The 144,179-nt window shown below is 39.1% G+C and overlaps 2 protein-coding genes across 6 annotated transcripts; one reads left to right on the forward strand and one right to left on the reverse strand.

Moving 5' to 3' along the window:
* Positions 1-5,241: 5,241 nt before the first annotated feature.
* Positions 5,242-9,445, reverse strand: UTP23 (UTP23 small subunit processome component). Of its 5 annotated transcripts, none has more exons than XM_013956831.1 (4): positions 9,230-9,313; positions 6,957-7,159; positions 6,666-6,840; positions 5,242-5,741 (listed from the first exon to the last, which is right to left on the reverse strand). In XM_013956831.1, the coding sequence occupies exons 2-4, from the start codon at positions 7,019-7,021 to the stop codon at positions 5,361-5,363; spliced, it is 621 nt and encodes a 206-aa protein (XP_013812285.1). In that variant the 5' UTR covers positions 7,022-7,159; positions 9,230-9,313; the 3' UTR covers positions 5,242-5,360. The 5 variants fall into 5 exon arrangements, with proteins under 5 accessions (XP_013812285.1, XP_013812287.1, XP_013812286.1 ...); XM_013956833.2 differs by lacking the exon at positions 9,230-9,313 and adding an exon at positions 8,346-8,706; XM_013956832.2 differs by lacking the exon at positions 9,230-9,313 and adding an exon at positions 8,249-8,706.
* A 10,977-nt stretch (positions 9,446-20,422) lies between these two features.
* On the forward strand, positions 20,423-107,528 carry EIF3H (eukaryotic translation initiation factor 3 subunit H). Its single transcript, XM_067290226.1, has 8 exons — positions 20,423-20,575; positions 41,523-41,679; positions 90,602-90,769; positions 92,258-92,357; positions 93,738-93,887; positions 102,215-102,335; positions 104,549-104,681; positions 107,266-107,528. The coding sequence occupies exons 1-8, from the start codon at positions 20,456-20,458 to the stop codon at positions 107,361-107,363; spliced, it is 1,047 nt and encodes a 348-aa protein (XP_067146327.1). The 5' UTR covers positions 20,423-20,455; the 3' UTR covers positions 107,364-107,528.
* The last annotated feature ends 36,651 nt before the right edge of the window (positions 107,529-144,179 follow it).

Raw genomic sequence — 144,179 nt, forward strand, 5'->3', positions numbered from 1 at the left:
AAAGCTTTTGGCCACTATTGGAGGTATGATGCTTGGCTGCGCAGATTTTTGGACTGTTCCAGCACAACCATTCTTGTATTCTTAGGAGATGGCAGAGAGGTCAGAGGTAGAAAGAAGGAGCTATGAATTCTGTGAAGCTTCATTTTTTCTGACAACTTGCCCATCTAAAGGGGTGCCAGTTCATAGGTGAAAAGTTTCCTCAGTTTTTCTCCAAGATAGTCTGAAAGAGAAACCACCCCGAGGAGTCAAATCAGCAGCATCTTTGGTCCCGATGGAATCAACATGGCAAAAAGATGGTTCTGCATCAACTAGAAGTCAAGACTGCAACAAAAAGCTTTGAAGGCCCCTATTGAGTTCCTAGGAGGAGATTAGGCTTAAAAAACACACCATGCTTTGGGTCATGATTTCCACAGCCAGAAGAGCCTAAGTCTGTCCCAGGCTATTGCTGCAAGGATCCTCAGGAGCAGCTAACTACATGGATTCACCCTATCGATAATGGCATGAATAAGATTGCTCCTGGATCTGCATGCCAGGCAGTGAACCACATGCAACATCAGGCTAGCTCTATGGAAGGATTTGGCTGCAAACCTGCCAGTGGTGCAAAGCGTGTAATATTGAAAAACCATAAGAATGAGGAATGTTTTGGCATAATGAAACTTACACTCTGTGGGAACTCTGAGACTATAAACGTAGTATCTGTGACAGGGTTTTTCTGTGCATTAGTCAAACCAGATCCCTGTTTTAAAGATGCAGAAACTGAGTCAGAAAGGGTAACAAAATGTTCTCAAGGGGATTAGAAAGATTTTTCCATTTGTTTATGGCTTATTACTCCATTCTCTACTCTCCTTGACAGCTAAGTCATTTCTGCTTCACCTTTCACTATTGGCCAGTCCTTTCCTCGAGTTAACACCCAGAGACGCTTTTTCTTTCTTTCTTTCTCTCTATCTCTTTCTCTTCCTTGGTTTCTTTTAAATCCCAGTGACTAATCTACTGTCTTTTCTTCTTCCCAGCTCTTGGCTCTGGGCTGTTTTTGACTGGATCCTTGTTAACAGCTTTGTTTTCCTGTATCCATACACAAAGTGCAGCTGTGTACTCTCAGGCCGAACAGCAGAAGAAATTGGAAGATAAAGTCTCCCCAAGAGAGCCCAGCTTGTCTCTTCTATAACAAGCTGAAGCAACTTTTTCAAAATGACTGCATCTGTGGGCAGACAGCTGAGTTCTCAGAGATGTATTTTGGGCTCAGAGCACACAGACCTAATCATTACCAAAATACATCACAAACCCTTCTTCACGGCATTAATTAGGCTATTCCTAAACCACGAGGTGCATTCTCTCTTTCACTCCCGATTCTCTGGGTACAAAACTTTGCTTTCTGTCATTCTCCCTCTGTATAATGCCATTTTTTCCCTGAAATTGTAAGCAACACCTGCTGGGGCTCTTATTTGTTCATTCCCTGTATCTATGGTTGCTCCCTATGTGAGATATTACGCCCACATAAAGGTATGAAATATACAGTAGTTTGTTATGAAACTTTTATATGAATGATGCAATATAACTATATAAAATGGTATTATGTTCTTCATCTTGTATCTGACAGAACATGTTCAAGAAACTACAGGAACACATTAAAGCTGATCGAGAAGTCACTCACGCTGTGTCAGTGCAGCAGAAGACAAATGAGCAGGACTTCTCTGGACATCCTACTTTCCTTTTACCACCAGAAGGCATTTATTCTTCAAGTCATACCATATTCATATTTACTTTAATGATCCATAAACATCCCAGGTTCCAGAAGCTTCTAATTAACTCATCTATTTACTGTTGTTAACAGATGTTCAGGGAGTGATTTATTGTACAATACCAGATCACACCAACATATAAATCCAGCCAGTTGAATTGGCAGACTCTCTCGGCAAATATCTTCCGCTGCTGGTAGATGAGACTCTTCATCCTAAACTTGGTATTAATGCCCTGCAGACTGTGGCTGAGGCATTATTGTTTTCTTCTCCTATTACTTTGCACATGTAGCATACATTGGTGCCTACAACACTGTTATTTCCCTCATTAAAAAAAAAAATAGTGAGGTACTGCCTAGGATTCAGGGTATATATTTATCCTGTCTGAGAAAAGAGGAAATCGATAGCCCCAAAGAACTTCTCACTCAAGCTTTTTTTAATTTACCGCTGGTTTTCTGTAGTTCTGAAAACAACACCAGTCCCTCAGACATGCTGCAACAAAACGATCTTAAACTTTATTAGAAAAGTCACACTGGAGACGTTGTCTATAGTAGAGATATGGCCAAATTGCTAGACCATTTGTTATACTGATAAATAAGCGAATGAGACTAGTCATCATAGCTTTGAGCAAACCATTGAGTCGAAGCCCTTCTAACAGCAGAGTTAGCTCCAAGAAGCACTATGGATATTTCTACAACAGGGTTTTAAGCAACACCAAGGAACATTCCCAGTAATCTGCACTCTCAAATTCTTAGAAGAGACCCTGGCATCGTTTCCAGCCTGGGCCTGCTAAACCTCCACCAATTTACTGCTAGGTATATATAGTTAGCACATTAGCTAACAGGCACAGGCCAGAGACCATCGACATGGGCAGTTCACAGGCAGCCTTGCTGTTCGGGAGGCTGCAAAAGCCCAGTATGGACACAGGCCAGTCCCTGCCACCTGGGCTTGGTGTCACAGACTAGCATTACTAATTTAATAATATAAATACAGCCCTTCAGTTTATGCTTGTTGCCTGAGCAGCTCTTTTCTGAAACAGAAAGGCATGTTATTTACCTCAGTAGCCAAAAGCTGCAGACAACCTTTACGAACTTCCTCTAAGAGTTAGCTCTTTTCATTCCAGTCTTTCTCAATGGCAACACCATGATTCAATTCACGTGGACAAAAATACTAAGGACACATGGATAAACACTGTTTTAAACTCTTAAGGTGGGAGTCATTAGGGGACTGTTAAGTTGTTCTTTCTGCAGTAATTATGTTCATTTTTTGCATCTTAAAAAAAATGTGTATTTTAGTTTTGTGTTGCACCTGCAATGAAAGCGGCTGTTGTAAATACTATGGGTTTGTTTTCTGCTCAACTGTTTAAAAAAAAAAAAATTATTCTTAAGTTACTGGTTTACTATACTCTTTACTCAGAATGAGATTTTGAAGATGAACCATCTGTGAAAAAGTCTGCTCCAAACTCCCTGTATAGCATTTCCCAGACTATAGGTGGGTTTGGGGAGGAAAAGAAATATGAGGAACACATATGGGAATGGGAAGCAAAACTACATTAACATTACATTATTCCCAAATAAATGAGAAAAGGAATAGGACAGCTTGAGAAAGGTGATATATGTTAAACCACCAGGCTGCATTAAAGAAATTCTAGGAGTTACTAGATTTCTCTTCAGGACCATGTATTAGCAATCAAGAGAGAAACAAGAGATGTGCATGACTGCTTTTGATTTTTAATTAAAGCTTTCATCTAGAGTATAGTATCCTTCTTTGCTGCTCCGGTCTCTAGTGGTCACTTCCCAAGCTGTAGTTTCTCATACAGAAATCTAAAAGATACAGTGTACTCCTAACAGCTTTGCTGTGATGAACAGTTTTGATCTGGGTCTACAACAGCAGCATACTGTGCTACAAGCACTGTATATACCCATATACTTCTCTTTCACTGGCTTGAGGGAAACCTCTACAGATTCTAGGAGAGGACCTTGCAATTTCCTATAAGACTGGTTAACTCTCATTATTCAAGTTGGTTTCTCAAACTGTGAGAGACAATTGCCCTTACAATTTGGAAAAAAAAAGAAAAAAGAAAAAAAAGTATCATATGTTATAGCTGCGTATGCTCCTAGCATGCACATCCTGTAGATACTTAAGGATCTGTCCAGATAATGCACACGCAAGAAACATTTTGCAAAATATATGATGCATACATTTAAGCATTACTTAAAAAACATGGCTTAGCCTCATGTAGCTGAAGAAAAAAAAAGTATTCTTTTCAGGAATTACATCTTGTTTAAGCAGAAACGCACCGAGCAAAATTAAAATTGGTAAGACATGACTGGGAGCAATATTGGGAGCATATCTATGCCATGATACTTATGTATTATATTGCATACCCCTGTATCATGTCATCTCAATTATTCACTTCTGTCTCCTAAAGTTATCAAGCGTGCAAGGTATATGAAATACCAACTAAGGAAAATCAGATACTTGAAATTTTTACAGCTCCTTCCTCCAACACAATCACTATTCTGTAAGACAGAACAGAAAAGTGCAACAGAATACCGTTCCCATTACCTTGCCTATTTGAGAAGTCCCCAACAGCTGTGCTGTACTGTGATGGCATGACAGGTTAGGCAGTGCTTTGCTTCAGTATGCTTAAGTTACATTTTCCCTATTTAAATACTAGCGCACTAGTGCCTGAATAGTGAGATTGTAAAAGAGTTGCACATAAGAGCTAGCTCCTACCTATTGAGCCAAAGAGCAACAGCCGTATCTTTGGAGAAGGATTAAAGGAAGCCTTCTTTGTCGAAACGCTCGAGTTAGAAATGCAGACAGAACAAAAAATAAGCTCTGGCAAAATCATTAAGCTATCCTGATTAACTCCAAGCTGGCTGAATTTGACTGAATAAGTGCTTTTCTAATATTTTAGGATCTTACTTGCCAGGCTGGACACCAGGTTACGTGAATGAAGAAAGTGAGGTAAGGCAAGATGTCGAGTTTAGGAGGGATGTCATAATAATACATTTCAGGAGTATCAAAACAATCACACATCCTACAGCATCTCCTTACCAAATGAGGGCCATGAACAATAGACGTATTGGTTCATGTAGAACTTACAGAATAATTGGCTGGAAGGGACTTCCAGAGATCATCCAGACACTCTGTGAGAGAGTTCACCTTTGTAAGAGCATATTCAAACAATACAGATATATAAGATAAAGTGCTCTTCTAGATCATTTCCAGGTTCTGTAGAACAGCTGTCAAAACTAGCTTTAGTAAGAATAGCAATCTAAATTAGAAAGAAGGTTGGTATCCTAACAAAAATTCATGTGAACCCCAAAAGAAGTATTTTCTAAAAACTGCTGATGACCATGTGAACTCTCTGACTTGAATCAAGGTGCTGGAGAGAATAATGAACCATGAGGTTCATTTGTCACAAACTCAATTACTGAATAATGAATTATCAGGGTGATAACCTGCAAATATCAAGGATGCAATAATAAGCAGTATCTCCTCATAAAAATAAGTTTTAATATTAAAAATTTAATTTCACATTACTGCATATTAACCTTCCTTTTTGCAAAGTTCAAACAGTGTTTTTCAAGTCCTGTATTGATTACAAAGACAAATTTATTCTTCTTCCTTCTTCTGCACTGACTGCATGGCTTCTGTTTTAATCCTATTTCTCTTTCTTTTTCTTTTCTTCTTTTCAGCAGAGGGCTCTTGGCTCTCCTGTGTTTTCTTTTTCTTCTTCAGACAGCTGAGAGGATTGGGGCCACCTGCCCTTTTACGTTTTCTTCTCTTTTCACCTTCTTGCTTTGTTAGTCCTTCTTTTTCTTTAAGTTGCACAATACTTTGTTTTTGGTGATCTGGGACAAGTTGATTTGTCTGCAACATCTGAACAAATGCCAAAGATTTAGGAGAAGGTTTGTCTAGCACCATAGTGTTCTGAATAATAAAGAGGAGAGGAACGCCAGCCTTCTTTTTCACTTTGTTTGCTAAATCCTGGTCCTGTAAAATTAAATACTTCAGTCAATATTTTGGGATTAAACAGTATTTGCAATTCAAATGCACCTACTTTTGATACAAAACCATAAAGATAAATTACATTATAAAAAAGATAAGACACTAAATCTAGCAGATATCTCTGGCAGCATCTTTCAGAGCCATTTAAATTTCAACTTCTATCCTTCCGATTAGCTGTACTCCTGCTGGAAAATTAATAGAACGTTTCCTTTCTTCTTGTATGTATGTGCATATGTACATTTTTTGAGGAAAAGTCCCAGTCCTGGGTATTTACTCTAGGACTTTACAAGAAGTAACAATTTCTTCTATAACAAGTCATTTTAAACTCTTTGTATCTTATGTAAGTATACAGAACGTTACAGAATGTAAACCATTTTATATATTGTATATATTTTACACAGTCACAATAGCAGACCTAAGAAAAGACAAGGTATCTTATTTGCACACAAGTTTTACCTTGATTTTTTTAGTTAAAAACTCCAAAATTCTTAAAAATTGCAGTTGAATAGTGGTTTAACACAATGTAATTTCACTTTACGGACTAATGTGCACAACAGAGTTTGGTGTGGGAAGGTGTGCACACACAAGCACAGAATGTTTTTGTTCCTACTCAATATACACATTAACACTCATCAACTGTTCTCTTACATGTCAATAGCTATTCTATATGTAGTCTGTACTTTGTGCTAAACTGTAATTAATGTGCTTCTTGAGCAAAACAAACTAGTAAAACCAAAATATTCCCCATTTCATAATCTGTAAGTACATTAAAGGCAAGTAAGACTTAAAGATCTGTTTCCACAAGCTATTTAAAATCTCATAATCAAGGTTTCTGCAGCTTTCCTTATCCTTAGGTATCAAAGCATCACTTTCAAATGAAATGGAGTTGCATCTCCTGTGAGCATTTACCTGTGTAGCAACAAAGAAGTGATGAGGATTGCCTTCCTCAATCATGGAAAGTAAACAGGCCGAACCACTCACAGGATTCTTGAGGTGAGAACAGTTTCGAACTTGAAATCTTTGGGCAATTAATTTTGCTCCATACAGCGCTTTCCCCAAAGATTCCAATTCTTTTAGAACACATCTGAAAAACATAAGTAACAGCAATTTCTAAACAAGAAAATAACTACACATTTTTTACAATAGCAAAAGATTGTCATTATGAATTCTCATACATGAGAAGGAATGAACAATGCCCACCTGTTCAGGCTGTACAATTTGTAAATGGCACCCAGTAATCTCAAAGGAATAACTAATCTGAACATTTCAGCAGGATTTCCTTGGTGCCGAACAAGACTGACCAGTAACAAGTCATGTTAGATGGATTTTAAAATGTTTTGTATTGGTGAGAACGCCAATTCCTTACACTTCTGCCTGGATATCACCTCACACATGAAATAATACTGTAACAAATAAAACAAAAATATTTAAATTAGCACAAATTGATTAATCACTGCATGCAAGTTAAACTCCGCATTAATGTTTGGCCTTGCTTCAAATTTGCTATGAGAATTCAGCTGACTCAGGCAAAAGAAGAATGAGACTGTCCATACGATTAAGAACCTGGATATTGATGACTGCACAACATTCCTATAAGACAATAAAATGCAATCCTAAAATCCTCCTCTTAGCATGACTTAAAGCTGTCAGGTGTGCACAGGGCAGTGCAGCAGTCGATGAGGATGCTAGCTTGGATCCTAAATGCAAAAAACTCAGAAATGATCAGGAGCTAAAACCTAACTCACTCAGGCCACTGAGCTTTCCTATTAAATGTGGAAGGTGGTAGGAATATACAGCCCTGCAATACAACTTCAAGGATATACTAGCATGGTGAGCCATCACAAGAAGTAGGCATTCCAAAAACCTCTTTGGAACTATTATTTAGTTACTAGTATCTCTATAATAACTGCAAGTTACTAAATAAAATTATATTCTTTCCAGAGAAAAAAGTTTAGCCTTTGAGGACAGTCTTTGTGGAGACTTTAACCTGTACTTTTTGCAAAGACTCTCTGAATAAGGCAGCTCATTTCTTTGCAGAATCTCTGATCATGTCATAGAAGTGTTTCCTGATTAACCTGGTATTCTGACAGCAGGGGGAAAAAAAAAAAAGAAAGAGTCAATTCAGCTGCTGTAAGTCCAAACAGGTCAGAAAGACTAGTAGATATTGCTGAAGGAAGCAAGAAGTGACAGCTAAAACATGGCCAGAATACAGTTTGGATCAAAGTGATTCCTCAAATCTTTTAAAGTTATGGTCAGGTTATAATTTGATACTTTCTACTGTTTAGAAGCATGGGTTGGTTCTACATACTTTCCAAAATGAATCACCAATTAATTTTTGTAGCCAAAGATTTGCATCTTCCTGATATTTTCAATACTTGTACTTGCTTCAGGGACAGGTAGCTGGCTGTTCTGTTATTGCAAAAACCCAAGCGATGGAGCTTTTATCATATGTAATATTTAAAGTCAAGTAAAAAAATGGCACTCCAAGGCACCTTAGATTCCTGGCACTCATATTTTACTTGCTCATCATCTTTGTCTAGCACATCTTTGTTTTCCCTTGAAAACAGCTGCTTTAGAAAGAATCCTTACGGAGGGGCTGCAGACAAGCACAGCTCCCACAGCCAGAGGGCTGAGCCACCTCCCTTGTTCTCGCTCTGCCAAAACAGGCCGGGCGCAGGCAGAGGCCCACCCAGACCTCACCGACCTGCCGGGATCGCCCCTCGCCCCCCTCAGTCCTTCTCCCCCACTGCACTTTCTGCCATCTCCGGAAAGGCACGTGATGCTGAGGGGAGCTCCTATCCTTCTGCCAGGTAATTAAAGCCCACAGCGCTGAAATCTACTCAGCTACACCCGACTGGAAAGGCGGGACCCGCCGCCACCGCCCCACTCCCACCGGGCCCGGCCTCCGCGGCTCGGCTGCGGCTCGGCGGGCGCCCGACTCCGGACCCCTTCCCCGGGCATGCGCACTGCGGCTCCCTGGCACCGGACCCCTTCCCCGGGCATGCGCACTGCGGCTCCCTGGCACCGGACCCCTTCCCCGGGCATGCGCACTGCGGCTCGCTCGCCGTCGCCAGACCCCTTCCCCGGGCATGCGCACCGCGGCTCCCTGGCACCGGACCCCCCCCCGAGCATGCGCACTGCGGCTCGCTCGCCGTCGCCAGACCCCTTCCCCGGGCATGCGCACCGCGGCTCCCTGGCACCGGACCCCCCCCCCCCCCGAGCATGCGCACTGTGGCTCGCTCGCCGTCGCCAGACCCCTTCCCCGGGCATGCGCACTGTGGCTCGCTCGCCGTCGCCAGACCCCTTCCCCGGGCATGCGCACCGCGGCTCCCTGGCACCGGACCCCCCCCACCCGGGCATGCGCACCGCGGCTCCCTGGCACCGGACCCCCCCCCCCCTCCGGGCATGCGCACTGCGGCTCGCTGGCGGGCGCCGCAGGAGCCGACCCCGTGCCGTGCTCGGCGGGGACGTACCGGGTGGTGCAGAGCTGCGTGGCCCCATCGAGGTAGCCGGGCAGCTGCTCCCGGATCTGGATCTTGTTGCGGAGCGCGGCGTGGCAGAAGGTGCCGTCCAGCAGCACCTGGAAGGGCTCCCGGAAGTGGAAGTTGTGCTTGTAGAAGCCCATGTTCTTCTTGGCGTGCTTCTGCCGCGTGATCTTCATCGTGCCGCCGCCTCCCCGGAAGCGGGCCGGCCGCTCACCCGGAAGCTGTACCCGCCGCAGCCCGCGCGGCGGCGGCGGGGCATGCGGGGGCGGGGCCGCCAACGGCCGCGCCCGCGGCCCCCCGCAGCGGCGCTGGGCTGCCTCAGAGTCCGCCGCGCCCCGCCAGTGCTAAAGAAAGGGCCGCGTGCGGCCCGTACCGCTGCTAGGGCTAAACGCTCCCCGTGTGCCCACCTTGGCGAGGGCTGAGCAGCCTTTTCCCGCTCCCTTGTAACTCTGAGCAAGAGCGGCGGCGCCCCGATGCACAGCTCTGGGGAGCTCAGCGTGCCTCTCGCCCTTAGCGGGCGGCAAGCGTGCGAGGCAAGCAAGTGGTCCTGTTCGCTTGCCATGCGTTTCATGCTTACTGCCTAAAAGCAGAGTTTATTACTGTGTGTTTGTAGTGCCAGTCTACTGCCAACCATTGTCAAGATCAGAAAAAACACCAGATGTTTGCCTAGTTCAGGCCTAATTTAGTGTAATTACTAACTTTAAATTGCTGTCCTGGAGACCTGAACATGGTTTAACTTTCTTTGGGAAGGCATATTGCCTGCTTGTTGGGCTGTATTTGGTACACCAACTTCTTATATTCTGTGTGCACAAAATTCATCTATAGTTGAAAAGTATGTATTTTATGTTTTAATATTCTTTTTTTCCATGACAAATATAAAACAAATAGGCAAATAGAAAACTTAATTTCACTGTAATATGGGGAAACAGCTGTCACTCAGAAAGTTAGATTGCACATAGGAGCCCCTCCCATTCATCAGAAAAGCTGAGCACACCACACGTTTGGCAGTTAAGAAACTGAACTGAACGTGTATATACTAGGCAGGTGAAGGGAAGTGATGTCTTATTACCATCTAAATGATAATTAGGGACATCTGTTTCTCTGCGCAGGGACAATGGGAGATGTCTTTCTGCCAGGGACAACTGTAATGCAAGCAAAAAATGGGAGGTACCTGGCAGCTCAATTGTAATCAGTCAGATTGCTCCAAGGTCATTTAAGTAAGTAGCCACCTGTCATATTGCTCTTTTTGTTAGCAAATAGATATGGGAAGCATCTGCTTCCAAGCAGGTCAGTTAGTGTAATAGAAACTCAGTTTACTGAAAAAAGTAAAAACAATTATTATTCTAGGAATTCAGATCAACTTTAAATGGAAAATATTTTAAAGTGCTTATAGGATAAAAAGGAGTGAAGAAGAATAAGTGATTGAGAGTATTTTACCTGGGATACAACTGTGCTGTTGACAGTGTTTTTCTGTCTGTAAATCCTTGTTTCCCACTTTTACCCAACTAGAGACAGATCCATTTGTTTGTGAATGGACATGCATGACTTATTCTATAGCTAAGTGATATGCTGAATTCATCATTCTTTATTAAACTTCTGCCGTGTAACTTACCTGTTCTCATACTGGCATGGTATCCCAGTTCCTCTGTCTATCTTCATAAAGGAATCATTTAAAAAGAATCAAGCCAAGACACTCAACGAGACTCCAAAAAAAACGTTATTGGATTAATTCTTTTTTTTTCCCCCAAAGACTTTTTCGCCAAATTAACTACCCGCAGATAGCCGTATTCCCTGTTAAGAACACTTTGCCAGCACATCTCACCCTGGAACTGTCAGCTAGAATGCAGAATCTATAATGATTGCAGCTGCTATTACAGAATGGAGAGAAAAAGAAAAGGCAAGTGAATGAGAGCTTGAACTAGTCATCATTTTGAACTAAATACAAAATAAGATATAATCCAGGGCAGGGCGTTAAATATCATTGTGATGAGATGTTCTTTCCCCTGCTTATCCTGCTCAATTTGTAATAGTATCATCATAGGCAAGCTGTGATGTGATTGGTATGGTAAAATATGTTCAGAAGGCTAGCAGGCAAGACAAGAACATAGATTACTACTTCTTTGTGCAGAAGATAGCATTAATTATATGATAAACTACTTGCAATACCATGCTGTCAATTTTATTTCATTTCTGTGCGATTCTTTTCAGATTTTTAAAATAAATTTTAACTGATAAAAATAATGTCTGTAGTTCAGAGAAGTATTTTTTCTTCAACATTTTGTTTGATATTTGACAGAATTTTATTTAAAGTTCACTGCTTTCCTTTTAAATTCATTTATTTTATTGTTCCTATATATCTGCTGTACAGTGGATTAAAGAAACACAATAACCAAAAAACCTTGTTGAGGTCATTATGGGAGCCACTGAATCCAGTGGACTCCAGGACCAGGGATTCCTCCTTCCCAGCTGCTGAAGTCCAGCTGGATGCACTCTTAAGACCCAGGAAGAGTCTTAACAGGCTGAGCATGTATCCCAGAGAGGCACATAGACACACAGACTACCTCATACGGAGCACTGCCCTTAGCATTGCCTGCATATAACACTACCGGAACTCACATAAAACGTAAGTAAAGGTAGCCTAGTCCCATTCCTCCTTTTCAGCCAAACAGCACTGAGTTCATTAGTGAAAGCACACGTGCCCGTACCCTCTAGGTTAACAAGCATACCCATATTCACAGATCCCTTGAATTATCAGTATGGCCTCTAAGTCTGTCTAATATCCATGCCTGGACCCTGAGCTCCCTTAACCCAGTGTGGATGTGGCCTCCTACTCGCCAGCTAGTCCAGCTTTAAGTTTGCTACCAAATTACACATACACAGAATTAAATTCACTGAGGAAAGATAAACACTCAGGTCTTTCCAGTTGCTGGCATTTAGACCTTTCTCACACATGTGCATGCATGCACACATGCGCACACACACACAGGTGCAGGTTTCTGGAACCCAGACATCTCTTGCACACCGGTCCCTCCAGTCGCTGGTGCCCAGACCTACAGGCCCTGTGATCCACAACTTCTCCAGTTGCTGGCACATAGACTTGCAGCACTTACACACAGGATAGAGATTGCACAGAAAAAAAAATACTTAAGAAAAGGCTTTTATATGAAGGTTGGATAAACCGTGGTGCTCAGGTGCAGGGCTCCATCAGACAAGCGCACTGAGCAGCCACCTTCTTACAGGTGACCACACTTCTCCCCAGTTTCCCACACTTCTTCCTCACAGATCCACTCTGATCCTTCCCTCTCCCTGTCTTTGGCCCTTCCCTTGAACACCCCATAGTAAGTTTTATATAATCCCACAAACCCCTTCTAATATCCTGTAAGTTTTGCACAGTCTCACAAGCCCCTTCAAATATCCCATAATACTTATGATAATCATGTTTGCTCCTTCTTATCAGTGACTAAGTTCAAGCCTGAGTCTGAGTAGCTCCTTTAATGGCCCATCAATCAGTGGCTGCAGAGTTGTGGTCTTCACTACTGTCTCCATTATCACCTACTCATTTGTTAATATTTTTGTGACTGTGTGTGTTTAATTTATCACTTTCCTTATTATTTGCTGTTTCTTTTATACTGAGTAGTCCTTAACCAGGTAACCTAACGAACCGGATGCTCTCACATTCCACATACCCTTGCAGAAACTGTGTAACACAACAAAGGTTGTCATAAAGCTTTGGGGATATCTTACTTGCAATTACTTGCTATTATATTTTAAATTGAGAATTTTCATCAGTTATCCAGTAAAGGGCTTTGAGGGTTGGGTTTTGCTTTTAAAGTAAGCATTTTATTGAAGGACTAACAAACCAACTGCTGAAGAATTATCAGTAGATTGCTAGCCATGGGTAGCATTACGGAAGCACGCCTGAAGAGGAGAGCTGAAGGTGTTGAAGCACTGCCTTTATTAACTGACTTGTTTGTTCATCGACAGGAAGCAGAATTTGAAATGTAGAATTTCTTTTTCTAAGACATAGGCCCCTGACCACTGCCAGACAGGATACTGGTCTAGATTACAGTTCTGATCTAAGAAAACAGTTTTTATGACTTTACCAAGAACATTAATACACTGTGGGTAAGTATATGCTATTTATGAAAATAAGTTGTCACGCAGAAGAAGAAGGCCATCTATATACCCAAAGCATGAGAACAGTTTTGTACTGGACTTGACAAATGTGAGCAATGATGAGCCATGCATTATAGGAAACCAGGATTCACCAGTTGCACTGCTCATGAAATTTCTTGTTTCAGTAGAGTTTTAGCTCTTGCAGAGAAGACCATCTCCTGGCATTCATGAGTTCAGCTCTTGTTTTGAGATGCTAGGTATTGCAGCAATAGAATTAAAAAAGATAAATTTGCTTTAACATGTAGATTACTTGAAGCTATGTGTTCTTTAGTTGTTCTATATCTGTTCTTTATCAAAAGAGCTTTGATGTAGGCCTAATAACAAAGATTTTTCTTAATAGCTGGCACTTGGCAAATGCTTGTAGCTTGGTAAGAAAAAGATCTAAACTCCTGATTCTCCCAAATTTGCCTTGTGTCAGACCTTTTTAATCTAAATGTGTTGCTTTTGGGCAAATGTGCTCTGTGGTTATCTATGATCATTCTTAACATCAGACAAGCTTAAATATGAAACATGATCTTATTTAGAAAAAAGAGTAAGGTTTTCAATTACAACATTTGGAAACAAAACTATAATAAATAAACACAGGAGAATAAAACATGTTGTTGCAGTATATCTGGAAAATACTTTCCTAGATGTAATTTAGAATTTTTCAGAGGTATGTTTTGGACACAGAAAAAGATTCAGCACCATTTAATATGCAAAATTATATTTGTCAGAATGCTTGTTATTTATGGCTGGCCCCTCCTTCCATTACCTTGGGGCTGCTTTTGCTATAGGAAGTTCTCTCTGAACACAAATCATAGCCTTCATTATGTAGATTTACCTTTTATAATACTTATTTTTCTGTCATCCCATGGGAATGCAGCATCTGGACTTATAATAAATATGACTGTGACAACCCCTGTTTTTTATTTTATGAATTGGGTATGAACTCAGCAGATGAGAATTTTATCTGTGATGAGAAGCTCTCAGAACCTTTCAGGCTCTACTGTTACCCTACCCCTTAATTAGAAAATCACTTCTGCCTTAAATACCCTGACTATCACAGTATGTTCCACATTGACACTTACCGCAGTTTGTAAATTGTGTCTCACAGGAAGAATACATTTAACATGCAAGTGTTAGCACATTTAGGTACTTACTTACTGGTGGCTTCCATGAGTAAGAAAAAGAATACATTGGATACATAGGCTTATAAATAATTACTTATAGTAGAGACTACTGTGGGAATACTCTGGAGAACAAAGGTTTCACAGTCAACTTTAGCTTTCTTACTAGAGCTGAAAGAAAATGTAGGGCTGAAAATAATGAATAGGATTCTTGACAGCTTCTCAAATGTTATGCCAGCTTTTTTCCTTTTTCTTTTGATTTTGAGCTAAATTTACACAAATGCTGAACAAAACTGGATCTCACCTAAGTAAATTAAATCTTTTGTATTTCTGAATGGATACACTGAGTACACATCACTTAATTTATGCAGCTTTTTCAATTGATGCAGCTCTTTAAGATGTACATGTTAAACAAATGTTTTGATGCTGCTGTAGAAATGCAGATTGGCATCCTTTGAGAGCAGCCGTTCCTCCCTGCCCTGTTCATTGATATCTGCGCTAGTTAGTTGCCACTGCACTCTACGCATGACTCTACGCATGTTGCTGTGCTGCTACCTCTGCTTGTAAAGCTCTTAGGTGCGCTTGAGCTAAGAGTAAAGTAGAAGGTCCATCATCTAGAAGAACGTACTTACATAGGATGCCTTTGTAGAGGACCCAGGATTGTCACTTAGCTTCAATTTGGGGAGCAGAAAGAAAGCAGAAGATAGGAAGATATCTTGCCAGACACTAATTATGTGATAGCTGATGTGATAGGTAGATTGTGGGGAAGAAAGGACTGATGTTTTACATGTTGTCTCCTATTGTGCCTATGAAAGTATCTCTTGTTTCATTTTGTGCACAGCATCCCTTTCCTTTTTTTTCCTTTTTCCTTTTGTTTATTTTTATGGTAAAAAGTAAATTTATGAGGCCCAGTTTAGTTCTTTTGTACAACTACACTGATGTCTTACTTTGGAGATAAAATATTTTGTAATTTTGGAAAGCTTACTCGCATTTGTTTCCTCATCTCTTGCTCTCCTGAGAGAAGATTGTTATCTTAGACATGTGATAGCATATGTGTCATGAAGAATCAGAAGGTGCTTTAGTTGATTGTGAAGATAAGGCTGAACAAATTGACAACAAAAGTGAAATTACCCGGGAAGCATATCTCGGATAAGAAATTAACTTTATGGCCAAAATTCTGATTTGTGCAACAGAATTCAGTTCTGTTGCATGAGATATATCTTTTCACCCACTCATTGATTTCAGGGAGAAATCTCTCAATTAATTGGGAACAGAAAAGCAGAAACTTTATATTGTAGTGATGAATTATATATATTCCCTATGCTTGTATAATTCTCTGACTTGATAATATAGCAAAAGTCTGGCTCTGCTTAGGAGCTTACAGTCAGTTTGTGCAAATAACAAATTTCTTTGTTTTACAGGCCAAAATTAACTGTTAAAATGCCTCAGTCTTTTTCATCAACTATATTTTCAGTTAGGTAATTTTATTGTTAATTCCTGTGTCCTTTTTTTATTCCTGCTAGTTGTATGTTGCAGGTTTTGAGGTGCTATAGTAAATGATCCATTAACAATGAAAATTAGCTATAAACACCTGGAATTTCAAAGAATGGATAAGAATAGAAGGTAACTGAAAACAGTTATTGGAAAAAGCAGTTAAAATATTGAGCAGTGAAAAAGATTTTCCCTAGGGAAGAGCTCATATTACTAAAATATTTCCTTCATGTGCAGAAATATCTTATTATGGCACTATTCAGGATAGCTGCACCATTATTTTTTTACTGTGATACTTTCATATTTAGTCAAACAAATGCTAAAAGATTGCCTTTCTAAAAGTGTGGCTGAAACCAAGGTTGGCCTCTGAAACCTCCATTTTTACAAAAAAGAAATTGTATTTTCAAAGCTCACATTCTGGTCCTGTAGTTCCTTTATTACATTTGGTGTTTGTCTCCAGGGCTTTCTTACGCTGTTGCAGCTCCCACCTTTACCATTGTTCTATCACTGGTACACCTTATTATTTTTCATTTCTTATTTTAAATAAAAAATCCAATAAAACCAATTTCTTCACTTTGATTCTTTTGATGAAAATTAGAAAAAAAATGTGGAATGGGCCTCAGTATAGGCACCAATAACTTCTAAAATCACACTTAGCCTCATGACATATACTAGTGCTTAAAAATTCTTTGGCACAAAATGCCAATGCAATTATATAACCTGATCTTAAATTTTCACATTAAGCTAATATGTGGAAAGTGGTAAAGAAGCGTTGGATGAATATCTGATACCTTAGAGGGTTATTATTTTTCAGTGAAGCATAATGTGCTAGATCCTGTAGAGGTAAGTATAAAAAGGACCTGATTCTTCAGTGACTTGCATCTGGTGAAGTGATTTATATCTGAACGAAGTAGGCGTAGAGCGCTACCTTATTTATCAGTGAGAACCGTGGTCAGCATAGAGTTGATATGCCAGGAGATATTTTATTTGCTTTAGAAAGAACCTATACAGGCTTAATACACAACTCTGGTTCCTGAAGCTGTAGTAGGTATTTGAAATTGCCTGCACACAGCACTCAGTGTTACTGTGTTACATATAACTGTAGTTAATGGAAGGACTAATGAATGCACTTGGCAAAATTGTGACTACTATAGAGACCTGAGGATTCCTGTTACATCTTCCCTCTGACCTCTTTTGTTTGTAAACAAAGGAAAGAAGGGAATGATTTAAGACACCTTGTCTGCCCCCCTTCAGTCACGGTTTCTGAAACTGGTGCTACCGTTGACACAGAGGGAGCTTCTTGTCATAAGGATTTTCAGTCTCCCTATGGGATATGAGAATGGTATATAAGTGAGAGGCATTCTGTGAGTAAGAAAGGGATTTCAGAAGGAGCAAAGAGACTGTGTCATTTAGCATGTGTAGAATTACGTGGAGTAAGTTTTGTATTTAAATGTAGGAATTAGCTATAGCTTTATATTCACTACAGCTCTCTCAAATATAAACCTTACTTTACATAGAAAAGATGTGAGATTTTTACATTATTTTTTGAGGAATCCACCTGCTAAGGCAGAGTAGGTATGTTATATGTCATGGCAGATTGAAGAAGGTCAGTATTACCCTCATAAGGAGATGTGCTAAGTATTTGTATATCTTGAGCCTGAATACCTCATCTCTTCCAGAAAACTGAGCTTTTCTGAGCTTGAAACTTCTATAAAGGTGCAAGATATTACAAGACAATTTTAACTCTGCATTAGGAGAATCTATTGCCACTGAGTTTTGGAGGTTGTTTTAATGTAACTAATTTCTTTTTGTAGATAATGAATGTTGTTTTAGGCAATTGTAGTTATTAATGTAGCTTTGTATTTGGGGTGCTGTTGTGTCTCAATACAAGTACAGACTGCTATATTTGTTTCCTAAGTGATTCTTCCCTCTCCTGTATACTTTTTGATAATGAAATTAAGGTATTCATTATGCTTAGAAATATTTGGAATTTTTGAGAGGGCAGGGAGCAAACACAGAATTCAGACACAACCCATTTACCAAGTGGTAACAAGTCATTGCAGGTTAGCTGATCTCTGGTAACTATTCATGTGCCTGCCCTTAGCCTGCAGCATATACAAAAGTAATTCAAGTTGGTTTAGCCCTTAAGGTAAAGGCAGTCTGACAATTTGGAAGGGATTACATCTTTGAACCCTTAATCAGATAATTTCCATTTAGCAACATTAGTTCTGCTCATAGCACTGATATGATGCAGCAATGTTGTAGAGGGAAATGATGCATCTGAGTTATACCAAAGGTTTTTTTTAAGCAGGAGTGGGGAAGAAGGTGGTTTTGTTTTGTTCCATCTGTCTTTTGACTTAGAGTATCGCTTAAAAATGATTAATAGAGTTTGTGCACTACTTGAATTTTCTAAGCCATGGCGGGATGGAAGTCTTCTGTTCTGTGGTTTTCATGAGTAGCTTGGGCAATGTGACTAACATTTTTCAGTTTGATATCCTTTTTATGTTCTTCTCTTAAAGAATTCAGTATTTTCAGTACTAAAATTTTCTACTGTGGTCTGTTGACTTCCAGTGATCTGATGAGTTATATATAGTAGAAAGTTGATGTTTGGTGATGTTTGCAAAATGTTTCATTTTTCATGTTAATCATAATTAACCAAATTGACTGAATTATTTTGGCAGTGCATTAAGTAATGTGAGCCTTATACCAGTCCCTATAATAGGGCTATTTTGGGTGCCCACAGCAACCTCTTTGAACATGCTGATGTTCTGTGCTGCAGCTACTTTTTTTTTTTTAATTACACGGAGTTTCTGTTCAAGAACTGATAGGCAGGAATAATGAATCACAGTTGTTATCCCAGGGGTTTTCAACCCTCTTCAATTTTCAGATCCCTAAGAATTTGCCAGTGGTGAAGCACTGTGCATTTACTGACAGAAGGCATGTTTTTCCTTTTTAAGTACCTTTCACCAACATCTTTGAAGTAGCCCACAAATCTCCAGGAGTCCATGGACTGGAGTTGAAAACCACTGTATTACCATAACACTGTTTCCTAGCCTTAGTTTTCTTTAATTTAAGCTATTTGATTATATTGGTAAATTAAATCTGGATATGCATGTGCATATAACAGCACTGTGAAATACTAATATTGAATCAAGAAACTTTGCTCTCTAGAAAAACTTCAAAAGGCAATGCCAGTGGGAGTGCAACATTCAGTCGTGGATGCCTGCTCAGGGTAGGACTCAAATTTACAACACCTACGTGATGGCTGAGCTCATTGGCCACAGTATACCACCTTGAAACTCTTTGTTGTTATTGCATCAGCCTCTCTGCAAACCATACTTTTAAGAACAATGCCCTAATGCTGCTGCATATGCACACTTCATTCTCCTTGGGCACTGGGGCACATTTGACCTCAAGGATACTGCAATTCTGAACTTTCACCTCAATCTCCACTTAATAGGCTTTTCTCCTCAATGAGAAATTTAAGTGGGATTCATCTTACTTAATTTTAGATATCTATCATGAGGTGTTCATTGCTTAGTGAGGTATCCAGGTTTCTTGTTATAGCTGATGCAGTTGTAGTAAGTGGCATTCAAGATACGATTTGCCTGGTGGGTGCAAGCAATGTACTAGATGGTTTGAATTTCTTCCAGCCCTGATGTTAGGGATGTCTTACAGAACAGCAAATGCTGGGTCTGTGTCCGCTTGCTTAGCTGCAGATACATTTTGGTATTGGCATTGGTAAATCTGTCTCCCTCCTCCAGTTAGAAATTAGTGTCAACTATGCTGTTAGAAAGGCTTGTGGTGAATTGTTATGAAGTCACATACCTGGCACAGAGTCTGGAGAACTCGGGGGTGTTTGGTGCATCCACCTTTCGTTCAAAACCAGTTTCATTGTTCAGCAGACTATGTAGGGATTGGAATAATATATACATTTTTTTAAGCACAGCAAAAACAGCAGTCGATTTTTCATACGACATTTAAACCCCTTCTTGAGAACAACACGGGGCATAGTTCAGGCTTTTGTTTCTATTCAATCTCCGGGTTGCGCACCACCCCCAGCGCCCGGTTCGGTTACGCGGCTCAAGGCCCACACGCTGCCTCAAACGCCCTTGTCTTCGCTAGCCGCAATCCTGCGCTTTCGCAGCTCCTTGCGGGAAGCTTTTCTCCCCTTATTGCAAGCTGGTTTACTAGCTGCAAATCCTCCCTCGCGTCTGCGGGGGCCCGGGGCAACACCGAGGCCGCGCACCGCGCACAGGGCCGCCCCGCCGCCATGGCCGCGCCGCGCCGCACTGCGCATGCGCCGCCGCCGCCCGGCTTCCTCGCGCCGCCGCTGCCCGCGCGTTTCCGCCCGGACGCGTTTCCCTGCGCGCCGCCGGGGCCTCGCGCCCGCTTCCGGTGTTTCGTTTTTCTCTTTCCGGCCGGTGCGGGGGGAAAGATGGCGTCTCGCAAGGAGGGCTCCGGGGCAGCCGGCAGCGGCTTCGGCGCCTCGAAGGGCAAAGGCAAGGCCGCCGCCACGGGGGACTCGGCCGTCAAGCAAGTGCAGATCGACGGGCTGGTGAGCGGTGGGGCCGGCGCCGCTGCTGGCGGAGGGGCGGGCGGCCGGCGCCGCGTGGGGCCGCCGGCGGGGCTGGCGGCGAGGCGATGCCGAGCGGGGGCGGCGGGGGCCCGGGCCCGGGCCCGACCCGGCGCCTGGGCCGCCCGAGAGACAGGAGCGGTTTCAGCCCCCTCTCGAGCTTCCTGACGCCCGGCCAGTCTCCCCTTCGGCTCAGCCCTGGGGAGGGCGGCGGCTCCTTCCCTTCTGTAGGCGAAGGCAGGGGTATTAATATATCTTCTTTTTTTCTTCCACTCTCCTGCCATAATGTGCCGTTTTTCCGTTCCACTTTTCACACTTCAGACTACTGAAAGCTGCATAGTGGTAAGATATGGGGAGCAGGCTGGATTTTTCTTTCAGTTGTGCTTCTTGCCTGCTTCGTTAGGGCTGCCTGCATCTACAGACATAACTCTATTTCTATAAGAACAGAAGAGTAAAGGGGCTTAGCAGACAATAAGTAAATGGGCTTAGCAGGCAATTAAGTTGTCTGAGTGGAGGCTGTCTGCTTAGACCTTGAGTGGAAGAGTATTTACTCTTGGCTTTGTTGCTGGCTCCTTTTGTGTTAGCTAATATCTCATACAGTTGATAATACTCAGAATGGGAAGGAAAAATTACTTAATCATTTTAAGGACAGAAGTATTGCCTGTCACTTCTATATTGTGTTTGCCGAGTGTCATTGGAACATTGTGCAGCTGAAGTGTGAAAGAGAATCAGTATAGCAGTAATGAGAAAAGAAATCATACTTTGGAGGTAAGCTGCAGAGCATACCTGCCATTTAGTAGTGATCATTATCCTGGAGTTATACAGTATACTAAGTGTTTGGGTAGGGGAAGAATAACTTATTTGTGTATATGAGTGCTTATGATTGGAAAGAGACTGCTTGAATTAATTAGTGGGAGTATTCCTGCAGGATTCTGTTTGATTGTCTGTGTATTTGTGCCTTAGTTGCATGTGGCTTTTTCAAGGAGGAGTGAAAATTGACAAGTCATAAGATGTAGCCCTAAAAAGACAGCAACTGGTAACAGACTGCTGCTGTTGCAAGCAGGCTATGGTCAAATGGATAGGGGTGTGTGGCTTTTTCTTTGTTAAATGAGTTTGAGGGAAGCTTGAGAAAAGAAGTGGTTGAGTGCAGGACACAGGTTGGTACCTTTAATCTCATTTCTGTGGGTTTAAAAATGCTTTTTTTTCCTACATGAATTCTGGACAACCACCTGTTAAATTGCTTTACTTTTATTCTTATATTGATGAAATAGAGAACAAGGATTTGAAACTTCTGTTCTCTTTATCAGATGTGTAATCTCTTTTGTGAACTACTGTTCATTCAGGTCAGCTGTCTATGACCCCAATGGTCTGCTTTTAAAGGACCAATAAATGCCTGTGAACACTTCTTCCTTTGTGCATTTTTTTTTCCCATGTCCTTGTGTATTATTCTGATGCAGCATGGTGGTGTCTCTTGCACAGAGTCTGTGGAGGGGAAGGTGACTCGCTATTTTAGCTTTATGTCACCTGCTGAAGACTTCTGTTGACAGAGCTCTGTGTAAGATCCATCAGGATACTAACTGCATAGTTCACAAACTTCCATGTTGCCTGTAGGGAAGAAAAGTCTCAGCATAAGTTTATTTGCTTTGTAACTGAAGTGGCTTCCGTTGCAAGTCCTCAGAATGTCTCACTGAAATTCTGCTTAAACTTTTCTAATATCTTCTTGTTTTTATGGTCTCACCTGCACTCTCACAAAGTGATGAATCTTTCAGTCTTGTCTTGATGGTGACCAGGGTAATTACTTGCCAAAACCTGGGTTGAATTTTGAAAGTCAGTGGTCTGTTACATTCCACTGATGCCTCATCTGTTGGCAGTGCTCACTCCCCCCCCCCCCCCTTTTTTTGGCGTGGGAAATGGCATAGTTCTCTAGTTCCTTGAACTCTTCTGAATGGTGCTATTCTTCCTTCTCAAATCCTTATTCTTAGAGCTGTACATGTCTGTCCCTCTTCCTCCACCAGCTGTAAGCAGTCCCATAACACAGACAACATCTGCCCCCCTCAAATGGGTGAGCTGACTCATAGTGATGGTTTTATTTACATCTGCATAGCTAAACAGTGATAGAATTAGAAATGAGACTGTTTGACTGCTAGACCTAAGTTGTAACTTCTTTTTTCTTCAGAAGATTGAATGAATGCTATTAACTAGCATCATTGTGATTTAATTGGTGTTAGTTTAGTGATAACTAAATGAATAGTAATCTTTAACTTCATAATTTTTAATGAAAATGTATTGAGCTTTACTATAAGTAAAACACAAATGTTGCATCTGAAATAAAAATATGAAACACTGTTTTCCTAAATACAAGCACATCAGTGATAAAAGATTGTTTTTACAATACATAATATGATTGGTCATACATATGATCACCAGTGCTTTAAAGTTTGGGTCAACAATGTTTTTGCTCTTCAGAGGTAAAAGTCTACAATCCTACTACTTCTTTTCATCATGTATTTGGTAGGGTTTTTTTTTTTTTTTGTAAATAGTCTTATTGAGTTAGCTTTTATTAAAGGCAGTTTAAATGACTGCTGTTTCAACAAGGACTTGTAGGCTAAAACCTGCATGCAGGCATAACTAATTCTTTCAAATGGAACTGTTTTGAAAGCAAAGACACCATATAGGTTGCTTTTGGATCTGTGTATATGAAATGGAGATGTATCAATTTTCTGTATATATCAGAATGTGACAGGACTTTTAGAAAGCCTGTTATATCAGAGGATAAAAGACAATAGTAATGAAGAGAAGAAGTTTTAAATGTCAGTATGTTAGCTTAAAACATAATAGATAATGAGGCAGCAGTACCTACTTTGCTGGCATCCTCTTAAGTTTGATACAAGCAGACTATCTTGTTAACTTCTTTCTTATGTGAATCTGATTAATTCCTTATTTTATTACATAATGGTGCAATTTGGATCTAGATCAAGTGCAATTTTGCTTCAGGTTCAACTCCATGAGAGTAAATTAAAAAAGCACTGTCATGGCAGAAAGTAGAGAAAAAGCTTTTATATATATATATATATATATATATATATATAAAAATAATGTTAGTACTTTTTTTTAGAGTACTCTACAAAATTACAGCACCAAAACTTCAAAAAGTTTGGGGAGAATTGTCTTGCATTGTAGATATCTAGTAACTCGAATGAAGTACCTGAATGCTCGTTTATAAAATACTTCTGAGATTAAATGCAGACATAGTTTTCCTATCTTTGCAGTTTGAAAAATATTTTGTAGTCACAGAAGAGGAAAAATCAATATGTCTGTATACTTTTCTATCAGCTTTTCTGTCAGCAGAATCAAAATCTCAGTTGTCAAATGATGTTTACGTATGACTAGCTAATGTGTGTGCATGATAATGAGCTTTAAAGTATTTTACTCCATGTTTGTTGTCTTGAACACTTCAAATGTTTTTTGTTCTTTTTTTCTGACTCATTTTTTGACAGATCCATAACAGAGGAAAAGTTATCTGTGTGTATAATTACACTGACAGTTTAGAATTAGGAATGGTTTTCTTAAGGGATGGTAAGCAGAAGTGTGTGGAATTCATCCAGCTCAGAAATGCTAGGAACAACTGCAATATCAAAGAACAATTGACTATATCCAGTTCCTTTTACAACATGGCAAGAGACACTGGTTGCATATGAATTCAGCGCCATTGACGTTGAGGAGGTTTGTTAAATAAGGTATATGTGAGCTGCTCTCCTTTCTTGGAACTGAAGGTTTTCTGCGTTATCGAACTGAATGGATACTGCAGTTTAGCTTATATGATGAACAGAAATACAAGAATTCTCTTGCTGCTTTTAAGACAATACTGCCATCTGCATTGGGTTTATTTAGCAGTGCAAATTAGTGGTGGCAAACTGTGCTTGCTCTGCAGATCTCTGTGCTTATCTCATCCCTAGTGCTTTATGTATAGTCTATATAAGAATTTCTACAACTGTAGAAACAAGACAAGTTTAGTTGTATATTGTGTAAAGTCCTAATATGTCACTGGTTTATGCTATTCTGAAGTGCTCGTGTTAGCTTATATCGGTTATGTGCAGCTTACATTGATTCAGCAGACAAACTGTCGTATGTGTTGTGAGCTCTCATTGATGCATCAATGTGTTTGGGGAAAAAAAAAAAGCCTGATGAATACAGCTGTAGCGAAAGAAGTTTCTAAGGTAAATGACTTAGCCTTGTTCTTTGCAAGAGATGTTGGAAGTCGCAGCTCTGAATGAGTTAGGAGTTTAGGAGTCGCAAAACTCCAGAAACCCACATTTACAGTGTGATTCCACTCCCCCTGCCCCCTGAGGAAAGAACTTGTAAATTCTTATGTATTCTTTTTGACTATTCTGAGGAAAAAGATAGCAAGATCAGTGCAATACGTAACTTTCTATTGTCTTCACTTCCTGTAGCAGAAAATTCAACAGAGTAATTTGATTAGAGTTTCCATTGTGTTTCCTCTACTCAAATAGCCCAAGGAAAACTTGTGATCACAATAGTTGTGGTCACATGGATTAGGATATTTCTGCCTTTTTTGCAGGCTTTCTGTGTAGCTATAGGTAAGTTGCCTTTTCATTTTTCTTTTTTGAGGGGTTAGCACTTTCCTGATCACTCAGGTTTGTGGTGATTATGATTACAAAGAAATTTGTGAAGAACATTCGATACCTTCTGGAGTTCTTAGAAACAGCATTTGTAAATTTTATCCGAGTGCCTGTTTGCAATAACCGTGGAAGAACAAATGATGCTTGTAATGTATAAATCCAGTCTTTTTTTATAGTTCCTACAGCTTGCTTTATAGTAGGCTTCCTCTGGACATAATTAAAGCTCACACCTTCTTAAAGCTCTTTCTCCATTTGGAATATTGTAGGTTTTTTTCCCTCTTGTCTGAATTACTTTCTAAAGTCGTTTTTAGAAGATGAGTGAGCTTACTCTTCCAGTAGTCTCTCTTTGCTGAGCTGTTTGCATGAATTACATAAGAACTTATTTCTCCAAGAGAGCTGTCTCTTAAGTTTACTGAAATCACCAGCAACTTTGAAAGTACAAGTGGAAGAACTTGCACTGTAACTATGCTCATACGTAAGTTTTGTTCCTATAAGGAAATAGGCTTATGATTCCACTGGCTTAGTACCTTGTGTTATTGGAACATGTGTATCTGATTGACATGGTCACCTCAAGCTGTATAGTAGTGTTTTAAAACAAATAAAGGATTAAGGTTGCCCTATGGTCTTCTTCCATTTGAGAACATGAAGTTATATAGAACTCAAACATCCGAAGACCAAAAAATACTTTGGTTTGTTATTAGCCTTGGAACTTTTGCATCTTCTCCCTTGCCTGGTCATAGCTGAGGCTGGCTGCATTCACAGTTGATTGTATTTAATGGCAAGGCATTAATTAGAGGTTGGAAGAGATGTGCTTGTGACCAGACATCTGGGAGATCTTGCCTCTTGTAGTAGGTAATTAAATTCTGTTTCTGCTCGCTTCTGTTTCTGGTGAAAGGAAAGATATGTAACGTGTGCTTTTTCTAAGCTTTACATGAGGATGAGAGGATAACACAGATCCTGGGGTTGTGCGTGTGTGTGTCTGCGTCAGAGGAACAAATATAGGCGTTCTCTCCAGTTTCTTATGTCCAAAAGATTGTCTCATCCCTTTCTTCCTGCTGACTGAATGGAGAAGAAGCAGAAAGTGCAGCAAATGTTCTTGTGTGTAGTTTACTACCTTTGTTAGAGGCCCTTCTGTATTTCTGTCTAGATTAGTAGGGTCTATATCCTTAAGGGTACCATATTGCACCTTTATAGCTTGATCATTTACATATTTTTGACAAAACTCATGGGTGTGTTTTACGTTGGATTATGTGTGACCTTGTGAGCCATTTCTCACATGCTTATAAGCTTGCTGATTTTTCAGTTCCACAGGTGTATGACTCTTCATAGCGGAAAACTCAAATGTCACTCTCACCGTTTTACCCAAAAGGGATAATTATTATCATGCACTATCTGGAATAAAGCAGTGTCATAACTTGCTTATCTCCCTTCTTCTTTGCTCAAAGGAGCTGGTGGACTTTGGATAGTTATCTTTTAAGGAATTCTTTGGTGTGGATCTGAAAGGAAGCAGCATGCAGATTCCCCAGTTTTTACGGTTTTTTTTACTGTTGAAAGTGCCAGGAAACTCTGTAGTCCTACTAGCAGATTTCTGTTTTGCCTCAAAATTTGGAGACCATTCTATTTTTTTTTTTAGTGCAACTTGTAGCCCTTTGTATGTTCAGCTGTCTAAAGTTGACTCCTGTCAAGGTCCTTCTCTGCAGTTCTCACAATTTCAGTAGTGATGTCAACCATTTTAAGATATAAAACTGTAAAAGCAGAAGTAAACTGGCATATCACTCAGAGACATAAGATCAGGTAGGATGAGTAACGTTTTCACTAAATGAGCATGAAAGCTGGTGTGATATAGAAGTTGAACTAATATTCAAAACCATAGTTACTCCATGTGGTGAATTGTGGGTTGTCTGACCACTAGTATGTAGATAATGGGTATATGGAAAGTTTTTTCTAGGAAAATAACAACTGTGGGTTGGGAGATGGGGATCTTCAAGTCAAGCATGCGGACTGGTAGACTGGTATTTTCATTAATCAGGTTTGCCTTTTAAGTACTCCCAAGGAAGTATTTTGTTATTGGGAACACTGTTTCATTCTCTGCATGTCCTTTGCATAAGGATATTCTCAGAAGGATAGCAAAAGTAAGATGAATAACAGCAGAGGTCTTTTGCAGGAAAACAATTTCCCATCCATCTAAGTTCTCAAACACCAGTATACGACTTTGTTTTTAAAAGTCCTAACCTATTGAATGTATATATGCATTCAAAAAATTATGCCCAGTAATGCTTTTGGAGAACACAATGTCAACTGACAGAGTATAGTTTTCCTATACATTGCTCTTGCATAGCAATGTAATTGGAGCCATAACAACATGTTAAAGCGTTAATATCCTACTTGCTCTTATCACTTCATTAATGGGATTGATGTGTCCTTTTTCTTATTAAACCATTGCATATGTATTCCTTTTACACTTATACACATTGCACACCCATCTCATATATAGTAGAAAGTAGCAGAAGTTATCCTAGGCATCTCAAAACCATTATAGGTTTCTGTTTACCTTCATGTCTGTTAATGTGGAAAGCCTTAATATAAGTAACAAATTATTATTCTGTAGTTAATGAAAAGTGTTAATCCTTTCAGCAGAAGCCTTTATGGATAGGACAGGCAAGACATACCTGAATCTTTAGGCCATCAAACTTTAAGATTAGGGATAGGGACAATATTAAAAATCAAGATGATCTTCTAATGCCAGATTATATTTGTTCCATCTGCTTAATTCTATGAATCTTTAAATATATATTTAGACACACTTTTAAAATTGTATACAGGTTAAACTAAGCCTTAGGGTGTCCTTTTCTGTTTATTTAAATTAAATGCAAATATACATTGGCCAAGATGTAAATGCATGTCAAGAACAAATTAAGAAGTTGTAGGTCTTATCTGCATTTGTATTTATTTGCACCAGTGTAACTAGTGCAGATGTTTCTCTTGTGTAAGATATGATTCATGTACTCCATGATTGCTATTGTAAGCTTCGTTACTTTGTCCCTGCTTCTGTGATGACGTAGTGTGCCTAACAGTTTGCATTCTCATCTAATGGTATGCAAAGTTGTTCTTTTTTTTTTACCTAGATGAAAGTCAATGAGTCTAAGTTTCTAAAAGCCTTAAATTTATCAGACTTTATTTTGTAGAATTATCATAGAATTTATTAAATGAAAAAAATAATAAAAAAAATCCCTCTACCCCCCAAGCATGGTTGTTCATGCCTTGTTTTCCTGCTACTAGCCATTTTTGTTCTGAAGGCGTATGACAGATAGGGTCATATCCACAACTGTTTATAGGGAAGTCCTAATTAACTTCTTGGCTGAAGATGTCTTTAGGAGGATTTGTTTCATTGTAGTAAATAAAAAAATGAAGTATCATGTTTATTGAAAATCAGTTTTTGAGACTTGTAAATCTTCTTTTAAGCACACTTTTTTTTAGTGATAGCTTTTGACGCAGAAGGAAAGCAATTCATTTCCATAGTATTTGAGTACCTCTCATTTAAAATCACTAATGACAATGAAGCCTATACTGAAGTGGTTAAAAACAATTTTGACACTCTGTTAAGTTGTGAAGATTCTGTTTTTCCTACTTTTTCTTGTAGTTTCTTCCCCTCCTCCTTGCCCTTTATGAAGATTTTGCAAAAGTGTCCAGAGATGAGGCTGTACTGTGGCTGTGTTATGGCTGCTCCAATCTGGACAGTTGCTTGATGCTGCCCAGCTGTAGAATGGGATCTTGGGGTAAAATATGCTTCAGGCTGTATTTTGTTTTGTTTCTCCTCCCATGGAGTCTGAGTGGAATTTTAAATAGACCCTTAGTCACGTTGACTTTTCCTTGACCTGCTTCTCTAAAAACATAGATCAGAGATTATGCTGGCACTGAGTTAGTGTGTGAATTTGAGTACTAGCTTGTTCTGTTTGCAGATGTGTGAACTGTGGTGAAGATGGAAGCATTTTGTATTAGTTGGATAGTATGTATAGACTTTATATTAATCTTCAGATACAACAAATTGCATGAATACAGCCTGGAGGTGAGCTTTTGACTAGTAATACATGCTCCCATCCAGAAGAGAAAGGACTGAGATGTACTGATAAGACGAAGGGGAAGGAACCTCCTTGAAGAAGAATAACTTCCATTTTTCAGGCATAGTGAAGTGCCAGTGGAATTGTGAGACTTCCTATTGCTTTGACTGGTGGCAGCTCCCTTTCTCCGCCTCTTTCTCCCTCACTTTCTCCCTCACTTCCTCCCCCAGCTGGCTGTGTTGGTTTGTAGCACTTCAGTAGGACAGAAGACATCCTGCAATGTTCAACTCTTTTGGTTTCACAAGTTGGCTTTGTACATTATCAGAGTAACAGTAGTACAAATCAAAGTAGTAAAGAGTTGGATATAGTGACCCAAGTATATTGTTTCTCATTCTTATTTAAAACAAAATAAAAGTTTGGGGGTGTGTGATTCTCTCTGTTTATTTCTTCCCTAACCTAGAATTCCTTCAGCTCTTGGGCAGTTGGCAGTTTCTTCTAACAAGGAAGGGATTTTCCTTTCTTTAATTTTTTCTTACTTTTTAATTCTAAACTCTGTTCTTGATATTGATTTCACTCTTAAATATAGACATACCCCTTTGTGATTTCAACTTGAAACAGGTAAAGTATCTACAATCATGGTGGTCTGAGGATTAACATTTCAGCATTTCTTGTCAGTGGAAAGCAGGTATACTTGCTAACAGAGCACAAACTTTAAATGATTTGAAAGAGCGCATTAGTGTGCTCAGCATCTACTAAGTGTCATGGTAAGTATACTCTGGTGAGGCATTTAAAACTAAAACATCTGGTATCACTTGGTACTGTGAAGCTAGTGTGCTGACAAAAGGAGTTAATCTAAATGTGGAGTTGGTTTAAATGTGTTCAACAGTGTTACGCTTCAAGACTTGAAGGGGAAAATATTTCAAACAGCATTTTTTCTGTTTGGAAGAACTAATGTGTTGCCCTCTGTGCTACTGTCATTAACAGTTAAACTTCTCATTGTTTTGTGTTCTTGTTGTGTGCATATCAAACTGGTCTCTTGCATTGTAATTACGTATACATAGCTGTTGAAAAGAGTAAATCATGCTCTTTGGTACATATATGGCTGTTGTAATACCAAGGAAAAGAATTTTTCCCCCAAATGTCTTTTGATAATTAAAAAGTAGTAAAATATTCAGAATGTTACATTGAAAACAACCCAGATAATACTTAAATACAAACATTACCTTCATCTCTTCTTTTAGATGATCAATTTGACTTGGCATGGAGAGGTGACAATTGCTAGGTTTGAAACTGAGACAATGCATTAGCTGAAATGTTAAACGTACTCCTCTGGTCTTCGTGTTACTGCAGTAAGATTAGATCTTTGCAGTTGACACGCGGTATGTTATAGTTCAGGGAAGCATGCAAGGTATAGCAGGCCTCTTGCAGAAAAATAGCAGATACAGAAACCTTGGAAATCTGACTACCTATGGAAAGGCCCTTTATAGTACATATTATATGAACAGCTTTTATACCCCGTTATTTCATAGGAGTGTTTTTTTTCTTTCCTCTACCTTTTAAATAAATCCTACAGAGAGGCCTTGGAAGAAGAGGAAGTTTTTATTTTTTTTCTAATCTTCAGATTAGGAAATTATTAATTTTCTTATTGTTGCCATAGTATTTTCTATTAATCTTTCTTTGCCACAGACTTTTTTTGGATCCAATTTGTGTGTTATTTTTCCACTTTTATGCACACACCCAAAATATTCTCAATGATGTTACAGTTTTAGCATGTTCTTCCCCGCCCCCACCTCCCAACCTTCAGGTAGTGTTAAGATTGCAGTAATGTGTTATCTCTTTTAACAGGCAGTTAGATTACATTACTGCATGTTAAATGGTATCATCTTAATAGAAAGTAAATATGTTAATACATAAAGTGTTTTGGAAACTTTCGTGGTTGTGGTTGTATACCTGTATACTAAGTATTCTTGTTAGTATTTTATAAGATTATTCAATAATCTAAAATCAAGGATCCAAACCAAAGAAAGCATAATTTATCATATTTCACTTTGATAATTTCTTTTGTAACATGCATGCACAAGGTTACTAGGAATAAGCATGGGAATATTCTTGAATGACTTACATGTGGATGCTTATTCCAGATAAGTGTGTTATTGATCTTTTTGGCTTAATGTTAATTTCAAAGTTAATAAAAAGAGGTATATTTAGTCACTTGTTTTACATGAAGTTTGAAGATGCACCTGAATTTTGCTGCATATGTGTTTGCAAGAGCAGGCTAATTCTGTTATAACTATTTGATCTTTTACTGGAAAAGTAAGATTGGGATGTTGCATTGAGTGTATAAGGCCTGCCAGTCCCTATCTTTGTTCTGCTCAAATGTTATATGCCAGTTTGTAGTCCTTTTACTGTGCATTCTTCCCATTCTGTGGAACCCTGTATCTGTGCAAAAGATAATATACGTACCTGTGCATGTTTAGCAAGCACCATATTGTACCCACATGGTGTTTAGTATCTTAGCTGGAAGTATAATTCACTTTTTGTCACTGTGCTTTTATTTTTATGTAAACCTGAAGAAAATATTTCATTAACAGAGGGTTGAGTTTGGAGTACTTAATCATGTAATGGTTTAAAAAAAAAAAGTTTCATCACTGCCAAAAACCGATCATTTTAAACTTTTTAAAACTTGCATTAAGATGACATGTAGGGTATTTACTCTAGCTGTCAGATCACTGTTGGGGAATAATTTGAAAACCATGCTACCTTATCCGTTGCTGCTATCAGTGATGAAATTAAAGTGGTTGGTTTTAATCTTACTGTGTCAGAGTAGCTTTATCAGAATTAGATCTCTTATGGAAGTGGTTTTCACATGTGCATCTTCAGATGGCGGTACAACGGCAAGTCTTATCTCTATTTTAAGGTTGGGGAAGTCGAGGTTACCAGGAGTAAGTGACTTTCTTGTTTTTCCTCAGTTTAATACTTTAAGCCAGCAGGAAAACTGAGAGTCAATCCATTCTTTGTTCTCTGGACTGCACTGCCTGTTACTAGCATGATCTTTTTCCTTCTCAGCCCTTTGTCACATAACCAAGCATTTGCCTGTAAGGATGAGTGCCTGAATGTGAAAATTTGTTACATAAAAGGCTATAAATGATTAAAATGGCAATCATGTCCAGTAAGGATTTTACTGGCTACTGGTAAGCACGTACTGAATGCATGTGGAAGTCATGGGTTATGGGCTTCAAAGAAGATCAGTAGTCTCTGAGCAACGAGGCACTCCTTTCCTCCACTCTTCCCCCCCAAACGGGCAAAGTAAGCTTGTCCGCTCTCCCCCATCTAGCTCTGCCCTATTTTATTAAATTTTGAAGGCCAAGTATGTATGGGTAACTGTCTTTGCAGCTCTTCAGCTTCAAAATGACAGCAATTCTGCACAATCTGAAAAAATAGGCTGTTTGATTAAAATTTACTATTGCTGCTTTTGTCTGTAACCTTTAAATATTTTTATATGAAACTGCTAGAAGCTGATGCATGAAGAGTAAACCTTTTACTTGCAGATGCGCTTCTAGCTCTATATGCACTGCAAGTATTTGAATGCTGATGGTTTACTAATACGTACAACATATTTCAGCATATGGTCAATACCTATAAGGTTCCTGTGTACCAAGTGAAAAATGTTGAAACTGTCCCTGCCTTTAATATTTCTGTATAATTTCCATATGCTGTGCTCTAAAGGAGTATGTTCATGAGCTTTTATTCTTGAAGTGATGGTTATGTATTGTCATTTATTAAAAATAATAAATGTAAATTTTATTTTATTTATAAAATTGTCTAAATGCTCACAAAACATTTGAATTCTGTGAGATTTGTGAAATAGGAAAGGTAATCCCCTAAGAAGTACTGGTGAAATGCTCTGTCACACTTGTATCTCGCAGGATTTTGGACCTTAATCTTATTACAGCCCTATCACTGCCTCCTAACAGTGTGGTAATACCATCTAATGCCCTGCTGCCTGCACAGCTGGATCCCGGGGCTGTGTTATGAAATGCTCCTACAAGGAAGTCGCTCTGCAGCGCCCATGGCCTTGATGGTTTCCATGGAAATGAACATGAATTCCTGTGCTGCGAAATTTGTTACAAAACTTTGTATTGCAGAGAAATACATTATACCAGTGTGTGAATAAGGCAATGGGGAATTTAAATACACAAATGTAAAGGTGCATTTTTTTTACTTACATTGAGGTAATATTTAAAGCATACTAGTGACTTGCAGACAGAGGAGATAGTCATTAACCTGAACAGCTGTGCAGTCTAACAGGAAAATGGGGCAGGACAAAAATCGAGGGGAGTTTGATCTACTAAAATATGACTTTTGTTTTCTGTGTCTCTTTTAAATAAACTTTACTTTTCTCCACTGTTTAATGACCTTTTCACTCAGTGCATTGCAGTTTGCATTTAACTTTTTCCCTTTGCAAGACCAAGCATCTCACTTAGACATAAATAAATAGATGACTTCAAACATGTTTCATGGTACCTACAAAACATTAGCTGATTAGTGTAAGTTCTTGACAGCCTTAAGGAAAACCTCAGCCTATGAAAGACTAACAAACCTCTAACCAAAGACCAGGAGTCACAATTTCTAACGTTGCATTCCTACAGAAACAGGCTTAATGTTTGTACTATTTCAGGTTTTTCAAGCCAAATTCCACCTAGCTATTTATGTCATCAGCAAAATCTTTTTCATTTTGTAGGACTTCTAGATAAGTATATTTCCCAGCCTTGGTTCTAAATGTTAAATAATGGTTCATTTCATGCTATATGTCTGCTTTTATATAAACCCATTATTTTATGAATTGGATTGGCTTGCTTCCCCCTGCCCACCATAAATTTGATATTTTAAGTCCCTACAGTTTTTAAAGTGTCCCAAAAATAGAACGAGTAAGAAGCAAACCCATGTGTATAGTGGGCATGTGTGTGCCTCTAGTAAATAGGTATGTTTGTGTGAATCATCTGGCAGTGTCCATAGTGGGCCTGGACTTGCACTGTGTAAACAGCCACCTTTATTGAAAAATTTTGGATGCTTGTAGTTGTAGGTAGGCTATATTTGTTGTAAAAGAAGGCCATGTTTTAATTATAATATATTTCCCTCCTGCTTGAAGGGAAATTATAGAGCTTTTGAAACACAGCATCTTGGAAGTATTTCCTACTTAAAATACAGATGGCTTTCTCTCATACTCAGAACTCTCTTGTCTTGACAGATGACCAGTAGATATAAAGCATCCTTGGAGAAATTTTTGAAAAATGTGCCCTTTAAAAAAATCCAAATACTTATTGTGTTATATATATTTGATAGGTTATTTATTCCTTTAATTTAGCTTCATATTATTTTCCTTTTTTCTGATTTGCGGTATTGTCAGGAATGTATCAATATTTTATCAAAATGTTCAGTTTCACAACAGCCTCGCTTTATAAGTACAGCATCAGACCTCATTATCATGCCCTGAGAAACTGCTTAACAAAAACAAATCATTTGTATCTGTGAACACCTAACAAAATGCAAGTAACTGCTTGGCCCCAGGAACCCAATGGTTTTCTACTTACTCTTCTACTGTTACCAAAAATCTTAATGTAGTCAACATCTGTCAATGTGATCTCTGCTATAGGGTCTCTGTGGAAGTAGTCTTTACAAATAATTAAGAATGGGTATTCTAGCCTAAAGATCTGTAGCTCCAGCTATGGATGTTAACACCTTCTTTGTCCTGTTAAAAATCACAAGAAAGTATGGAATTAAACGGCTATTAGCTCCATGAACTGGGAGGTCATACAGAAAACTGTGTAGATTCCTCAGGTGCCCTAGAATTGAAGGCTGGTGTGGTTCCTAAATTAAGTAGAAAAGATAGAAAATTTTGATGTTGAATGAGTAGTCCGTTACAACTTAGGTAATTTTCTTCAGCCTAAGGTACATGTTAAAAAGGAGCGCAGCTCCAGAATGGAAGTTACTGATGATACTTCTGTTGTTAAATCAGATGAAACTTTGGAGTTTGAAAACTAAGTAGGTGATACGGTACCAACTCGTGTCATAGGTCACCCAGGGAACAAAAGGCTTAGGCTACTTTTAATGCCCTTTGTAATAATTGCAAATATTTAAATGCTACAGGCACTTTATTCCCCCCACCCCTCTGAAAAGCTACAGTTTAAGATGGAATATTTACCATTCACTTTAACATGAATTTCCATAATGATGTCTGAGGACCTGTATGAGACGACTAACAAGAATCCTACAGTTCGTAATTTCCACGTGAAAATATACGCAGTAACTGCTGCTTGAGGTGGCTTTCATATATAGATGGATCTTCTCAGATCAATATGCCTTGTCCATAATAGTTGGAGTCATGCTCAGCTCCAGGAAATTTCCAGTCTAATGTCAAAAGAGAAGTTTTTTTTATACTTGCACCTAATGGAGGTGGCATGAAATGGCAACCATCGTTCTGTTGTGCCTCTTGTGGAATTATTGTTTTTAAGGACCAAATTTCTGTCAAGCTCAGAAATAAGGTTTTTACATCTGATGTTTATTATCTGTTGAATGACATAAAATGTAAGCTTACATATTCCTAAAACGGTATTTTCAAAGGCTTTGTAAATGTTGGTGTTAAGGCTCTAGCAAGTCAAGATAAGGGCAAAACTTTTTTTTTCTTCCCCCCTGCGGTTAGTCATTCTTTGGATAGCACATGCTAAACAGAGTGGTGAGGGGTAGAGTTCTTTTGTTGTACAGAAATATATAGTTATATTTTTAAAGCTTCTGTAATTTTCAGGTCTAGTTAGTTGTGTCCTTCTGGTTTTAAATCATGCACTGTATATTCAGATCAGGTATTTTTCTAATTCCTTGTCAGGGAACTTAAAAATTTAAAGTCTTTGCCGTAAACATTGTTAGGACTGGAGATATTTGCAAAAACAATTACTTTAAGACACTGAAGGTCTTGTTAGAACAATTTTGATCTCAGAAAAAAAAATTTACTTTCTATTAATTACTGTAGTTGTTAATTCCAAAATTAACTCTGGTTAAGGTGCATCTGAGAAGAAAGGAGTAAGTTTTTAAACATTCTTCATGTCAGGAATGGTCAAAAAATCAACACTGTAGGTTCTGTAAGAGAATTGAGAGAAATTCAAAAATCTCTGCAGATAGTCTAGAATATATCTTTAGTGAATGGAGGCTTTAATTGTCAACAGAGATTGTCACATTTCTGAAGATTATTCTAATGTAGAAAATTTGATTTTGTCTGTAGCCTTGAGTTACCTCGTGGTAGCACTTTGTGGTGGTATGGCAGTCTTGTGTTACGAAGGTTCATGTATGAAACCTAAAAGATTACGGTATCGACCTGTCGGCTGCATGATTTTGACATGGTACCTATCAGATACTGCCTTTTAGAAAAAAGTTTCTGTGGATTATACTGATTAAGTTATAAATTTTTGTCCATGTATGTAAATACCTGTCTCCTTAATCATCCAGAAGACATAGGTATGTGTAGTAGACATACTTTTTTTTTATTCTTAACCATCGCAATGGTACCTTAAATTCACTTCAGAATTTCTGTTCTCCTGGCAGAAAATTTGAGAGACTTTGTTACTGTGTTTTCGAGAGGTGCTGCAGCCAGGAGAGAAATGAGCTCAAGGCAAGTTTCTGCTTGGTGAGCTTCCAGAACTTGTCTTTTGTGAGTAGGGGATAAGCACTTATCTACTGCATGTAAAAACATCATCTGGCACTGTTCAAAAATGTTAACATTGCCCATGTTTCCCTGTATCCTGTTCTAATTTTCTCTTCTTTTTTCAAGTCGTTCTTGAGAACAATGCCATTTCACACTTATCTGAGGGTTTCGGAGCTGTTGTGTTTAATTTCACATTTTGAGTTGCTCTGCAGTAGCTAATTAGTTAGCTTTCTCCCTACGCACTGCAGCAGAAGCCACTCTGCAGCCTGTGTCGTGCTGAAACTCCTCCGCCTGGTCTTGGGCAGGTCCGCAAAACTAGAGATGTTTGATTCTGGGTATGTATTCACCTGGAAATTAAGCAGATTACCTAATTCTGTTTTTCCAAAGGTGCCATATGCGTATTTTGTATATTTTAGCTAGATATCTTAATTTTATGCATCTTTGAGTTTAGCACCATTCAAACTCATTTACATGTGTAGTTGTTAGTTGTGGTATTTCAGACCTATCCGTTCGCAAAAACACAGTAACAGTTTCTGCTCTCATCTGAACTTTGCTATGCTAGGAGCGTGAGTGAAATTGCCATTCATGCTGTCATGTTTAAGTGCAAAAATCCTCTATCTAAGGTGTAAGAATTCACATGGAGAAGGCTCCAGCACTGTGATAGCATGCGTTCAAAATGTCAGATACTATTAACTGTAATAGTTTTCATGGACTTTTTCTGCCAAGATAAACATTGATCAGAGTTTCACCAGCATTAAAAATATTGAGGGCATGTGGATATCTTGGCACCTCCTGTGTTTGTTGCCCTTGTCAGTTATGGTTGATTTGCAAATGGCTACGTAACCGAGTATTACTTACACACTCTGCCCGTCCCCTCCCCAGATGCTGGCAGCTTGGGGCTAGTGCTTGGGCTGATTAAGCTTTCTTGGGGAGGGAAAACTGTTAGGCATTCAAAACATTTAAATACTGGATTTAAGAAAGTAAATCTTGTTACATCAGGTAAGAAGTGCTCTCTTAATGGATATTGCATCGCTAAGACAAAGTACAGCACAGGTACTAGAAACCTGGTTTCGTTGCGGTGGTAACTTCCAGCTCTCTGCAACATAATTACACGTGAATCACTGGAGAGCTTTGGTACGGTGTCGCTTCTTTTCAGAGAAATATGAGAACATACGTCTTGGCATATGCGTGATGTTACAGCTGAATGTTCCTCGGATCCCCAGAAAGGCCTGTGGTATTTCAGCTGCCAGTTCGTGTTATAGGTGTTTCTATAGTAAGATATAAACTTCTTAAATGCTATCAGAATGTAACCAAAGTTTCAAATTTGGCATTATACCTTACCACTAAAGTATCTTTGATCATTTTAATAGTTTCAAAATGGTTCTTTTTTGTAGTATGACTTCATTTTTAATGTTTGAACGGTGCTTTGAAGATTAGAAGCACTGCTGAACTACAAGCATTTTTTGTTAATTGAGGATTAATGGCATTTAAATCTGGCAAGTGGCTACTCCAAGTGACTGAATTGCTTTGGTATTTTGAAGACTAATTTACAAGGCTGGGGGAGTCTTGAGTTTTATTTAGTAGTTATTTGTATATCCTTTTTTGAACAGCCTTTTGTGTACCTAAATATTTCTTATGTACCAATTTTATTTACTAAGTTTTGCTGCAGGCAACTGTCAGTCTGCTTCCACAGATATATGAAGTAGTATAAACAGAAAAATGTTCTTATTTTAAAAAAAGAGAAGAAAAGGAAAAAAAAAAAGATATTATGGATATATGAATAACATACGAATATATGAGTATTAGCCGCAGGGTCTACCTCAGAAAGGTTGCTTTAAAAGTGAATAATTGATAAAATTAATGCCTTGTGTGTTATGAGGTATCAGAATTAAAAAAAGCTTCCTGAATTTATTTTAATTTTTTTTTTACAGTAAGTCATATTAACTGATACAGTTTCTACTTGTGTACATAGCTTTTCTTGATGGTCCAAGAAATACCATTTTACCGAAGATGTGCTGCATTACTTAAAAATAACAAAAACAGTTGAAATGTGATTTTTGTTACTGTTAATTTCATGTAGCAATGGTATAGCAGTGATGGGTCTAAGGGTATTAAAAACAGTTATGGTTTGTACAAAGAGGCAATATCTGTTGTTAGATGATAGGGTCGGTGAATAGGAACTGGAAATAGTAATTGGAAAAGTGAATCAGCACTGGATGAAAGGTAGGTTATACTGGTGCTTATTCAGATTTCTTCGGGATATTCTTTTACGTGTCATTTGGAAAAACTGATTCGTAATTCTGACTGTGTTGTCAGAATTAAATTATTTTGACACTTCATAGTTTTATTAATCTGTGTAAATAAATGTATTCTGATTCTGTTCTGATAATTTACAAACCTAATATCTTTTGGGGAAATTGTAGGTTAGTGTTTATTTTTGTGGTTTACTCAATACGAAGCATTGGTTTATGCAATAAAATTGGGAAATGTCATGGCATTGTCATTTGTACAGTGACGCAGTTTTCCTGCTGCTAGACTAGTAAACGAATGGAATGATGTGTTAGCATCTGAAACTGGTCTCCTTGTTATCACCAAAGAAATGAAGTAGTTCTACTTTACATTTGAGTGTCTGTTTTTAATACCAAAATACAAAATACCAGTGCATGTTTCCTTATTGGTCATATGTTTGTATTTTGATGGCAGGTTTTTCAGTCCAAGTTTAAGATCCTGCTATACTAATGGTTTATGTGTTATTTACTAAATAACACTCTCCAGAACAAAGTGAAAACAAGAATGGGGTGTCGTTGGATGCATTCCTCAGATTTCTTTAGTTATTTTTTCATAAATGATTTCAGTAGCTAATGTATTTTACAGTGCAGCCTTAACTTCTGCAACTTTTTAATAGGTGTGAAGTTTAGAAAAGTTACTTGAAACCTGGAGTTCATGAGATACCTTCCTCAGACTCCTTTAAAAGTAACAAAAAAACAAAGCTTGTCAGCAGACCTAAATTCGATATATTAAGGTCTGTATCTCCCTGGATAATATCTGCCAGGGTATTCAGGTTAAAGATTGAAAACTGCTGACCTAGGGCATAACTTCAGTTTGTATTTGGGGTATTTTGTTAGCATTTTAAGAATTTTGAACACATGAGAGTGGTATTGTGAATATCTTGGTGATAAGTAAGGATTTAGTGAGTGTTAGCCCTCTAATATTTATATCCAACTTAGCTGGAAAAAGGATTTTCTTTTCCACCTTTTTTTCCCCTTTATTTCCCAAAGCAGGCTGTCCATGAAGTTCTTTTCCCAGTTTGCCCCAAGAGGAATAATATTTGTAAGGATTTTTTTTTTTCACTTAACCTATATTGTGGCACTCTAATTCATTATTTCTATTCATTATTACTACTAATTCATTTAAAAATTTGACATGAACTTAGACTAAACAACCAAGGAAAAAGCTAGGGAAAAATATGTTCCTGATGTGTAACTGTGAATTTAAATTTTTTTCCCTGTAAAAAGTTCACTAAATGCCAGTATTTATACAAAATCTGTTCTCAGAGTGGTTGAGCTGAAATCTGTTATGAGAGTGGGTTTGCCTATGGACGTAAAAGTAGTATTGCTTCATTAACTTTGTAGTTATCAAACATTTCTAGTGTGGTTTGCTTAGATGGACTAGAATTTAGTGAAATAAGACCCACTTATCCTGGACCTAGTGTAATTTTTCTCAAGTCTGTGTGTGTGTGGTTAGTGTTTCTGATCTTTTTTATTTTTCAAAAAACCCTACAATTTTACTTAAGTGTAAAGCATTTCTGGCAATTAGTTGACTTATTTTTGAGTGATTGTTTTCTCCCTCATACTATTCCTACTTACAGTATCATCTCATGAGAATAATTCATTGTGGAATTCAGATTTAGGACAGGAAGTGAGAATTATTTTGTTAAAGGTATGATAAGAAAATCTTGCTTCTTGTTTGTGTTCCTTCTTTGGTCATTGTTTCATTATTCTTAAATATCCTTTGAAAAAAAATTAGTTTACAACATAAAAATAACATTACCATCTGATGTAAAACTGTACTAAGATGTAATCTTGAAAGTTAATGCAACTGAAATTAGATGGATCTTTTATGTTTTAAAAATTTCCTACAAGTTTCTGTATAGTTAGTTTTAAGGTGTTTTGATAGTGTTTTCCTGTGTCATGTCTCCCTCAGGAGGGAGCTTATTGCCCCTGTAAGATAGCTTTTAACAGTCATAGCAAGAAGGTAAAGAAAAAAAGATCAATATTTCATTTTAGAAGGTTGTTTCAGAAAATTGATTTAGAACTGCGTTTTGACCATTCATTTGATGGTCTTTTTTATTCTCCTGTAATTTTAGAATGGCCTTGTGTTCTTTAAACTGTATTAAAATTGCTGATGTTTTAGCCAGTAGCTTTCTTGGTTTGCAGCTCTAATTTAGAGAACACTTAAACTATATATCTGGAGTTTTAAAATTGTTGGAGGGGAAAAAAAAGGTTGCTTAATACACTTTTCTTGTCTTTGTGTTTTAGGTTGTATTAAAGATCATTAAACATTACCAAGAAGAAGGACAGGGGAATGAAGTGGTCCAGGGAGTGCTGCTGGGACTTGTGGTGGATGACAGACTTGAAATCACAAATTGTTTTCCTTTTCCTCAACATACAGAAGATGATGCAGACTTTGATGAAGGTAATGTTTAGAGTTGTGCAAAACTTGAGAATACAAAGTCATCATATGTGCAAAAAAAGTCCACCTGTCTGTCCCCCCCCAAGTGACTGGAAATTTACGTGTCATCAGAGAGTCTTTTATTTGACTCGAGGTATAAATGCATTCTTTGAAATGCCATTCTGCATATCCAGCTTGAGTCTTGTCTACATGAAATTTATAGAAATAAATATTACACAATATGGACACACTTATTTTAGAGTAAGATTGTCCACACAGGAAGTTACATTAGCTTCCAACCTATAATTCATATAGACTTTGAAAAGCTTTTTATGAAAATGGCTATATGTGTATATTCATATATCTGTGCATGTTTGCGTACGTACATTCATGTATGTTCATATATATGTATATGTGTGTATGTATATGTGGTTAGGCATATAAATTGCCTCCCTGGGGATTTGTATGTGTTAAGTACTCATTGAAAACCTGGAAAGCAGAGCTTTGTAAGTTTAAGAGGCACTGCTGACTTGAAATCTGGATGATCTTTTTGCTTCTCTAAGTGAGCTAGAAGTAGTGTCAGTTGTTTGCATCTGTCTCCCTTGCTGGCCTTAATAATGTTTTCTTAATGCCTGTGTAAATCAATATAATCCACTTGCCACAGAATGATATAAAATTTATAAATTAATCTCAAAAGGCATACAATTCTAATCTTTTTTTTAAAATATATTTATATATATATGTATATAGATGTGTGTGTATAATAATACTAGTAGAAACACTTTTTTGTTAGAGCTTAAGAGAGTTTAGCATCAAGAATAACTGAAAAGGCAATGTAGTCAAAGTAGTTATGATTGGAAGCCTGATTGCATCTAATTTTGTTAAATCAGTTTGAGCAAGATTAATCTTGCTCACAGTGGTATTAGATATATTTAAATTTTATCTTTATTAGTAAAGAATTGTAGACTCTACTTTTTTAAAAAGAGACCATTTTAAGACTTTCTTGACGCTTGGTAAGGTGCTTAGCTGTTTTTTGCTTCTGCTGTGGCATCACACAATTCACTATATGGAAAAAAAGGCAAAAGACAAGGGTGTGTTAATTGTCCTACTGTAATATGGTGGTAGGATCAGAACTGTGTTTTATTAAATCCTAAAAGGCATTTAAAAGATTATTTCTCTCTTCTGTAACTCTTCAAAGGATTGGGCTAATCCAAGTTTTTAATTAGAGCCCATGCTTCAGTTTTTCCTGTAGAAAATGGCCTAATTGTTTCAATGTAGCTGATAGAGGAGCAAGGAGTGAAATGTATTTCTTTATTTCCACGAAGGATTCATCAAACTACATGATGGCTACCATGTAGACTCTGTAAGCCTGTGATCTTTTATGTAAGCTTCAACTCTAGCTAAACATAGAGAACAGCTGTTCCCGCTCAGGAGTAACTTCGTTCCAAGAAAGTGTCTTTTGTTACCAATCTTCTATTTTACCTTCTCAGTAAATAGCCAGTGATCCTGGCATAAGGTGCAAAAGGCAATGCCTGTGGACCTTCTCTCACCTGGATGCCTTAGCTTGTCAGCCTTCTGTTCCTGTGCTACACACACATATATGAAAGAGCAACAAACTCTAGTCAGAGTAAAAAGTGAATCTGTCACAGTTATGCTGATGTTGATCAGCACCGCTATGAACATTAGGAAATTTGCAGGCAAGTCAGTCACTTTTGCTTGTGCTGAACTATAGAAGGCTACAAAGAGGTTCTCTGCCTTCTCAGTAAAATATATTTAAGTAGAATTAACCATTCAGAAACCCACAACTCTTTGCTCGCTCTGCATTTCCTTTACTGAGTGCCTCTTCAGCCCTTGGACCCTTGTGGCAGAGGCTAGGGAAGATTAAAACCAAAACAAAATGGCTCTGGAGATATCCAGCTGAGCATTAGGTGCCTTTTTAGCCTCTACATAGAATTGCCCTCTGTCTTAGCAATGTGAAAATCAACCACGCTTTATAAATACTCCATGTTTGTTCTCCCTGAAGCTATGTTTCCCTAGGCAAGTATCCTGCCAGCTTTTCAGAAGATTCTTTTCTTTCTTCTGGATACAGATGTTCCAGAAGAGAAATTTCTTGTTATCTGCCAGAGCTTTAAAATTTGGGATGCTAAAAAACAAATGAAACAAGGGACCTCCAGCCCCCTAAGTCTTGTACATTCATATGTCCGCACAGGTTCAGGCCCCAAGATATGGAGGGAAAGAAGAAGGATATCTGCATTTCAGTGCCTCCTCTACCCAGAAAGATTCACTCTTTCCTTTCTGGTCAGAATAATGTTGTCTCGTCTCCTCTTCTTGTGTAGTATATCTTTGGATTTTTTTCCTTTCCCCTTGCCTAAGATTTTGGGATAAGGACAATCCTATGGCAGTGTAAACTTCTGGGCCTGCAAGGAGTATTTCTTAAAGGACTTGAGTCATACTTGATCTTGGGTTAATATGGGGACTGTTGCATGGGTTGACGGGCCACATTACCTCAGCTGCTCTCTTCCTGAGAGGAAGAAATAGGGAGCAACCACTGTTGGGTTATCTGTTGGCAAACTCCTAATCTGCTATGGAAAAAATTGAATGAATACCCTAAAAAGAAAATTCCTTCTGCATCATTTTGCAAGAGTGCTAGGAGCAAGGCACCCGAAAAATGTGCATTACCTTATGGTCTTGAGTTGATGAAGGTAGGTTGGATCATTAGTTTTCAGATTTATGAGGACCAAGAAGCTCATGTTAATTGTAAACTTGAGGAATTTTAATTCTGCAGTATTCAGTTGTCTAATAACAAAATGTGGTGTCAGAAAACTGGAATCATCATTGTTAGGAGAATTAAGTTTACCTACAGGAAGGCGAAATTTGAACGAACGAATTGTTGAGTAATCGACAAGAGACATGTAAGCTAATGATTTCCTTTCTTAGAGGAAATCTGCTAATATAAAACACATTTTTGAAGGTGGTAAGAAGATACCATTAGTTTAAATCTTTAAATAGCTATTTAAATAATATGACATTTAAGAATCAGATTGATAAAGATGGATTTGTAAATGTTAGCAATAACCATTTCTTCAGATATGCTTTTGTTAAGGTGGCATGTTGTCTCTTACTGCTAATGCCTGAGCTAATGTAAGTTTTAACTTTGTCTCAACAGAATTCCCTCCAAAATGATTTTTTTTTGATTTAAAAAAATACTGTTCCTTTATTGTAAAAAGAATTCAGTTTGGATTAGGCTATTTCTAGAAACTACATAAAACATGAGAGAGATTTTTTAACTTCCAATGATTCATTTTATAAATCTAGGAGGATTATCTTAACTTTTGTAAACTCAGAGGTGTTTTTCTGTTTTTTTTCTTACAATGTCATCTTCCTAAGTGTTTTTTTTTTTTTTTTAATGAAGTATAATTTTTTTTTGCAAGATTTTCCTCTCGGGGAAGTCTTGCGCACTTACGATGGCCTGCATATTATTTTCTGGGGAGAATTTCATTCAGCCTAGTTCTCTGTGTTAGAAAGCTCTGGGTAAAGGTTAGTTGATGACATGTGAGCTAGTAGAGGAAAACTGCTTGAGTATATTTTGAGTGTCTGGCACAAGATGCTTGAACAGTAGAGTTGGAAAATGTTGGGGCTGCACTCCAGACTCATGTTCAGACATTTACTTTGAAATAACTTTGTTTCCCTGTTAGTAGTATACTCGTAAATGCTCAGAGCTTTCGCATTTACTTTTCAAAACACAGATCTTTTAAGACACTTTCGGATTACTTTTTTGTTTTTTTCCCTGATGGATTCTCCTCTTCTTCAGGGAGAATCGGATTTCTACTGTAAGGATTTTTGGTTAAAGCATTTCTGTGAAATGATGCAGTACCCAAGCTTGTCTCTGTGAGGTTAGATTTCTGAGGATTACTTTCACTTAGGGTACTTCAAAGTTTTTATCTGATCTCAGTGTTTCTTTCTTTCAGTTAGGGTCTACAGAAAAAGTGGACTTTCTTTTGCTTTGAGATCACGCATTAGATATATTTTCTTCCTGAGAAATAAATGTATTATTCTTAAATATAAGTGGTGTCTCTGAGGCAAAGGTTAAGTTCAGTTCTTTGCATGTCATTGTTCTTCTCTTCTGCTATTCATTCAGTAGCTTTTCTTCCTGTTTAAAGGAAATGTATATTCCTTTCATGGAGAGCAACAGTTAACAATGGCATATACATTTTATAATTCACTGTCGCTGTTGTGTGAGGTCTAATTTTGATAAGGCATTTTGAAACAGATTTTATTCCAACCTGGTATGTTTTAGTTCCTTACTTTTAAAGCCGGGATAAAAAATTGTTGTGATAATCATGCCCATAGACAATTATATAATTATATATCAAAAAAAGTTCTAGATGGTTGTAACTTTTTCTTCTTTTATAACTATGCAGAGATTTCATTAGATTCCCTGTGAAATACTACAAATAAAAAGATGATGCCTTTTCTCTCCCCTTTTGCCTCTCCAGTGATTTTTGCTTCCTTACCTGCTATAGTTTGTATTTGACTGTATCATCAGTCAATAACAACTAAAAATAACAGGGTGAGTATTTTTTGTGGAAGTGTTTCACTGTTTTATTCAATGAGGCTAAATAGGAGTCAAAGTCACTTATTGTGAAATAGTACATTGTAACTCTTGTATAGTATTTTTTCAGGGCTTCTAATCAAACAACGGTGGCAGCATTTTATACTGCAGAGTCTTTCTTGCAATATTATCAGTACGGTGATTGGTAATATGTGATCCTTGTAGAAGCAGAAGGCTTCTGACAGCTAAAAGGAACTTGCTTGGAAAAGTTAATTTCAGATAAAGTAATGGAGTACTTGTGTGCTTTTGAATTGTTGTCCACTGCAATGAGGATGAAGGACGTGTTCTCTGTGTTAAAGCCCTTCCCGTTTTATTGCAGGAATTGTTCTTGAGGTGAGGTTCCTTGAGGGAAAGCCTGTGGTCTGCGGTGCTGTGGTTCCACATTACAGGGGCTTCAGGACCCAGTGGCAGGAGGAGTTCTTATGCTTCCAGCGTACTGTGCCGCAGTGCCCAGCTATCGTGGTGGTTGCTGAACTATTTCAGCTTTTAAAAAAAAAATTACCAAAAGGCTACCAAAAAGGCTACTATTTTCTAAAGATATATTTATTCTTTTGTTTACTTAATAGTGCAAGCTCCACAAATTGTCTTGTGAGCGCAGCTGTAGAGGTAGTGTCCTCTGGCATAGGGGAGGAAACCCCTTAAGCTTACGGTAAAATCCTTATGCTGCTTAAAACCCCTTTATGGTCAAACCAGAATCTCCTGAGAGATACAAAGCTGTGGGGACTTAATGGACTATGTGAAGGATGAAAATGTCTTAGGGTAGTATTGCTGTAACAGCCCTGATGTCACCAAGTCCCAGCCCCCTAGCTGTGTTGAATCATCTGCTTTCCTTAAAGCTGACACAGGTGGCTTGCTTATGCTAACAACTAGAATAATCTCCGCTGTTTCTCTTGGAAATACTAAGGCTAAGTTTTCTGTTTTCCTTCCTCCTGTTGTTCTCATTTTAAAACTAGTTGTAATAATACTCAAAGGATTCTCACTGTAGACACATCTCTTATTTCTCTTGTATGGTTACAGGACAGAGTCCGGACACGCTGTAAATGTGTTCTGAGTGGGCAGGAGCAACTTCTAGCTGACCAAATATGCTCGCTTAGGTGTAAGAGTTGGTCAAAACAGAAAGGGACAGATGTCTGTGTGTTGCCTTTTATTCAATGGAAAGGGGAATGTTTATGAGATAACAGAAATCCAGTCATATGGAATTAAAGTTTTATTTCACTAGGGACAGGAACGAATGACCCCAGTGCTCCTAAATCAGAACCTTGTTTCTGGCCCCAGTTGTGATGCATTCATCTGAATTTCTCAACAGTGTTTTTTGTAAGTTCCTATACTGTTTTAGAAAGAAGGTTATATTCTGGTAATACTGACTTTTCAGCTGCCAAGTGCTGGCAAAATTTTGCACGTCAGGTTTTTGTTTGAGTTTATGAAGTTTTAGTCTGTGCTGTTTGCATGAAGAATTTGAATTGTAACTTTGATTTTCTTTATCATTGGGGTGGAAGGAATTTGTGAACTAGTTCGTAGACCTAGTAGGGATTAATTTATATAGGGGATTCTGATGATCTTTGGCAGAAGACAGGTGGTTGCTTCTTAAAAAGTAAAACTATAGAGTCTTTTCCAGTCTTGCATGTTTTGGATTTTTTTTTTTTGAGGGGGGGGTTATCATAAATAATTTTGGAATGTATTGAAATCGACAGAGAGGCTGGTAATTAGGTGTGCTTAATTGTCATGTAATAAGATGTAGCACATATGCTCAAGGTTCTTTACTAAAGCTGCTAATCACACCTGGGTTATTTGGTACTTCACCTGTGGTTGGTGTGAATTCTTGATTTGTTTTCTAAAAGGAAACTAATGTTGACACTTTGCATAATTGTAACTATTCAATTAAGTATCGGGCATATAGCATATTAAACATTTTTGCATAAGTTTTCATACTATGCAGACTTAGCTATACTGGATGTTCTTTTTTTTATTGGGTAAATTTAATTTTCCTTGAGAAGAAATTCATATGAAACACTATTTTTTCAGGGCTGAGTCTAAAGTTTATGTGTGGATGTATGAGCTCATCTGTATTAGATACATAGATGTACCCCCAAAGTGTATATATATATTTTTGTAATAGAAAATCCTAAGAAAAAGTGTTCTTAATTATCTCAAATGCAATAAAGAAACGTAAAGAGCATGTTTATGCAGCCTTATCTTAATTTTAAAGCTCTTTTGAATCAGGCTATTGGACTGAAAGTAATGTGATAAAAAAGACACTGCTCGGCAAAGCAGGCTCACTCAAACCTCCATTAGGGGGCACTGTTACCAAGCTTACAGAACCCAAAGACTAATTTGTTTTCTTAGCCGGGAAACCTGGGACTTGCAGACAGAAGAGGAATAAAAATTATTTTCATCTGATAAGGTTCAGATAATGTTTTCTACAAATGAATTCCTAAAATATGTTATAAAGTGCATTGAATTAAATACAACTGTAATGACTCACTCGTTGTTGTTGTTGTTTCTTAAATCAGTCTAAATGTACTACACGTGCTAAGGAACTGTATAGATCAGTGTAATTTGCTTCAGAGATTTTGTATGTGTATCCTAAGCAGAACAGTAGTTTTCTTGTTTTGCAGGTTCTCCCCTTCAGCCCCCAGTTTTAACACTGCTAAGTAAGAAAGGGGAGACGACACTGGTGATGGGTCGTCTTAGACGGCTTTGTCCTGATAGATTGTGCAGATTTAAAAATTGCAGACAAACTATTCCTTTTCTTGATAGTATTACATGAAATGCCTGAAATAATTTGTTTATTGCATTGCTGGATTTTTTTGGTTGATTTTTACCGTAGATTCAGTGCTTTAAAGTGGTATATAAATCCTTTTGTTCAAATTAATTTAGAATCAAAACAGAGAAATTATTTTATTCTTTAAAGCACTAGACATGTTGAAGTTTTGTTTGAATGCAGTTCCATTAAGATTTTTCAGCAAAAGGAATTAGTGTAATTTGCTTTTAAGCACAGAAATGTTGCACCATCTTTTTTTTTTTAAAGAAAACATTCTCAAGGAAAAATGTCATGAGGTAATTTTAAACATGAAAACTTTATGACTGCCTAGATTCTGACAAATTCAACCATAGCTTTCATTTGATTTTATAACCCACATATACATGGGTATTTAAACTTTTTACTTGTTATAATCATGCTGAACTTTACTGAAAATTATGCTTAAGAATAATAATTTAGTAATACTAAAATAGAAGTTATGGAAGAATCTATTTAGGTGAATAATGTGTTAGATAGTTTACTGTATGTAAATACTTTTTGGCAGCGTTGGAATGAACTAGAAGACTGTATCCAGCTAAATTTTGCATTAAACTCTTTCACTATACGCAAGTTTTGAACTTGAAGCTAGCAGACTTTTATTTTGTAGATTTGTGTTCCGTCTTAACTGTATTCTGCATAATAATGATGTAGGATTGTTTAGTTTGCTATATGGATATTTTGTATAGTTTTATAACTCTTGCAGAAACTCATAATTTTTTACTTAATCAGCAATATTAAAGCCCGATTTCTTTTTTCATTTTCTGCAATTTAGGTAAAACATTACAAATGACCTATACTGAATTTGATTTTTCTTGCTAATACGATCAGCTGAACTCTGACTAAAGAAATTGGAATGTACAGAAGAGTATAATCAATTAATTAATAAAAGTATATTCGGGTCTTTTATGTGTACTTTGATTTCAGACATTAGTTCTCTGGTTTTATGCCTATATTGTAATTCATGATAGTGATTTGAAAATACTAAACCTTATGCTTACCGTTTTTAGAGGAGAAAAAATGTACAGGTTATTTACCCTGAGTATTCAAAAGTTTTTCCGATCTTTTATGACGAGTTACAAAGAATCTGAAGATTATTTGATTTTTGCAAATTCATTTCATGTATTACTTGTTCAATTTTGGGCAAATGTGAGAACTTAATATGAAAACATTTTATGTTCCCACGGTTTAAATCAGGCAGACACAAATGAATTCATATTTACATTTTATCATTAAGTTGTGGAAATATTATGGTAAACAATATCTCATATGCTAATTCCCATTAAAAGTAGAAACTGTCAACTTTTAGCTCTTGTATTATTGATTGGTTTATGACGTGATGTTACTGCAAACATGGCAAAGGTGAAACTTGCTGGCATTTTTTTTTCCAGACTACTCTATATTTTTTACTGAGCATTTGCATTTTGCTTTACTTCAGTTCAGAAAAGAATCCTGCATATAACAATTTGTATTTTAAGATAATACTGGTTTTTCAAGGCAATTGCTGTAACATATGATAGACATCCCAGTAGATAGATAGCCTGCTCTCATCTTACCAAACTGGGGTGCCTTACTTAGGTCCCTACAAGTTAGAAAAGTGGTATCTTTAGGCTACCTCTGTGTTTGAAGGAAATAGAGATTCATCCAAAAAGAAACTTAGACCATGTAAAGACAGTGTTGTCAATAGTGGTAAACCTTCCTACTTTCTCCATCTTTGACTATGAATCTTCAGTCTTCAGTAATGTGCTACAGGAGTGGAAATTTCCATTCCATTTAACTGCATGGATCACTCCATTCGTGGTTTTTTTTTTTTTTTTTTTTTTTTTTTTTTTTTTTTTTTTAAGTTTATGCCATGTGCTTTCTTAAGAGCCTAATTGCCTGTGGTCTCTGTGTTCCCCTGAAGCTTTGGCCGGTTATTTTGACTCGTGGTCCATTTGTTCCTTTGGTACACTTCCTTTGGTACAGTGTTATTGGACCAAGAGAGGAGAATGCTCTTTTAACACCTTCTTACCCCTTTCCACTCCCCCTCCTTTCCTTTTCTGCTAATGCAAGTATTTAGCTGTTTCCTTCCCTGAAGAATGCTGAAATAAATTTGAGGGAGCTGAAGAAAAGCACAGCAAAATCAACGAGTACCACATGCTAATATCTTATTCTGGGAGGCAAATTGAAGTAAATGTATATCGCTTGGTTAAGCAACAATTCAGATTGATAGATCTGGGTATAAAATAATGAAAAATAATTGTAATCACAATAAGTAGAAGTAAATTGGATTTTTTTTTGTTTTGTTTTATATTGTCTTCCCTTATCAGGTGCATTTTCTGTTCTGGGAAAGAAAGAAGTGCTACTGTATTTTTTAGTTATCAGCTAAAATCCTGTTGCCACTTTTTAATGAATGTAACAGCATTGTTAATTACTCTGAAAAATTACAAAAGTATGTATTAAACCATAAATTTCATGAAAAAGTTGCATGTAGGTCATGAAATACAGAACTTTCATTATTTCTTGTGGTTTAAAGGCAGGGGATTGTTCTATGTGCCAAATCAGTGCTGAAAGGTTTCTAAATGGTAAGGCCAGAGAGAGTATTGAGCTGTGTGAATAAAAAACTGTGTGAAACTCCAATTTAGGGCAATTAAGTTTTTAGATTGATTAATCAAGTGCCAATCAAAATGTTATAGGCCTCATCCTAAAACTTAAGTTAATGCATCCATTTATAAGAATAAAAAATAAAGATTTGGTAACTACATTAACTAATTAATGCCCTAAAGAACTAAATATTATTGATTTCCCCCCCCTTTCCCCCAGAACCTGATTTTACAGGCAGTTTCAGCATCTATGGTCTATGAGCTGAATATTGTGAGGGGTAAGGTTTTACCAATACAGTGCTGTATTTTATCTCAGGAAACTAAAGTTTGCAAAACACATTAGGACTGAGGAAAAACTAGTCCTTTTTAAAATCATCAAACTTTTACAGTTGTACAAAGGCAAATGAATTTAAATAAATTCAGTTGACTCTACTTTTTTTTTTTTTTTTTAATCTGGCTTGTACTTCTTGAAGCTAATTTTCAGTATTTGGGATCCAAAGATTTTTTCCGAATCTCTTTTTAGGCTGTTAAAATAACAGCTTTTTGTATGAGCTTTATTTTTCTGTAATGTTTTTTCCTGAGGAATAAACTTTTTTCTTACAATAAAATGTAGTTATCAGAATTTTTTTAAAGAAGATAGACTGGGATGTATTAGTGAGCAGGAAAATTTGTTGGGGGTATCAGAAAATTTGTCCTTATTTCTTACTTAATAATATTTTAGAAATTATGCTGGATTTTCCACAACTGCATAATCTAGAAAAATAAAGTAGCATTATTCTCTTCTAAAAGAAAGTTATGAGTACTCAAGGTGTAGAACTCACTAAAAGCAAATCACACTTTGTGTATAGTATTTACATTTATTTTATTGATAGGAAGACTGAGACATGTTACTGGTTCAAGATTCAATACTGGCTATTGAACTGAATACTCAAGGAATAGACTTGAAATCCTTTTTGCTAACAGGAAACGTTCTGCAGCAGTAGAGTTGAAAGGATATGAATCTGATTCACAGGATTACTAAATTTAAATGATTTCCTAGGGAAATATCCTTGATAGAAAGGAGAAAACTCCTTAGCAGAATTTAGGTCTATATTTTATCGTCATTTATTTTTGATCTCTATAAACTGTTAAATCCAATGGTGCAGTCAAAAATATGTGGAGACGCTGAAGAAACTCAAACTGATCAAATCTTGCATTTTGCTGTAGTTTGTTAAGCCACTGTATGAAAGCTCAAGAATGGCAAAATTTAAGGAAATGAAAACTTTTTTAAAGCTTTACTGAAAATGACTAGGATGCGCATGCATGTATGTGTAATAGTTGGTTAAATTTATATAATTCCTTGTCAGCTGTATTTACAAAATATATTTATTGCAGCTAAGGTAGTTCTCACCCATCTAACTTTAAGACCTTTACTTCATTTTGGTTTGTGGTGTGTTATTTGGGAAGTTGTTACAGTATGCAGCTTGTCCTTTGTTGCACTGTTTGCTTAAATATACAGTTTGATTTCTTTTATTGGATTACATGCTTGGGTTCAACATAAATTCATGCAGTAGAAAAATACACATTAAAATAGATTGTTTACTCTTCAGTAAAATGCTCTTACATTTTTGTAGGTTTAATATGATAATTCTTGATGCATATATTTGTTATAGCCAACATGCAACATTGTGGAGTTTTATTCAATAATAGAAATGGAAAGATTTCTTAAAACTTTTTTAGAAAACAAGACAGACGTGTTCTTTGTGTGATATATTTAGGTCATAAGGGACATCTGCTAAGGATAATTTTTTAACACTTGCTAACAATCTTAATATAATATGGCCTATTCATCAGTCATATTGTTCCTGACTTGGCTAGTGTGGATTTTAGTGATTCCCGATGTGCATTCAGATTCTCTTAATTGCTAGTTTCTTGCTGTTCTATCTTATTGTTTTGTAGGACAATGCATAAACGGGCACAGAATAATCAAAATGGTTTCCCTGGCCATATTAGGCACCTAACAGAGATATATTTGCTGTGCAATGTGTACATGTTTTTATAAGTGGAAACCTCATTGGAACAAAATAAATCTTAACATAATGGGGAAATAATGCAAAAAGAAGACTTGAACGCACTGTCCAATATATCTATCGCAAACTCGTCCACGTAATATATCTTGGAGCTTTTATGGCATACGTTTATGCAATGGAGAAATTAGAGGAGTAAGTTTGGGACACAGTACAGACACTGAACTTTAGGGCTTTGGAGATCTCAAGCTGTTATATTCTTCTATTTTTGTGCCCTTGATTTAAAAAGAAAAACTCGTTCAGAAATATTTGCAGTTTAACTGAGATTTAATCTTTTACATTCTCATGAACTCAGAATTTTATGTAGCTGTAAGGTATTTAACTTCAGAAGTACATGTAATATTCCTCCAACCTGCACAAGTAAGAGTGTCATAGTAAGATGGGCAACACTAAGCTGGATTGTTTGTAGGGGGAGAGGGTATGGCACATTTGTGTATTTTAGGTTTTGGTATTAGTGAGACAGGCAAACTGACCAGCCAAAGCCTTGCAAAATTACTGAAAGAGGTATTTGCAATTTATATTGGAGATACTTCCACATGTGGAAGGAAATGGAGTTTTTCCAGCATGTTTCTTTATGCAAAAATCATGATGTTTAGCAGTTCTTATTGCTCCCTGCTGTGGTCTTACCTACTGATAATTTGTTTAATGCTTTTGTATAATCATTCTAATCATTGAGTTTTTTATCTTAATTTGGTTTGTGCAGCTCTGAACTGTTTGTGGTGGTGAAGGAAAAAATGTAGAAATCAGAGCTTTTGCAGTGGGTTGAGGGAAGCTTTCCTTATAGGTTATTCCAGGTGTTGAATCTCTTTTAAATAGAAGTCTTATCCCTCTGATCAATTTTGGAAGGAAACAAAAAGACTTTATCTGCTCGATTTTACACTGCTATCTTTAATGTTTTTTCTCAGCCAAGCACAAATAGATGATTTTTAAAATCCCAGGTAGTTGCAGAACATCAGCTTTTTTTTTTTTTTTTTTTTTAATACTAATTCTTTAAGTGATTTTAGCTTTGTTTTCACAAGACGTTTAATAAAATTGGTTTGGGTTATTCCAGCAATCAGAAATAAATCTTGATCAGAAATAAATCGGCTTGTGTCTGTTAAGTCAGTTGTTGAGCACAGTTGAAAAACCATAGTCGCCACAGATGTTGATTTCATTCAGAGTTTAAATCAGTCGTTAATTGAAGAACTTTATCAGACGTGGTAGCTGTTCTCCATACTAAATAGTTGAAAATTTGATTTATCTATGCATTGTTGATTAAAGCAGTTTGGCAGAAGCTTCATGTAAACTGCCTTGCTAAGTAGAGTTTACGCTTAAACTGCGCGTTTCACAGTGCTATTGATTTTCTGTGGCTGCAGTGTGGGAGCAAGGAATGAAGGAAGACAGTGTGCAAAGGAAACTGGAGGAGTGGTTGCAAGAATTCAGTTTGGACACTGGGTGCCACTCCTGGTACGCACTGAGGTTCCAAAGGCTGTTTCTCGTACACTGAAACAACAAGTGCTCTTAAAAATGGAGGTCTTTGTTACTTGTAATATGCTGAAGGTCTTCATCCTCTGAGTTGAGTGGTCCATTGAGTTGAAAAACATATTCCTGAGTCCTACAAGCAGTAGCTAAAGCTCCACGGGCAGGACTTTTAGAAATTCTTTTGTCATCCCTTCTATGGATGATTTTCTAGACTGGATACATTGCTACCTGGTTACGCAGCTGCCCTCACGTGCAAGAAAGACAAGGTCACTGCACCAGGGTTACAAAAACTAGGCCAGACATGGCAATTCACTTGGGAATGGGAGGAATAATTTGAAAACAAAGAAATTGGAAGCAAATGCTTCCCTTGAAGTATACCAGCTGTTTGTCATGTGCTCATTGCTTGTTAGAATATACTCTTAATGGAGGGTGGTGTCAGTACCAAGGCAGAAGTCATTGGGTGTTATGTTACTGATGGAAGACTAGGCAGAAGAAGGCAGCTGAGGACTGGTTTGGGGTTGAACTCGCAAATGCTAGACCAGAGGGATAACGACAGTTTAAGTAGGCACAAGGTTTGGAAGATGAGAAGAGAAATACTGATGGTACACAGTGAGGAGAAGTGTTGAGAGGTAAATTGGAGCAAGGTTAATGTTCCCATCCCGAAAGCTATGTGGTGCTCAAACTAGGAAGCAGAACATGATTTATGCTTTACTGCGCTCATGCCCAAAGGTGTCAGCTGGCTCTGAGTGCTCAAAACATTGTACAAACACACGCTTGCTAAAACATTTTAGAAATGACGCGGGAGTTTAGGTGTCCAGGTCTTAATGGCTTTTGGAGGAATATTGGCACCTCTCTACCGGAGTAATTTTGAAACTGAAAATTTCAGCAAGGCAAATGGAGGTTTAGAAGGCTAAATGCTGTAGCATTTTTAAAATGTTAGCCTTCTAAACCTGATTTTCATGTTGCATTTTTATCCACTGTTTTGTTTGAAAAGGACTTGTAGTAGTGGGTCAGAAATTAAAATGTGCTTGAAGGGGGAAAAGCAAGGCACTACTTGAAATAGTGAACTGCAGGATGGCATGCTAGGGTGAGGGATGAGGGGGATCTTTTGTAAAATTTGACTTTGATGCAATTGTGTAGAAGTAAAAAAACAAAGTTCCTCCATCCCCAAAGTAGAAATTTGAAGTTTTCGCGTTTTACTTTTAAAATAACATTTGAAAACGGATTACTGTTATTCATAGTGCTACATTCTGTGGTGTTTGACTGAATCCTCTGAGCCACTTTTCTTATAATGATGTTTCAAGTGAAAAATTAATTGATGTATTGGATGCATAAAGCACAAAGTTAAAAGAATAAATGTCATGTTGTCTTACTCCATTTTTTGCCCCCTTGCTGTCAAAACTTACACTCCTTTTAAAATTAAAAACTTTGAAAAGCAGTTAAGGATATTGACTAATTGAAACTTGCAGGTGAAGTCACATAACAAAGTTGCCATTACACTTTTTAGACGTTCTAGGACAAACACATTGGCCCACACAAAACTATGGCAAACGTGAGTCATCTGGTACCTCCTTTGTAATGAGCTTAGCTTTATGTAGATCATGGATAATACAAAGCCACATTGGTTTCTGTGGTTTTGCCAGCTGTGGCAAAAAGCCTGATTTCTTAAATAAATAAATAAATAAATATTTAAATTAAGCCTTCTTATCAAAAGGTGCCAGGTACATAAACAGAGCGATAAATGAAGGAATTAGCAACAAACCTTCTTTTCTTGACAGCAGGTAATCTATTAGATGGAGCAAGTGGGAAAAATGAGTGCTGTATATGATAAGCTAGAGCCACCTGTGTTTTATTAGGCCACATGATGCTTAGATCCCAACTTCATTTAAAGAGTTGTCAGTTTAAATTGCCAACGTTCCTTGTCATCTGTGTCATTTACATTTACATTTGATGGAATTCAAGGAAGGCTTATAAAACCCAAGACGTTACTCCTGTCAGAAACTGGTATGGAAGAGATGCTCTTCGACTTGTGGCGGCGTGCGCAGGGCTCGGCTGCCGCTTGGGGTTCGGCGCCGTAGCGCGGCCGGCCTTGGTGGGGCTGTCCCGGGCTTTCCCTTCGGCAGCGAACGGCCCCGGCACACGGAAAAGAGAGCGCTTAGATCCTTCGGAGGCTCCTGCTTGGTAACAGATTAATAGCAGCTGATCCTGCTTAATAACCTGAATGTGGGAAATAGCTATCTTTCTCGTTTCTCTTAAGAAAATTTTGATGCAGTTTATGGAGATAAAAATAAAGTCTTCACTATATACAAACGGGCTAGACTGCTGTTGAGCCTTTTGCTGGTTGGCAGGCCTACGAGGCTACCTTGCTTGGTAGCAGCTGTGTATTTGGCTTGGTAGGAGGTATTTAAGCTTATTGGGCAGATCTAACAGTGCTACTTTTCTTGCTGAGCTTGTCAGATACTTAGCACTGTGCTACTGAAAATCATGTATATATATGTGTGTGTGTGTGTATATTTTATGTATCAGAACAGTAGATATTATTTAATAATAAGGGTAACAATAGTTCTCATTTGGGGATGGCTTTTTTTCTGTCATGTGTTTTGAGGTTCATTGGAGTGGAGAGGGTGAAGGGACATTTGATAATTCTCCAGGAAATAAAATGTTTCTGCAAGAGAAGAGAACATTTTCTTTTTCCATATTCAAGATGTCTAGAAGAAGAAACAGTAATTTTTCATCAGGGGAGGTTTAGTTGAGTCATTAGGAGAAGCACTGTAAGGATATTGATACACTGTGATGGGTTGAGGGGAAGTTTGTGGAGGCCTCTAAAGATGTGTCAGCCAGACATTTACTAGAAACAATATAGACAGTTAGCTAGAAACAATATAGTTAGCTGTACTGAAGCGGGAGGAGATATTAAATAATAACTTTTAACTCTGTCTCTGTGATTCTGTTATCCTGTTTATTTGGAATTTGAAAAAGACTTCCAAGTTACCCAAATTATTCTTTTCAGCGTCTGTAATATGATTAACTCGTGTGGTAATCTTTTCCATTTTTTTTTCCTCCCCTTCCATATGTGGAACTCTTCATGCAGCAATTGATGTGAAGGTAGTTTGATTTCACTGAAAATATTTGTGGTGATGAAATACAAACTGATATATATATATATATATTATGGAAGCTTATCAAACATATTGTATTTCCAGTATCTTAGACTAGTATAAAGAAGAAATACTGTTTTACTCTGATTTTTTGGGGTCATTTTACTCAATTTTATATAACATAGTTTTCCTTTTTGACACAGAAGGCGGCAGTTGATGTGAACAGGGTAAATAGAGTATAATGGCCTAATGTCACTGAGATAGACTACATGGTAAGCTGTTAAGAGGTCTGGGGGGGGGGTATTTTAGTGGAGGAAAAACAGGGCAAATCTTTCCCCCCTTTTAAAAGTTAGATTTTGTTTTTGTTTTTTTACTTCTGATTAATTTGCGTACAAAAGTTAAAGCCAAATATTTTTCCTGTAAAATTTAATTTTTCTTCATCATCTTGAAAGTGAATGTTCATTAAATATATGCAGGTTCATTAAATGTTCATTAAATATATGCAGGTAACTTTCATTAATCCCCATTTTTTCTTTCAGAACAAATGTTTTTAATTATTAAGGCAAATTTTTAATTATTTTTATATTGTGATTTTTCAGATTCAAAGAAATGCTAAACATGGTTGAAATAGCAGTAGGCCTGTATTTTCAAATCATGTATGCCTGTAGTGTGTTTATCAATCTTATATATTTCAGGTATCTCCTTTCTTTGAAAATTCTCATCACTGAGTGTCATCTTTGTGCTACTGTTCTTTAATTCGCTTCAAAGCTCAAGCAGATCTCTCTAACTTCGTGTCCACAGAAGATGTGGCAGTGACACGTACGGACCTAAATCCTGTAACTCCTGCCACTTGTACTTCTGTGATGAGTAAGGTCTCCGGTTTGGTTATAATTCGTGATGTTTCATGGGCCTGAGTGGGCAGTTCTGCTAGCGCAGTTAGCTTGAGACTTACTCCTGAGAGGTCAGTAGCAATGCCCAGAACTGTGTAGACTTGAACTCTAAAATGTCATATAAACAGGAGCAGATCTGTGATTGACTATGGTTATCTATGTCCATGCACTTAAGAGATCTACAAATATCTTATACAATGACTGTGTTTTTCTCTGGATCAGTTTTAAGACATGATGCCAGGTTTACTGTTAAAAAATTACTGGCCAAATAAAGCAAAGAGTAGTGTTCAATTTTTATATTCAAGTGCCATAGTGGAATACTAATACACACACCCCTACCCTGTTTTTCTATTTTAAGTCTTTCTGCCAGATGTGTGTGTTTAGGTTAGGTTAAGAATTCATTAAATGATTTGTTTATTGTCAACCTGGATAAAAATAGTAGTAGTTGTTACTTTTAACAGCACACTTTGTATAAGCCGTTATTAGGAAACTTGCTGCTAAACTTTGAGCCTTTGGCTCAGGTAGACTATTTTGTTTGTTTTCATTTCCTAGTAAGGTCTTGCAGGTATTTGGCTCAGATAAGGCCCATCCACATTTTTCAAAATTACAAGAAACTGTTACAAGAATAAAGCAATAAAACTTTCACTCTCATGAAAGATCGTCAAAACCCAGAAAGGTTTTATCAGGGAATGACTAAAATAGTCAAGAATTAGCAGTCTTCCTTTGAAAATATTTGCCCTCCTGAACCCCCAAAAAAGAAATGTTAAGACCCTTGCAGACATGGTTGAATAACTCAAGTTTTCACTAAATGTATTTCCTAATATTAAATGTATTTTGTTTATAAATCTATCCAAAGTCTTCAAAGATTAAAAAAAAAAAATTTGTTATATGGGAATAGAATTAATCCTGACATGAGGAATGCAATAGATCTGGTGTTTTTGAATACTCCAACAGTCTTTTAATCAAAAAAGTATTAAATACTCAAAAGTGCAATTGGTATTTTTCTTCTCAGAATACTTTTTTCTCCAATAAGGACTTCTGTAAATATATAAGGTGTTTCTTTTTGTCTCTGTATAGCACAAAGGTGTATAGCTCACTGAACATCTATAAAATCCTATTGCTGTTGGCTCAGTGAAAAGGGAAAATTTTCAGAAGAGACTTGGAAGAAAAGAGTGGAAATGGACCACAGTTTCAAGCCCAGGGAACTTCTGAACTGCTGGAAGAAAAAAAAGTGGCTTTGTTTATAGAACTGTATCATAACTAGAAGCTAGAGTGGATGCAGAACTTAAGTATTTAGACAGTGTTGTGTAACTTTGATCATCATTATGGTTTGTTTTGCATTTCCTTCTTAGTGTCCCATCAGGCTGTCTTTGAATGGGCTTTGTTGTTATCATGTCGTCCACACATACAGACTCTGGAATTGCTGTTCTTCCACTATATCTGAAACCTTGTAAAATGCAGTATTTTCCTTAATTTCTTGAAGCATTTTGCTTTTTCTTTTGTCTTGTATGCAACATCACTTTCCAGTAACTTCATTTTTGCTATCCTCTCTTTCTAACGTTTCTCCCATCTCCCATCCAAAATATGGCATTAGGGTAATAGATGATTTACCACTATTTTCTTCTCACTGCTTGATCTTTCTCTTTCTCTACCTCAGCTTGTCCTCTTAACGTAGAGCAGATCTGCCCTTGCTTGCACTGCTGCTTTTATTCCCTGCACTTCCTGCTTTGAAGCCTTTTCTTTACTTGGTACTCTGACTTGTAGACTGAGTTGATAAAAGTAAAATATACTAGCTCTGTCTCTTTACTACACTCTCCCTTTTGCCAGTTCTGATGAATCCATGCCGTTGCTGAATCACAACTGATTTTTCCACTGTTTATGCTCTTGGCTGCTGCAAACTTAAGGTGGTCTTATTAATTTAGAGGGAAATCTTTCTGTAATATATTTATTTAAACAGTGTTTTGAAAAATGAAGAGTAAGTGCTAAAACTGATTATAGACCCAGTGTACATCTTGAAAAGTATACAGTTAAAAGTTACATTTGCAAAGACAGCTAATCATCTTTTTGCTCCTTTTCCCACACGTTAGAGCTTCTATGCAAGTTAGATAATATCTGGCAGGATACCTGTTGCATGCGGCTGACGGAAGTTTCACGGACCTCATAGTACTGCAGCCAAAAACTTGATGTCTGTATGCAACTTATGGGCTGTGTATTTGGGCGTTCTACCTGAAGCTTCAGATGTCTTGAACCAAATGCCCTGTTTTATGCAGGAAAGTATAGGTAGCTGAACCACAAAAGTGCACTGTGTCTAAGATGTCTGCTGCAGGGAACCTTGCCAATGTGTGTAGTAGAGAGTTTAAATGGTTGTAAAGCTGCCAACACTAGGTGTAAGGTGGGATAAGAGAATGATTTGTACCTAGAGTGTGAGATTAATACCCTGCACTTGCATAGCACCTTTCATTTGAGGATCTTGGCACACTTTATGATCAGTTAATTGCCTCATAACCTCTCTGTGAGGTAAACTATCACTAGTTTACAGTTAAAGAAACTGATGCATAGAAGAATTTAAGTAACTCTTTGGGATGCCTGTGTAGTTGTGGGAGAAATGAGTGAAGTTTTGCTCTCTTGCTAATTTTGAAATGCCTGACATCACAACATTTAATTTCCCTGCACAAAAGGCAATAACTTACTGTCATTCTTCCTTACTCCTCCTGCTCTTCAATTTTGTGAGTTACTTTTCTGCATTTTTTCCCTGTGGTCCTTTGAACTATGGTCTTACAGGTGGCAACTGTAGGGAACCGCTGGCAAGGGGAACTAAGTGCTTCTTTAATTGCGAATTCTAAGTGTTGTAACTCGTCGGGCTTTTTTAGATGCTAAAGGACAGAGGTTTACTATGAAAAGATTGTACATGTCGTTTGACTTTCTTCCCATTCTCTTCAACACCCTGCTGTCTTGAAGCCTCCCCATATGTTCCCCATTGTTCTTGCCACTTTGAGAAATTATAAAATAGTAATAGTGTAGTGCCTGAGGTACCATACTCGATCAGTAAGTGTATGTATTGCTGGTGATCCAGCAATGCTAAGTCTATGCTAACTAATTATGCTCATGTTAAGGCATGTCTTTGGACTCTGTTAGATCTTACATAAAATTGCTGTGTTAGTGTATGAAGTCACCTTTTTGCAGTGTAAAAGAAAACTTTTGCTATTGGTTTATTCCTAACTGGTCTTTTTCACGTTAGGAATAAAACAATCAAAATTGCGTTTAATTGCTTTAACCATCTTTGTTTAAAATTCCTCCTTGTCTACACTGGTTGTAAAGTCAGCTGTAAGTGCAAGTTAGTGTGTGCCAAAAAAAGGATATATTGCATATTCGACTGAAGAGGTGTTGGAATATGAAAATTAAATTTATCTTTTAGGGAAACAGTGCTACAGACTGCATCCTTTGTAGTATATATAAAATGCTATCTTTAGAAAGGTGACTGACAGTAGTAATTCGTAAGATAGAAAAGTGCTTCAAAAATGTTTGGAAACATGACAGTTTATATTTAGTTTGAACTACACAGTCTAGATAAAAATGGGCTCTGAACTCTTTCCCCCCCCTCCCTCCGCAATTCATGAAATGAAATTTCTTTATTATGTGTACCAGCCCTTGTTAGTAGTGACTTTCTTCTATTTTTAAGAAACTGGAGGATGAGAGGTGATGAAAGAAAGTTGGTATGAACCATGTGCTTGAACAATAAGCAAAACACATTTTGACCTTTGGCTTTGGAGAAGCAAAAGAAAAAAGTAAACAGGACTTTCCCTTAAGATGCTGCCGACTTGACAAGACTGATAATTGGTTTTAATCTTTCATTTCAGCTGCTGTTGCCTCACAAGAGAAAGTTTTCTCTTCTGCTTCTTAATAGGCAATAACAGAGCTCACACTGCAAAGCAAAATCATAAGGTCAAGTATTCAAGACAAAGTTTTGTAACTTACGTATACTTTTATCCCAAACCTACTGTTTAATTGTGCTACTTTCCTGATCTGCATAACATTTAGCAAGCAGTTATACAGTATTTCCTCCTTAAAATAAGAGCAGCTAGAGCCTAACATAATTTAAATAGTTTCTTTAAGAGAAATTAAAAAAAAAAAGATTTACAAAGCTTGTCATTGTTAATGGAGACAATTTTAGAAACTTTTTAGCTTGAACAATGATGACTATTATTATTGGAAAGGTAATATGTCATTTCCAGAGGAAACATACCAGTTTTAAGTTCAGAAAAAATAATAAGTTGAGTGGTTTTGAGCTAGATGCATTGCTGATGCTATTTTTAAAGTGATGCTTTTACACCTGTAGCATATTGCATACCTGCAATATTAACCAGCTCGTTCTAGCTGATCGTCCTGCTCCAATAGGTTAATTAGGGTTACCTTAGGTATGTTATTGTTTCACAGGTTTATACTGGTAAGGGTTCAAATTTGCGTGAGGTGTAACTGAGCAGAATTAATGCCTTGTCTTATAACTGTGCCCACAAACCTTTTGACCATAGCTGTTTTCTTCTGGTGTTTAATAATACTTGTTCTGCATTCAGGATGTAAGTAAAGAGCAGGCCTTATTGGAGTATCTGTTGCTGTAGCCTCAGTAAAGTTGTGATTTTGTTCATTTCAAGAAAAACAAATACCTTTTTTTCTTGTCTTCTCTGTGGTACAAAATGTGTGGTGTTAAGGGGTTTTTATTCATTTATCTGCTGCTTCTGCTTGGGGTTTGTCTCCCGATTGACTTGCATGCATTTTTTGTTGTTGAAATGGTGCTCGTGCGTTGCCCATTCTCAGTGCTCAGTTAATTTGTCACACAGAAGATAACTGACTCTACTGGCCGTAAAATTTGCTTTATTGCCAATACATTTAAACACTTCTGATTAACTTTTATTGGGGTCATTTTATTAAATTTGATGCCTGAGAGTATCATGCTGAGTTAAAGATTGCTACTTCAGATGCTACAAATCTATTAATTTCTTATCTAGGCGCTTGGTGGTTCTTTGTTCCTGGCCTGGACATCGAGTTCATTTGGAACTTGGCAAAAGAACATGTTGTTTCCTCCTTTTAAATGGGTATCATTCCTCCTTTTAAATGGGTATCACGCTAGATTGTAAGGCCTGGATTAATAGCTCCCACATGCTTTTCTACAGGTTTAAAAATAATTGTATAAAACCAAAAACTGCAAAAACAGTTTTTTTAATAACTTAGATGGCTCATTTGAAGGACAGATTTATTTGCTTTGCTGTTCTGTTCAGAGGGAGTACAAAATAATAATGCCCCCAAAAACTTACCTTTTGGTAGGTAGTTTTACTGTCTTTATAGAAAACAATCCAGCTGACCCATTTGAAACAAATATTTGCTGTTTCCCCTCACACTGGGCTGGAAATGAAGTTTTCAGTGTTTAATGATTCAGTCCTGGAGGAGTTGTATGTATTTTACTGAATTGGCTACTTTCAGTGCAAGTTAATTAGTTTTTACTCCCAAGAAGAGTAAGACAGTGGTAGGCTTACTGTGGCTCAATACTGATGTGAAGATTAAATTTTATTAATTTATATTTCAAATATTTTTTTAGTTTATTAAGAAGCATCACTGGTAAAAGTAGATGTTCTTATTTATATTGATAATAATTCATTTTTGTTATGAATGCAAGAAAGTTATATTTTGAAGACTTGAATGTAAGTGGTAATTATTTTATATCAGAGCAGTCAAATAGTATTGCTGCAAGTCCATCCTGCTGAATAATAGAGGTGTGCCAAACAATTATGTACTGGGACTTGAACAGACCAACTAAGGTATTAATTTCAAGTGTAAAATGGGATACTAGGTAATGTTTACCTGTAGATCATCTCAGGGGAAAGAATGTCTTCAGTAGGCTTTTGGAGCAAATTTTAGAAGTACTAGTCCAGGCGCCCAGCAATAAATAGAAAGATCAAGCAGGATTGACAAAACATACTGAAGAGCAATGCTTAAGAGAAATGCGGAACACGATAGTTCACTACTTTTATATTTACTCAGTGAGAGTTGCATTAGAGCATGCCCGGAAAGTAAAGAGGCAAAGCAGGGACAATGGAAAGAAATAATAGGGATTTAATTGGCAAAGAGAGATCTGAGCAATAAGACGTGAAAAGAGAAGAAGAGAATGTGTATGTGAAGGAATAATGCATTTACTGTGGCATGAGTTGTAGTTCGGGCTTACTGGGAGGGAAATGGTGATGGGAAGTGGAGGCTTTAAGGGAAAGTATTGATCTTTGAGCATGGTCTCTGTTTTCATAAAGGTAAAGGCTAAAATGGGGAGGTTTATTTCCTAGTTTGCAAAAATTGAAGTATTTGATTCAATACATCAAATTTCTCAAATGCGTTTTTATGAACTGCATGCTAAATAGTTATTTTACCTCCAGCGGAGACCCTGTGGACCTGCAAGTTTTTGATGCTGAGGAAAGTGCAATTCTTTAAAATAACTCCTGCTGTTAACCTATGTAAAGAGAGAACTTTCACATAGAAACTTAATAGATGTTAAGCCATCCCCAAAAACGCAGGTATGATGTTTCATGTAGGCTTTTCTGTGGCTTCTAATAACACAACTGCTGAATATCTGACAGCAATGAATGCATTTCACCATAAATTGTTAATAATCAATGCTTGGGGTGAGAAGAGGATAGTAATCTTTTGATTTGTGCTGTCTGATCTGATTTTCAATTCTTCAGTTATGTAAATACTAAAAAATCAAAACGCGGGCATCTACTCTAGAACATTTGGTGATTTGTTTTTTTAATAGTCATTGCCATTTTCAGTTTGTATCTTCCATGAAAAAAAGATGATTTTTTGGTGCTTTCATTGATTAATCCTGTCCCTTCATATTAAACCATGGATTTATTTTAATATCTCACTTTTCTAAAAATGAAGGAAATACTGTGAATTTTTTCATCTTGAGCATTAGGTATACCTGTGTATACCTAAGTATACCCCCCCTCAGTTCCCAGAATCTTTCAATGGAATGTGCGTTGTATGCTTTTAAAAATTACTAAAAATACTTGATCATTATGTGCTTCATCACAATACACTGTATTTCATGATAAACACATCTAATATAGAGATTAAAAAAAAATTAGTAGACTGTATAGATGATACTGAGGGTGATCTGTTCACGTACCAAGAAGGATGTTTGCTTCTACTTAACAAAACCAGACTCTTTTCTTAAGCAAGAGAGCTGTTTATGCAAAATATTGTCACTTCAGGATACATATGAATTTAATGACTCTGCCTGGGGTGCCATCAGATGGTGGTGTGTTTTTCTGGCATACAATACTTAGTAGTATTCTGATCTTTCAGGCCAGATTTTATTTTAAACAGATAATTTATCTGAAAACCGGACATGTAAATAGTGTCCCCCAACACAAACACACTCTTTTCAAAAATTTTGTACAGGATGTTTAACTATGTCATTGTGGAAACCAACTGGAGAAAGAGATGTGAACAGATACAAAAGAGTCTCAATATTTGAGTTTTGATTTTTTTCTGCATTTTTATAGGAATATTTGATTTGACATGAAAGCTACAAGTAAGAAAGTAAATTGCAGTAAATTACTAGAGCTGGATGGCATTCATGGAAGTTGAAAAAGAAAGAAAAATAGCTGAACTGCTAATAGATTGTATAATTTGTTACTGAAAAAAGTTATACTTCAAGGCGATTAGAAGACAGTGGACAATGTTATAAGCAGCTAGAGGTTCTAAGTCATTCCAAAGTAGACAAAATTTGTCGTTCTTTCTTTGGTGTTGAAGGGCGGGGAGAAGTAAATTCTTTAGAAATACTTTAGCATGCTGTTTTTGTAGGAATAACTAATTAATGACTCTTATTTTTTTCCATGTAATTCATATAAGCCAACTATGACTAACATAAAAAAAAATCAGATTTTCAATTATTTTCTGTAATTGAACTCTTAACGTTTACTGTATAGACTGAAGGTACTCTATATAATACAGGCTCCTTTTTGGGGCTTTCTTAAATTACACTGAAGTGACATGGAGGTTTTTTCAGTACTTTTAGTCTTTGGGTGTCTGTGGTAGCTTTAGCTGCCTTGGGAGTGGTAAGCAGAGGCAGACGAAGGGAAAGGTTACAGAGGAGAAGAAAGGGATGGAGTAGTTATTTGTGAATGTGCTTTGACAGTGTCTCTAAGGCCAAATTTATTTTATTGAGACCAATCTCCCTGGGCTCATTCTTCATTCACGAGGGAGAGAAGCTTAACCAGTGCAGCTAATTTGGTGTCAGGGAAGCTCTCAACTGAAATGTTATCCCAGAGTGAGAAAGTGAGTACCTATGATCTGATGATCATAATAAAAGCTTATCGCTGAATGGAATTAAGCAACAAATGTTAAATAAGTAAAAGCAAATATTTATCACAGCGTATGACGAACCTGTGAAATGTTCAGAATATTACTGAAGGACGTGATTGTTTTTTCAAAGTTTAGAAGGCATAAATACGATGTTACATGCTCACAGAAACATGCAGGTGAGGAGATGGTAAGGTAAGATTTTACTAGAGGCAGGAACTATTTCTTGATGTATAACAAAACTTTCAGTATAACACCATGTGTTTTCAAATAAGTCTGCCCTTTAATCAAGTTTTTTCAGTGCTTTAGCTTGATACAGTTTGATTTTTTGCTAAAACTCTCTGGGTGTTTGTTCTAAGCACATTTTAAACAATAGTTGCATTAAATGTTTTGGTGAGATGGAGAAGATTCAATGTGTGGGTAATTTTGTTTTGTTTTTAAAAATTATATAGAGAAACAGTTTTAAAAAATATTCTACTCTTTGTTTCCTTGTCAACCTTACTAGTATCCAGTGTAACGAGCTCTGTTCAAACACAAGGATGTTTCCTCTAAGAGAAAATTGGCCTTGGAGATACTGTCAAAGGACATCCACAAATGGGGAGCGTCAAAGCTAAGGAGTCTAATAAGGGAGCAAATGAGCAGACCTTAAAAGTCAGGAGATAGGATGGGACTGCCAGGGCAGGCTGAGGTGTTGAAGGAGTAGATGAGCGACAGTGTGATTGAGTGGGAAAGAAGGGAAGGAGTGCTGTTGAGAGGAAGGCAGACTGGAAAGAAGAGTAAGATATACTTGCTATTTTTTGTCAGTAATTCTGTTTAGAGAAGGAATCGAGAGGTTTTGAGAAATGGGGAAAAGGTGGTCTGGCATGTTGGAACAAAGCATAAGCTGGTGAAGTAGCGTTCATTCAATAGGAAGGTGCTTGAAGATACCACTTCTCTAGAAAGGAGTAGAGGTGTTAGTGCTATGGGAAAACTCATGCTGGTATGATCTAATTTGAAGCCATCAAACTCAGTCTGGGAACTTGATCCTGCATTTGCTGCAGAATTACACATGTGCTCCAGTCCTCTTAATTGTTTAGCTATTTTACCAGTCTTCTAAGAATAGAAATCTTCAATAACACATGAAATGTAATTCACCATCGGAGTCTGAACTGCAGCCTTTGATTCTTCTTGTCTGTATAGGATTCTACAGAGGGGAAGAAATTTCCTTTGATGGTTTCTGTGTTGACTTATTTCATGCAGTACTTAATTGATCGTAGGGTGAAATACGATGTGTATCATTATTTTTCTCTGCTTAGTTTGATCTTACTTGACCTGCCGACGGCACCACAAAACTCGGGAAAAAAAAAAGTTTTTGAATCCACTTGGGGGTGGGGAGGAGAATGCAGAATGACTTTAAGCAAAATATGTCAACGTTTTGAAGTCCTGTAATTTTACTTGACTATATAACTTTCCAGAGGAACTCTTTTCTATTTATAACTTTATTAAAAATATTCAAATCAATGATTGTAACTCTGAGCAGCTAGCAGACCTTTAAGTTTTTCTATTTCAAACTTTATTGGTAGCTCTGCATTATCATTACTGTGCATTCTGTGTACAAGCTACCTCCAAAATATGTTTTCATTGACAAAGCAAATGCTTACTCTTAACACAGCTGAAGCCATTCTTTTTTAAAAGATTTATTCTCTCAAAATTCTGAAGCTCCTTTTTAATCATTCTCTGCATAAATCCTGTATCCTTTTATAGGGCCTCCTGAACAGAGATTTGCCCTCCTTCATATTCTCAACTGTAATGAATTATAGTTTCTAGTTAATGTCACAGGGCTTTTGCTTTGAGGTTTTTGCAATCTTTTTCAGTTCCTTGCTCGTGAAAATCAAAGTAAGGATGTATATATGTATTTTTTGTTTTGTTTAAATTCTATGACTTCTGGGTGACTTTAAATAATTTTTATGCTGTTTAAATTTCTTTCTTGTGAAAATAATATCCATCACTGTTAATACAGTTTTAAGAATTCCCCTAGTCGGGTATAGCTCTTGTTAGGGTGCAAATTACTAGAAGAACAGACCATTTTATAGCACTGCCATTTTTGAAGCAAATGACCGTTGTTACAGGGAGACCTTTGTAGGTAGAGTTTAATTTAAATATGTTCTTGGAGCAGTCTCTTGGCTGTTTTGTAATTCAAGCATCTGTCATTCAGAGCTCACTCCCTGGCAGAGCAAATCTTAGGTAACAGAGGCATTTATATTGTGGCCTGGAAGCAGTAGCGTATTAAGTTGGATGTTTTCAAGAATGGTAAATTAACCATAACATGTAATTTATCCCTTCTTTGTTATTTTAGTAGGACAGGTATTTTGAGTGATATATAACAAAAAAAAATTGATTGGGTGTTTCTAGTTACGATATTGTTTATTCTAGAAGGAATGATTTGTTGTCTGCAGGTGGACTTTCATAATACAGGTAATTTAATCTAGCAGGCAAGGGATGGGAGGGGTCCCTCCTGGTTCTCTCTGCGCTTGGCTGCCTGTTCCTGCCGCCTCCCTTGCGTAGGATCTAGCAATTGCATTTGCGTGACCACAGAGTGAGTCAGATGAGTTTGCTGATCCGCTGGAAAGCAAATCTGACATGTTGATGCAGCTTGTGGAGCAGGAGGAAGAGGTGGGATGAGCAGGGACCACCCATTTCAGCAGCAATTTGTGGTGTATTGGGTGTAACATGAACGAATATCCATTTTGTTCTTGGTTTATTTACGGCTTGTCTGTTAACACAAAGGACAGTTTATTTTTATCGAAAACTGATTGAGAGCTGTAAATGTTATTGTATTGGCTTGTTTCTCTCTTAGCTAAATGTCTAGATAATGTGTAAGCTACAATAAATCAGAAATAAGCTTGAGCAAAGTATTATCTGTACCACAATCTTAGACTTATTTGTCAAATCATGCAGAAAGGCTGAGCAACTGTTGTGTTTCTCATTAAGGGAAGAACTAAATTTGATCTCACTATGAGAGTTTAGTTGAGTATATATCTTTAAATACTGTTGCTTGAGATTCCTGCAAGCTGCCATTCTAGGCACTGCAAGGTAGTGTAAGCAGATACTGATTTATAGACCATAGCATACAAGTCCCATAGGGGTGTCCTTCTCAGGATAATATTTGGTGATTTGTACTGGTGGTGTTTTTTTTTTTTCCCTTCTCCTTTTTTTCTACCTGATCTGAGTTACGAAAAGCTTTTTGCATCATGCTTGTCTTCAAAACAGTTTCAAAGTTATGTTGCAAGGTAGATTATTTGCAACAATTATTTGGAACAGAAGTTGAATCTTGCTTGCTTTCTTTAAAAAATCCCAAAACAACAAAAAAACCCCGCACAACTGGCTTTCAAATTGTGTCAAAGACGATCCCTTTCCTTACCCACTCTTCTGGAATTCCTCAGCACCTTTCTGCAGGGTGTCAGGGAGCAGGGCACAGGTGCTGTATCACCACCAAATAACTTGGTATTCTTGGTTTCACAGTTTTATTTGTACATGATGGATTCTTGATATCATGTATGGTTTTTGTATCAGGGCACTACTGGCTTATCCACAAATCTTCCACGGCCAGTTCTTAAACTCTGTTTTCCCAAGTTGGTCACGTAACATTTATCTGTGTCTTGTTTTTGTCACCTGTCTTACAAGAAGTACATGCAGAACTTTCCGATTATTGTAGTAAGGACGATCAGGCAAAGGTAAGTTGGAGAGGACGGGCGCCCTGAACCGAGTTCTCTGCAACACGTTTTGTGTTAACGTGTGGTCTGCTCAGTGGAAAAGTTTCAGTGTTCCTGCAATGGCATTAAACATTTTAATCACTTTCAATTATACTATGAAGTTTTTATCCAGGAAAAATAAGTTTGGGTCTGGATATCATTTCTTGATTTTTCTAAGTTTGACTAACCAAATGCCCAGTAGAGTACTATTCTTCTGATTTTTGTCCCAGGTTTGTTAGAATTGTTTAGTGACCATGCTCTATTTCCACTGTCAGTAATGTTCCTACCATTTATAACACTGTGTAAAATCCAGTCTCTCTTTCATCAGTACTAATGGAAGTGAATGATAGTATGAGGTGATGGAAACATTTTATTTCCTAAACACTTCTCAGTTTGCCGTTGATTTCAGTTACTTTGGAGGACTGATCTTTCACAGCTGTTGCAAAATGTAAGTGGCTTTTTTCCCTGCTATGCAGATATCTCCCTTTTTCTAAACTCTCTGTGGCACAAAAGGGTATTTTAAAATGTCACAAATACAAAGCAGTTTAGGTTGGCATTAAATGTAAACATTTTGCTGTGATGGTTTATGGAAGAAATTGAAAGTTTAGGAGTGAATGGGTAAAAAACGATAAATATTGAGCAACCTTCTTATAGAAGCAGGAATGTGAGTTACGTGTAGTTTATTGCTCAGGAAGTATCTTATGTTCAGTTTTATCAGTTAGTGTTTGAAAGTACTTGTGGCTTCAGTTTTATGTAATTACAGTAACGATGCCTTTTATTGTCCGGTTTTGCTTTTTATAAATAAGTTTTTGTCAGATGTGGCAGCGTATGGATGAATTAATTGTTGAAAGTTTGCTTCCAGTCTAAGACTTTTGGAATCTGTATATACACCTATATAGATGTCTGTATATGCATAAAGACTGCCTAACTCCCCTATAATATAAAATAATAGGATAGATTTTAAACGAGATAACTTTACTTTTAGGAATTATTTTCCACTAAGGGCTAGCACTGGACATGAATGCATACATATGGAAGCACAATGTTGATTCAGATGGAAGAGGAAATATCAATTTAGATTGAGGAATGTGTTCCTTATAATCCTCCCTGTTCTCAGTTATTCTTATAGAGCTTTGCGTAGAGCTTGTAGCTATGGTGCGGGAATACTAACTTCAGTAGCAGATGTGAGCCTGAAGCTTATTACATGTTTCGCCAGATGTTTCATTTATCTTTAGGGCAACCTTCTGGTTTGTTTTTTATAACAAACACTATGAGAAATCAAAATTCAGAACGTATTTTAAACATATTATGAGTATTTGGAGATAAAGGAACCCTTTTATAACCTGAAGAAGCATTCTAATCTCTCATGTTAAATATCTTTTCCTTTTAAACTATATTTCAGTAGTTCATAATTTCATGTATTAAGAATCGATTCAATTTTTTGTACACTGTTTGCAAAGAAAAAAACTAACATAGTAAACTGAGCAGGCTTTGTTTATGTAAGCTTATTGTCTCCTTTTATATCTCTTTATTAATAGTTCATTCATTATAATTTCTTATGTTTGCTGTGATGATAACCAAGAATTAACATTTTTTTAAACATACATATTTAAAATTCATTTACAGTTTTAAATAATCTTTTGGTTAAAGAATCCTCAGCATTTTTAGGAATTACTCTGAATTTCAAGAAGAGATACTGTAAAGAAGGGTGATTCAGTTGGTCATTGTGGAAGGAATTGGATCCATGGGACATTACTGTGGCCCATTTCCCTTGGCTTTGGACAATGACCATTGCTTCTGTGTGCGATGGGAGGTTAGAGGTTCAGCTCCTGTGTGCCTGCAGCTGCTCGGGTGCTTAAAAACATGCTGTCCTTGTCATGATTGAGTTACAGGGTTATCCTAAAGCTGGTGTATGTTTGGTAGCTGTTAATGAAACAGTTCGTACCCCTGAGTCAGAGTTGAGAAATATAGCAAAACCAAATTTTGGAAGGTTTTACCAGTGAAAATTAGTAGGGGACAGCAAGTGAAATGGCTATAAAATCCATTTACTGATTTCATTCATCAGGCATTTTCTGTGACTTCTGTCTTTACTTTTGTCACTGTATTAGATCCCTGTTAAAGAAATAAACTATTTCTAAACTTATCAAAAAACCCCCAGTCTGAATTATTAATCAATTTTACCTAGAAAGTAAGTGGGAACAAAGTAAATGCTTAAATCTAACTCTGTTCTGCAGATCTGAATATTGTGCCTGAGTTGTCTGGAGAAAATATGGCAATAAAAAATTGACAAGCTTTGCAAAATCAAGCAAAGATTGAGTATAATATTTCTATTTGAAATGCAGCAGTGGAAAATGACGATTCTTTATTGCTCTTGTCCTTGAAATGAGAAGTATCAGAGATAAGTCACTTTAAAAACATTTTGGATCAAGAGTTTGTGAACTTTTGTGTAATGTGCAGCACATCTTAATAGAGACTCTTCTGTGTACATAATCTTCCATTTGTGAATCTCTCATTTGTGGCTGTGCGAACGTCTCTCCCCTTTGGGACTTCAGTTACATAACCTCCTTGTAACAACTACAATTGCTTACATGGAAAAGTAATATCAGGGGAGTATTTAATGCATTTATGGCTATCTTTTAAAACAACTTAACAGCTGGCAATCAGAGCCAGCATGATGTGATCCGCAGTTGCTCTCCAAAACAGAATTTGGAAGTCTATTTTAAAAGCTAATTGGCATATCTTTAAATCTAGGGTAGTATTTCTGTTCCTTCTCGTAGTTCCAAACTAATCTCTAAGGAAGCAAGCCTTGAGGATAACTTTTTGTGCCATATGAACTTGTGGGGACTGAGGAGTACAGAAGAAGGAGCAGACTAGGCTTCACTTCACCTTTAAAAGATCTCAAGGGAATGGACAAGTGCTTAGTTGTGTTCTGATGTCGTAGAGCTAGTTTATCCAGGTACCTAAGAAAATCTCACTGAAGACCTGTCTTCTGTGTCCACTGCATAAATGATATCATTTGCCATGGATGTGGCTACACTGAGTCAATAGAAATCTGGATTTGTGAAATCATTGCAGATCCAGCTCTTGCACTGGGTTTGTGATATGCTTCTGCAGTCGTCAATTTGCCTAGTTTTTCTAACTGATAGGACTCTAAGACCATTTTTTTCTTCTTTTTCTTTTTTTTTTGGTGGAATCTCCTTTTCCACCTGCTTGTGGAATTGGACACACAATTTTCACATTCCAAGTGTGAGAGTTTAGAAAGATCATTTGTAGAAAATGTTATTCAGACTCTTGCGTCAAACAGTCAAAAAATGGTTTACTATGTGGAACAAAATCTTTTTCATTATCCTGTTGACCAGTGCAGTCTAGTCAGTGTTTTATGGTTAAGGTTGAGCAAAAGAGGACTCACTGAGTGTGCCCCCACCCCACAAGTCATGTGTCTATGTAGACACATTAATGCTTTCTCAGATAAGCAGAGCTGTGGTTCACTTTCTTTCTACAGAGAGGGGGACTTTTTCTTTTTTTCCTTTGAGTGTATTCTTTGATAAAATATGGAGGAGGTGTTTAGAAACACAAATTGCAGTTTTTAAATAGGCATTTGAGACTTTGAGAACTGTATAAACATCTAGTTCTTCTGAAGTGGAGAAAACTTTTGACGAAGTTTACAGTATTTTCTGCAAACTTTTCAAAGTTACCAGCTGATGTAGTGATTGTGATACATAAAAATAAACTAAGTTGGGAACTTTAATATTAGCTACTTCAATTAGGCAGAAATTGAGCTTATTCTTACTTACTGAATTATCACCTTTCCAGGTCCCTCAAAGTCATCACTGTTCAGCGCATAAAACTTTTTTTATTCTAAGCCACTTTCTGATATGTGTATCTATGGTATCTGTAAATTTTCCTTTCTTAGCAAAGTACTGGAGAAAATAGCTTTCTTTGTAGTAACTTGTACAGAAATGGTCTTGAACAGTTGATCTAGAACTTATTCTGACTGTACTATTAACATTCAAGAGAATATACTGACTTTGCTATTGATGACTGCAACAGTCTTCCTCAATTTTCTTGATTTAAATGTAGTCTTAAATAAAAGAGATCATAGTCAATGTACTGAGATGCTTTTCAATTTGTTATAGCGTATTTCTTTCTGCTGTGTTTCCCGTCAGCAGAACAAAAGGAATTCTCTAGGCCTTTCTTGTTCAAGTCGTCTTTGCGTTGCAGTTCAGTGTTATTCAGTCTTTGGTTTTGTTTCCTTGCTATCCTTTGACAGTTCTGCATTTTCATGTTTGCCTACCATATTGGACAGCAGTTGCAAAAGTTTGTGAAACAAAATATTTTCAGTCTGGCTTGTCCATTTTAATTTTTGAAACCACTTCTATTGCATTTTTGACATTCACTGTTAATGGATAAAATAAATATATTCTGTGGCTGTTAAGCAAAGATTTTGTACCTACTGTGACCAGTGTTGTTTGCATTGGAAAAAAATATTTTTACTGAATCCTTTGAGAATTATATAGTGCTCTGCATAATTGCTTGTAATGGTTTCAGTAACTAACAAAAAGATAAATACGGAATGAAAATAACTGCTTTTGAAACAACAAAAGTCTCCTTTGAAATTTCACACTGACTGTTTCTAAAAGCCTACATTTTGCTCAAAACCAAACTTGGGCTACTTAGATCACCATAATTATTCTTTAGCATGTAGCACAACCTTTTTGATCTTGGCCCTTTTTTTTTAAATCTCAGACCATGATGTTTTGTGTCTTGGATTGGTGCATGTGTCTGGGGGGATTTTTTTTTACAGTATCCTGGCTTATTAAGCCATCTTTTCCAGTCATCGAATCATTGAATAGATGAGGTTGGAAGGAGGAACCTCTTGATATCTCTGATCCAGTCTCCCTGCTCAAAGCAGCATGGGCTAGAGCAGGTTGCTCAAGGTTTTTTCCACTTGGGTATTGAGTTTGTCTCCAAGGATGGAGACTCCACGACCTCTTTGGGTAGCCTGTTCCAGAGTTCATTCACTATCACAGTAAATAAAAAAAAGTTTTCTTTTGTATGTTTAAGTTGAATTTACTGTATTTCAATTTGTGCCCGTTGCCTCTTGTCATGTCATTGAGCACCACTGAGAAGAGTCTGGCTCTGTCTTCTTTACTCCCCCCTTCAGGTACTTATACACACTGATAAGATCCCCCTGGAGCCTTCTCTTCTCCAGGCTGAACAGTCCCAGCTCTCTCGGCCTTTTCTTGTACAAGAGATCTCCGGTCCCTTAATCACCATCGTGGCCCTTTGCTGGATTTGCTCCGGTATGTCCATGTCTCTCCTGTACTGGGGAACCCAGCACTGGATCCAGCGCTCCAGATGTGTCTTGCCAGTGCTGAGTAGAGGTGAAGGATCACATCCCTCGACCTGCTAGTAATACTGTGCCCAGTGCAGCCCAGGATACTGTTGGCCTTTTGTGTTGCAAGGGCACATTGCTGGCTCATGTTCAAGTTGTATGCCAGGACCGCCAAGGCCGTTTCTGCCAAGCTGCTTTCCAGCTGGTTGGCCCCCAGTCTGTACTGATGCATGGGGTTATTCCTCCCCAGATGCAGGACTTGGCATTTCTCTGTGTTAAACTTCATGAGGTTTCTGTCGACCCGTTTCTCCACCCTGTCGAAGTCTCTCTGAATGGCGGCACAACTATCTGGTGTATCAGCCCATGCCTCCCAGCTTTGTATCATCTGCAAATTTGCTGCAGGTGCACTCTGTCCCATCTTCCAGGTCCTTAATGAATATGTTAAACAGTATTGGCCCCAGTATGGACCCCTGGGGTACACCACTAGTGACTGGCCTCCAACTGGACTTTGTGCTGCTGAGCACAACCCTGTAGGCCTCATCATCACTTTGCCTTTTATGTAAAGTCTGTTTGGATAGGATTAATCTTGATGAATTCTTTTATCCAGCTATAGTTTAGGTATGTATATATATAATTAATGCTTTCTTGTCTGTCAGTGAAGATGTATCACCAAGTGATTCATCTTTTCCTCAGATTGGGCTGTTTTGCTGTGAGTTGTGTTGCTCATAGGAAATTGGTGGTTGGTGTCCCAAGAGAAGAAGCAGGAGTGGAAGGAACTGACCTGTCCAGTGCCTATCAGTGGGTCTTTCAGCTGAGCAAGTAGTATGACTCCAGTCTCCTGACTCCAGCTCCTGTGTTTTAGATGTTAGACGTGCTCTTTCTTTTATTCATCAGCAAATTGGTTATAGTGGGTCTGTCCTCTGCTTCCCAACTTCAGTTTCTCATGTACAAACCTACTTTAAGTTTATAACTTCCTCCTTGGCACAGAGTACTTTCTCCCTGTTTAAACAGGGTGTGAGTTTAGTTCTTGACTACTTAAAAAGAACAAGCCACACTTAGATATAAAAGTTGCAAGTGTTATGTTGCTGAAATATTAGCTTTGGCTTGTAGAATTGTGCCATATGATGTTACAAACCCTTGAAAGGGGAGAAATTCACCCTAATGCTGTCTTGTGTAGCTTGATCTAAAAGCCATGAGCTTTACTTTCTAAATTTAACACTCTTGAACTGTTGAGGATTTTAGTTTTGTTTAACTAATTTGGTATCTTTTGCATTTGATTATAGTGTATGACCTCAAGTTGTTAGATGCCAAAGACTGCTTATGAAAAGACATGACTGTCTTTCACCTCAAATATCTAACCACTCCTTTTTTATTGTTCATCTTGCTGTGCTGTGGAAAAGACTTATTGAAGCTTGTCTGCATAGTCTACAACATTCTGAATTCATTGTTTCTTTGAGGACATACTAAAGAATTTATTGTAACAATAGCACATTATTAATGTTAGCCTGGCCTTTAGAACCTCCGCTGAGGAACACCAATGTTATCGCCCTTCGTTAGATGCATTGCAGTGTTATAGCTTCTAAATGCGACAAAACTTGACAGTTGGGAATTTCAGACCAAAGCAACTAAATGTTACGGAAATCTCTGTTTAACTGCATGTTAATTATCTAGGCAGTAGTGTGAAATCATAAGCTTGATTTGGGTAGAGGTGAACCTTGTAATACTACAAATGAATATATGCTCTCAGGCTTCAATGTTTTGTTTGTTACTGGGAAATTGGCTTTTCATTACTTACTGTTGAATTTGAGCTTAGTAATGGTAGACCCATTTTTACAGTTTGTTTCAAGGCATAAGGTGTTTATAGAATTACTTGTTTTACAACACACTTTTTCCAAGTTAATAAAAATATGCCCCTGAGTGTTAACATTTGGTATGGTATTCATCTTGATTTTGAGTTAAATGAATGTTTAAATATAGCTTTATTGTTACCAATATATGCTACGTATTGTTACTCTCTCTCTCTCTCTCTGTACACACACACATGCACACACACAGGTGCTTTAAGATGAAAACAAGGTAGCAGTAAGATGATGAGAAATCTAATCTCCTTGGAGAGAAAATGGGTCTTGTAATAGTTAACTGTATTTGGATTGTTCTAGACAAGTCTGATATAAAAATAGTTTGGGGATTTGGAGAATGTTAATGCATCGACACAGTTGGGCTGGATCTCTCTTGGCCAGTTGAAATTTCATTTAGTTACACCAGGTTTTCCTTGCTTCGCATCTGTGCAGAAAGCCTCTGAAGACTAAACAATGCTTATTTAAATACTTCAGTGGATTTTTGTGGAGTGATTTTTCTCCCCCCCCCCCTTTTTTTTCCTCTCGATGTGGCATACTAAATTGTTTTTTTCTTCCCCAGATTAAGAAGTGGGCGGTGGGAGAGGTAGAAAGGGAGCTAGGAAAAAAACTGGCTTTCATGGTTCCTGTCTCAAAATGGCGAAGTTCCCTGCTGCCAGTGAGCCTTTCAAAACTCTACCTGCTAGCTTTCTTGGCACCTGCGTTGCAAGCTGCTGTGACCCTGTGTTAAAACATCACAGTGGAGTTGTTTAGAAATCTGTACTGATATGCCTGAGAATTTATACTTTTAAAATGTCAAGTACCTTAATACTAAGTGTTCCAACTAATTGTTGCACATGCTGCTTAATAGCTATTATGGCAGCAGCAATGTAAGGAAGCAGTGCAGTTATGCAGCAGTGGTGTTCTCCTTGAACATCTCTGAGTTGGAAACGGCATAAAAACAAGGTTTCACCTAATGAAGCATAAGATGCTTCTTCAATTGGTTAGCTCCAAAATTCTTAAGATGTCTTTATTCTTCTAACATTGGTAGGGGATGAGATGTGCTAAAAATTTGGATTCTGTTAGTTCTGGGTGACAATTTTCTGGTTGGAATGTCTCCTTTCTCATCACTGCAGGCTCTTGCTGCCTGCTTGCTTCTGTTGCCACTAAATGGCTCCTGTTCTGCATCTCTGGTTCACTGCTAGTGTTTTCATCCAACATGTCAACATTTGCATTACATTATTTGCCTTCAGGAATCAAAGAAAGGGGGCTAGTTTCCACATGCTGGAAGGCACTGCATCTGTCCGGATTTGATTCCACCTGCTGTTTTGTGGTGCAGGCAGCAGCTCCTAAAGTGATTGTGCCATGGCCATTTGGCAGGGAAGACTTGATGACATGGCATAACTTTTCCTGAGATACGAAACAGTCTTGTCATCTAATTGCAATAATTTAGAAGTCTTTCAGGCAAATTCTTGCACAGTTTTTGAACCACTCGTCCTACTTTTTCTCCAGCATTCAGTATTTTCTTTCAGGCTCCCTAGTATATGTTAACTGGGGTATTCTACTCTTCTGCCCACCTAAGGTCACAGTTTCCTTTGTATTGTTTCACAAACCCAAAAATCTACTCTAACCTCTCTGTTGAGAACAACTCTTGGTAACCACCATAATACAATAAGATACCACTGTAACGTGTATTCCCTTATGAATATTTTACTGCACAAAAAGTAATTTCAGTAATTGTTTCAGATTCTCTACTCTGGCTCTCGTTAGGCATCAGCCAAGTACAGATCTACAGCCTCCAGATGTACAACACAGGCCTTTCACGTCATCTATAGAAATTGTTAGTTGGAGAGGTGTAGAGTTATCCTTTTGGAAACTCATATGTTTTTTGTTTTGTTGTTGTTGTTTGGTTTTTTTGTTGTTGTTGTTTTTCTAGCGCTAGAGTAGTAGAAGTCAAGATTTCTCCCTCTGTTTTAAAGAGTAGCCCAGTGATAACAGATGGCATAGTTGAGTACGTTTTTCTTGTGTGTAGTGGTTGAATCTGTAGCTCTAGAACTAAACCAGCAGGAAAGCAACATCTCTCAAATCTTCCTGGGTGCAGGCCAAAGAAGGGTAAAGATTTCTATAGTAGCAGAGGTTGCAAGTAAGATGACTTGATTCATTTTATCTGAAAGGCAGTGCTTGGCAATGTGAATGACTGACCCCGTATCTCATGGTAGAGAGATGTTTTCTTGTCGTCGGATCTATTTTACAGGACTTTGGCTTTAAACTTACTTCTGGCTTGCATGAATGATAGTTATGTTGTTCACAGCTTGAGGACTTGGTTGATAGAGATTGGGAGTGCACATAGACAGTGGCAGAGCTGAAACCCAAACCTAGGAACTCTTGGTTGGTACTTTCGTGTAGTTTTCTTAACCATTGTGCTCTAAGATAGGTGAATGGGTTGTCTCCCTATTTCTGTGTGTAGTGGACAATTAACTGGTTACATTCGATTTGGGAATGTGTTACGCAAAGGTGTTAGGAGTTCTTTCGTACTGAACCTCCTTATGATACTGTGTTCATCTAGGTATTACACAAAAGCACTTTAATTACTGATTTAAATGAGGGGTGAGAGTTAACTGCTACACTCACCGAAAAGAAAGAAATTAATACAGCACTTTACTGCAGTTTAATCAGTGAGTAACAGCACCTGGACTATATAAAACTAACAGACTTTGTAAAAGCTAATGTGAATTTTGGGGGTTGTGTGGGGTCCCTCCTTTCTGCCTTAAAGGAGCAATACCCATTGACTGTTTCTAGCCTACCTGGCAAGCAGTGAGATCCTGCGCCGCGAGAATAGGCCCCCAGTGGAAGGAGCTGCAAGCCTGAGGCTGAAGACATGGTTGTCTTTTTTTTTCCCAAGTGCACTTAACACATTTGAAAGCTAGAAACTTGTGTAATTTTGATTCAAAAGACATGTGTTTCAGGGGGTAGCTACCACATTCTTCCATTCTTCAACATTAAAACTTTTTTTGACCGAGTCCCTTTTCCAAATGTTTAATGGTGTTATCCCCATGTAATGGGCTGATGGAGGTCACTTAAAACAACTAGCTTGTTTAAGTTTTGTATGAAGAAACAGTCTATAGCCATGATTTTTCTTTTAATGAATCTAAACTTGCTACAAAGACAGTTCTTGAAAATTGTCGAGTGGGAGGGGGAATGGAGGACTTCAACGTTTGGAGCACGTTTTGTGAGTTCGTAATTTGAGAACGGTGTGAGAGATTCTCCAAAACAGGCGGGTGGATATTTAATACCAAGCCATCAGAAAACCATTTGCTTCATTGTATCTGGTAAGGCGGGGTGGGTGTTTCAGCTTCAGGGAAGCCACTGAAGATGTGCAGGATGTGTCATGCTGCCCCTTCCCACCCAGCGTTTTCACAGTACAAACATTAAATGGTTTTAATGTTGTTGTTTTTTTAGGGAGGGGGAAGCCCCAAATTCCTTTCTGTGACATTATTGGCCTTCTTCACTTATGGCAAAATTATTAAGAAAACAAGGCTGATTCTTTCGTGTTAGACCCTGTATAACACTACTGAGTTTTAAAATGCAGCAGGTCGCTAGGTTGTTTCCATTTCAGGGTCTGTCCTGACTGCTTTGAAATTGTTAAATGTGAAAATCTGCATTAAATTAAAAAAAAGTAAAAATGACTGTGTAATACATAAATCTTTAAACATTTCCAAAATTGTTTCCAGATAACTTAATAAGCTCACTGAACGCTTTTGTATTATAAAGTTTTATAAAAATACATTGAATCATATCCAGTCATCTGACTGATATTCATGTGGGAAAGGAGTTACAGACTTTTACCACACGTTTTTGTTCTATCCTATACTTGTTTTGCGACTTTTAGCACTAAGGTAGATATGTTGGCAATATTTTGTAAAGACATAGCTCTTAATTGTTCAGTTAGCCTAACATGAGTGAACACACAAAAATCAACGGCTGGTAAAACAACTTAAGAAAATTGTTTAGTAATTTGTCCTTAATTTTTTTTTTAATTATTATTTTTAAAGATGTTCCATCAAATATGAGGTTACTGTAGCAAATAGTAACCTCATATTTGGTTGGTTCTTGGCTGCATTGGTCCATCTTCATGCCTTCAATTTTATTTTGCATTTTAGTGACTGGAATCATATGCATTAGACACAAATAGTATAAGTAAAAGCTTCAAGGTGCTGAAGTTGATCGGAATGCATTCTTAATAGGAAACATACTTGATGCTTCCTTGAGTTTTCATTAGGCATTTGATTTTTATTAGAAAATGAGATATCCTCTTTTTGGTCTTTTACAAGGAAAGCAAATATTAGGTTGCCCTGCTAGCATTTTTAATAGTATAATTTACTGCTGTCATGACAATATAGTGCTGATTGAAATGATTTTATTGGTGAAGGTTTTAATCATGTATCAAATCCATCTTCAGCCAACATAAAAATAGTAGTGCAGTAAGCCAAATGGGTACTTAGATATGGAAAATGTTTACCTGCCTTATGGGAGGAGATTGAGTGTAAATAGGTGAGTGTTTGCAAGATATTGTGAAGATGTAGCTTTCTATATAAATGGCAAGAAAACTACTCTAAATATATGGCAGAAGATCTTTAAAATGCATTGCATTTGTCTGCTGACAATTGCTTCTTAAAGAATGTTGTCAATGAAACAGCGAAACTTTGTTGTGTGATTTCAACTTTAATTTCATAATGTTACTTTAAAATGGATTTCTGGATTCAAAAAAAAGTTTTTTAAAGACTCAATTGTTTTAATATTTCTGGAAGTTAGTATTATAACACGTTTATCCTTTGGAATACTATTGCATACTTTAAAAGATGACTTGAAAGTCGTATTGATGATCCTGCCCATCTCTTTTTGACTTTTTCTGAGGCACTGGTGTGTCTGTTTAAAAACAGTACAAGCTTCCATTGCCTTTAGCTGTGTAGGGAATTGTGTGGTCTGTGAGATTTATTTAGGTTTTCCAAGGCTTATCTGAGCATTTGCTCATATATTAATAAAATTATATGATAGTTTGACTGGTTTGATTGCCTTCTGATTCTGTGGTTATATGCTTAAACCAGAGCCCCAAGTTCGGCTGTCAGCAGTCCTGGGCGAGTGCCAGCGCATGTGGTGTGCTCCCATTTGCTCTTTCCCCTTCCCCTATCACGCACATCCCCGCTTTCGCCATCCTCTTGCTTTACTCCTTTTCTCGGAGGACTTGTCCTCGTCCTCTTCTGTTCACACCACCGGCAGAGCTGCCCTTTCCAACTCCATATTCCCTACCCTGCCCTCCTTCGGCATGCGTAGGACGTACGCCCTCGTGCTGGCTCATGTTGTGGAGTAATCTCTGAAAAGCAACAATTTGGTGATAGCGCAGTAGCTGCTGGTATTGCTGTGGTGTCCCAAACTGCAGGACGGCTACCCCTGCGCATGCAGTTGCTGCCGACCCTCCAGTCAGCAGCGCTGGGGGAGACAGCCTGCAAACAAATCGGGTAGTAAATGCAGATATGTGCTTACCTTTGGCTAAGTGCCTCCAGACAGAAGCACTCCAAACATGCCAATTTTATTTTTGTTTCATTCCTGTTACCTTTCAGTGTTCGCTTACTGATTGCGGTGCCTTCTCTAGGTACCACGTACTTTTTGTAGAGCGCTCTTTTTAACATTGCTCAGTGCTGTAATAAAGCTAACATTCAATTGTGATCAGCATTAAAAATGAATGAGCTTGCTGAGCGCACACAATTAATAGGTACTTTAGAGTTTTCCCTTCGCTTCTGTGACTTTTTATAGTGAAAGGGTAGCGGGGGAGTTAGCTTTAGCAAGCATTAGACGCTAGTAAAGCTTCAGTTGCTGTAAAGATCATCTTGTCAGAGTTAGGCTCGCTCTTACTAGAGCAATAGCATCGATTAGCATAGAGCAGTGCATCTTGTGGAGGTGATTGCTACAGGCTTGGGTTTTCACTTTATCCTGTAGTCTCTATAAAGGAAATGCAGATTTGTAAAGCTTGCTTTTGAGATGGCATGCAGTTTAACCGTCCAAATTGCCAATGTATTAAAACGTAGCAATTCTTTAAGAAAAGCTCAATCCACTTCAGACAAAATATATTTTGCCCTTTTTTCTTCATCCTTGAATTTAGCAATTAAAATGAAATTGATTTAAGTCTTTTGACTCACTTTTGTTTTTGTGGTCTTTACTATAACTCTTGGACTTTTGCCTGTTTTCAGGTGATTTTTCCCATCCAGCTATTCACAGGCCCTGGTCTGCTTAGCTTCCAAGTTTAGAGGAGATCAGGTGCTTTCAGCCCAGTATAGCAAAATGCATAAAATAGAGTACTGTTTTGTAACCCTGACTTGATATTTCAGAGGAGGAAATGAATATTATTGAGGAAGGCAATATTTACTTTTAATTTTTTTCTCCTGAATAGGTGAATTGTTGAGTTACTAAGCTTGTGCATTTGTCTTGGGAGAAGTGGGGGGGTTGGATGTAGATAAAAATCTGCAAGTACGTGCATGTGGGTGTGTGTTACATATGCTTAAATATATTTCAGTGGTATCTAAAGGTTCTTTCAGATGAAGTATCACCTTTACTGGAATTAACTGTGTTTTTTTGTTTTTCTTTGCCCATCATTTTTTTTTTCCTACCAGAATAAGTTGGTTGTGTTAGTAATTACACTTGTATCTTCACAATTTGAGTTGCTATCGATAGATGCTATCTTTGTGATTCATAGTTTTTTAGACAATTAATGGAGATTGGTTGTGTGGAAGGAAACAGATTAATCTGTTGTCTCCATAATTCTCTGTGCTTAATTAAATTAAATAAATCAATTTTCATTCTTTTCAAATGCATACGCTAGTTCCTTGAACTAGCATCTGCTAACTTGTTTTAGTCATTGAAGATACTGTCTGAAGCATACATGTGGTTTGGCAAAGCCGAATACATGTAGAGAAAACAGAAAATTTTGTGCTGCTAAGAAGTACCATGTAGTGTAGAGCACTTGTTCAGTACATTCACTACCACATGGTAGCACTTCAAAAGAGACAAATTATTGCCTTAAAAATACTACCCATGTTAGTAGGGTTGCTATAAAAAGAATATTGTAGTTGTTTTTCAATACAGTTTCACCAGCATAACCAAAATTGGCCATATTCAAGTTGTCGGATAAATTCAGAGAGATGTTAGTGGAGAAGCTGAATACTTTATCTTCCAATACACAGACTTTAGCATCTCTGGGAAAGCATGCTTGGTGCGGTATAAGTTTTAGTTAGTGACAAGCCTGAGTTTTAGTTTATCTTTCTTTTGAATTGTCCATTTGCGAGAAGATTCTCTGAGGAAATACTATCCATCCTCAGATAATCCACGTGATCTTGTTGAGGAGGCCCTTGTGGGTGTGGGTGCACTGAAGGTCTTCAAACTGCTTTGGAGATTTGGTGAACTGCCCTCATGAAGATGTGTAATTTTTGCTGTTAAAGTTCAGAGTTGAAGGACAAGTTTTTGCAATGTAAGTCAAGACAAACACTCAATTGTGAAATCCAGACTAAAGGTTACACAAACATTAGTGGTTTCTAGTGCAGAATTGTTAATTTATTTGGTAATGCAGCGTTTAAGGTACACGTCAGGGAATTGGATGAGCAGGAATGTAAAAACAGTCGGCAGTACTTTCAAAAGGGATTTGGACTTGGGTACTACGTTCTTTCACTCTGGAGGAGTTGGGTTTTTTAGGAGACATGTCAGTTGCCACTCTGAAAATCAAATTTCTTAAGATGTATCAACTTAAAATTTGGTTTGGAAATGGAGGCCTTCAAATGGAGGTGCCATCAAATGTATTGCGTCCAGGTCATCTTTGATCAGGATTTCACATGTCATAATATTTACCAGCAATAAATATTATGACATGTGAAATATGACAAACTATAAGCCAGGCCGAATTTGGCCTGACTGATCTAAATTTCTGCAACACATACATCAATATGTGAATTCCTGAGTTCTGGATTTTAATGAATTGTTTATAAACAAACGAAAATCCTGCAATTTTGGAGTGTTAAATAAACTTGCATCATGTATCAGGTTACTACAGTAACATTTGTTTCAGAACAGCTTTAGAAATAAGCTGTTATTTCCTGAGGGATGTAAATTTACCAATTGTTTGCAAACTCTGGTGTCTTAGAGATTTGTTTGCTTTTTAAAATCATCACTTGGACTGTTTTTTGGGATGGGGGTAGGGGGGTTCAATGACTCAATTGATTGGACTGATTCTTAAATTAGGTTTTGGAATATGAATTTGGAATATAGATTGACAGAGGATATTTTAAGATATTTAGAGAACATGACTGAGTTGTCCCAGTGTAAGACAGGTCATCACATTTGTGTTCAATTCCTGTCTTGTCTCTGATTTATTGTATAATTTCAGATATGTTACTTTCTGTTTTTGTAAAGTGGAGGATATACCTCATATACATTAAAGCTCAGATAATGTTGCTAATGTTGACCATACCTTTTGGAAAAGGAAAAAAAAATTGACTTTTTTAGTATTTTCTTAATATTTTACAACTAAATTGTTGAAACAATTTAATTTGGAGGGGAAAAAACACCTACTTTAACAGACTTTCTGTAGTTCACGTTGTCGTATATCTTGAGTCAAGGAATTTCATCAGTCGTGCCAGAAGTACCAGTCAAATTTGAACAAAACACACATTCTGTATAGTTTTGCGCTTTCTTTTCTGTTCTAGACAAATTTATAGTAACACTTACTAACTGCATTAATTCTTCTTGTTCTCCCTTTGTTTGCAAACTTACAAAAAATTACAATTTTAGGGGAGGTAGCTTCTTCAATACTAAGAAGAGAGGCTGTTGTGTTCAAAACAATTTCTCCTCTGAAAGCAGCTCATGAGATGCGTGATGTCCCAGGAGAGAGAGGCCATGCATTCTTAATGCAAGTAGTACACAGCGATGTGCAAATGTTTACCTCATTATAAAGAAGCTTCTGAACAAATAACTTGCTTTAAAAATAGAGATACAGTGCTAAATGAAAAAGCCATTCTAATCTGACTGTTGGACTGTTCACTTGCCCTTTTCCCCACTTGCTTTAGCCTTAAGTAGTCTCGGACCCGGTGGCACTGCTAGTGGCACCTTTGCAGGTGGCTTGGGAAGGAGGAGGGCACCCACGTTCCCAAATGCTATGGTCTGAGACGGTGAACTCCTTATTCGTAGAGCTGCATGACTTTCCCGGGTCCTAACAGTTTGAGGACTGGGTGGAAGGAGACAGCACGTGCCTAGTCTGTGCTTAGCTTCTAGGTAAGCAGAAGATGTTTTGTAGATTGGGCAAAAGATGGAAAGAAATAGTGGTAATGGTAACAACAAAAGCAACTTGGGAGCTGTTATCCATTTGTGCAATTTGGCAGCTTCTTAGAGCTATCTAGCTACTAATACATGTTATATAATATATATGTTTGGTTAAAAGAGTTTCCATTTCTCTCTGGTGGGGACTGCATCATGTTTTAATTTCTGCAGTTGTTTTCCCAAGGCAGAGATGCTAGCTATTGATGCTTTATTGGTTCTTTGAGATTTTTCCGCTATTGCCTTCATTATCATTTAACTGCTAACAGTCATGAGGGAAGGAATTGCTGACATGAAGTTTGGATGGTTTTCAGTGAGTCTTTTTTCTCCTCTAGGATATCATTTACACTTATGTTCAGTTATACATTGCTGGTTATATTGTGTTTAAGAAAAAGAAAATGTCCTGGAACTTAAACATTGCTTTCTTCAGATAGTTATCAGTTACCTCTCAGATGAATACTTTCAAGAGCATGGTATATCTTTATTCAGGATCGTAAAAGATCTGGATTTTTTTTAGTGTATTTCCTTTATTAGATTAGCCCTCTTAAGGGAGAGATTCTCTGACTAGGCCAACCACGATTTCATAAAAATTTATATGTGAATATATATATTTTCCCATCATGGCATGGCCACCTCTACTTTGACACTGTCCTTAGTTGCAAGTGAATCACCCATGCAAAAGGAGAAATAGACCTCAGCTATCTAAACATCCACATTTAATCTCATTCTCAAAAAATGTTTTATCTCTTTCATCTGCTTCTGAAAATCATTTTCCATTTTTTTTATTTTATTTTTTCCTGTTCATGACTACTTCATTTGGCTAGGAAGGGAACTAACCATAATTTCATGCAAGTCTTGTTCACTTTCCACACAGATCTATCTTTGCAAACCTTCTTTTAACCAAAATAGCCTATTCTATTTATATCCTGTGCTTTTTATATTCAAATCATGCTTGCACAAATAGTCTCATAGTTTGTTCTGGGAAAGGTGTGTGTTCTTCATATTTTCATTATAGAATTTAGAGACTTAACATCTTCAAAAAGATGAGGTTTAAGGGCTGAGATTCTCTTACCAGCTACCTTGGCTTTGCTTTTGTGAGAAATATGGAAAATGTCTTGAGATACTACCCGTTAAAGCACCAGGGACTGCTGTCTAAGGGGTGTTCTTGAAACTGGCTGGTGTTCCTGGAAGTTGTGCAGTAAAAGAAGGATTAAAATAAGTTACTTTATTTTGATCTGGCAAAGGGGAAGATTTTTATACTGGTTTTAAAATAGCCATTTGATCAGTTCCACTTAGCTGTTTCTCCTGAGGAGTGTAGTGGCATCTTTCTATTTGTCTTGGTTTAGAGTCAGCCAAATGGTGCAGACCTTTTCTTTGCATGCAATATGTGGGATTTCAGACTGCAGCCTGCATATTTTTGCTATCCTGGTTTTGGGGTGCCATATTAATTGATGTCCTGGCTGACACACAAATTGCAAATCGTTTATGTCAAGATATTATGAAATAGAATGCAAGAACCAATGTATGCTCTGGAGAAAGTCTGCAAGTGCATACATAAGTGTTTGTAGATTATTTTAAAAGATGCAATTAGTAAGATGTGGCAGTTTAATGAAAATGGGCAGCACAGACTGCAGAATTCATTTTGTGCTTCATGTATGATAAGTTGGAAAAAATATTCCTCTGTTTTTGAAGAACGTCTTGTAATATCTTTAGAGAATATATTTGGAATTTTTCCCTCCTAAAAGGAATATGAAGTGGGGTCTGAAGAATTAGCACATTCTATCCTCTGATTGATTTATGTCACTCTCTTTTATAATGAATATCATATTTTTGTCTGCAAAGAGAAGCCTTGAAAAAAATAAAATCAAAACCCTTGTATGCATGTATCTCTGTAAATTTTGCAACTGCAGGCAGACCTTAAAGATTATCTAGTACTGTTGCATTTGATTTCCTATCAGTTGGCTCTCAGCATTGGTTCATCTGATAATCACACTGAAATCCATTGCCTTAAATTTAGCCATCAGGTACAGTCTCTGTTTGAAATAACCGATAAGTAATAAAGTGTTGATCTACTTGATTGGACCACATTAAATATTGCCTTTATGGAACAGGATTCTATTAAGGAATCTGCTTGAATGAGACATTTAGTAGACACAGAAAGTATTCATTGGTACAGTGATACGTGACAGCTACTGGCGTAAAAATCCTGACAAAAAGTTTTTCTCTACTGCCTAAGGTAACTTACCACATATAAAAAGGAACAGTGTTGAAAAATTGAGGATAAATGCAATCAAAATTATCTGACAGCTATAGCTGGTGCCCCAAACAGTAATACTGAAAACATAGCTTTATACTGCAAAGGAGACATGAATGACTTTGCTCTCCTATTTCAGTTCTACAATTTTTCCTTTTGATTATAAAAGTTATTTAATTCTTGACAGTATTAGAACTTAAATGACCCTTTGCTTGCTACTAAACGGTAAATTGTTATTGCTTTGTGAAACGCAGTATCAGAAATTTTTATGAATGAGCAAGGTAGTACATACTCTAAACCCTATATAGCAGTTTGATCACTTTAGCAATTAACTGCAGCTGGAAAAAAAAACAACAGTCTGCTAACTCAGGCAAGTCTTACTCTTATTCTCTGAGGAAGCTCTGGATTTTAATGAAGATAGTCCTGTAGTGAATAAACAAACTTCTCTGTGCAGTTGCAAAAATGGAAAAAAAAATACAATTTATTCATTTAATATTAAGCTCTCTAAAAATAGTAGAGATTGTGTAAATTTACCTTTTAAACTGTTTATTCTTTTTAAAATTTTATACTTCTTATTTAATCTAGTTCAATACCAGATGGAAATGATGCGAAGCCTTCGCCACGTAAACATTGATCATCTTCACGTTGGCTGGTACCAGTCCACGTACTATGGCTCTTTTGTCACTCGTGCCCTCCTGGACTCCCAGTTCAGTTACCAGCATGCAATTGAGGAGTCTGTAGTTCTCATTTACGGTCAGTATGAGGTTTCCTTTATTATTCTTTTCCCCTCTTAATATTATTACTACTATTTTTGTATTCTGTCTTTTGCCTGTAAGAGTAGCCTGGCAAGGCTTTTCAAGTAAATACCAACCCTGTGTCTACGGCAGCCTCAGCAGCAGCTAAGTCTAGACAGGGTTTCCTTCTTTCTGTTTATTTTTCTTGCTATCAGAGCCCTGATGTGTACGTTTTGGAATGCTGGAGTAGCTGCTTCATTTTTATTCCTCCATCTCCCCTCCCTCGCTGAAGGGGCTGGTGGAGCTAGACCAGATGTCTAACAAACCCCGATTGCTGGAGTGTCTGGCTCTGTACGTGACTGACCAATCATAGCACGAATTGCCAAGTTTTTTTATACCTCTGACAGAAGCATACAAAACCTGGACTGTTTCTTAGCACAAAGATTTTTTTCTTTTCTGCCTATTTAATGGTGTTTCCTCAAGCTCTCCAGACCAGATGTTCTGTGCTGTATCAGAACCGTAGGCAATTTAACAGCTTTATAGCCTCCCCCTCCCCAAACACTCACAGTTTGCCATATCTGGCAGACTTGCATATAGTTTCCAGCTGAGAAGTAAATGTAACGTCCTGAGTATCTGTCAGAAAAAATACTAATGAATACGATCAATCTTATGAGCTGCCCCAAAATTGTTTCAGTATGTTAACAATTGGATTACAGTAAAGAACAAGTTGTTAAAGTATACTTATATTGGCTGGAAACATTGCATCATCAGACCTTGATGAATTTTCCACTTGTTTCAGTCTATTTTGGTTTTCATTTTATCACCGATTGCTAAAAGTTTTACTGTGTTAAGTTTCAGACAACATGAATGTTAACACAGCTTTTATTCTAATGTTGGCATGCTTCAGCCGTTATCATGCTGCAAGTGTTAAGCTTTCTTGTCCGAGGAATGTAACAGTTTGTTTAGAAAATTTCCCCCTAAATTCAGTGTAGTATGTCAAGGCAAAATTAATTTTTTTATATACCAATTACATTATTATGCATGAAGCAGCAGGGCAACTTGATCTGAATTAGCTTACTGCTACTCTTAAATGCTATTTTTTGTATAAAATGTAGTTTAATGAATATTTTAATTTACTACATAATGACTAGAGGGAAAAATATTTGTTTAAATGAGGTAGCTCTTATGCCTGAATTCTGTGGATAATTCATATGAAGGAAAAGAAAGTGTGAATTAGAACTTTAATGGGGAAATAATGTTGTGAGTAGAATGAGCCTAGATCCCCCTGTGTTCTCCAATAAGTTTATTAATCAGCTTCATTTGTAGTTCGGCTGTATTTTATGTTTCAGTACAACGTTTACTTCGGCTATAGTCGTCTTTGTGTCTTAATTTTTTTTTAATAGGACTATTTAGGTTTTTTTTTCCTCATGTTTAAATTATTAAGATATTCAAATAAAAAAAACAATTTAGTGTTTGTAATAATATCCTTCCTCCATTTTGATTATAGACCCCATTAAGACTGCCCAAGGGTCTTTGTCACTAAAGGCATACAGACTGACTCCCAAACTGATGGAAGTCTGCAAAGAGAAAGACTTCTCTCCAGAAGCGTAAGTAACTTAAAAGAATAATTTCTCATAGGTTTGCTGGGTTATTTGAGAGGCAGAAGGGTACATGGGATGATGAAATACTGTATTTAAAATAGTGTGTCCTGGGGAAACTGAATATGTAGGTGTAGCGATAGATGTACACATACAGTGGGCTAAGAAGGACTGAAAGTCTTAGGGTATCTAAATAAGGGCTTAAGGGGTGGAACTTTAACTCATTTTGGAGAAGGTCAGCGGGCTGCCTGTGAGGAACATGGTGAAGATAGCTATATCTGGGAACAGAGTCAAAAATATAAAAAAAGAAATGTAGAAAGGGAAATAGCTGGTCTGTCCGTAAGCTCTTTTTTTCCAGAAGGAAAATTGAACAGGTATTCTGGAATAGCTATTTTTCTGTATTTATTCCAAATTAACTCCCCTGTGTGGACATATTCTTCTGGAGTAAAAGTAGGATAATTACTCTGTTTCAAAAGATTAGCCACTTGTAATAGATGTAGGCCCCAGTTGACATCTTTTTCCTAAACAATTTGCTGTTCAACAGCAAAAAAACAAACACTTGCTAAACTTTCTTCATTCAGAAAAAGTGAATCATTTCATTGCTCAGTGTCTAAAGATAACATTTCCATAATGAACAAATGAGTCTGCTGCTTAGTCAAAAAAAAAAGTGAAAGCAACTGTTTTTGTCCCAAATTCAACTCTCATACAAAGAGGTTAGGGATATATTTCTTATATATCATGCCTTTATTTCCAGGTTTTATGAAAGGTATAATGTCTATTTTAAAGCAATAACCATAGCTTTTATATGTATATTGTAAAAATATATATTAAAATTTATGTTCTAATATCTGCCATAAAATTTACTATTATTTAATTATCATTAGAGTACCAAAACACACTATTTTGTCAATCTAATTTTTGGTTGGTAAAAATTATAATTACTCAGCTATAGAGGAAATTGTTTTTCATCACAGTAGTTATGATTTTAAAACTATTTCATTGTCATATGGTAACTAACTATTCACTTCTATTTAAGAAACCCTGATGGTAGGGAAAACAGTAAAATATTTTGGAAGGGGCAGAGTTAATCCTGCCAGTGCAGTCTTTTGCTGGAGGCTTTTTCGTGTAAGTAATGTATTAGCGAGCAAAGCGGCTGCTTGACTTCTGAGAGTTTTTTCCTTGAGCAGCTTTTACTAGTCTTTGTAAACATGAGGTTTTGCCATGCAAATGCTCTCTTACCAAAAAGGCTTGACTTTTGCTTGATTGTGGAACTCTGGAAATTTGGAGTTTTACAGAATTGCCTCTTTAATGTAGCTGGAGCAACAGTTCAGCAAACTGAAAAAGAGAGCTACTGCTTATATTAATAAATATTTTTAATTCGTTTCACAGACTGAAAAAAGCAAGCATTGCTTATGAAAACATGTTTGAAGAAGTACCCATTGTAATTAAGAATTCATACCTGATCAATGTGATGTTGTGGGAACTGGAAAAGAAATCCGCAGTAGCCGATAGACATGAATTGCTCAGTCTGGCTAGCAGGTAAGTACTTGTTACAATAATGGATGTATTTTTATTCACTTTCCCAAACCACAGTTTAACACCTTGGGTGAAATCCCAGTCTCATTACAGTCCATGGAAGCTTTACCTTGACTTTAAGGGGGTTAAGACTTTACTCTTCCTTTTGTTTTGCTGAAAGAAAAGCTGCCTGGTAAGACTAGCATGAAATTCAAGGACTAAATTCAGTCTGTAATCTGTATATATCTATAGTTCTTGCTCTAGATATTCTTTTTAGTATAAATGCTTTTGTTAAGTATTCCTTAAGTAATTACGTAAATAATTTTAATAAAAAGTAAATCACATTTATTCTACTTTGATAGCAGAATGCATTTGAGGGGGAAAAAAACCCGCCTCTATTGGAGAAATTAGCAAAAATGCTTGGACTGGTTTAAATGACAGGCAGCATTCATCATGTCAGATTTGTTAAAATGTGTCATAACCTTGCAATTTGAGGTGCCAGAGTAAGGTGCTATGTGGAATCCTTAATTTTTTTTTAAACATTTAAGAATTTTTGGAATGACCTTCTCATAACTTTGTCTAAGAATAACTTTTTTTTCTGTAGCACTTTGCCACAGAAGTATATTTATGATAACAAAGTAGTCCTGGCCTGTAGCAGTACAGTCAGAAATTTTGGTGGTATTTAAATCTTACATGACACAGTAAAGTTAATTTTGATTTTTATTGGACTGATCAAAATAACCTGATGCTCACAATGATGAATTATCTTGTTGCATAGAAGCTTGGATGTATTTTCTAAAATATTTTCAGGGTGTAAAGCTTCCCCCCCCCCCCCCCAAGGTATTATCTGCCAAGATTCTGATCCCCTCTATTGACTCTGCAGCACCAAATTAGTTGAATACTAGTGGCCCTTTTCTTCTCCCCCTATGTAAGGCTATTGTTAATGAGTCCATATTGTTAGTGGTCCATATGTTGCCTGAGTTAGCAGAAATCTTCCACTGTATTTTCTTGACCATTAGCTCTCAGCAGGAGGAAGGATTCTGTTTTTCATGACACTTATTCTTTCAACTTTGAGGTTGCCATGAAGACAGTCAGTCTTTCACAGCGTGCTGTGAATAGTCTGGCTTTCAGCACACTGTTCGGGTAAGTTTTTGAATTTGAATAGAGATGAGGGTAAAGATAATGGTCTGTTTAGAGTTGTAGTATGTGGAGCTTATGTGGATGATCTGATACGTTCAGAGAAATTAGCCAAGAGAGAACAGGTACAGGGTAGAACTCTGTCCAGGAGTTGACAAATGTCATAGGAGATATTTAGTCAATTATTTTGTCCAAGTGTCTTTCCACCTTGTATTTGATCAGTCGGTGAAAAATTTTTGCCAAGGTGGTCAGTGTGCCTGAGTTTTCAGCCTTTCTATCAGACTTTCCTTGGTCAAAGATCACAAGAGAGCGCTGGATGTAGGAGGTAAGTGATTCCTCATGAACTCTACCCTCTCAGCACAGGCTGAGATTCACGTGATACATTTCTGGAAAAGGAAATGAATTTGATCTGATGAACTGATCACAAACTGTCCAGTAACTGTAACATACTACTGCCCTGACTCAAGATAAAAGATAGTAACTGTACAAATGATTTTTCTTTTTGGAACGATATTGTGGAAATTCTGGCCTGCTGCAAGACAGGCTTTTGTGTTGGTCCTTACATCAGAGAAGTGCAAGAGAAAAACATGAGCACAAAAGAAAAGGGAACTCTCCATCATCTGTGCTTAGGAATCCTTCACAACAGAAAAAAGGGAAAATGTTTTTTCTTAGTGAATCAAAGTTCCTTTTCAATGGATATTTTTGGAGGAGTGCAGCACCATTCTTAACAATGACGTATGCTGAACTGGGTTCTTGATAAACCTGGCTAAAAGTGCCTTTTCAAATAAGTGTGTTTCTTTGAACTTGCACAGTTAGTATCTTATATCGGCAGCAATTTTTTCAGCTTACTGAAGTAATTATTGAAGTCTAGAATTTCCCAGTAAAGGGGAATTAATTCAACAGATTCATCAGTTTTCAGAGGGATTTCTGAGCTATGTCTCCTAAACTGCCTTTTCTGGCAGAATACTTGGCTCACCAGGTCCGCTTGAGGAGTTTAAGGTCCTAGGTTGATCTGAAGCAGACTAAAGCTGTTGAAAATGACCCCAGTGATTTGGGTTTTTTTAGTTTTTTTTTGTTTTGTTTTGTTTTTATATATGATAGCTGGTTTTAGTTACCAGGCAGATTATGTGCAATGGCATTTCGCATTGGTATAACTCAGCTGCAAATTAGAAACACTTTAATGCTCATTTATTCAAGGTAGGTTGGCTTATACCACCTTCCTAAATATTTAACTCTATTTCAGTTAACTTCAGTTACCAAGATTTCTCTGTCAAAGAATATGTTACCTTAAGTAGGGGAGTTCAAACCTCTATTATTCTGGAGTTTTATTTTCATTTTGCATTTGCTTATTTTTGTCTTTGAACAGTTGTGGCTAAAAGCATCCCAGGTATCATCTTCTGTTCATTTTTGATGCATGTTCTTCTTACTCAACTTTGCTGTCGCTGAAGTGTTAGTTGGCAAGAACTTTAAGGCTACATGTTTGGGGTTTTGGGGGTGGGGGGAGGGGATGTCCTTTGGGAACATCCCTGAACCTTTTTTAATCTTCTGAAACAATGGTTTTGGCAATGAAATTACTTACCCACAGTTCTTCTTCTCTGGAGAGTTTGTTTCATCAAGATTCTCACATGTTCAGCCACCCACCTTGTTTGAGTCTGGAGCTATTTGAGGTACTTTGTCTGCACCTTAATATCTTTCTCCTTTTGAAGTACATTTGTGATAATTGTATAGAGTAGTTTATTTTGGGGGCATAAATGTGTGTTTCTCTTGTGAAATCTGAAATGACTAGAATATTCTAGGGAAAGAAGTTAAAGGCAGAATAGCACACAGCTAGCAAGTAATAGCAAGTAAAGGCCTCTTGCTCAAACTGTTATCCTCCTGCTACCCTTAAGGACCAAAATGTCTTGAAGACCTTGGAGTACTGCCAGTCTTTTGATAGAGACTCAAGAATTAAAATCCTGTCAGATAATGTTCCAGATCTTCAGAGCAATAATTACAACCAACTTTCCCATTCTCATCCATCTCTTCCCTATTCTATTGATGATCTAGTTTAAATTAAAAAAAGCTTTTTTGTGGTCTAGCTTCATAATAGGGTTGTTCTATAATATCTCAATTTGTCTCAAGCAATTTTTCTAATAGTGTGCGTCAGTAGAAGCAAACATGTGCTGAACATTTACTGCAGTAACATCTACTTGGCAGATACATTTTTTCAAACATCAGATGCAGTGTTTTTGCAAAAGTGACATAAGGAGGGTTACTTGGCTTTCAGAAACAAAGTTAACCTTTATACATTGTACTGCTTATTCAGAAATCTCAATGTGCTTAGCGGATTATTAAGACAATTATAAAAATCTCTAATTTGCAGATGGGGGAAGCTGACACAGAAAGGGTAAATGTGTTGCCCAAAGGCACACATCAAAGTCAGAGTAGAAAAGGGAATGGAGATCAAGACTCCTGACTTACATATCTCATTCAAACAAAATCCTCTTAAAAAGAGCACAGGTTGAACTCAGGCTGAAATGCTGAGATGTAAACAAGTTTGGCTATGTGGTGGGAACGTTCCTTAGAAATATTTAATCAAAATGATGTACTTTGCCGAGCAGTACCTCTCTAATCCACACAAAGCTGTTCCTCGCAGGAGGAGAAACACTGTGCAGGGTGGCACCTTTCCCAAAAAAATGCAACCCTGACAGAGGGGCCTCAGTACGGCTGATGAAAAGCAGAAAAACAGAACAGCAGATACACTATTTTCTTATACATGCCAGTGCTGCTCCCATTTCTCATCCTCCTTATCCAGACTGCAAGCAAAATAAAAGTAATAAGGGAGGGGATCCATTTATTGGGATTATAGGCAAGTTTAGGGGACCATCATTTTTGGACAGCCCCCAGCTTCAGAGCCATAGTGCCCAATAATTAGGTGGCTGGATACAGCATAGTGATTCGGTTCAGAGGCCTCTGCTCCCTCTCAGGCTGATGCAAGTAGGTAGGCATCTCTAAAAGTGTGAACTGTGAGGCCCGCAAGCTGCACGTAGAGACAGTTAAAACTAATGAATAGGACACACGAAGCCAAGAACTGTGTGAATGGCTGCCTCTTTTTGAAGCTTTGGTGTCAGATTCAAGGCTGCATTTTGGATGTTTCAGACCTTCAGCAAGTGGGTCTGGAGCCCTTTCCTGATGAAAGATGCTGAAGTAAATGTGGGCTTCGTGTGTAGCTCGCTTTTGCAGATCTCACAGAAGCAAAGCCAGTGTGAGGTTCCAGCCCCCAGCTGCTTTCATCATTCCTCCCCACCGCCCCCATTTCATCTCTACAGCCCTCTCACCCTCAAAGATTTTTATTCTCTCATCTGTTTCAGAGCACGACTGTACAAATAGCTTTGTGGAACAATATGGTTGAACAAGGCAGGCTCTCATTCTTCCTCCCTTCCATCCTTGCCTTCAACCTCCCTAAAAATAGGAAACTCCAGCACAGGGTGGTTTTGCATTTGCAGTAGACTATTTCATTGAAAGGGTTTAAAGTGTACCCACGGAAACAGCTGAATCCATAGAGCTGAGAGCGCTGTAACCCCTGGTCGAAGGGGTGAGGGAGAGGCAGGAATTTGCTGGTGCAGGAACCTTTGCTCTCCTTAAAATATATCCCCAAAGGGGAGCTTGTGCAGTGCAAGTGTTCACTTAGGAAGAGGGTGACTGCTGTTTTGGTCACTCGTAGCCATGTCTGCATCCTTATAGGATGCCCTCATTGGGCAAATGATACGTGAGAATAATTGATTTTTGGTTGATGCGTTCTCCTTCTGTGGAAGCTAGACTGTAGCACAACCAAATGCAAGGCTCATCAGCTAGAAGAACAAGGTGTTAAGGACCGTCACTGTTCCTTATGGATTAGGATGCTCAGTTCACAGGTTTCCATTTCTCACCCTCAGGATTGTTTGGGAACTTTGTATTTGGTAATTGTTAAACAAGAAATCAGAAGTAATGCATGTATCATAGACTTGATTTCATGTTTGCCCTTCTTGGAGGAGGATAATAACCTGTGTAGTATTAGGCTGTTACTGAAAAAGTGCACAGCACCAGAAATGATTTTGCAGGCTATGGTTTTTTTTAGTCTTTTATTTTCCTGGGAAAACAAGACTTGTCTTGACAGATAGTTTGTATGTGTTTGTCCTTGTTTTGTACCTTTTGGTGTGATGTTATCCAGACTACACAGGTAAGTCTCAGGTGATAAATTTCTGGAAGTTTTACAGATGGCCAGGTACAAGTGAGTGATCCTAACACATTTCTAGTGAAAGACTGCTCTCACATTGGATTATTTCTTCATTAGATTTGTAAGAATCCACATGTCAGATATGAGTGTCCTAACTGCAGGAGAAGCTGCAGCCTTTGTGGGGTTTTTTTTGTTTGTTTGTTTGTTTCCAGCCCCCTGTGCGGACTTTGTGATGCTTAGTTTAACAGCCGTTTTGCAGGTAGGGCATTCATAATATCTTCCTCCTGTGTGAATTCACTGATGCCTCAGGCGGTGATCTCCTGGTGCTAGTTTAAGGTAGATCTATGTCTTTTAGCTCAATTCAGGAGTGTGCTTTCTAAGCACATGTCCTGATCATCCCCACTTAGAGTGATCTCAGACCTAGATTTATTTCATCTGAAACGAAACTGAAAAATAGGCTTTGGAGGACCCTTAATGTGATTCAGCCACTAATGGGCATTCAGATCACTGGACAAGCCAGAATTAGTCATAAGAAACCTCCTTGAAATGCATTTAGTAAGGTGCTTCCAGAACAACTTATCAAATGCAGGTGCTGAGTTCTTGCTGTTATCTTATGTTTGCCTATCACAGGGCCTTGTGGGGAAGTGAGTCTTTATGCGGATGTAAACACACTTACTTGCACCCTTGCTCTTTTCTGTGAATTGCACTGAGGCTTAGGGAGTGTTTAGGTACCTAGTAGTGGGAAGTTTGAGATCTTTTGTAGGAGTCCGTAAGGTAAGGAGATGCCTAAAAGCTTTCAAGCAAAATAAGTGTTATGGAGCAATGGGGATTTAAGTTTTGAAATTTCATCAGAATAAATTTCTGCTGAATGGAACTTTAGCATTGTATATATACTTTATTTTACAAATTATTTCCTTTGGATTTTTTTTTTTTAAGAGAGGTGGAGCAAAAAGGGTATCAAGCACTGAGATAACTGAGGAAAAACTGATCCTGTATTTGGAGCATACTTATCACTTCATGTCTCAGTTCACATCTGTTTAAGTTATCTGTTTTTAGCTTTTTGTTTCCCTGGCAATGAGAGCAAACACTATATTACTGCAACTTCTAACAATAACTCCCTGTTTCCCTATTCTGCTGCACTGCTCTGGTCCCACAGAGATTCACATAAAATCATTCTTTGTAACCAGCTATATTTCATGTGGACACTATCTGTAAAATAATTATGTATTTGTGATGTCCACATGCCCTACAAGGCTATTAGTGTGTACCTACAGAGGCACTTCTGATAATATCCAGTTCTAACACTAGCTCTGTGTAATATAAACTCTATAAAAAACTGAAAATATGCACACCCATGGCCATGGCAATATTCCACAGTTCTAAATATCATAGGCTTGAAATGTTCAACTGAAAAGAAAAAAATCCAACAAGAAGTTTAAAAATAATAATTATAGTGGCACCTTTCTTGCTGCTCTGTAGCTGAAGTCTTCCTCAGCATCTGCCCCTGTACACAACTGAGATTTAAAACTTTGGCTTGTAAATAAATTGTGCCCTGAAACTACTGATAAAGTCTTTTGTTCAGGGAGCAGGCAGCTCAGCTAGTGAAATAGTTGTTCTCGTACTCGGAGATAATGATAGGTTGTTCTTAGCTACCTTCTCAGCAGGTATCCTTTAGTGCCTTTGTGCATTATCAGCTTTTGTCTGCAACTATGAATTCTGTGGATTTGGGGAATAATTCACACTTGAAAAGGGACATGTGTAGTATTGTGTATGTAGTTCCTTTTTAACGTTATGCCACTACTTCCTACTGGTATCCTCCAATTAGAATTTGCATTGTACATAGCCTGTACATAGGATGTCATTGGTGTCATAGGATGGTGGGAATGCATTGTAAGAGACAGTAGGAACCTGAGACAATGTGGAGAAGCAGTCACCGAAGGATACGATTCTGATGTAGAAGCACACCAAATTGTTTTTGTTTGAAAGAGACTTCATGAATAGTAGTGACTTTCAGTTGAGGAAAAGAAGAATGGAGTTTAGCCATTTGACTGGTTGGTCTTCAGCCAAGTAGGACTGGATAAGGCTTAGTTTGGAGCCAGCAAGCTAGCAGCTCCTGATCAAAAGGGATCAATACAGAACAGTAAGCATCCTTCTCTTATGGCACTACCCTGTACACACAGTGTGGGATGAAGACTGTCTCCATGGGCACCAACCTAAAAACTTCCAAAACTTTAACTTGGAAGCTATAGCTTAAGTTAAACATGCCTGCAAAATACTGAATCAATTGCTAAAAATGGTTATAATAAAAATTGTTTAACAGACTGCATTTGTCTGGCCAAGGCTGTGGATCGCATAACTGGAACTGGACGTGCCCAGCCTAGCTGCTTCCATGTTGCCTCTGGTGTGGAATGTGGAATTGGCTGGACTGGACGCAACACTCCCTCTCGAAAGCTAGGAGAGAGTGGTGTCCTCTGGACTTCCAAGCATGGTTTGATAGTCTAGCTAATGAGATGGAGTCTTGAATATTTAACTGTCCCATCAGTGGTTCAGAAAGATTGTAAAAAGCTAGCAGTAACTTGAAACCAAACTTCTTGGACACATCTTCTGGAACGTTGTTCAGGGTTGCATGTCACAGAAGCATTAAACATTTCCTCCCCCCCCCTTTTTTTTTTTGTACATTTGACCTGGATATCAGTGAATTCACTTAAGGCAGTGGTTTTTCATAACTAAGGGGTTCCATACAAAGACCAAAACACTTAAATGTGGTATTTGCAATGTAGCAAAGACACTAAAGGAGGTAATACCAAATAAACATATGAATGGAGATAACAGGGAACTTGAAAATTTACGAATTGTGCCATTAGTGCAGAAATGCTGATCAAGTGACTTTTAATAAGTTTTAAATTTTTCCCTTTTTTTCCAGGAATATTTGTTTCTTATATTTCAGGAATATTTGTTTCTTGTATTTCAGGAATGTTTGTTTCTTATATTTCAGGAATGTTTGTTTTTTGTATTTCAGTAATCACCTAGGGAAGAGTCTGCAGCTGCTGATGGACAGAGTGGATGAGATGAGCCAAGACATTGTTAAATACAATACCTACCTGAGGAACGTAAGCAAACAGCAGCAGCAGAAGCACCAGGTTGGTGATTCTCTGATCAGAAATATCATTTTAGTCTTGTTTTGTATCAGGAGATAGTGATACTGATCAGATGATGTTGGCACTTAATTTCTAATACCAAAGGGGCTATTTAAAATCCCCAATAGTCTGATTGGGGTATGGAGACTGTATTACTTTTTATTTGTTATTGCTGCATTTGATGCAATACTGTGTCTAATTATGGAAGAATGCTGGTAAAATGGAAAAAAGCTCCATGAGAATGATTTAAAAGCCTGAAATCAGAACACAATTCACTTCATGTGATAAATGAAGTTAGGGAGTGACCTGCTTATTCTAGAAATACCTGCATGAAAAATAAATGTGACTTCTTTACTCTAGCAGACTGAAATGACAAGATCCAATATCTGCAAACTGAAAATGGACCAATCCAGGTTACAGATAAAGCTTTGCAGATATTGTTACACAAAGTAGCTAATTATTAAAAAGAACATCTGTGATTCATGTGAAATGCTTCATCGCTATTTTAAAACTAAGATTTTTCTTTTTTTTCCTTTAAGTAAAGTTGTAGTTTGAATGGGAAATACTTTAGGGAAGCAATATATGATCAGTGATCTCTGCTGGCTTTCTGATTCTTGAGGACATAGAAGTTTGCTGCATGCTTTCTTCAGAAAACTTGCTTTTTTGCTGCCTACTTTGAATAAAAAGATGGTAACTAATGGTACTCACTTCAAAGGTTGTGTGTATAACAAGGGGATCTATTTACTTAGAAGAGCAGAGCAAAGTAGGTTCCATGGTGTCTCACTTGTTTCTTTACTAACTATAACTGCTTTAGTAGTGGCTCATTGCAGCATAGTTAGTGGTCTTAACTTTATTTTTAAAATGGAGCAATTGTGATTAAGAGCAAGCTGTTTCAATAGAGAATAATAGGCAGACTGCTGAGAAGTGAATGGGGTAATGCAAAGAAAGAAGAAAGTACATGAAATTCACATACAAATATGGGCATTTAAGATTTTATTTTTAACATTGTCCAAAAACTGTATTTGTCACTACTACTGGAAAAAAAAAATTATTTAATTTCAGTATGCCACCAAGTATGAACTGTTTTCAAATGCTTATGCACAGATAGATTTAAGTAAGTGAGAGAAAACACTCTGTACTATTTGGCCTGTTTATTTTAAAGTTTTTTTTGTGTTGAATATGAGGTCTTACAGGGAGGAAGCTTACAACTTTACATTTAATAAGTATCCAATCCCAGCATTAATTCTCGACTATGACATACAGCACAAAATCTCACATACAGGTTTTTGAATGTAGGTACTTCTGCAAGAACAAATATTTATCCAGTAGCTGAAAAGATTACCTGTCTTTTAACTCTTATGAAGTTTGAGTCATATGCATGGAAAAGGGAACCACTCTAAACAAATATAATTTTTTTTTATAATAAATTAATTCTTACAAATGATGACTCTAGTTTATCCTCTGGTAACCCACAGACAAATGATATCAAAGTGGCAGAATATCTAAATAACTTGAATAGAGAAATGAACCATTTTGCTTTTGGGAAGCATTTTTGTTTCAACCACCACCTTGTTCTCAGTTTAGAATTTAAATTTTTTGGCTTAAAGCACCTTGATTGATAAAGTTCTCTTCCCCTTTCACATGACTACTGTTTTGACTTTTAACTTGCCTAAAGTCAAGTATTTCTATCTTTTGTATAACTATTTGAGACACTGGCTTCTCAAAGGTACATATTCTAACTTTGTTTTTCCAGTGTGTTTTCCAATGGGTTTTCCAATGGGTTTTCTAATGTGTTTGAGGAAAATGGAGCCATTACTACCATGCTGTATTCTTTCTAGCAGATACATTATTTATCTCTACAAAAAAAATCTTAAAAACAACCCCCGCCACCTCAGTACAGCATAATTTTCTAGTGCATCACTTCTCCTCTTAGGTGCCAACTTGAAAAAGAAAAAGAAATGCTTGTTATCCAGTGACCTGAAGTAAATTGAATTGCATTTGGGGTTATCATTTGGAGGAGCTTCAGTTACTTCTATGCTTGGTTGTTTGGTTTCTTGGGTAGGGGGTGTTGTTTGTTTGAGGTTGGCTTGGTTACTCACCCCATGTGGGTAAATATAATTTTTAAAACATACTTGCTGGTTAGGTAAAGAGCATTTGAAGAGAAAAACTTGTAACTGTTTTAAAAGTCCTGTTGCATTCTGTTTCTTTGTTTCTAGTACCAGCAGAGACGTCAGCAAGAAAATATACAGCGTCAAAGCCGAGGAGAAGCCCCTCTTCCTGAAGAGGACATCAATAAACTTTTTAAACCACCGCAGCCCCCTCCAAGAATGGAGTCACTGCTTATTGCAGGTAATGTTCTGGAAATCTCTTTCAACTCATAGTTCGTCTTTGCACATATTAATGTTACCTTGGGAAATGGTACAGTTGTTACCTTTGAAAGCATCTTAATTTTTTTTCATTATATTTCACATTATGGCATGGTATTTCGGCACTGGTAGTATTCCAAATACTGTCCTTCATTTGGTCAAAGACAGTGATTTCAACTTGTGATTTATAGCCTTAGTGTCTGAATTATCCAAAAAAGGTAGTTAATAAAAACAAGTCTACTGCTAATAGGCAGGCTACGCCTCTGTTAGAAAATGAGCTTCCACAAATCAAAGATTTTTAATCCACTGGTCTAGGGAAGTAACTGAGGTTTGTTACAAGATACTGTTATGAACATGTGTATTTTTTAAAAGCAAGCCACCCTGTTCAACCAGAATGGCTGCATAAAGCTTTAAATTTGATGTATGAATATGGAGATTATCTTCCTTTATTTTTTATTCTGTGCTCAGAATAGGGCCCCTGACTGACCGTCTGTGCCCATGGGGTTGTTGGGAAAGGGAAGGAGCAGCAACCAGAGCCCTGTTCAAAGGAGGAGAAGTGGGATTTGACAGCAGAGCAGGAGAAATGCCCTAGGGAGCACGGCTTTCTGCACGAATGGGTGTAGCGGCTACTGCAGTCAGTAAGCTGCTCTCTTCCCTCACACCCCAGCTCCTCCCTCCACGCCAAAAATTATGGGGCTGTACAGACAAGAGGCAGGAATAAGCTGTTTGGGCTGGAACTACTGAGTCAGAGCAAAGCAGTTGTCTGCCTTATCATCTGCGGTCCGAAGTTACTGCTAACATCCCTAAGTCTTAACAGCTTGTTGCAGCAGCTGAGAAAATTTCACTTTTAATTCCATATAGAACTGGGCAGAGGCCATGACTGCACACTGTAGCTCTGTGGCCAGAGTTCAAGGGAAACAACCTCCCCCACAATCAAGGTGTATGAAAATGTAAGCAGGAAGCAACAGAGCATAGTCCGTGTCCCCCCCCCCCCCCCCCCCCAAAAAAAAATATTTTCTCTGGTATGCTGCAATGTGTAGCCACAGTTTGATTAAAAAAAAATCAGCACCTTTCCTATGTCTCCTGTCTGGAAGGGCAAATGTTTGGGACCTCACAATGGCAACAGAGAACAGAAATCCCAGATACCCTGCTAAGTAATCTAAGTTTGGAAAATGTGATGAAAAAGCAAATTGCTTAGCTATAGCAGGCTTCTTAGACCAATTAATTATCGCTATTAATTATGCCAGTGGTTTAAAAACTGGCTGTTAAGAGTGTTGATACAACAAGGTTCTTATGTTTTGTACAGATTAAGAATTAAACTAAATTCTAGTAGTTTAGTGTAAAGAAAAGATTGAGTGATTTGACATTAAAAAGTAAATTTGATCTGCTGCTTTTCAATTTTGGAGTGATCAGATTTTAGCAAGTGATTTTTTTACAGTGCTGCTTTTAGAAGAAATAATGCTCTTTATTGAAAGACTCCAGAAAGAATAATAAAAAATGCATTGTTTTGGTATAATTTTTACCAGTTAATGAATGCTAGCAGCATTAAAGTACTTAAAAATTCAGCTTTAGCATAGTTTAAAAATACAACAAAAGAAGTGCGTGCATGTATGTACACACATGTATGTTTTATGATAGTGATGGTTTAGGATGAATCATATCTTATAAGAGGAGAAATTGAAAACTATTATACTTAAAGGAAAAAACAACTTTCAGCCAAAGCACTTTCTTCATTTGTTCTTTTACCATAATCAGGGGAGGAATTGAAAGCATCCACTTCAATTCAGATGAAATAAAGTTTGTTGATAAAGAATAAAACTTAGCTCTTTTGTCTCTGAGGCATTTAAAAACTTTTCAAATAGAGCATTAAATTGGGAGTTTATTGGCCTTCTAAGCAGTCTTAATTTTGACTAAACTGGCTTCATGTTTTGCTATTCCTAGCTAACAAGGGAAATAATTTGTAGCAGTACTTGTATAAAGATGTTTTGATGGGCATGTTTGATTTGTATAGCACTGACAAGTCTTCACACTGTGATGATTTTGAAATGCCTAATAAAGTGAAATATTAGGTGGAAAAAAAGGCTAGCAATGTCAAATGAGAGCACCGCAATTTTCAATCCAATAGTGGAATATATTTATTGCAAATACTTTAATAGGGACAGCAGATGCATAAGAATTGAACTGAAATTCAGCCTTGTATTTTTAGGACAATTAAATTTGAACAATTAATTAATGTGATTAATCTTCCAATACAGCATCAAGAATTGTTTATTCTTTTTATTGTTCAGTGTCTTTTCAGAAGTTGCATATAGTCGAATTATAGGAAAATTAGGTGTTTTTTTTCGAGCATACCAATTTACCTATTCTGCTGATTTAATTTATTCTTCTTCTTTTGGGGATACTGAAAATGCAAAAATTCCAATACATAGAATAGTCAAGCTATTTTGGTTGCTTCTCTACATAAAAGCTATGTGATTCATGCATTCTGGCTTTTAAAAAATCTTGTTCTAGGATTTTGGGGGGAGTTTCACAACTGACAAGAGCTTATTCTTCTTTCCTGTTGGCAGGTCAAATTAATACCTACTGCCAGAATATTAAGGAGTTCAACGCACAGAACCTGGGCAAACTTTTCATGGCTCAGGCTCTCCAAGATTACAGCAACTGAAGAAACTTTGCTATAATCCTCATCAGAAAAAAGATATTTACAGTTTTATACTGTTCATGATCCTCTTGAAAACTTGGTATATTGGGAAAAGAATCTTGTAAAACAGTCACCTTGGTTTGTGTAGAACTCTCCTCTAAGAAAAAATAAAGGCAAATTTTAATGATATTTTAGTATTTCCTTATTTGTTAGCCGTATTAGACTGGAATTTTCTGTGGTCACTCACGTTTTCTAAATGCTTGGCAGTTATTCATGTTTAGTCATAGCAAATAATAAAGGTTTTATTTAACTTGGAATCTGAAATAAAAACAAATTATTACAAATGTTCAAGGTAGCTGACTTCACAGAAGAAATCTTAGGTTTCACAGTTTTGGTTGCAACCAAACTTACAACCATAGTATGCTCATCGTTTGTAACAGTTTTGTTTTTGTTTTTTTAATCTATTTGGACAGTCTGGTATAACGGAACTTCCACATTACAAATATTTCTTAAGCTTCACAATTGGAACATATAAAATTATCGCAATATTATGTGGAGACTGATCTCCATCATATCATGTTAAGCTGTTTTCCCATCTTGCATTGCCACCACCAGCTGGATATAAGTCCATTCATGTTACTGAAGTTGTCACGAAGAAAGTGTAGAAGTAGTTTAACCTGGGGTAGCTAGTGTGATGCAAACGGACACCATATTTACTCCACATTGACTTTGCCATCTGGACGTGCCTTTATTCCTGAACTTGGGAGACTTTTACTTTTTAATAATAATGTTCATTTAAAGTTTTATTATATGCCGACTCATGCATCCTAGTGTCATCAGATTTTAGTTCTTATGTCTTTCTTGTGTGTCACTGTGTGGATGAATCCTGAGAACCTAAAATGGCTGAAGGAAAGTGGTTTGTCTTTTAGAAGGAACATCATTCCCTAAATACAAACCTAGTATGGAAAATTTTAGCCTTCAAGGTGAATGTTTTGGAAAGTCAGAAGTGTGTGAAAACTGGGGGTTTAGGCTAGGAACTTATTTTTTCAGTCTTAACTGTAGCGATTGCAGTACTTATGTAAATATATATGCAAATTTTGTTCAGCCTTCAAGTACCTGGCAAATTGCCAGTCCAATCTTTTGCCTTGGAAACTTTGGGCAGCCTTGCGTTACCTTTCATACAGTGAACTTATCTGAAATCAAAGATCTGCTAGGTATCCCGCTACCGTGCCACATGATTGAGTTTCATTTCCTATACAAGTAAAATCCAAACAGTGTTAGTTTTCTAGTTTTCTGAAAGACCAAAGAAACCAAGGGGCAGAAGTAGGAGCAGATAATTAGAATAAGATGAGGCATTTAAGGTAGAAAAATTTATCTTCCAGATAAATTATCTTCTACATAAACTGGGAATAGAAGACTGACTCTGTAGTGACTGTGTGTAGAAGGAAGCAGAAGTTACATTATACATATTAGAAGGTTTGTAAAGAATGTCTTAGCAAAATAAATACTTGGAATAGGTTAAAAACAAGTTGTGTGTTTTGAATGCGAGCTCTTTAAGAATGAGGGATGTAAATGTGAGAAGGAGGGCAGCAATAGTCTACTATGTTGGAGTTTAACAAGATCAGTAAACTTCATGTAACTAAATGGGATGTGCTAAACATCAATGAGAGTCTGTGAAGGAATATGGAAGATGTAAATAGAGATTTGTGGCTTCTGCAGGTGTTAGGAATTTGAGGCAGATAAGGAAAGGAGATAGAAAAGTAGATGAAGCCGGAGTAGATATTGGAGATGAGTTGACTGTTCTGTTCTGAATCATGCTTTGGTCTTCTGAGATTGTCACAGGGGAAAAAAATCAGATGAAACCTGTTTGAGCAAGGATGCTAGAGCCAATTAAAGCTGTCACTCTATAAATGAGAATCAACAACTGTGGGGGTTAGGAATTAAAAGGGATGGAAGGACTGGGGCTGTGTCTCCGTGCTGGGTTCAGTAACAGATGTCCCAGCTAGCTCGGTATTCCTGGAGCTTGACTGTTCTTGTTCTCACCCTAATGTGAGCAGGCTGGGGCAGCTCATTCACCATAAGACATGTGCTTTCCATTTGTAATCATCATAGCACTATCTTTTTCCCCCTGCCATTCTTGTCTGTGAAAAGCTTTTCTGTAAACTAATAAATATGCAGTGACATTAGAGTCTTTAAAAAACACCTCTAGAGATGTCAGAACTTTTGTTGACCAGTCATACAGAATTAAGGCTTCAAAAGAAACCCTGTATTTTCTAGAGGACCTGCCTTGGTCTGTCAACATTCCATATGTCTCCATTTTAATAATGCAAAAATGATGGATTCTGATATCAGTAGTGAGCTGCAATACTAAATATTTTCCTTTCTGAATAATGTAGCTCAGTGTTCCTAAGTCTATATGCTTTCCATAAAGATCAGCCCTAATGAGAGGAACTGCATGGGAGAGCTTGACTTCCAACGTTGCATGCGGTCGTTCCAGAGAGATACTGAGAGAAACATTTTCTGTTTATTGACGTTGGCCGGTCTTTTCAGTGAGTGATTTCTCTGGCAAGCAAGGTCCCATCTCCTGTCTCCATCATGTGTCCAGAGCTAATGCATATATACAGTGAAAATGAAATGTGCATGCACACCATGTGCAGAGGGAAGTACTTCCCTATTCTTGAGGAGTCCGGCAGCAGGAAAGACTGCAGTCCTGTGAATTATTCATGTAGTCCACATCTAGCCATCCTCTTTCCTGTGACATGCCTAACTGTTCAGATCTGTGTTTAGATAACTGCTGTTTGGTAATTGCTTTTTATTTGTGCGGAACTATAATCACTCTAAGAGAAAATGCTACTTTGGAATCCAGTTCTAATTGGCACACGTCTTATGGCAAGTCCTTTAAGCTAAATGTTGTAAAAACCTTTCAAAGGTGAGGTTTGAAGTAAAAAAAAAAAAAAGTGGGTTATTGTAGTTTCGATGCTGAAGAAAACATTATTTCTTCTAAATCTTTGATATTTGGGATCTTCACTGGTATAGCTCCAATTTTACTGTGATGTTTACTGCCTCTGTTCCAGTGCTACTAGTAAAATGCACTAATTGTACTAATAATTTGAACCTATGTGGGAAGCCCTCTCCCCAAACTGTAGCCCTAGCTTGGTCATATTGCCGTGACTATCTACTTACAGGAGAGTGTGATTCTCTACCCCAACTCCTTTTTCACGTGTAGACAAAACATACCATTTTTACGAATGTTGGGTAGGGTGAATGAAGTACTTACAAATGGTTAGAAAGTTACTGCTGCTGTGGTTAGAGGATAACATTCTCCCTGAGGAGTCACAGCAGTGGACCATGCGTGCTTCTAGGCAAAGTGGAATAGGTTCATCTCTGAGCCTTTCGAACAATCTGAAATGTGTCCAGTTATACTGACTTTCCTGAGGTTATCTTCAGGACAGGCAATAGAAAAAGGACACTAAACTTCGGACCATCTGCTTGGGTGAACTGAAAGAATATCTGTAATTCTTCAGATATGGTTAACTGTGACAATTGTTACAGACTCTAATCCTTAACATCAATATTTAATGAAAATGAAACCAAATGAGAAAGAGCTTTTTATGTAATCTAAATGTACTTGGCATGCCTGTATCTCTACATCAAGATAGAAAGCAGTATTCCATTCTCCTTTTGGCGTTTTCAAAGTTGGACCAAATTCCATCTGGAGTGTAAGTATTCTGCAGCTGAATGGCCTCATAGGAGCTGGAGAAAACCTGGGCAGCTTTATGCAGTTATTCTACATACATTGTCATGTCCTTTTTCTTCTCAGTTCCAAACAATATTCCCCCAAAATACTCAAGGTTTTTAGAACCTGACTCTCTACTCTTCTGCATCTTGTCAGAGTCTGGACTTCTGTGCAGAATTGAACAGAGTAAGCTACTGTCAAATAAAAATAGCACTCTTTGTGCAGATGTAAACAACCATACAATGCACAGTGGAGAAGACTTGGGTGATGTTGCAGATGTCCTGTTCTGGATTAATGAAGACGTCAGATGGGATTGGCAGTTGCAACCAATACACTTGTAAAGAACATCTGAAGTCTTTTTGTTTATGGTCTTTATGCCTTGTCAATTCCTGAGCATCAAGTCATTTGTTAATCTTCCTGTTGGTTGGTCTTGCCTGATTTTTTGTCTTCCGAGGAATCTCTGATATGGCAGATCACTGATGATGATCTGAAACATCTCTAAGAAGCAAGCTCTACTTAATGGTTGTCACTTGATAGTGAATGGACTGCAAGAACTCTTGGTGCTCTGTTAAGTCATTAGGAGCTGATGAGGCAAATAATGTTGCCAGCCTAAATATGTGCAATGTGTGCAGTAAGAGAAATTGAATTGCTCTCTATAGAACTTCTTATCTAGATTGCGAGCTCTGTGGTGAAAGATATATATCCCTCATGATTTTTCATGCCTGTGCTTTTTCTTCCTTGCTTTTTTACTTCTTTTGCACTTTTTTACTTGCTTTTAATTTATCTTCAGATTTTGACCATAGGTTGTTAATTTTTAAGCAAGAGGAAAATGCTGCTCTAAATCCAATGATGTCTATGCATTAGGTGCTTTACTTTTCCTTGAATTGTTCTGGAAAGCCTTGTCTGCAGTTGAGGATATGTTTTAGATTTTGTGAGCAGAACACCAAATTCATGGTGGAAATTTTGGTAGATTGGTTGTCAGGCATGCTTGTGGGTTAAGCTTTCTCATGCAACAATCTTCTGTTGTTAGGGGACTGAATGCCTTGGCACTGCTCAGAAAAGTAATGGTGCTGGTGGTACTTGGTGCTAGTCCAGTGTGAGTGATTCAAAAGGATTTCATACTGACTTTACAAGTAGAAGGAGGTTTATACAAAGCTGGGCCTGTGTTTTATTTTTTGATCTTTTAATTGACAGAACAGATTGCTGTTGACACAACTCATCATATGCTGAGCAGTAGCAAATTGTACAGAGCTGTAGAGGATGGCATTAAAAACAACAGCTTTGGCAAAAGGCTCCATAGTGAAAGAAAATTTAATGCCTTATTTCAATTAAAGCAAACATTTATATGTGGAAAAATAGCCAGATCAGTTTTACAGTGATATTAAAAGGCATCAGGGTGTCAGTAAAATAAACAGTGAAGGGTAGAAATGCATTTATCTAGCAGAAACACAGCTAAAGACTTCAAAAACTTGTAAGATGAAAAGAATGTGTGCAATGAGGATTTCCATTGTTTTAAACGATCAATTTATTAATCTGTCAGCATTATTGAGAGTGATGTTCCTTAAATATAGTATGATGCGTCAAACTTTTGACTGAAAATTTTTTCTGTATGTGAGCAATGCAGTTTAGTTTTATATGAAAAAATGTGTGCTATTTTCTTCATCCAGTGTGTGATTTCAACTTTTACATCTCAGTAAAGCTGACAGAATGAGTCTCCTTCCCAACAGGTTACAAAGCTGAAAACTGATTGAAAGATTCAGGAGTCTCATCCCACATCCAATGTTTGCATATCCTGACATTTGAAAACAAATCACTTAAAGATTTGATGTAGTTTTTGTTTGTTGCAAAATTTTTTTTTTTTTTTTTTTTTTTTTTACTTTCTTCCCATATCTTTCACTTGGCTTCCTTAACATTAGTAAACTTAATTTTTAGTTTATAGATTGCATCCAGGACAGGAAAACATATTACATAATCAGAATGTACCAGTGGCAGTAGTCTTGCCTGTTTCAAGCTGTGATTATAAATATGCCTGAAAGTGAAGTCTAATGATGACTTTATATATTTTAGGGCAAGAAATAAGCAATGTGATGATCAAGGCTAGTCTGTCTTACAACAGATTGTAACATTTCAGCAGTTTCTGCTTTGGACCAAATGTGTGAATTCCATACCAAATTCTTTATACATACCATAAGCAAAAAATGCAGTCATATTAATTCCTATAACATTTAACATAACTCAGTAGTCATCTAGGCAAGTACATTTTTACTAGCTGTAAAAAAAATAGTTTCCAAAAGAGTTAGAAATTATGAGCTTCAACAATGCTACTTTCTTGTATACATGGACTACAAGGTCATATTTAATTTCATCATTTTTAACATGACTCCTGAAGTCATATTCTGAGGTTTCTACTACAATTGGGCTTTCAATCAGAAAAAAAATAATAGCTTGTTGTTTCTGGTAGAGCACTTTCTACAGTTATATATGTGAGCACAAGCATTCATGGCCTTGCTTTCTTGTGGCTTTTTGGTCTTTTAGTTCAACCACAAATAGTTTTTTATGATGACTCCTACACGAGTGCCACATTACCTTCAGCTCCCCACTAAGTGTTTCTTATCTTCCCTCTTTTGAATGGGCTAGTCCAGCGCTATCTGTCTGCTGAGTAGCTACTGGCAGGCCAAAGAAACAGCTTTCAGATGTGCATGTTCCCAACCCCTTTTGGGCCATGTGTCATGCAGGTCTGTTGTATGATCTCAGGATCTGAGCCTATTGGTATCTCAAATTTAGCTGAATTAGGCAAATGAGCTTAAAAGTTACTAGAGTGGAGTTAAGAGACAGCAAAACTGCATAAGCCTATTTTTTTTTTAGGAAACTAAGCTAAAAATAACTCTTTACTTATGCTGATATTATCTACAACTGTGACTATTACAGTGTATGTGTAAAGCAGACAAATACCGATGAAAGCTGTACAGATCTGGGTTCACATGGATTGCCAAAATCCGTCATGGTGTAAATAACATAGACTAGAGTAGAACCAACAACTTAGAAATGAAAAACTCTCTTTTGTTCACTGATTGATTTTTCATAAGACTTTTAGTGAATCTTTAATGTATCTCCACTCTGAAAGGAAAATTTTCTACTTGGAAAGGGTAACCAGACATTTTAATTGTACACATCTTTGTAGAAGAGAAATAAGGAGGTCTATGAGAAGAAAAGGGGCTGCTGAATCAAGAGCTAAAGCAATAACACGTTCCCAAAGTGACAAGATTGTGGCTGTCTGCAAATCACATACATTAGTGTAAGAGCCAAATCCTATAATGTTTGTCAGTGTGAATATTTTTCTTAGTCATAAGAATTTTCATTAGGTCACAATATTATTAGAAGAAACTTCTTTTGTGCATTTATGGCATTTTCAGCTGTCTTAAATGACTAAAGCTGTTCTAGTCTGGCATTTACCTGAAATTTGTCGTCCCCTTCGTAGGTGGCTGTTGCTGCTTCCTTTCTTGGGACAACTGAATCTTTGTTTTTTTCTTACATAAAGTAGGAGGGCTTTTCTCATTAATGGAGGGGAAATAGGACTTAGGCTATGGGCTGAGCAGTCTCAAAGGAGGAAACCACCAAGCCTGGAGAAAAGTTTGTCCCTATCTTGTAGCTTACTAGTCACAAGCTCGTTTTCCCACCATCGCTGACACCCAGACAGGAGCTGTGAATTTGCCACTCCTGTTACTAGAGTGTCATAAGTAGTAATATTGGTATATAATATATATATAAAAAAATTATTATTTTTATGTGAATGGCAGTTCTTCTTGATACAAAACATACCAACTGCTTCATATTTTGCAGCTGCCTGGCAATCTAGACATGAGTCTAGAAGGGAATCCCATTTCTAAACCTGGATTCAGGAGATCTGGATAGCTTTGTGCTCTATGGCAAATTCATTTTATGGACCTGAGCAAATCATTTAATCCCTGCACTTCAGTTCTCCATGACAATAAGCATATTATCAGTTCTGTCTCTGTTGTGTTTTTAGAGTATAACCTCCTTAAAGACAGTGTCTGTCATATGCACATAAAGTGCTTAATGGGCTCAATTCAGCCCATGCTCAGCAGGGCCTTGATATCATTTGGAGAATCTAAGTATAATTGCCTGATTATTACATCTCATGGAGAAAATAGTACATGATTATGCCATTAAAAGGTTGTGTGCTGAGTAACTGGATAAAGATTGCACTGACGATTCAAGTTTTTCCTGTCTCTTGAGGGCTCAAACTTCCAAAGCTTAGTAAAGCAGATTTTATCCTGTGGAACTGTATCGACTGCCATGCTGGCTCTATCTGGTAGCTGTATTGGAAGTACAGTTTTCCCCGCCTAGAGCTAAAAGAGTAGAAAGTGCGCAATGCAGTTACCTACTATATGGATGGACCTGACAGCAGAGGGGTGTTAACAGGTTTCTTACCTACTTGCCATACAGCAAAGCAGTGTTGAGGCCAAGACATGTAGGTGTGAGCGCTCTTAGCCTTGTAACCCCACCAGCCAGGCAAGGTTGCTGCCTAAACTCTTCCTAGCACCTCCTTTTAATTTCTTATGTCTCTTAGTTCTGTAATTAACTCATCACTTTCTTTCCACCCATATTCTGTGCTCTTTTTCAGCATTCCTTGCTGCTTGGTCGTCTTTGTGATAATCACTCTGCTGAAAATTCAAACCCTTGTTTTAGTTTGTGGAAGCACCAGAGCTTTTCATGTGAAGCTGTAGTTTGTTTCCCCTCTGCCTTTCTTTTTTTTTCTTTCCCCTGTAACCTCAATCTTAGAAATAGCTGAATCCCTTGAGCAAAAGCTTCCCAAAAAAGATCGCATTAGTCAGACAGCTAACATCAGGAATGTTTAGCCCGAATTGTTCAAAGTCATGCTGAAGCTGAGTATTACAATGGAAAATGTTAAGTAGCCTCCACATGAATGTGGCTACTTGTGCTGCCATTAATAACCTTGGCTGTGTAGAGAATGTTCTTGTGCTAGCTAAATTAGATTAACCAGTAAATTTTCTCCATCTTTAATGTCTATCAGATTTAAGACTTCTGGGCTTAATCCTATTGCCACTAAAACCTATGGTAAAACTCTGTTGAATTCTGTGTGAACATGGACTTTTCAGCAATGATATCAGAATTTTGTACTGTTAAAATCTGTGAGTACTAAGAATATAAATATTACAATGTTTAATGTAAAATTACATTTTTAATACTATAGAAAAAATGATGAAGAGTTCAATTCCATTTTTCTGAATAGTTCATATATCTAAAGAATTACAACTCTTGGGGAGAGCATAATGTAATAGCTAAAGTCATATTGGTATTTAATGTTTTATCATTGTAGTTCTGCTTCCAGCCTCTGCACTTAATTCTATCACCACCGTGATTTGCTGTGGCGTTATTCAGATTTGAATTGCTTTTACTATTCACTGACAAAAAAGCGATTCCAAAAATATTGTCTACTTTGCTTGCCAAAAAATATAGTAATATAAACTACTGCCCTTTTCAACTGGTGATTGCTCATGGTGCCAGTATTAAACAGCAGGTAAACAAGCATCATCCCAGGGTTTTATCTAGCGTATAGTCATGGCATAGTATTATATGCTGTACTGCTAAATGCAGGTGAGACATCTACAGATCTAAAGTGCTGAGATATCTTGTTCTCTATTTTGTACACAATAGGCAATTTTTTTTGTCCCCATGTAAAGCTAGAGTATCTCCAATGCTATTTCACTTTGTTTTTCAGTTCCTAGATTTTTCTCAGGGAGAGGAGCAGCAGAGCTGCTGTCAGGGTATAGGCCAACCCTGCGCTAGCTTGGGGGCAAAAGACAGTTCAGTAGGATGAAGCTTTGGCAGGGGTGACTCACCTCAGCTCTTTGCTAATCTCACTGGACTGCTATGGTATTCTACCTTGAGTACTTTTGTGCTGCTCTGCTGTGTACGGTATAGACAGCCTTCAGCAAGAGATCATTGCAGAAAAATCTGCCGTATTGACGAGCTGAGCCAGTCTGCTCAGTCTGTGCTTCATTCCACACAATATGCCAGAAAGTAAAGAGGAGGTGAGAGGTTTCAATATGTTTGGGGGTGGGAAGTCTGCCTCCTCCTCTGTTTGAAAGTGAGAGGTGGCACAGATTGAAGTGAAGAGATTTACTGGATGTGGTTGTAGAGTATGAGCCTGCAGAAGAGAGCTGGCATCCCAGAAAACATGCAGGGATGGGTAACATCCGACCCCAAAAGACAGGTTATCCACATGCTCATCCATCTTCCAGAGAGTTCATAGCAAGTGCTCATAAATGATGACCCTACAGAGTGGTCAGATCCAGCTACAAATGAGCAGCTCTGTTTTGGAGCGCTCTGCTGAGCTAAATGGGTGAACCTCTCTGAAGCTTGTTCATCAGTAGTTTTAGTAGCAACATTCTCATCTTGGTGTGTGGGGCTTTAATTGTACACATCCCATTAGTGCTAATGGGGAGTTACGCACCTGAAGTCCTAGGTATGGAGGTGAGAAAATAAATCTAGGGTTACAATCTCATTAAAGACATGGTTGCTTATTTCATGCGTAATAGCCCTTTTGCCACCTTTAACTTTGATTCATGGCTTTATTTGTTCCTCTGAATGAAGTCTTCACAACTCCAGATCATAACTGCCTCCTATGTGCCCTGAGATGACTGCTCGCACTTTTCTCCAGCTCTGTTATTCAGCATGTCAAAAAAAGGCCAGGACCTATCCCCAGAGAATTATTGGGAGCCTTGATACAGACAGGATTTTTTTCTTTTCAGGCCTCACCAATTTCCTTGTTGTGTTACATTATAAATGCTTGAAACTGCTGCCAGGTCATGCCATTTCTCAGCACAATTTACCATTGCTTTTGAAAATCCAGCTGTACTCAGCATTTCGTCATGGACTGCAAGAGCCTGGGGAAGCAGGATGCAGCAGGAGTCAGACTTGCGGTGGAGAAGGTGGGTGTGCACGCACTGAGGAATGAGCTTCTGTGGCACGCAGGGGTTTTTGGAAAAGACACCTACGTAAAAGCAGGGGAAAGAAAGAAGAGGAGAAAGCCAGGAGCGGGATGGGGCTGGCTGAAGTGAAGAGGTGGTGGGAAAAGGTACTCTAACCCAGTGGGAAAAGGGAAGGGTAGCTGAGGGCTCCTGCAGGATGTAGCAGGTGAAACTTCATGCTGGGGTGCTGCAGTGAGCCAGGAACCCTTCTCGCTAACAGCCCACAGCTGCCACCGTATGAGCCCCCATCACTGCCTGCTCTGGGATGTGTCCACTGCTGGCTGGTGACATGGTGACTGAGAACTCCCTTTCCTGAGGAGCAAGAGGCAGCAATGAATGGGCAAAGAGATGAGTTTCCTGAGTGTCAGATGTTTTATAGAAGAGGGTGATTTCTGAAGGGATCAAGTATACCGAAATCAAACAGTCAATGGGGGGGCATGTGGCAGAGGAGAAGAAACCTTCTCTCAAGTAGGTACCTCATCACTTGTGGAGCTTGATGATGGTTTTCTGTCTTGTAGTCTTTTCCTTCCTGAATCCCTTCTGTCCCCAAAGCATGATATATAAGGGAAGAATGAAACCTTTCTAGCCCATCATATATAGCAGATGACAAAATAGGATTTTTTTTATTCTAATGGGTGTGGTTTTGAACATTTTAGTTTTTCAGCAAGGGTAATTTTGTTCAGTTTGATCATAAAAAGCTTTGCCACCTCTTGGCCAAGATTTTCTGCATCAATTAGTAAACTGAGTGCCCATCACAGATTGTCTTAAGAAAGTCTGGTCTACCAAAGAAATTAAATGAAGCCTGAAAACTATCAAGGGGGTTACCTCAAGATTAATGGTTACTCAAGAATATTGATCTTCTCTTCTGGAGATCAGAACATGAAAGGGTTGAAAACTGCTTCTGGATTTTGTTCTTTTTTTCAGGACTGTTGTGCTTTCAGCAGTGAGAGATTGAGGTTACATGGAGGACTCCAGAAGGAAGCTTGGAAACAAAAGGGCAAATCTCAAGAGCAGAGGTAGGAAGACGATAGTTAAGATGATAAGCAAAGGGGTGGGCCATTTAGGAAAGTTTTGGGGTAGGGGAAAAAGAAGGGGAGGAATGAGAACAGTACAGAGCTAATTTCCTTCCCTAGCAAATGAGCTGACTAGAAGCGGGAATGCCCATGTGTGAGGAAGACATTAAAGGCAGACACAAATGTTGATTTGTCATATTATTGATCAGGGAAGAGTGCAGCATGGGGGAAGCTGAAACTAGGTGGAAAAATCATGAATGCGAGCAGACTGGAACGAGTGAAGAGCAGTTGATAGCAAGCAGCTAGGCAATGCTGCTGAGCTGGGAAGAGAGAAAATGGAGATTTGAAAAGACACAATGTTAAATGGAAATGAAATTGATGGAATAGGAAACTTTTTCCAAGGTAATAGTTCACAGACACCACCTTCTTGAGAACTGGAGAATTCAGGCAGCCTTGCCAGTGAGATCTGTCAGCAATGCTGGACCCCAGCCCCTTCACCAAGCCCCTGATCTCAAAGTTTCTCCCTGATACCACCCTGCTTTGTCCAATGGTCTCTGTTTCAGCCCATGTGTGTGAGTCTCTTTTTGAATAAGCTTTAATAGCACTGCAGAACTTCCACTTCACTTTTCAGCATGCAACTCACTACATTCAGACATGCTAGCTACCACTAAGAATTAAACTGAAACACCTTGACTGGAGGTCAATCCAGAGGAGGCAGCAGCAGGTATTGAACTCTGTGCTGTGGATTGAAATAGTAATCAAACTGGAGCATCTTTGACATGTTCTTATCATTTTCATTTTGCTTTCTTTTTCATTTAAGTGGATAATTAAGATGCAGATTGCCCTCAAGTACCTGTTTAACCTGAGGGCACCTGGGAGCTAGGCATCTGGACCCACGCGAGTAACCTTAGTGGTGTTTTAAGTTGATTTAAAGACTCATTTATCTGAGGCAGCTCTGAGATTTCAGGTGCTGTACTGAATGATTTTGTTTGCTCCAGTGAGATAAAGATATGCCTGTCATTGACACGCATTCACACTACAGTGTTAGAAATGCAGCCGGCATCCAGGCATAGCTCTCCCTCTCCCCCTCGATGATTGAGACCATCATTTCTCAGCCATCCCTTGGTGCCCTGCTGGCAAAGCAAGCAGACGAGCTGGCCTTGCAGTCATTCAATTCAGGCAAACCTAGGGAGAGAGTGAGGACCCTTCAGTCAAGGGCTCTTCAGTAAAACTGCTGGTTCTACCCCTTTTGTGATAATCACAGACATTTATCTATTAAAAGAAACAAAATCAGACACTGTCAGTTTGTACCTTTTTTTTTTAATCTTCCACACTGATATGTTTTGTTGTTCCAGAGCTGTGCAGTTTTTTGATGTTTTAAAGCATTTTTTTTTATTATTTTGACCAAATCAGCACAAAGTAGTAGTGGCAGTAAAAGTTGGGCTGTTTTATTTTAACATCTAAATTTAGATTTTGAGTCAGACTGCATAGTGTTTGACACAGTGAATAAATAAAGGCATTCTCTTGCTTCTCTGTCAAAATGAGGTTTTTAGGGCATTTAGGTGTGTACTGTGCTACACAGACAGTTTGTACCATACAGTTCCTCGCGAAACTTTGCTAGGTGTGGGTCAAGTAGGATAAATGTTTAGCAATCAACTTGGCTAAGGTGTTTCCAGTGTGGGGAGGCATGTATGCTTAGGCTTTTGATGGAGACTGTACATCTAGGCAGTGACAGCACAGGGAGGTGGTGTGTACCCTTTTCACTAAGGATCTCAAGTGCAAGGAGGGATGACTGAATGGTAGCAGCAGCCTGGAGTCCTGGGTCCCAGTTAGATATGCTGAAGAAAAGGAAGATTAGTACCAGGTCTAAAATGACATGAGGAACAGGCCAGTTTTTTATGGCTCTGGTGAATCTTCAGTTTGGATTATGCTACCCTTGTTAAGCCTGTCCTCCTGTGAGAGAGAAAATGCTGATTCCTGGCACATGCACCGAGGGGGAGCATCCCCACTGCCTCCAAGTGCAGCAAGGCTCCAGACATCACAGCCCGGCTGGGTCCATGTGTTGGAAGGCACTTTTCCTTGCTCCAGAGATGGGATTTGGCAGGAGAAGTGCTGCTGGGAGCCATCACCCAGGGAGCACCCCATCACCTACTCCTAGACCAGCTCTAGCAGTACCGGTACCACCAAGATCGAGAGTGCCATGCCGCAGCTCTGAGACATCCAGATTGCTGGCTGTTGGCCATGGCTAGCTATTTGATGAGGTTTCACAAGCTGGATTTTGCCTAGAGAAATGAACCACCTGAAAAGGATTTTCACGTATCACTCAAGACACCTACGGTGTGATTCATCTCAACTGGCTTTTGCTGCAAATGTTGGACCTAATCATCTCAGTGCCTCTCAGTGAGGTGTGTTATGTTCAGGGAACTGAGTGTAGGTATCTACTTTAGGACTAAATGTTTGTGCCCTGTGCTCCACTGACTATAAAAGAGGCTGAGGTTACTTGTTCAGAAGCAGACAGACCCAGTTAGTCAGATGAATATAGCCTCTGGCAACTCCAAGAAGGTCACATTAGGGTTCCAGCTAGTCTGTCCTTGTTCATGTATATCTTTTATATTCCCTTTATGTATAGATGAGACCCATCTCTTTATCTGGACATGTACTCTGAATTTCCACCTGGAAATGTGAACAGACTGACTTTGCATGCGACGAGTCTCCTCGCTGAACTGTGCTTTCCTCAGTTGTGTGTTACCAACAGGTGCTCTGCATCAGCATGCATGCATGCTCTGCAAATCAAGTCTCCACTGATAATCAAGCTTCCAGGTGTGGTATGCGCCCATCCTAGTGAAAGAATCGTGTTGGTTACATACAGTGTATCATGTTGCCGGCTTTGTCGATATTTTTGTACAGCTACAAATATTTTCTATCAAGTTTTATTAAGTGAGACCCACATACTTCTTCCAGCTGTGACTGTGCGGTCTGTTTTTACATAGCTGTCTACCCCGCCCTTGCTCAGTAACACTTCACAGTCATGCTGTGGTGCAGATGAAGAGTTTGGGTTTGAAGCTGGCAATCTGATTCCTATTAAGGCTCTATGGAAATTTGCCACACACCTGCTTAGGAAGCTGGAATAAATAATTTAGAGCAGCTCAATGATACCTAATGGTAAGCAGATAACTTAACCTTGTCCTGGGTGAAGATGAGCTGCTTTTCATTGGTGCTCTGTCCTTCCTTGTCAAGAGAAGGAAAACACCCAAGACAGAGGTGGAGAGGTTAAAAAGGCCTGTGGACTTTCTCCCTCATGGAAGCAGCTTTCAGCTCTTCTGAAACGAAGGAGCTGACATCTGGTACAGTTGAGGAATGCGGTAACAAGAGCAAACTGTTAGACCCAATAATACTCACTGTGGATAGTCAGCAGCAATGAGAATGCGGCCAAGTTAATTGCTACATGTTAATAGCCATACGCGGCAAAAAAACGTGTGTAATCTTCATGTCTGACTCCCATTTTCGGAAATACCTTCAGACTTTAGGATCAAGTGCTCTAAGTAAAATTCAGACTCTTCATTGCCTGAATCACTTTTGCAAATAAAGCCGCCTTCCTTACATAGACCTATTAACCATTAACTGTTGGATAAAATCTCTTGCAGTCATGATGGATTTGTCCTCGCTTGGATGCTGCTACAGAAAGTTATTTTGAAAGCTATGTGTACAAGAGCTGTGGGCAAAAATTACTAGGTTTGGGACCTGTGCTGCTTAGGAAGTCAGCTGGACATCACAGAATCACAGAATGGTTGAGGTTGGAAGGGACCTCTGCAGATCATCTAGTCCAACCCCCCTGCTCAAGCAGGGTCACCTAGAGCACGTTGCACAGGATCGTGTCCAGGCAGGTTTTGAATATCTCCAGAGAAGGAGACTCCACAACCTCTCTGGGCAACCTGTTCCAGTGCTCTGTCACCCTCACAGTGAAGAAGTTTTTTCTCATATTCAGATGGAACTGTCTGTTTCAGCTGGTGCCCATTGCCTCGCGTCCTGTTGCTGGGCACCACTGAAAAGAGTCTGGTCCCATCCTCTCGACACCCTCCCTTCAGATACTTGTACACGTTGATAAGATCCCCTCTCAGCCTTCTCTTCTCCAGGCTAAACAGGCCCAGCTCTCTCAGTCTTTCCTCATAAGAGAGATGCTCCAGTCCCCTAATCATCTTTGTAGCCCTTCGCTGGACTTGCTCCAGTAGTGCCACATCCCTCTTGTACTGGGGAGCCCAGAACTGGACGCAGTACTCCAGACGTGGCCTCACCAGGGCTGAGTAGAGGGGGAGAATCACCTCCCTCGACCTGCTGGCAACACTCTTCCTGATGCACCCCAGGATACCATTGGCCTTCTTGGCCACAAGGGCACATTGCTGCCTCATGCTTAACTTGGTGTCCACCAGCACTCCCAGGTCCTTCTCCGCAGAGCTGCTTTCCAGCAGGTCAGCCCCCAACCTGTACTGCTGCATGGGGTTATTCCTCCCCAGGTGCAGGACCCTGCACTTGCCTTTGTTGAACTTCTTGAGGTTCCTCTCTGCCCACCTCTCCAGCCTGTCCAGGTCCCTCTGAATGGCAGCACAGCCCTCTGGTGTATCGGCCACTCCTCCCAGTTTTGTATCATCAGCAAACTTGCTGAGGGTGCACTCTGTGCCTTCATCCAGGTCATTGATGAAGAAGTTGAACAAGACTGGACCCAGTCCTGACCCCTGGGGGACACCGCTAGCTACAGGCCTCCAACTAGACTCTGTGCCACTGATCACAACTCTCTGAGCTCTGCCATTCAGCCAGTTCTCAATCCACCTCACTGTCCACTCATCTAGCCCACACTTCCTGAGCTTGTCTATGAGGATGTTATGGGAGAGAGTGTCAAAAGCCTTGCTGAAGTCAAGGGAGACAACATCCACTGCTCTCCCCTCATCTACCCAGCCAGTCATTCCATCATAGAAGGCTGTCAGATTGGTTAAGCATGATTTCCCCTTGGTAAAGCCATGCTGACTACTCCTGATCACCTTCTTGTCCTCCACATGCTTGGAGATGGCCTCCAGGATGAGCTGCTCCATCACCTTTCCAGGGATGGAGGTGAGGCTGACTGGCCTGTAGTTGCCTGGGTCCTCCTTCTTGCCCTTTTTGAAGACTGGGGTGATATTGGCTTTCTTCCAGTCCTCAGGCACCTCTCCTGTTCTCCATGACCTTTCAAAGATGATGGAGAGTGGCTTAGCAATAACGTCCGCCAGCTCCCTCAGCACTCGTGGGTGCATCCCATTTGGGCCCATGGATCTGTGGGTGTCAGGTTTCCAGAGTGCTGGTTTCTTACTGCTTTCTTAATTCTTTGCTATCTGCACACATATGGACATTTGGTGATTAGTTTCTGGAGTTGGAGCAAGTGTCATCGGATCTGACTACCATCGTTTTGCTTTAGTTCTTGTAGCTCTAAAAGGCTAGGAATCTTGCATTAAGGGCAAAGCCATCATTTTTCTGCCCCATCCTGCTCTTTATAACCAATACGAGATCTTTTTATTTCCTTTATCTAATGTTCTCAAAAGGAGGTGTCAAATTAGCTCCTCTCCTCCTTTTTTTTTTTTTTTTAAATACTTTTATATATCTAATGTTTCAGAAAAAACTTTTTGGTGTTTTTTCTTCCTTCATTTTTTCTTCTTCTGGAGTTCACAAGCAAATCTATGAGAAAATGATCTATTCTAAGAAATACTGGTTTAAATAAAAAATTGATTTGCATAAAATCACAGTAGCTTTTTGTCTTCAACACCTTTTAATATCATTGTTCCTTATTCTTGAAAGTGAAATAATCCCTTCCTCCAGGCTATCTGTGATCTATAAATTATACTGAAGACAATGTATCTAATTCAGCAAGAATGATGCACTAGCCCCAATTCATGATGCAACCTGTCAGGAAGGGTAATCTAATCTTGCTAAATATATTAATATATCAAGGATGGAGTAATTCTAACAATTGAAGTTTGTGACTTTGGGCTCACGGGCTTCAATCATATGACAGAAAGCATGCACTTATCAAAAGATGTTCTCCTACCATGTTGCCAAGCTTACAAATACACCCTAGGCACAGCAGATGGTTGCTATTCATTATCATCAGTAGCTAAAATTGCATAGGCTATGTAAAGACACCCATTAATCCTTTGCAAACCTTTTACCTACAAAGTTGTCATCACCAGCCTGGTCTTGAGTAGAAAAAAAAACACAACAAAACCCCTCGGATGGTGTCAGATATGCGAATCCACACTGCAGAGCAGCCTTGTTGCGGACCTCTTTTTGACCTCCTGTCCAGCTGCAGTAGGTCGTCAGTGGGCACCAGGAAGGTGGTGTGCAACGCTGCGGGGAGTAGGGCTCCCACTGCTCCCACTGTTGCAGGTGCAGATAAGGAGAAGATTTGCTGAATAAGAAGGTGCCATTTTCAAACAGGCACTTTCCAGCACTGCAAGCTCTCTGGGCAGATGTAAATAATAGCAGTGAATTAAACTGAAGTGGTTTCTACTATTATGTAACTATTGTAATTATTTCCCAGTTGTACAGCAATGAGATTTTTCTGGCATGACCATGCTCAGAGGGAAACTGTAGGTAGGACTGTGCGCTCAATTTCAGTGTTTAGTCTCAGGACAAGTAGGTTAACAAGTAGTCTCTCAATGACATTACAGCATACTGTGTTTACGATGTCAAACTAAGGCCATTCTGATTTTTTGACTTCTATAAAACACCCCATATACTGTAGTAGGAAATAGTCACTTTCTTACATATGATGTGCCAGGTTGGTATAGTGAGACAGGTTTGGTACCTTTCCAAATAAACTAGACTTCTGGGATTTTTTTATTTCATTCCACCCAATGCAATCTGATCTACTGTGGGTCCCATGTGAAGTGAGTTTATGTACCTTTGGCCACACAACCCCATATGATTACTAGCTGACTTTCTTGGCTCTTAGAAAAACTGTCAGGCAATTTTTGATGCTACCCCTAAACAAGGAGAAACAAGGAACTTACTTACCTACTACTCCTCGTTCTGCACACAAAAGTATGATGGAACCCCCCCTACATCTTTTCTTTAAATAAACGGGCATTTTAAAAGAATTTCTGAGCTATTCTTCTTCCATCCGGGCCATTATAAGATTCTGGCTTCTTTACTGGGGAGGACCAACACTGTCACACTCTCACTGCAGCCTGGAAGACAACTTGAAGCAAATAATCTAATTCACTAATAAAATACATCAATCAGCCAAACACCCATACCCAATAGTTTACAGCAGATCATGTCCATATTTTAGAAACCTTATAGTGAAATATTTCTGCAGAGCTAAGTGTTCATTTGAAAACCAGAGTTTTTTGTAATATTTTAAAATATTGTTTAGATGTTATTTCTTAATACCTGTTTTTGTTTGGCAACGTTGGGATGCCAGCTTTACAAATCACGTGGTCCTTTCACCCTTCATTCCCCCAACCGGCCTCGCACTGTCTCCCTGGCTCGTCTCCGGCTGTCGCCCGGCCGCGCTTCATGTACCTGGGAGTGCTGCCGCGTTTCCGCCGGTGTGAGCAGGTTAACGCCAGCGGAGGGTGGCTTTGCTGGAGGGTGACCATGGAGGGGCACCGTTGTCCCCAGAGCCGCGTGGGGGCCAGGTCCTGACCAACGCGTTTTGGGGAAGTTTGACTTTGATTTTGCAGCTTGACCCTGTTTCTGCTGCCAGCCAGGGAAAATCCTGCTTAGTTTGGGCTTGCTAGAAAGACAAGGGGAAGAGGCGGCCGGTTCCCAGTGGCAGGGCGGGAGGAGCAGGCTTCGGGAGCCGAAGCGACAGCTCTGTCCTCTTTCACAGCAGCTAAATGAGTGTTTCTCAATCTTTTAAAATCAAAGGGCCAGCAAGCCTTTTTGATCTGAGCGCAGGCAGCCAGGAACTGACTGTGCCTGTGGGCAGGCGCTGGAATAAATGCCTGCCAACTGCGTGGGATGGCCTGTGTGTGTGTTTTGGTTTAGTTTCTTAATTATTTTTCTGCAATCAGTTCACAGACCACCTTCTGGCACCTTATGGCTTGCTGGTTGCCTGTTGGGCCCTGCAGAGCAATGCTGAGCTCAATGGTTGCTGCTTACTGACTTAGGCTGCACCAGAGGCATTAGAGATGAAGGATTTATGTGCTGTTACTGCTTCCTCAAGTAATCGCCTCTGTCTCGAGTATGTTGATACAGATGTGACTGAAGTAGAATCTGTGTTCCTATCTCCTCTTACATGCCTTGTTTTGCAGTTATCCAATCTTGCTGAATAGTTTCCTAGACTTAAAATCAGCAATTATTTATTTATAATGACCTAAATTAGTTCAGGCATGGTATCCAAGGTTTTAATCTAATATGTGCGTTTGCCATTTCAGGTGAAACATTTGAATCCTTCCAGCATCTGTTATATTTTTTCTGTATTAAATGAAGGATTTTTTAATTTGACATTCAAAAAACCCATCACATTTAAATAATAAGGGTCTGCTTCAAAGTGACTGCAAGCAGGAAACTGGAAGATGAATGCTCTTTTTAAGCTCTCCGAAAATTAAAAAGAAGTTTCACGGGAGCTGGAGTTTAAGGCCGTCTCGGTGTAGCTGGGGTTTACTGAGCTCGCTGTACCACAGTAAACTCCAAGTCCTTGGTGAGGAAGGATTAAACAATTGCAACCGAGTGGCAAGCCTGCGGGTGTTGCTCTGCCCTGCCGCACAGCTGCACGTGCTGCTGCCGCCCTGTGCCCTCAGTGGTGGTGGTCCTTTCCAGTGACATTTGCTTCTGTTACATCAAATCAGTAAGCCTCTTCACCTGTTTGACTCAGTGAGCAATATTTGCTGGTTGCTAGCTTGAGCTGACGACATGGGGACAAAAATCCATTCTTCCCTTGAGCAGAAGTCACCACCGTGTTGGAGGTCCTGATGGGCAGCAGCGCACCAGGCACATGGTGCAGCAGGGAGGTCTACCTCACTGCCATGGGACTGGCATTACTTCTTGCAACACGCCGTGGGCACACGTTAAGGGAAAGCTGGGCTTCCCTTAGAAAGGCATCGCCTACCTGTGTTTAAGGCACAGCCGATGGCTCCGGGGGGAGCAGCCCTCCGCGGCGGGTGGCTGCAGGCTGCGTCCTGGTGACCACAGCCTCGGCGGGCTCCTGGTCCAGCAGCTCCTCTCCTCTCTGACGCCAAATCCACCAGTGTGTGTGTGCATGTCTGAGCAAACACGGGGAACGGAGCTCAGGAGAGGTGGAGGGGCAGGAAACTCCTGAAATGCCAATGGAAAGGTAAATCGATTCTTATGCGTGAAAAGGCTAATTAGTGACAGGTTACTAGTTAACAGCCAGGCTCTCAGTGTCTTTGGTCAGGCCGTTTTTTTTTCTGAATGTGACTTATTGATAGCTTGTAATTCTTGATCTTTTAGGTAAATACATCTTGTTTTGTGGGTAACTGACTAAAGTGATAAATCTGGCTACTCTGCAACAGAGCTTAACCCTGCTTGTGAACAGCCACTGTAAAAACATTTGGGCATGTGCTGCATTTTAAATACTGATGTCATGGCTTTTTTTGTTGCTGTTTCAAAGCACTGGAAAAGACAGGATTATATAGTTCTCTGGCTGTCTTTTGCTTGTTCCTAATCTTAAAGTGATTTTTTTTTCCAGTCATAAATAGCATTCTTTTCATTTTCTTTTAATTTTTTCTGCCTCTTTGGATGTCAGTTCTGTTTTATATACTTTCAGTGTGTACACACACTCCTTGAAATAGAGGGATACTGATATTTTGCCGAAGGCACTTAATGGCCCATTCCAGATTATAGTAACAGCAAATCTGCACTAAGAACAACTCCCTTTTGCTCTGCCAAGTATATGGCTCACAGCAACGCTGGTGCAGACAGAAGTTAGACCTTTATGCTCTCTTCATATCCTGCCTGTTCCACAGCTAAGGAAAACCAAGTCTGCCCTCATAGCTGAGCAACTAGGACCTTTTTTGGCAAAAAGAAAAGCATGGGGAGGAGAAATTTCCTCACCTGCCCTATATGAATGTCAACTCTATTGTAGTCACCTTAACGGCTTGGAAAAGCGGTGGTTCAGTGATTTTCTTGCATGGATCCTGATGCTGATTATTTTCTTAAAGCATCATTTTCTGTGAGTACAGAAGAATCTCAAGGCTCAAAACCCAAAAGGTGAACAAGAAAAACCCCACAAGGTATTATTATTAAGACAAACAAACAAGTCAACCGACCAACTAACCCAACAAATAAAGATTGTCTGGCCTGATTCCTGATTGGGTTTGGCAGAGCTGTACGCGTCTGTCTTTCATACTGACGTTGTCAATACACCCTCTGTTCCTCCTCCTCCCCCTTGTCTTCTAATTTGGTGAATGATATTTTTATAAACGCTTCTGCTTGAGCATGTTTGCTGTTGGTGAAGAGAGAGATCAGGATAAACACCACCATTAGATCCGCTCTGGGTTTGGTTGTTTTTTTTTCTGTACACATTTCTGATTTGCCGGCTGTGCTGCATGCCTCCCTGATTGCTTCTGTTCTGGGTCACCGGGTATCAGAGACTTGGGAGTGCGCCAGACCCTTGGAAGGCTGATCTCCTTGGTCAGAGCACTTTTACAAATATGCCTTACATCGATCTAATTGTCCCCTGCGCTAACAGAGCTGACAGCCTTCAGACCTCCCAGGATGTCCCCTTCACTGCTTTTTGGTGCCGTCATTTCCCATGCCTTGTCTGTCTATCTCACTGCTAGAAGAGCTCAGCACTGTGCAGGGAGTGGAGATACTGTGGCTATGTTTGTGAGGATCTCTTATTGTTATTTACTTTCCCTATGGTTCCTATACTAATGGCCATCAGAACTTGTGTTTCATTTCCATCTGATGTTGGCAATTCATGTAAGAATAGTGAACACTTAATTTCAAACTCTGCCTAAAATTATCCACAAGGGTTATATTACGAGCTGCTAAATCTAGTAGCCCAGTAGAGGTGAGGCTGCTGCAGTGCATGTCCCCAGGTCCAGCCAATAGAGAAGCTGAGCATGCACGCCCAAAAGGCACGTGTGCACACACACATGGCATATGCATGATGTCCTTGGCTGGCCATGCAAATAACAGACTCAAGCAAACACATATGGCATGAACAGCCTAATCCTGCCCTCCTCTCTGGCAGTTCAGGGTGAAGGTCTGTTGGTGGGAAACATATACATACATACGATGTGGATCCCTCCATTAGCTGGTCTTGGACACTCAGTCTATCCAGTAGTTGGCCCCATGATCCTCTCATCTCCAGTTGCCTCTTGCACAGACACACACGTGCAAACAGGTCTCTTGGTTGACCCCCAAATCCCACAGTCTCTGGGAACTCTTGTCACCTCCCATAGCCAGCCCACACACCTGGTCTCCCCAATATCTAGCTCAGACTTATGGCCACTTCCATACCTGTCTGACAAGCCACTTGCCTTATTTTGCAGCTAGTCTTACTTGATGTTTGCTAGTGATCACACACTGACATACCCACAAAATATGCATGCGCTCCGTTCTCTCCAGTTGCTGGCACTGCAGACACATGGCCCTGTGACCTGAGGTCCCACTCCAGTTGCTGTGCTCAGACCTCCACACACACATGCACAGGACAGGATAGACTGTGTTGACCAGGTGCAGGGCATGGCCAGAAAAGCATATGGACCTGCAGCTTGTTTATGCATGATCGTACCCTTTTATTTCCTTATCCAACTGTTTTCCCACTCTTGTTCCTCCCCAATCCGCCTTGATGCCTCCCTTTCCCCACCTTCGGTCCTTCTTCTAGACATCCCATAATAAGTCTTGCACAACTCCAGGACGTTCTTCCCCTGTATCCCATAACAAGCCCCACGCCCCAGCAGTACCCCAGCCTGCGAGGGCCCTGGAGATCCTCTCTGCTGGCCATGAGGATGGGTATCCCCCCAGCCCATGGGGCTGGGGCTCTCCTGGGACATCCCTGGGGGCTGCACAGGGGCTGATGGCTCTGATGGGGTAATTGGGCTCCCCCGCCTGCCCCTGGGCCGCGGGGCTCCATGGGTGTGGGGGGATGGTCCTTTAATCATATAACTTAACAGGTTATTTCTGAGACAAGAAATTATCCAGAAATGCTAGAGAATACCACTGGGAAAGCCGTGACTTAGACATGTTCAGAAATGCCTAAGGGACTTAGCAGTCTTGTGTCCTTCCTTGATACTTAGGAACATAAAACTTACTGCAAAATGGTTGCAGTTCATGTTCCCAGGTTGCTTCTGAACAAGGGGCTGAGGCTTTTTTCTGCAATATTTACTACTGTTTTGATTAGTATTGCACAGGCCATAGATTTTGTATCATGAAAACTGCTCCCACCATAACAATTTATGGTGAAACTGCAGCACATATTTTAGAAAGATAGAGACTTTAAGTCAGGACTGGATAAATAATGGAAAATGCATCACACCATTTAGCAACTTGTTCTAATAGCAACTTTATTCTAACACATAGTGATTTGACAAAATCTGCCATCTAAAACCTAATTGAAACAGGTTGCGCTGATTGACAGAGTTGTAGTCAACAACATTCAGCGTAGAAGTAAGCACGATATTTTCTTCCCTGTGTGCTTGTTAGATTAAAGAGCTCTCAAGGATCAGAAGACTTGTCTCTGTATAAGGAACAGAGGCATCTGTGAATGGTAGGGGTGTAATTTCCTACCCACCTCCAATTACACTCTCTTGTGATCCATCTGTCTGGGAAGCTATCAGGTATTGTGTTTTATAATTACAGCTTGTTAAAAATATCATCTTTGTTGGAAGTTTAAAAAAGGAAATCTCAAAAGACTCTTAAAAATGAAAGCAAAGATACTTTAGAAAAACTTTTAATGAGAAGTAGATTAAAATGGGAATACTTTACAGAAGAATTTGATCTGAGAAAAATACATGTAGAGCATTTCAATGCTACATGAAATGTGTCTATTTATGAAAATGTTTTTTGTCAAGAAAGTGCATTAAAATGTTTAGATGAAGATGTCTCATTATAATCATAGGATTGCATCCTGAGAGGTGTCCTTTGCTTGTGAAGGTGCACAATGGTGGTGATGACCAGGTAATGATACAAGTTTGATCTTCCATGTGATGACTGTGCCCAGCTCCCTTTATCTGGAAGCCAGGTGTTGCATCTAAGTAACAGGAAAGAAGGATGTATTAATGGTAGCATCCAGGTCTCCTGGGGTCTGATTTCCCCATACAGTAGAATTTAGGCAGATACAGCAGGTGTTTCACAGCCCTGGTTTTCCCTTCAGATAGATGAGAGGGGACACTGCAGCTCTCTTCCAGCATACATATCTGGATTTTCTTCCCACAGAAGGAAAAGGTTGTGGTTGAGATATGTATCTGGACCTGGGACCTGGAAGCTCTTCCTTGCCTCCCATTATGGATATAGCCAGGATTCACCCTTTGGAGGTCTTTGAAAGCACTTCATTTCCATACAGAATATATAAGGAACTTAGCTTTGAATTAGGATTGCTGCATTAAGCATCTGAGGAGCCTTAATTAAGTGGATTTGATCCCACCTGGACCAGTCTTCACCTTAGTGTCACAGTGAACTGTTTAAGAGAAAAGGAGCACTGGCAGTGAGAATGGGATGAAAACTCACACACAGTCCTAGTGATTGCAATGGCACAACTCGTACGCACTGAAATAACAACAGAATTTGCCCTCCATTTATGGATGAAATTATGCCATTTTGATAAATATCCCTTTTTCTTACCCTAGATCTCACATCACCATTTGCTTCTACAGAGAATTGGATGTCACCAGCCCAGCTGAACCAATGCATTTGAGAAAAGTGATTCAGTTGATACTGCTTTCTCTTTCCAACTAATTAGTTACCTCCTGTTTTCCTTTCTTGGTACCTGCTCACACAGATTAGGAAATCAAAGTCATCCAGGATTACAAAATTACGGCATTTCCTTGTGTGCCATCTCTTACAGGAACCGACTCATCTTTACCGATAATAGCCTGATAATCCACCTAAGTCTAGTTTGACTGTTACCCTTTCCTCCAGTCTTACGTGCAGAGGAAGCTCATAAGCGCCATTCTTCATGGCCAGGCAAACTCAGACATTAGGGAAGGTCCGGGGCCAGGCTATGCTGCAGTGATACCAAGCAATGGATTTGTGGGACTGAAACTGGGAGACAAGAATGAGAAACAAGGAGACAGTCTTTACAGGGAAATGACCAACTGCAGCTCATGAACATAGATCAATCATCATTTTGGGACCAAGGCTGTCCAGATGGTGCGTCTCTTCAGCATAGCACCTTCAATGAAGCCATATCAGTTTCTGTTGGCTGAGGATGTAGCTCTTAGTAACTGAGAGGCTATTGCTTCCTCTGCTGTCTGCAGATGATCAACATGGGAGGGAGAGAGTGAGTCAGGTTTTCAGACTGGAGTTCAAATTGATTAGCCAGGTTTAGGGAGAGTAGCCATAACCCTGCATATGCTGGGAGACAGTTAAAAACTGTAATTCCACTTTGGGCATCCAGAGGAATCATGACTTTTACTACATCCCTCTGTCCAGCAAGTATAGTAACAAACTGGGTGGATGAGGATCTCTCTGTTTGTAGAGACCAAAAATTATGGTATTTGCACAGCAATAAACTGCTGTGGAAATAAAAACAGCTCTCAGATGTTTACTGCTGGCAAACAGGGGGATCCTGAAAAAAAGACTCATGTAAAGATTTATGTTTTGTGATGAAGACAGTGACAGTAAAGTATATTTTTAAAAAAGCCCACATTCTTACCTGATATCATGGACAGGCTGTGCTTCTTCGTGAGCACGAGTGCTGAGGGAGCTGGCGGACATTATTGCTAAGCCACTCTCCATCATCTTTGAAAGGTCATGGAGGACAGCAGAGGTGCCTGAGGACTGGAAGAAAGCCAGTGTCACCCCAGTCTTCAAAAAGGGCAAGAAGGAGGACCCAGGGAACTACAGGCCAGTCAGCCTCACCTGCATCCCTGGAAAGGTGATGGAGCAGCTCATCCTGGAGGCCATCTCCAAGCATGTGGAGGACAAGAAGGTGATCAGGAGTAGTCAGCATGGCTTCACCAAGGGGAAATCATGCCTAACTAATCTGACAGCCTCCTATGATGGAATGACTGGCTGGGTAGATGAGGGGAGAGCAGTGGATGTTGTCTCCCTTGACTTCAGCAAGGCTTTCGACACTCTCTCCCATAACACCCTCATAGACGAGCTCAGGAAGTGTGGGCTAGATGAGTGGACAGTGAGGTGGATTGAGAACTGGCTGAATGGCAGAGCTCAGAGAGTTGTGATCAGTGGCACAGAGTCTAGTTGGAGGCCTGTAGCTAGCGGTGTCCCCCAGGGGTCAGTACTGGGTCCAGTCTTGTTCAACTTCTTCATCAATGACCTGGATGAAGGCACAGAGTGCACCCTCAGCAAGTTTGCTGATGATACAAAACTGGGAGGAGTGGCGGATACACCAGAGGGCTGTGCTGCCATTCAGAGGGACCTGGACAGGCTGGAGAGGTGGGCGGAGAGGAACCTCAAGAAGTTCAACAAAGGCAAGTGCAGGGTCCTGCACCTGGGGAGGAATAACCCCATGCACCAGGACAGGTTGGGGGTTGACCTGCTGGAAAGCAGCTCTGCGGAGAAGGACCTGGGAGTGCTGGTGGACACCAAGTTAAGCATGAGGCAGCAATGTGCCCTTGTGGCCAAGAAGGCCAATGGTATCCTGGGGTGCATCAGGAAGAGTGTTGCCAGCAGGTCAAGGGAGGTGATTCTCCCCCTCTACTCAGCCCTGCTGAGGCCACATCTGGAGTACTGCGTCCAGTTCTGGGCTCCCCAGTACAAGAGGGATGTGGCACTACTGGAGCAAGTCCAGCGAAGGGCCACAAAGATGATTAGGGGACTGGAGCATCTCTCCTATGAGGAAAGGCTGAGCGAGCTGGGCCTGTTTAGCCTGGAGAAGAGAAGGCTGAGAGGGGATCTTATCAACGTGTACAAATATCTGAAGGGAGGGTGTTGAGAGGATGGGACCAGACTCTTTTCAGTGGTGCCCAGCGACAGGACGCGAGGCAACGGGCACAAACTGAAACACAGACAGTTCCATCTGAACATGAGGAAAAACTTTTTCACCGTGAGGGTGACAGAGCACTGGAACAGGTTGCCCCGAGAGGTTGTGGAGTCTCCTTCTCTGGAGATATTCAAAACGCGCCTGGATGCAATCCTGTGCAATGTGCTCTAGGTGACCCTGCTTGAGCAGGGGGGTTGGACTAGATGATCTGCAGAGGTCCCTTCCAACCTCAGCGATTCTGTGATTCTGTGATTCTGTGATTTCACCCCCTGAAATGTATTTTGCACTCTTTGTACAGGCAGTATACTTTCTTTGCAGAATGAGAGCTTGACAGCTTTTCTTTAGTCCTCTGCCCTAGAAGCCTGTTAAAAAGAGGAAGAATAAATGTGTGTAGGAAATGACTGGTTAAATTACCCAAGATCCAAATAATTGTGGGGTATCAGGTACAGTTTGCTTGTTACTCTAGCTAATATCCCAAATTGCTCATCCAAAGCCCATGGAGTTAGGGTGGGATAACCAGAAAGATACCCTACCTTTAGTCACAATTCAGGTGTTGCTCTGGTGATCCCTGTGCACTGAATGGGCAAACAATTTTTTAAACAGTATTTTTTTCTTTTTTTCCTCTCCAAGGAAAGTCTATAATTAAAATACTCTTGCAGCCCTTCTATATGTACTTTGAGCCCCTTGGGAACTTCCAGAGGCAAGTGCCTGGCTGTAAGACTCCTGGATTTCCTCCCCTGGACCACATGCACGTATTGCTTCTAGGGCACATGTGACTTTTCAGGTAAAAAGTATTCTTAACTGGGGCGATGAGGAGGATGGGATGAGAGGGACAGCCATGGGGAAGCAAGGCCAGACATAGCCAAGTCCTTCTGGTGTCAGGGTGCCCTTGGAGGGGCTGCAAGACCTCCTTGTGGCAGTGGCTGGAAGCAGAGGGGGAAGGAGCCAGGCCGGAGGGAGGGGAGAAATTCTGCGTACAGAAGGGAGCCAGCTTTGCATAAGGAAATAATCTTGTACGACAGTGTGATGAATTTGTGTTCATGTATATCCCTGCTTGCTGCTGGATGCCGTCCAAGCTACGTGTCTGTGTGCCATAGGCCCTCTGCAGCTCAAAGCAAACAGAGGTTTCCCGTCATGCCTACGTGGTGGGGGACCGTCCTCCTGGCACGAGACAGCCTCCCAGCCAAGACCCAGGGCTCGCAGGTCACGGGTCATTTCCCAAACTGGACATTTTGGCTCGCGCATTAACAATGCTCAGGAAAGAGATTTTGATTTTTGCTACTTAATACTAGCAAAGTAAAGACATGATTAATTTTGCGCTGCTATGCTTAATTAATTTGATTTGGTAAAGGCAGAGCTTTTTTGGTAAAAGCCCTCTTTTTCTGATGTCATTGAAAGAATCTGTCCCTGCTGCTCTCCCCCGCCAAGCCCACTCCTGTTCAGCTAAGGCCCGAGCAATTTAGGGGTGAAGGGCACCAAAGAAGCAGAGAGGCCAAGTCTTTCACTCTCGTATATAGGCTTGCAGCAGCAAATAGCCATCTGCTCCAGCCCGGTAAAGTACAGCAATGAGAGGCAGGTAGCGGAGCGCGCAGGCGGCCGTCCCCGCGGATGCTGCCAGGGCGAGGGGGTCTCCCCCAGCAGGAGGAGCAGCGGCAGGGGACGGCTCCCGGCCAGCGCACACCTGACGCGGAGCCGTGGTGCAGACTGAGCCGTCTCTGTTCCCGCGCCCCGGCCTCCCGCTTTCCCAGTAGTTACGTCAGAGCCCGTGCGCTTTGCCAGTGGGTTTGATACGATTGACTAAAAGCACCGTTTTCCTGGTAAAACAAACACAGACTCCTTTTTAAAAACACCTTTTGATACTTTATGAGCAGGGCTGGTGTATGTAACCTATCAAGACCAACATATGGCTTATTATGACATCTAGCTGATTAAAATAGTCTAGACATAAACTTGAGATTTCAGAAATGTTTAAGCTAAGACTGAAATACATTTTAATGTACAGTAGATGTATACTGCAATTTGGGCCACCTGTGTCCCTATAGGAATTATAGAACAGGAAGTACTTTTGACTCAAGAAGTGTGTCTGAAAATTGAGGCTGTAAATTAACAACAGCTTGTCTATTAGATTATTTCACCCATAAAGGAGTCTGTATATTTCTAAATGTCTCATGATTTTCAATACCTTGCTGTTGTTGTTACTTTTATTAAAGGAGGAGGCTGGCAATGGTCTGGGCTTCTAGGTCAAGACACATTTTTAGAAAAATCTGGGAATAAATAGCAGCAGCCAGCCGGACGGTGGTGAAACATGCCTGTGGCTGCAAGAGGAGGAAACCCCAGGATGGCCTGTTAGTGGGCACAGTGGTGCCGGTGTCCCCTGGCATCCGAGAGGCTCAGCCTGGCTCGCTGCAGATGCCGGGTCTCCTCCTTGGTCGTTTCAAAGCCGAAGGCAGGGCGCTGTGTGCACAGTGCGGGGAGCCGGCCGTGCGGAAGGCCACATAACTTGCCTCTTTGTCAGCTTCCCAGTTGTGCTGCATAACTTCACGTCATCATCTTGCTTGCCTGCCTTTCTTCTTTATTTTTCCTCCCTTGCAAGGATTTGGTCTATTTATGGTTGTTCGGCTGTCTCTGGAAAGACCAGAATGAGAAACGAAGGGGAAAAAGAAAACGGGTCCTCTCACACGAGCTGTCCCAAGCCTCCCTGGGCCAGATCTCAAAGGGGGGAGCAATGAATCCTGAAGTCTGTGGGGAGGGGGGCGTCTTCATAGACTCTTAGGAAAGGGCACAAAGTAAGGCTGAATAGAGGTAAGAGAGCACCGGTAACCAGGAGGGAGAGAAATAATAACTGCAGGAAAACTTTCATATAAGGAGGCAGTTACTGGGCAGAACATTCATCCTTGCCCCATTGAATTGCTATATAATTCCCATTTTGGTGTACAGTTCTGTCACATAAGTTAGGCCTAATGACTTGCACAGAGCATGAGAGCCTGCCTAACATGGAGGTGATTATTTTGGCAAAGGGCTGTGTTATGTTTAGTGTGGTCATTATGGAGAGGGCTAGATACATTACCCCTCAGTGGCTCATCCTTAGGTGAGGTCTGTATGTACGTATGGACACCCTCTCATGCTGAGTGGAATAACACATGGCCTGAGGTATGGGATCTTGTTACATGGTCAAATATTTGGCCCACAAGAAAAAGTAAAACCATAGGTGACAACTCATGGAAGCTTTTGATTCACTTAAAGGACAGAGGCCTGTGCTTTCATAGCGAATGCTCCCATGGTCTCGCAATGTCCCATCCATGAGAGGCATTGGTAGATGATCGGCAGATGAAGGCAGCAGAGGATTCATCCTTGCCCTTGTCCTGGGGGACACAGAAGTGTTGTTTCTCCAGCCAGCACTAAGTGATGCTGAAAGGGGGGGAGGGGGTGTCTTGCTTTGTTTGCAGAGGGGTCTCCCCACAACGCTAGTGCTCATGGCAACACTAAAGGCTGCTGCGTGCTGCCTGCAGCACTGACGCAGCATCTAGCAGCCCTTTAAATGCATGCACGATCACGCTAGATGCAGAGTTGAGGTTATCCACATGGCTATCCAGTGGGCTGGGAGGAAGTGGGAAGACTCCAGCAAGCAGAGTCAAAGTGAACACATGCACAGAAAATCAAAAAAATCCTCTGAATCTCTCCTCCTCTTGCCTTGTTTCTCCCTTTCGCAATCCCCTTGCCGTGTTGGCTCAGCATTGCCCCCATCTCTGCTATTTGAGGCTTGGTCCATCTGGCATGTAGGTTGCTAAATCACTGGTGGGCAGGCCTGCCAGTAAGCCTGGCTCTGACTGATTGCCTTAAGGCCTCTCACTTGCCTTTTAATCCATGAAAGAAAATGAGCCAGGCAGAGGGGAATATTCTGGCTTTGTGACAGGGTGCTTGGCGTGACCTTGTCAAGCACTTAACATAGTTTCTTCTTCATGTATGGAGAGTGGGGTCGAATGGCCCAGTGCGGGCTGCAGCCAGGACCAGCTCCAGCCGAAGCCTTTTGGTTGTAACCTCGGTGCTTCCCTGCTCAGCTCAGCTCAGCCGGACAGAGGAGGACACTGGTGGGCGAAGGGTTCCTGTGTTGCCCCACGAGCCGGGAGAGCTCGGCTGCGTGGGGCCAGCAGCCCCTGACCCACGCCGGCCAGGGGTGAAGGAGCAGTGTCACTGCGGATCGTTTTCTCCCATCTCAGAACGCAGCATACTAAAGCAATTAAGAAAAGTTCTGCTCAATGCAGGGATTTTAAGGGGAAATATGAATGTAAGGATACAGCATTCCTCGATCAGAGGGGAGAAATAGCAGAGGGTAAATTAAACACAGCTGGAACGAGCATAAGAAATAGATTAATTCCATGAGATTTTTTTTTTCCTTTCCATTCTTTACAAATTATAGGAGCTAGGAAAACTAGCACTTCTTAATTCCACTTGGTATGCAACCCTTTAATCCTCTTGCCTGTCAGCCAGCATGCACTGGATTCAAGCGCAAGCCATTCTTCCCACAAATACTGAACGATGGACACCTCTTCTCTCCCCCACGCCCCTCACACGTACCCTGCTCACCTTCCCCTGCGGAGCTGTGAAAACAAACTCCAGGGACGGGACACTGGAAAATGTATCTGGAAATAATATTTGCTGGTATATTGTGATACTGGTTCAGAGCAATGGTTGCTCATGTGCAACAGTAGTGTCAGCTTTTTCTGTTGGTACGCTGAGGTTGTGCAGCACCTAGCACAACAGGATCCTAGTCCGTGACTCAGGTGTTTAGTTGTTAATGCAATATGCATGATAACTAATGGAGGGATTTGTGGATGGGTGCTTGCGAGCTGCTATGACGTGTGCTCAGGTCCCCTCACTTTCATGACAAGGTAGGGCAGGATCTGTGAAACCCACAGCTTAGTCTGCGCACTCCTGGGCTATGGGGGAAGAGATAAATCAGAGCAAACAGGAAAAATACCATTACGTTGGTGCCAAAATCCTCGCGTGCTGCTCTCACTCCTGCTAGGCCTGATAGTAACCCCTAAGTAAAATGGAAGGGGAACGCCCACCTAATTACTTCAGGACAGGGATCGGCTTCATGCTAGTGTCTGCAGAGCCTGGAACGCATGCTTGGAGAGTGGTAACTGAGAAATATCTGTCATAGTTGATGATGTTCAGGCAAGACCGTGGCAAAGCTCCTGAATACAAGCAGTCGGTCGCATGGAGCGCTGGTGATGAGGATGGTGGAGGCAGGAGCCACAGCCTGGCCTTCGCCATCCCCGTCTGCCACCGACTTGCACCAGCGCCGCGGGCTGCTACCACTGCCACCGCCCACGCCGAGGTGAGGGATGCAGTCACTTATCTCCCTGGCTAGTGGGTTTAAATTATGGTTTAAAGGAGCTGAGATGTGTGAAGTTCTCTGAGATCCTTAAATGAAAGGCAGCTCCTAAATGAGGATGGTTATTAGCGCCGTGCAATTGTCTTTAATGTGCCGAGAACCGAATCAGGGATCAAAAATAAAAATCCGGTGTGCGGGAGCTGGGCAGCAAGCATCATCCTAATCTGGGTCCAGAAACAGCAGGGTGTTACACCCGGGAGAGCCCAGAGTCGCCCAAAGCTGCGAGAAACAGTGTGCTCCTGTTCCCCTCTCCCTTGCACATGTAGGCAGCCTGGGGGCAGCACGGCCGGAGGGACACGGTGCTGGCCCCAGTCCTGCCCTTCGGCACAGCAGTCCCCCTTCCTCGCCGTGGGGTTTAAGTCTCTGGGGAAAGCTAGTGGCTGTTTGCCATCAGGTTTGGGGCCCGGCGGTCGGCTACTGCTCCAGTCCGAGGGTTGGATGGAGGCAACTGTGACAGCTCGATCCCACGGCTATTTGTACGAGGACGGCACCCTCTCAGGCATGGCTGGGCTTCAGCTGCTTTTTTCTTAAAAAGGGAGACGAAAGATGAAAGAGTCAGGAAAGGGATACTGCTGGGTGCTTATTGTGGGCACAGCAAAAGCAGGAAAGGGTTTGAATGAACAGAGAAAGCCTGTTTCCATAATGTACAGATTGGTACATTAACCAACACTGGACAAGAAATGCAAGTTATGGCTGGCACTCTGCTCTTACCTCATATAGCTGCTGGGCTAAAAGCATAAAGGATAGCCTTGACTTTGAATCTCTTGGCTTCTCTTGACTTGTATTGCAGCCATAATATTAAGTAAATACATGTTTTCTTCTGGGAAGATATTTTCCTTTTTTCTTTGGCAATGACAGTTTTTGTTGTTTTTTATTTAATAAAATAACATACGGTCATAAACTGCGTATCATTTACCTCAACTACATGGATGACTTTGTTAGAGCTTGTCCAGTCTTCAGTTAAAGATATATTTAAGCAGGTCTAAAATACAGTATGTACTTAAAATGAGGTGAATAATCCTTTAGGCATTTTGGAAATGGTGTTTAAAAAAAGTCTGTTCATAGAATATTTTGGTATCTTCCCTCCCCGCCGCCCCAGTTGAGCATAATGTCTTCAGTGATGCAGCCAGGCTATCATAAATATTAAACTTCAGCAAGTAAAGATGTAGTCCTATACAGAGCACAGTAAGGATAAAGTAATCTCTGGTAGATCTGGGAGCCACTTTTGTGGTTCCTAGTACTCCTGCACGTCTCCAGGGCCACTTTTTTGAGATGGCCAGAGCCATTACCCCACTTCCAAGCCAGCTGGTAAGCTTGTTTTATATAGGTGTTCCTGTCTAGTAGAAGAGCTCTGATGCCTTAAACTCTTTTTTATATTAGCTGGGCAGCATAAAGAAGTCTTAAAGCAAGAGAAGAATCGAGAATGCACTTTTGGAAAGAATGGCTCTAAATGTAATGTATACGCAGTACACATCACTACACAGTAGCTGCAGCTGCTGAATTTTGGCATGTTAGTCACTGTCTCTCATCACTTTATTGAAGACACCAATTTTGTTACTTCCTGTCCAGTATGGCAGATGCCCCCGAAGGCTTCCTGAGCAATGAGAGTAAGATCTTGCAAGACAGATGGGAAGTTTAAGGGCTGTTCAAAGAACGTATTATAAACTTCAAACAAAGCTCTGCAGATAATTTAGGCTGCAGGACTGTAATTAGATAGAGGAAAATGTCTGCTGTGATAAACCTGGCTGCTGTTCTCATGGCATGTGATTGATAGTGGGCACAAGGCCAGGACCAGAAAAGGTCAAAGCCATAGTTAAAATGCCATCTTCTAAAGTGTATCAGAGCTGATTCGCTTCCTCAGGATGATGAAATGCTTGTTCAGATTCTTCTCCAACCTGATCCTAGGAGGTCAAGGAAGATCTGTCCCAAACAGGTTGTTTGCTGCCCTGGGAAAACCTGATTAGATGCTTCTCAGGGCAGAGGGGAATATGCAAAGCATATGCATCCATTTTTTGTAATTTTTTAGCCAGTGAGTCTCAAGGATGTTGCTATCTTTTCTTCAAGCACATTTGGACATCTGTAGAGTACCATTTCAGAGAGCTTTCAAATACCAGTAATTACTTATCATAGAGAGGCTGCTAATAAGTTCCTGCCTGTATTCACATGCAACAAGGTATTTAGAGGATTTTACTAAAAAGAAGATAGTGACAGATTACAAGCCATGCCAAATGTGGATGAGTAGAAGAGGTCCTGACAGAATGACATATTAGCACTAGTATAAGTTCTGCCCATTTAATCCAAAGGAACCTTCCACGGTGGCTAATATGATTACATGGTGATGTCTTGATCAACAGCACTTCTAAAGCTTGGGTCTTGCAATTCCTCCACGATCTTCATGATATAGCAAGGAGACCTCCACATAGATGGAAGGCAAGCTATTTCCAATAATTAAGACATTATCTGATCCACACTATTTTCAAGGACAGGCAAAAAGTTATCTCTGGGAGGATATAGGTGTAAAATAAATTTAAGAGTCACAGTGAGATTGTTGAGAGACATTTAATTTGAAGATCTTATTTTTCCAGTCAGGTTTACAATCGTTGTCAGGTTGCAGTAAAATAGACTTTTAAAAGTAAGTAAATACCTGACATTCAGCATCAAAACTAAAAATAAGGAGGTCATGCTCTTGTTTCATCTCTGACATTGGCTTGCCTGGGCAAACTTGACATGTCATTTAACGTGTTGATGGCTCAGTTTTGCCACATGTAAAATGGTGATAAATATTCTCTTCCTAAAGGGGCATTGGGGATGAAGGTTTAGTGGCTCAAAAATGTAAAATTTATATTTTGAAAAAAATCTATACATGTAATTATATTAAAATTCAGTGATAAAGCAGTGAACTAAAAAATCTGTTCGCTGAAGAGGCAAGGGCTGAGCGAGACCTGCAGGCCTGTAGGTCAGTGGTGAAATGTAATGGTAGGACTTTATTTCTGTTTTTAAACTTTTTTTTCCCTTTTCTCTCTTACTCTCATTTTTTTTTTTTAAACTAAATTATATCTTAGGGTTTTGAAATAGCATCAAAGGCAAAGCTGGAATGTTTATAAATAGCTGTATCTTTTCTTGAAGGTGTGGTGTCCAAGTTTATTTCAGGTTTTGAGGTAGGAAAGCACTAGAGGCCACAGGCTGTGGAAGCTGCATGGGCCTGGCTCCCTGGCAAAGCCCTGCATTAACCCTCCTTGCCCACTCGTGGATCAGGATCTCACTCTCTCCATGCCCACCCCGCTGGCTGATCTGTCCCCATGGCTCCAGGCATCTTCATCTGCGCCGCTCTCCCACCATCCTCTGGGATGAGAAACGTGCCAGTTTGTCCCTGGATCCCCACCTTATAGCCTGTTCCCTCTCTCCTTGCATGCTGCGGGCTCCCAAACCATGTCCCCAAACTCAGCCGTGTCCCCAGACTCCGCGGCAGGCGGCGCAACCATGGTGTCACGCATGAGCTTGTGGGAGACACGTTTTGTCAAAGCCTCTCCTTTGAAGAACAGAGCTAGAGGGCTGTGAATGTTAATTTGCAGAAA

Source organism: Apteryx mantelli, chromosome 2, assembly GCF_036417845.1.
Source record: "Apteryx mantelli isolate bAptMan1 chromosome 2, bAptMan1.hap1, whole genome shotgun sequence".
NCBI lineage: Eukaryota > Metazoa > Chordata > Aves > Apterygiformes > Apterygidae > Apteryx > Apteryx mantelli.

Bases quoted from the DNA above. Each gene is read 5' to 3' on its own strand.
- EIF3H (XM_067290226.1), top strand. From the start codon at position 20,456: ATGGCGTCTCGCAAGGAGGGCTCCGGGGCAGCCGGCAGCGGCTTCGGC. The intron at 90,770-92,257 runs GTCAGTATGAGG...TTTTGATTATAG, and splicing joins GTCTGTAGTTCTCATTTACG to ACCCCATTAAGACTGCCCAA. The intron at 92,358-93,737 runs GTAAGTAACTTA...TTCGTTTCACAG, and splicing joins AAAGACTTCTCTCCAGAAGC to ACTGAAAAAAGCAAGCATTG.
- UTP23 (XM_013956828.2), bottom strand. From the start codon at position 9,417: ATGAAGATCACGCGGCAGAAGCACGCCAAGAAGAACATGGGCTTCTAC. The intron at 6,841-9,229 runs GTACGTCCCCGC...TATGTTTTTCAG, and splicing joins ACGCAGCTCTGCACCACCCG to ATGTGTTCTAAAAGAATTGG. The intron at 5,742-6,665 runs GTAAATGCTCAC...TTAATTTTACAG, and splicing joins ACTTCTTTGTTGCTACACAG to GACCAGGATTTAGCAAACAA.